A 131,404-nucleotide genomic window follows, 5' to 3' on the forward strand; every position below is an offset into this window, starting at 1 on the left:
CTTCCCCATGATTTCTAATTTCTAAAGCTTTGTTCACTTTAGCTGATATAACAAGTTTCAACAAAAAAATAAATTTCTTATGCAAAAATAAGTGTAGATAAGTTAAAAAAGAATAATAACTTCAGTCGTAAACAAAAATTTAACAAAAACAAATTCAGCTCACTGAATATTACTCAGTAGATCTTTATAATTAGCAACAATAAGTGGTCTATCCTAGCCTATTTACTCCCTCCCTCCCTCCCCTTAATCTAGATTTGACTTTTTTGGTTGGTTGATTCCAAATTTTTAAAGTGTATTTTATCCTGAAAAGAAAAAAAAAAAAGAATTCTTAAAAGTTGAACTAAACACACCCTTATATAGCAATAAAAATATACGAGTAATTTTTATAAAAGCGCGATATTATAAAATTGTACGGATCGGATTAAATAATGTTACTAGAAACAAAAGAAGGTGGGTTGACCCGACCCGCTAAATTAGTGCTCCAACTTTTTTCAGCTGAGCTAAGACCCAAAATATGCAGCAACATATATTTTTTTTCCAATAATAACTCCCCCAAATTACTTGTATGATATTCATTTGACCTACAAAAAACGCACTTCTCCTTCTTTCTTTCTGATCATCAATTCTCAGGTACTATTCTTGTTCATAAATTATTAATTAGTTACATTTTATAATTGCATTTTCTTGAAGTATATTTCATTTATCTTCTTTGTTGCATCTTTTTTAATATAGGTTTTTTCCTGAGATCTATAGCAGCAAGATAGTTAGCTCTGCTAATTCCCCTTGTAATAAAATCGAGGAAATAACAAAATGGGAAGAGGAAAGATCACGATCGAAAGAATCGATAACTTGACGAGCAGGCAAGTAACTTTCACAAAGAGAAGGAAAGGGTTGTTCAAGAAGGCTAAGGAGCTTTCGATCCTTTGCGACGCCGAAGTCGGAATCATTATCTTCTCTAGCACCGGCAAGGTCTATGAAATTGCTAGTCATTGGTATGTTTTTCATCTATTTACCTTGTATTAACTTCGTTTTTTTTTTTTTTTTTTTTTTAAAAATTTGGGTGTTAGTTTTTTCGAAGGCAATATTCAACGTTGCCAAAATTGTTATGTTTTTTAAATAAAAAATAATAAATAAATAAAATAAAATCATTTTTAGTAAGAGACCTTTTTTTTTAAAAAAAAAAACAATTAATTTTAAAATTTCAAAATTGGTTGGAAGTTATTTCGATAACGAACAATTAATTGGTCTCCATGTTAATTAAACATCAAAATTAAGAAGCTAATTCAAATAAATTAGTAAGGATTGAAATTGGGGGAGTATACAATACATACATGTACTTATTATGTAATAGATCAAGACCATTAGACAAAATTGGTACATATTTACAACTTTAAGAGTATTATTTTTTAGTGTTAGATGATGTAATGAACTTGTTTGTTTGGATCCGTTTCCTCAAAGCTTATTAATTTTGGCGGAACTTGACCTTACTCAATAAATTTTTCTTTTTTCGATGATTTAAAATAAAAAAAGGGATGATTGTAGGAATTTCTAAGAGAAGATAATAATGCATTATCACTTTTAATTTCAAAGTGGATAAGATCAAAACATGAACCATTTAATTATAATTGGGTCCATTTCATAATGAAGGGCCTATATCATTTTAGGGAGCTTGGTGATAAATGAGTCCTATTAGTTTTAGAGTTTATATATATTAATTTTTTGCATAAATAGTTTGTTCATTAGCAAGGTTTTGAGGTAATGTTACATAATTTTCAATTACCACTATTCAAACATTAACAATTATTCAAAGTATAAAATTCCGCATAGAAGATTTAAGGAATGATCGATGCGATTTTCAAATTGCAGTTTTATAACTTATAAACAATTTGTTTTAAAAAAAAAATTATATTGATGGCGAGACTGTATTAGGGACTGAGTTGGCCATGGTTTTCCTAAAATCCCAATTGGGCCCTAAAAAATTAGGCTAGTTCGTCACATAAAAGTTATCATATTTGTAAATTGTAATTCATACCTGTATAATCGTATTAGTGCGCATTCCATCATTCAAATCAAATCTGACATCGCCTTACTTTTCACCTAAAACACGAGTTTTGAAATTGAATTGAAGGAAAACTTTTTATTTACCTCAGTTAAGATCGTCGGTCTATTAATTACTTGCGCCATATTTATATACTATAGTATTTCACTTACAATCTTACATTTATTTGGGTTATATCATCTTGTTTTTATGGTTTAAGGATCCGACATTCGAGTTGAAGATCTTTAATTTGGGGGTAATTTGTTACCTATTTCGGTTATTAAATTTCTCTAACAGTTATGAGCTTACGTTTGTGCTTACGTATCAAATCACATGATATCGAATCAAATAAAGCTTAACATTTACACTTAGTTCAAAATCTCCTCTGTTTGATTTTTTATTCTTTTCATATACAATTAATACTTTAATTGATCATAATATTTTAAACTCATAGCCATACATTCAATTATTCACCATCATCTCATACTATGGATCGGATAACCAACATTATACTCGTAATTAGTGGGTTTATTTATAAAGATTAAGCTTCCATGATTAATTTATTGGCACTTGGTTGATAACTAGAAGAGGAAGGATTCTAGTCAGTTTTTTAGATGATCAAAACTTCCAAACTACTTTTAGTATGATTTTGTCTAACTATATAGTTTCTTGGATATTAGGCATATCCATTTACTTTTTAGGTATCATTTGACATACTATACCGTGATAAAAATGTATCATCACAAGCAACCATTTAGAATGTCATCACATAATTTCAAAATATAACCCGTTCTATTTGATGAACCATAAAAGGTCGGTACAGAATCAAACCAAAAATATTCTAACCTTCGATTTTTATAGAAGATACCGTGATAAAGAGTGTAAGCCCTAGCTGAAAGCCGTTTCTTATTTCTTTTATTATATATCGAAAACTATATATATATATATATATATATATATATATATATATATATATATATATATATATATATATATATATATATATATATATATATATATATATATATATATATATATATATATATATATATATATATATATATATATATTTTAAGTTCATAAATAATAATTTCCTGTTATTTGTAGTTTACTGTTTGTAATCTTTGTAACATTGGAGCTAGTAAAGTTCCTTTGAGTAGTTTGATGAATTTATTCCGTCATTTATAATTTAATTTTGTCTATTAAGATCGTGTTTAAAGGTAAAATCGAAAAAGTAAAGCTGATCAATATCATTTGGTGCTATGTTTTTAGCATGCAGTCATTGTTGGAGCGTTACTACAAAGCAAATGAGGAGAATCAAGTGCTCAATCCTACTTCTGAGGCCCAGGTTTAATTTCATTTTCGTTCTACTCTCATTTAATTTACCAAAAATTTAATTATTAGTTTAAAATCTTTGAAAGTAAGGCTAAATAGAGCGTTATTAATTAGAAGTAGATTATTACAAATTTAGTCAGTGCTACATTATTTAGCACGCTCCTCAATGAGTAATCACATGGAAGATTATTGAGTATTTTGTACTTAATGTAAGTAATTGTTTAAGTAAGAAGTAACTCATGAAAGTAGTGGGTATTTTATGCTAAAAATTATTAACATTTCCTATAGTCTTCCAGTTCATGTAAAATGCTAATAATTAAGTGCACTTCTTAGGAAATGAATCAAGCTATAAGAGAACTACATTTCTGGTAGAATTGAAAACCAATGCAAAAACTTACACAAAACTGTTTGGTCGATTATGAAAAGTTGCATCTATATGTACGAGACATTTCTTTTACTTAGGACTAAACAAAGTACGTACAACTAATATGCGGATCACTTTAAGGGTCTGTTCACATTTACTGAACTGAACTGAGCTGAGTTGAACTGAATATTTTATGAGAGAAGGAAATTAGGAGCTGAACTGAACTGAATTAAATAGAAATTAAACTGAAGTGAACAGACCCTAAGTACACTGCACCCAAGTGCATGCATAAAATTATAACATACTCCGTACATAATTGATAACTTAAAAAGTGCATGTATTTATTGAGAAGAATTATTAGGCCTAGTCTTTAGTTTCTATAATATGTGAAGCATAAGAAACTAATGTCGCAAATACATACTAATTTAAATTTGGAAATGTACAGTTATGGAAGGTTGAAGCGGAGGGTTTAAGGCAACAGCTCGAGGAGTTGAGGAAGAACAGCAGGTACCTCATTCCCACATACCATAAACTTTTTAATTATGAGACAACTTTATTATATACTCCGTAATACATATAATTAAGACCTCAATTTTCTTATATCATATTGTAAAATAGATTTAACTCGGACTATATATGCAGCTAACAACTCTCTCTATATATATGACCTTAGTAATGAGTTGCACATAAGATAATTAGGACACTACATATGTTTTTGAAGGGAAGAACTAGGGCACTACTTAAGTGAATTATAGGCAGTTATTTTAGTAGATGTTGATTATAACCTAGAAAATAGTGGCAGAATTTGTTATGTAATGAATTCATGTAGCATAAATGCAATTTTTAATAAATGATAGCTTCATGATGTTTTGCTTAGTTAGATCATCAATCTTGTTATTTTCTATAACTAGCTATATATATATATACTACCGTTATTTTGTATTGTACAACACTACAACAACTGGTGCGCGTGCATGGTAGTATAAACAAGCTAAGGGTGTCTGTTAGGTCATTTGATTTGTTTGGTATCCATAAATATGAGATTGTGGGATTACAATAGCTAGTCTATGATCGTTAGTTGATAGCAACTTTGACTAAGTATATCTTTACAAATACTTCGTATATGTTCATAGGATCGATTTATATTGGATTTAGGAAACAAAACTATATATCTTTATAAAACCTAGCTAGATTAACTAGGACTCTGAGATTAGGAAATAAACATCATATGATTCATAACGAATGAACCTTCCTAGATCCAACTTCTAGCTAAGCTAGATACCGAACATAACTATAATGATATTAATCAATTCAACCAATATATAAGATAGGATCGATGATACCAACCAACTAATCTCCACTTCTTATGAACTTCTACTTCCCATACTCCGTATTTGATATCATGAAATATTGAAATTTTCTTGAAAATGACTAAATTAAAAGTCGTTTGTTTAAATTATGGGAATTGTTACATATACCTAACAAAGATTTGAGATTTAATTTCATAGTGATTTTTCTGAAAATAGTATACTATTTCATTATGAAACATTATGTCTAATTTAGTACTCATGGATTGGACATGAAGAATAAGTAAATGCCACATAATTTGGAAATCAATCGTCTTTTAGGATTTACAAAATTGCTCGGTTATATAAGAAACGAGTTATTGTGAATTGCAGCTAGCCAAAAACAGTACATGTAGAACGTACTACAACTTCAAGCAACAAACTAAATGTTTAGTTAGCTGAAGATCAATCAACAAGCAGGGATTTGATGAAGAAGATCACGACGAATTATAAGAACGTACATGGAGAGATGTAATACATGCACTACTACGTACATAAAACAAATGTCCTCAGGAGATGTCAGCTAGCTTAGCTAGTGTGGTAAAAGCAGATGTCTGGATTTAGAATCCATTTTTGTCGATTTTATGAATTTTTGGTGAAACAAAAAATAGAGGGAGAAAGAGGGAAAGAATTTTTTAGTTAAATTCATCATCTTTGTTTTGCAGGCAATTATTGGGGGAAGATCTTTCAGAACTAAGCATTGAGCATCTGGAAACCCTAGAGGCCCAGTTGGAAATGGGCACAAAGGCCATACGTTCAAGGAAGGTGAATATTTATTTTGATGTTTTATTAAGTTAAAATTTATAGATTTTACTAAATAATTACGTGTTCAGTGTAAAAACTTTGTCACATTCCATGACATAATTGATTAATTGACTGACTAAATAATTACGTGTGACAAAATCGTAATGTGTATTGTGCAGGAGGAGATTTTCCAAAACAAGATACAAGAACTTAACAAAACTGTAAGTTATACAAGTATATGTAGTTTTATTTTCGCATTTTAGTTGATGTTTGGATTGACGTAGAAAACTAACACTCACTTCTCAAGAATTTTCATTTTTCGAAATTTCCTGGAAGTGCAGAAAACTATTTGGTTGACTGCAAAAAGTTACTTCCAGTTGGTATTACCCCTTATCAACTAGGGAATTAGGTAAGCAATTTACCCTCGTGCATTTGGTAAAAGGAATTGAATTTTCAAAATCATTTTGTCAACTTAAAGACCTTAAATTTCAACGTTTTGGAAAAAAACTTCAATTCTTATCATTTTTTTATGTCAACCAAAAAACGACCTAACTAATGCATTGTGTTATATATACTATAACATTTGGAGAGACAAAAGTCGCAAAACTAACTTTTAGATCAACGGCAGGAGATCCTCGTGCACCAGGAAAACATGGAGTTGCACAAGAAGATTAATCTCATGCGTCAAGAAATGATAGAATTGCAGAAGAAGGTTGAGCTCAATGACACCAATTTATCTATCCAGGTCACAATTTCAGTTTGCTAGTGCTGTAACATAGGTCGATATATATAGTAGCCTACTCCATCTACTCTGTCTGTCTCATTAAGATTACCCACAAAAAGATAATACTCCGTATATACAATAAAAAACCACGTGCTTTTTAGTGAATCAACTCTTGAAAAACAAACTAAAGGATATGAAACAATTTTAGTGGGACGGAGGGAAGATAGTTATCATGGTTAGACAATCACAAATGTTATTGGGGTAGTAACTAGTAACTAATGATGATAGGAAGTAGAGGGTAGTCAATGGGCCCGGGTATTGGATCGGGTTTGTTCAAGCTATTTTGACCCAATCTGGCTACTATGTCCAGACTAATGATGACTTGGACCCTCCCTTAGGCCCATTAGCTTAGTTAAAATCAGTCCAGCAGCTATGTAGTACAAGAGATTTTTTTTTTTTTTTTTTTTTTTTTCCCCACAAAAATTAACAAAAAGTGAGCATGATCATATAAGAGGCACTAATTAATTTGCATGAACATTCAGGTAACTGGAGGACAAGGAAGGGATGATCAGGAAGGAGGAACCTCTAGCGGCGGGGCGGCATCAGCATACGACACCTATGATCCCATTGAGCTCAAGCTAAGCTAAGTGAAGAGACCATATATATAATATGGTACAAGCTAAGCTAAGTTAAAAGCAGTGACATGTGATCAAGTGTGTTTAATTAATTTTCTATACATACTAGCATTTAAGATTGTATCCACTTTTAAGCCTAACATAAGCCCGAAGGGTTTTTTATTTGGGTTTAGGGCCGTGAAGGGATGTTAAGTTGCATGCCTGAGCCTATTGCTAGTGTGTGTTTTTTTTTAAGAGGACTATTGTTAAGTTGTTGTGTGACATTAGTTGTGTTGTACTAATGTTGTCTCATTTTGTTGTTTTTCCTTTAGACAATGGAAAAATTTGAGGGTGATACAGCCTCGAGTGAGATCGAGCTTTAATGTTGACTCAAATTTTAGCTGAATTTTGATATTTTCAGACTTGTTTTTAGCTCCTAAATTGACCTGGATTTTTTTAATATATTATAAGTTGTTTTTTTGAACGAACTAAGTGAAATGAATAGGGTTTTAAAAAGCCCTATTTAAGACTCATTGACAATAGAAGTAACCCTATCAGCTTGCTACTAGATTCATATTTGAGTTTAATTTATTGTGGTTTTAACTGCATTAAATCAACGACATTCCATCTAATTAATATATATACAAACCTATTATCTTTTAATTTAGTTCCCTTTAACCAAAAAAAAATAAAATAAAACAGAGCTACAAACCCACTGCCTACATGATGTCCACGTACGTATTAACGGAAAACTTCAAATACATACTAATATTCCTAATGACTGAAAGTATATCCATCACTAGTTCACTACAATTGATGAATATTTGAATTTGATCAAAAAAACAATTGAATATTTGAATTGAGCAACTAAACAAACACATAAACCTTTTTTTTTTTTGAAGGAACAAACACATAAACCTAAACTATAGGGACTACATACTTTGAATCAATAATCCAACAACCAACATTGCGTTCTTCAGTTCATTATATCAAGCTAGCTTGTTTGAATCGCGACAGGTTGGGGCCAAATTAAACCAATACCTCAATGAAGGACTTACATATATACGTTTTCTACAACCATTTAAAATATGGTAATGAATTAAACCATAGGAGCTCATCTATTTTAGGCAATAAGCATGAGTTATAATTTATAAATTCAGTCTTCCTCACTAATTATAGCACTTTTTTAGAAGTTAGATGACATTTTGCAGGAGTTACATAGTTACATCGGGTACGTACGGTGGACATGAGCGTGTAAATTAAATTAAACTAGAAATCTTAAAGGGACAAACCATTAAGGAAATCGGCAAACACAAGTTTATATGCCAGATAAACGAATTTTTGTTAATCTGGTGACATTTCTATAAATATATTGAAAAAGCGTGGTCATTTGTCCAATTACGGTTTGCAACTTGCATTTGCTATTTGATAAAAAAATTACACATGTACCCCTCAACTAATACATAAAAAGACGTATATACCCTTCTACTAATACTTAAAAAGACGATTATACTCTCATTTGTTTATCTGGAGAATTAACTTGACACAGCTACACAACTGGGGCAAACAAAAATTTCGGATATATAACAAAGCATTATATATAATAATGTCAGAAACTATTCCACTATTACGCTCCATACTTTTTGGCAAATTTCATTATTTTTATAATCGTAAAAAGATCCTCGTACAGTTCACTCCGATCCTCGTATCAATCAAATATGCATCCTTCAACAAAAAGACATAATCTGAGCTCTAAGCAAGCTGAGCAGAAATCTTTAATTACAAACTACTGTAATATGGTTACTGAATCGGTTAAGCTTTTTATTAATTTGTCTGAATTAATAAGTAATTCATAAAGATATGATAGTACACCAAAATCTTCATTGATAGTGATGAATTAGAAGGAATCTCTTGTATCAATGATACTCTAAATGGAGTTATGTACTGTATCCTAGTAAAACCCATTATCTTTTGTCTCTACAAACTTTTGTTAAGCCAATTTTTTTCATGGATCATGTACACGAGTAACTCTGAAATAATTAACACATTGCACCCAAAATTTTTCTAACTAAATTAGCTGACATTTATGTGATCATAGATTTATGCATAATTAATTTTCAAGTATTTTTTATGTATATATTATAGTCGGGGGTGGATTAATTATAACATTTGGTTATAGATCATCTAATTATATATATCGATATATTTGAGGATACATATTCTTAAAATCATACATGATATGAGTTTATACTTCATCTCTACCTATAAAGGGTTGCATTAAATGATTTAACTCTTTAACATGTTACCCCATTTTATAAGAGAATCCAGTGTAAAGTTCTCCAAGTTTCTTCTATTTAATATCGGTCAAAATATATAAATTAAACAAGTACACAGTCAAAATAGGAAACCTTTTCTTCATACCCTTTTTATTAGTACTAACTTTGATGCAATTGATCTATGAACCTAATTGTACTTTCTCACTTGATTAGGACTAATTTAATGAGTTATTTCCCAAGCTAATACGATCTAGTAATTCGGAAGCAATTTTCCTTGTTAATGAAGGATGATAAATAAACTCAACTAGGCGTATGTACGTTAGGCCATAGCTTAATACTACCAATGAGCTTTTAAGTACTTCATATGATCCGACTTTTAAAGTTTAACCATTTTGTACTTTTATACTATTTACATCTCTTCGAAAACCATATTTTGCATTTTATAAATAAGTAAAAACATAGTCAAGCAAAATCTTGTTATATACTCTGTATATTTGTATTAATAAATATAAATATCCTTCATGCAGAATTAGTGGCTGGTTGTATCACCAAATAAATTTAATAAGAAAATGTATATATCAATATTTTTAATTTTGATCTTATGACATATAAAAACGACACAAGCTAATGAACAAAATTTTTTTCCATTTCCTTTAAATTGCAATAGTTTGGCCTTAGATCATGTATGTATTGATAAGGACATGTTCACATTTACTTAATTTCAGTTCAGTTCAGCTCCAATCAATTCGTTCAGTTCAGCTCCAATCAGTTCAGTTTAGTTTAGCTCCTAATTTCCCTCTCTCATAAAATATTCATTTCAGCTCAGTTCAGTTCAGTTAAGCTCCAATCAGTTGATCAGTTCAGCTCCAATCAGTTTAGTTCAATTTAGCTCAGTTAAGTAGATGTGAATAGGCTCTATGTGTTCAAGCTACTATAAGATGAAAGAATTGAAGTTAATTCCTCATTATTGGGAGAATAAAGATACATAGAAAAAGAGAGAGAATCCCCTAAAAACTTTCCCAAAGTTTCCTATATACATAATTTATTTGAAGGCTTCTTTCTGAGTTGTTCTTACTTCATCTTCACTATTGCAATCATGTAACACTATTAAATAGAAATTGACCAATGGAAGCCTTTAAAGATCGAGTCAATTTCTTTAGTCTTATGCTATTTGAGTATGTGGAGTAGATTTCAATATAGATGCTACACACAGATTAAGGAAACCTAGGAAATTTCAATTCAGGGTTACTTATATATTGGAGCAACGTACAAATCTTTAGTTCAGGTATCGAGCGATGTTTTGATTATTAACAACCTTCCTCCGATCTTATTATCATCGCTTAATTAATAATTAGCTAGCTTGATAACATTAAGTATGGTGCTTCAAACATAAAATTAAATCATGTCTATATTATCTTTTATTGTAACTTTAGTTTATATACAAATGTAGCATGAGGTTGGAGATAAGAGAATATTCTATATTAGGCCGTTAAATGCAAATTATTAGCACTATTGTCAATAGCTAATTAACAATACATACTTCATATATCTTTAATAAGGATTTTAAGAGCATGTTAAATTATAATACAATCTATATTCTTTTGTAAATTCAACATTTTCATTTTATCACGCACTTCCTATAAAAAACTCTTGAGTATGATTAAAGATTTAAAGAGTCGGCTATTAATCAAGAACTGGAATCTTCCAAGTGTGAAATACGATCCTAATTGAAATCATAATACTTCGTACAAAATTTAAGGAATTAACTATAAAATAGAGACGTTAATTTCCAATTTAAGTAGCTAGGGCCGAGGTACTTTAATAAGTAAACAAAGGTTTCTTTCTAAATATAAATAAACTAAAAAAGAAACCCAGCCAGACCCAATAGTATTTCGAAACGTGGCATTTCAATCTTCAACTTCACAAACTTGGCAATTAAATAACAAGACACTTTTGTATCGAAGGAATTCCTAGATCCCATATTCCTCATTCTAAACCCTTAATTTGGTGATAATTAATTGTTTTCATTATTTATTATTATTATTATTATTATTATTATTATTATTATTATTATTATTATTATTTTTTATGTTTAGAGAGCCACAAGGGTAGGAGTGAGAATCGATCCCAGGAGAAGGAGGCTCTAACCACTTGAGCTATCCCTCTTGTTTTCATTATTGTTTGTTCTTTAACTATTTTACCAATTTTTATTGGGTTTTATAATGGGGATTAAAATTTTGAATTATGAGTTTGTAGAGAACCCATTAATTTTAGGGTTACAAAATTTTAAAGAATAATTAAAATTTAATTATTCATGGGATAATAGAAAAACTCTTGAGTATGATTAAAGAGTCGTTCATTAATCGAGAACCGGAATCTTCCAGGTGTAAAATACGTGTCTTGATTAATCAAATGATATATAGGTACTTTAAATTCAGAAGTAGCCGAATAGTAGTAATTTAAAACCCCGTGACAATTGCTAACCAATCATTGAACAAAACAAACAATTCAATACACCCTTTGTATCCATATTTTTGCCAAACTCATACACTACATATAACTTAGAAAAACAGTCATCAAGTTTATTTCCAACAGAAGAAAAGCTGAATATTTTGCGCAGTAGTACAACAAAGCCAGCAACCAGCACTTGTACAAACTAAGTCAAATCATCTAAATTTCTCTAATTTTAAACAACTTCTGAATCAAAACATCAACTTAATTTCCAGATTTAGTAAGTTTTCATCTTTCTTTCTTTAATTTTTATACATTTAACCCTCTTTTTCTTCGGGTTTTACATATCTTTTTAATGATTTCGATCTACAATATATAAATCATTATAATGTACTGGATTTTATTTATTTAATTTTATTTTGGTAATGATTGCTAGATATTCCTTCCTAGGTTCTTTATACTCTTATTGACTTTATTTTTGCTCAAAAATAATTTTTCTTAAAAATTTTGCAGGAAAAATTAGAGAAAAGGAAAAAATGGGGAGAGGAAAGCTTGTGATACAAAGAATTGATAATACAACAAGCAGACAAGTAACGTTTTCGAAACGAAGGAGTGGATTAATTAAGAAAGCGAGGGAGCTTTCAATACTTTGTGATGCTCAAGTTGGATTGATTATATTTTCAAGTACTGGAAAACTCTATGAATTTGCCAACACCAAGTATGTAATTTTAAATAATTTTACTACATGAGTACATCTTTATTGAGAAATTTCACAGATTTTTTTGTACTAGTGATATTTTTTTTTTAAATTTAATTGCTAGGGTTAAATTATGGCTTTATTGATCAATTTCATTTCTTTCTAGTTAAAACCCTAATGTTAGTTGTTCCTGATGATGTCTTTAATTACTTTCATTCTCCAATATGATTTCGATAGTTAAATGATAATTAATTATAAAAATAGAAATGTACTCCGTATAAAATGTTTGAGGTTATATATTGATTTGTAATTATTCGATGTGGATGTCAAATGCGCTATAACTAGAGTTTAATTTAGTTGATGAAATCGCGGGGTAGTACTCAAAGATCTAAAATTGATTTTTGTCAACATCATTTTTAAGGTTTTTTTTTAGATTTTAACACCTGCTAAAAACACGAAAATGGTTTTTAACACCTCCAAAAAAAAAAAAAAATGGGTATTAACACCATACAAATTTTCAAAAAATTGGTATTACCACCACTTAACGGTTTCCGTTAAAAAATTCCGTTAAATGTGGTCCACAGTGACACGTGTCACTATTTTATTTGTTTAAAAAAAATTAAAAAAAAAATAAAAACCTAAAACTACCCCAGCCCCACCCACCGCGCCACCACCGGCGTCCCCAACCCACCCCCTTCCGGCGTCCGGCGTCCCAGTGAATCGCCCGGCGCCGGTGACCCCACCCCCACCACCCTTTCCTCCACCTACGCACCCCACCCCTTCCCTTTCCCCATTTTCGTTCCCGACCCACAACCCCGAAACCACCCTAAACGGGTTTTAGGGTTTCGTTTGGGGTGGTAGGGAATCGATTAAGGGAGGGGGAAAGGAGAGGGAGGGCGTTTCCAGGGGAGGAGGAAGGGGAGGAGGGGCGTTTTCCGGGGGAGGGGGCGTTTAGGGTGGTTTCGGGGTGGTGGGTCGAGAAATGAATAGGGGAAAGGGAAGGGGTGGGGTGCGTAGGTGGAGGAAAGGGTGGTGGGGGTGGGGTCGCCGGCGCCGGGCGATTCTCTGGGACTCCGGACGCCGGCAGGGGGTGGGTTTGGGGACGCCGGTGGTGGCGCGGTGGGTGGGGCTGGGGTGGCTGGGGTAGTTTTAGGTTTTTTTATTTTTTTTAATTTATTTTTTTAAATTTTTATTTTTTGTTTTTTAATTTTTAATTTTTTTTTATTTTTTTGGCCAATAATAAAGCGACACGTGTCTATATGGCCCTACTTAACGGATTTGTAAACGGAATCAGTTACGTGGTGGTAATACCCAATTTTTTGAAATTTGGGTGGTGTTAAAATCAATTTTTTTTTTTTTTTTTGGAGGTGTTAAAAACCATTTTCGGGTTTTTAGCAGGTGTTAAAATCTAAAATAACCTTTTCCTAATTCCCTTTGCTTATGTAATTCCCTATATAAACCCAAAAGACGAAAAAAGACTGCTTTCACACTGTTATCTATGATTGTAGACAGCAACAGCCAACAGATGAATATAATGATCCTTTTTACTTAGTTTTTTTTGGGTACAATTTCAATCAATTAAAAAAAGCAACATAATAATTAATTGTTTATATGTGTATCTAATTTCAGCATGAGATCAGTGATAGAGAGATACCATAATACACATGATTGTGTTCTACAACCAACTTCGGCTGATGATCTTAAGGTACTTACCTTTCCCTTTTTCGACCTTGCTTGCATCACTAACTCATTTTCGCGGCTAGATTATTAGCATTACATATGGTATGAACGAAGTACTACCTCTGTTAACTATTATTTGCCACAAAGGAATATTTTATATCTCACAAATAATACCCCTTTGTTGCAAATAATAGTTAACCGAGGTAGTATATAACTTTTGTTTAGACTTGAAAAATGTGGTATTTTTGTAGCATGATGAGTCACATTCTAGTGAATTTTTGTGACATACACTAACATCATATATTGTTGTTTGTGATTTATCAACTAATACGATCATGTTATAATTTTTATTAATTACCTTATTATAGATAAAATTCAGCTTAAGTTTATTATTATCATTAAATAAACTTTTTTTTCCCTTAATTTTTAATCTTGGTCTCTAGTTTTGGCAAAGGGAGGCAGCACAGCTTAGGCACCAACTGCAGCTTTTAGAAGAGAGCCACAGGTAGAAAAACTCTTATAATTTCTACCACTAAATTTGTTTTCTTATGATTTCGGACATTTGAAAAAGAAAAATATATTGATATAATTTACAAATTATAGTTAAGTCTAGTAGTCTACTATATTTACTAATCAAATTAAAAATACATTAGCCTACTAATTGAAATTTAATTACAAGAATCGATTAATTAAGCACGGTGTTGCACCCTATATACAGAAAACTAATGGGTGAAGATCTTTCAAATTTGAGCATCAAAGACCTCCAGAGTTTAGAAAATCAATTGGAAGCTAGTTTAAAGGGTGTCCGAATGCAAAAGGTAGTACTCGTAATTGATTGCCTTCTTTGTTCTTAGATAATCTTTTTGTTTATATATTATCACACGTACTAATAGCACTTAAATTGAAACGACACTAATAGTAATAATAATAATGTTGCAATTGCATGATTTTGTTGGCAGGATCAACTTCTATCAGATGAAATTACAGATCTGAAGCGAAATGTATGTCTGATCTAGACCTTATACAGAGTAGTAATTAGAATTATAACCTTAATTAGTCGCGGTTTTATTGAGCTTAATTATTGTTTGCAGGGAGGTCTTACACGTCAAGAAAATATTCAACTTCATCAGAAGCTTCACATTGTAAAACAAGAAAATTCGGATCTTAGAAACAAGGTAGTCTTAGTACTTGTGTTAATTAATAATTACAAAAAAAAAAAATTCAGTTACAAAACTTTAATTGATTAGAAATTACGTATCTGATCAGTTGAACGGGACATACAAGGAGCATCAAGCATATCAACGACCACACACGTCAATAAGTGTTCAAAGTGAGCGTTATGTACCAGTTCGTCTTCAGCTAAGCAAACCACAACCACTCAACATTGATGCATCAGCAAGAACTACGACGAAGCTAGGGTAAATTTTTTTCGAATTTTTTTTTACTGTAATCAGGGTCTGTTCACATTTATTGAGCTGAACTGAACTGAACTGATTGAAACTGAACTGAACTGAATAGAACTGAAATGAATAATTTATGACAGAAGGAAATTAGGAATTGAACTGAACTGGAATGAAATGAAGCTGAAGTGAACAGACCCTCAATCTGCCAGAATTCTATAATTTCTAGGATATGTACGCATTAACAAGATCTTTGATACTAATATATATTAACTTGACTGATATATTATATTTTTGTTATATCATCTGCAGGTTACAATTGCAATAGCAAATACAAATCGACCTCTTTCAAGTCTTGACTCGAGAACAAATTACATAGAGAGTTACCACATCAACTACACATCATTTATTTGATGCTCGATCTTGTTGTATGATATCCATTTAGCATTTTTCGATTGTCATTGTAGGAGATTTAGGAGTAATTTACACGAAACTACGTACAAAAATACAAAGTACTAATATAATTAAGTATAACTTATGTAACACCAACTAGTACATGTTGAGTTTACTGAATAGCTGAACTTATGAAATTCCAAACAATTGCGCTTTTCTAGCTAGCTAGATTATTTCGAGTTCGATCATTGGAGAAGAGATTGGTTTTATATATATGTTCATGAACATGCTACAGTAATGGAGTTAGAATGTTTATACAATTGAAGTAGTGAGCTTTGCTTAATGAACTTTTGTTATGTTGCAATTAAGGGGATTTCAATTCATTTTATTAACAACTTTAATTTGTCGGATTATATCCACTGCACGCCCTTGATAAATTACTTCCTTTGTTTCCTTAAAATTGCAACATTATGACTTTTGCATTGTATACGTACACACCAACTTGATCACGTGTCTATTCTGTTTTACTGGAAACAAATGTTGTTGTTTGAATCGATAGATTGCTAAATCAATACATTAGAGATAGATTCGTATTTCAATTCACCGTCATATGCCCGGTGAAGAAAGATAGATGGAGGCCGGAAACAAGAAGAGCTGCTACGGAAGCCTTCTAAATGTACATTGTACATAAATAAATGTAACGGTACGGGTATATACTTTAGATGCCCGTAGAGTTATTTTTATATGATAATTCTCCTAATATTTTGTCAAACAAAAATCTTTAATTTCAATAAGCTTCTATTTATATTATCTAGAGACTAGCCAATATAAATTACTACCTCCGGTCCAAATTACTCGCAACTTTGGGGTATTATTTGTGAGATATAAAATATTCCAAAGTTGCGAATAATTTAGATTGGAGGTAGTAAGTAAAGGTTCAAATTTAGTAATATTGTGATTGTGTGATGGTAAGTGGTGATCCATGATAAGCTTAGAAAAATGTAGTGATGATACCATAGTTGATTGTCCTCGTACTAGTACATCGCAATTAAATCATAAAATAGTTAAATAAATAGTACGGCCTAGTTGGTAAATGAATATTTAAATGCCATTATTTGTTAGTAAGAGTATTCAAACCTTGAACAAATAAAAAAAATAAGCTCAGATTTGTCGCTTTTGCTTGTGTAGTTGTATGTTACTCGTCATTAATTTAGCTTCATAGTACTGGTTTATATGTACTCTTTTCTTCCATCAATTAAAAAAAAAAAAAAAAAAAAAATTGTACTCTTTTCGTCGTGAAATACTATATTCGTATTGGCCATATGTCAATCAAAGAGATAAACTGGAAATTGACGTATTTTATATCAGTAATGCGCGAATAAAAATTACTTCGTATAATTTTGTTAGATATATCTCAAATCTTAATGTGTATGTTTTATAATCTGATACGAAATATTATGAATAAAATTATATTGATGCTCAAATATGAGCAATGTGTAAGATAAAATAGGAACAAAAACTCTATGACGAATAATTGATGTTTATCAATTATCATTTACAACCTCAAATTTGACGCCTTCGAAAAAGTATTCTCTTGAAAAGGTATGATACCCTTAGTATACACTATGATTGTGCGACATATAACAACTATATATGTATAAATTCTATGTTCCACTCTTCCTTAATTTGGATATAAACTAACATAAGGTATTAATTCTTATTTCTTAAGAATATACTTATATGTCTTTCTTTTCTTCATTAGGTTGCAATTATATATATATATATATATATATTTATTGTAATGCTTGGTCACGTTTGTTAATATACAACTTTGGGCTTCCTAATATCTTTACTTTATTTATCAACAACAATTAAAAAAAAAAATAAAAATTGAAGATCTAAAACATTGAGTATTTTTTGCCACTTCAAGTTCCGTACATTTGCCTTATGAAACTAAAAATTATTGTTATTTAAAATCATTCACAATAAATCTGACTATCTAAAAAGCTCAAAGATTGATTGTAGATGAAGATGTTTTTTTTTTTTTTTTTTTTTTTTTGAAAGGACAAGATGTGTTTTTAAATAAAAAGGGCATAATATATTGTATGAGCACATCATACTGGTGTTATAGTGATGACACAATGCCCAATCATGTAGTTTTTTTTTTTTTTTTTAAAAAAAAATATAAAATAAATATTAACAGTCAAACCTCGGTGTTTGAAACAGTCAGATCTATGATGAGTAATGTGATAGAAACGACCTATGAAATTTAGACATGTACACAGCGCGATTACACGTAGTGTAGACAGAATTAAAAGACACTATTTAAGAGCGCGTGTATGACACAGACATAAAAAACATCATTTAAGAGCGCGTGTATGACACGCACTGCGCCTCAAAGGAAGTCAAGATATGCATTATGCATGTGAAGGACTGCGCTAAAAGATGCTTAACAACAACATCCAAATAATTTTGTTAGCTATATCTTGACATACTTATTTATGAACGTTGTACCACATCATATCTACACAACACAACTCACAATTAAGGAATTCAAAGTTAACTTCTTAAGGTACTAATTAGTACAATACTAATTAAAATTAATAGAACTAGTGGGGTCAAGTATGACTAAATTAATCAATTGTCATATACTAGTAGATTATGGAATAATTAGTTGGCAGTTTCAACAACCTCGGCAGCAAAACATGATGGAGCAAGAAATAAAAGTAGCTTTGGCAAGTATAACTTACTTTTAATTTTTATTAATTAATCAACAGGGAATTTTCCATCTTTAGAAAAGATACTAATTAAAGTTGAAGTATTTATGGCATTATTCTTTTGTTAATTTAGGAAAGTACGAGGTTTACATAGAAGCTTGTTATTATTGAAATTAGTCCCAAAGTTTTAAATGTACATTAGTACTAAAATTAGTTTATATTGTACTAGGTTATGTACTAGTTGCGCAGCCAATGAAATGATAAACAAGTTGATAATTACTTGAATTTCCATCCAAAGTAGTCAAAATTCCACTTCTTTTGTAAGAAGCAATAGACATCACGCACAATTTTATTGGACTTTGGATCACTCGCAAGTTGCTTAGCCAAGGGTTAAACCTCTAGTGAGTAGATTAGATCTTAGGTTTATTTTTGTCTAAAAGAATCACAAATTTGTATTGAGAATTGAGTTTTCAAATGTCTTTCACATGATAAGGGAGGTTAGGGGTGCATATAGTTGCCCAAAATGGAGGAATTTGAAGGAGAAAAGGTTTTGCCCGAGTTGATACATCTGCTGTTGTTATATTAAATCCAAATGAGATAAAATTTCATTCGATGAAATTTTTTAGGTTAAAACAATATTGTACTTTATGAAAAGCTAGATGTTGCTAGCTGGAAGGTTTGCATGTGATGGAGTTACTTTTTCAAGTTTTTAAATGATTGTTTATAACTTGGCTTAATACTAATAATGGCTTACTTATATGTCCTTCACTGTCCGAGTCATGTATGTGTAAGATGATAATATTTTGAAAAGATTAAAAAGAATCTAAATAATGATCAACAGTGGGTAGATATGCCTTGTGCGACGTGTTAGTAGTGAATTCGCATAGTTTTCTCCTTTAATATATACTAGTAATATAATTACAAAAACTTATCAAACCAAAGTAATGCCTAAATTGATAAAACAAAAGCTAATTAGTCATGTCTAAAGTATCTCCTTTGTAATTTGAAGGTTTGAGTAACATTATTGTATTTAATTTGTATATAGTCCATGCTTTTTTTTTTTCCTTTTTATTTTTTTTTATATTTTTTTTTAGCTTGGAGATTTAACATGTTTAAGGGTTAAACACTCCACTTTTCATATAATGAAGGAAGTAGAGACTATAGAGTGACTTTAATTTAATTCTTTGCTTCCATTGATCATTAGAATTCAATCATTTTACAATAATTTCGGAGTTTTTTTTTTTTTTTTTTTTTTTTTTTTTTTTTTTTTTTTCTAATATTTTTGGATCCATATTATTCTCTAAAAATAAAGGTTTCAACTCAATTCTATTATTGTTGTATTATTCTTTACCTTTATAATTAATTCATTACGCGTTTTTTGAAAATCGTGATTATACCATGGGCCAACAACATGCATTTTTATTAACACTTACCAGAATTGTTATAGGCTAGTCGATCTCAACTAATGCTCATCAAACACATGATGAAGTCAACTGATAAGGACGTTTGCAATGTGAAACTAAGGCTAAACTCCCTCATTTAGAAATGGCCAACTAGCCCTAATTTAATAATTAGAAAGGTTTAAGCCTATAACACGTGTCAATCATTTATTCGCCCGACAAAAACATGGATATAAAACATTATAGTATCATTACTTAATCTCATCCTCTAACCTTAATTTAAGGATTTTTAATCTGACCATCCTAGGTAACACTACAACTTTTTTAATTTGACCTTTTTCACATACACTCGTTCTCCAATCTCCAATGATATTACTCATATTATTCTTTACCTCATTTTAACCAAAATACTTTCTAATTTTAGATTTATGTTTAATAAGTTTTGTTACTGTTAATCAATTTAATTATGTAGTTCTAAGATATCATGTAATGATCATACTTGTACCTTATTATTTTAATGCTTAGAAATCTTGATGGATCTCTATGCAATCAAATATATATGATCAGAGTAGCAATTAAGCGCAAGATGATATAAATGGAACAAGCATATATACTCTTGCCTTCTCATATAGTATTGGTACACCGTATAATAAGCTTGATGGATAGTGGGATCGAGAAATGATAGTTTGATTTGATTAGATTATAAACACTTCGATAAAAAAAACCTAAATTTGACCCATACTTTTTATTCTGTAATCGTGTGCACAATTTAAATCTTGATATCACGATACACTAACCTTTAATAATTTCTTTTTTGGATAAAAAATACAAATCCACTCAAAAAAAAATATGGCGATGCAAAGTTACAACACGGAGTAACTTATTGCAAATAAAAATTTTAAACCTTTAAAATACCCCTTATAAATTAATAGTAATAAGGCCCTAACTATTCGTTTGGTTGTCTAATTTAATTAAATTTATTTTATATGAATTTTTTTATCTTATTTTTATTTACACTTATTATATTTGAAATTAATTTTCTAAAATTTTAACTTATTTTTTCTTAAATGAACTAAGTGAAATATAACCCTAAACAAACATACATACATACCTTGGCTCGCAATAATAAATTGTTATATTTCCATGAATCCATCTCACATAACACTATAACATCCATCTCCATCTCCTTAAAGCATCATACTACATCCATATAATTACATACCCTTATTGTTAAAGAGACTAAATTAACTTTTTTAAAAAAAATAATAATAAAGAGACTGAGTTCAAGCAACCAATTATATATGTGTATATATTTTTTTTTCTTTAAGTTTGTGGGGATAATCTATTTAATTACAAACCAAAAATAAACAAACATAGTAATGTCCAATTACAATTAGGCCGTTGTAATTGGTGTGGCATATCTCATGTAAAGATTTGTCGCTGATTCTCTCGACACTTGTCAAACAAATACGAGCGCGAGTGACTTAATTTAATCTCACTCGCGCGAGTGGGGGTCTCCTAATCCGGTAAGCAGTTTTTAAGGGCAGTATTAACATACTTAGCGCTCCTTGTTTTAGGTTTTTTTATTAATTAATTAATGTTAATACTATAATTAAATTTTAATTAATTACTCCATAGTTGGCTTTATTATTGAGATCATAGGGATTTATAATATCATTATATTGTTAGTTATAGTATATTGGCATTAATAAAGTGTCTATAGTGTAATTGAAGCTTTCTATTTTAAAAACATTTCTATTTTAAATACTAATCCGTACAAGACTACAAGACGTCTTATAATATAACTATATGAATTAAAAATTAAAACGACTATCGAAACAAAATTTCCAATATATTTTGAAAGAGATAGGAAAAGAAAAAAAGAAAAAAAAAAGTCTATCAAATATAGCTTCTTCTCTAATTAGTTTGTCCTTGCTCATTATCAAAAGCTGCTCATCAACTCTTATAGTAAGTCAATCTCTCTTTCTCTCTCTTTCAATCTTTTCTTCTAAAAGAAACTTTTTTGTTTTTTGTATTTTCCATCAAATAAATATAAATCTTTCTCTCCCCTTTCCATACTAGGTAAATGATATATGTTTCATCTAAACAAAAAAGCTTTAATTTTTTTTTTTAATTAGAAAAACCTTAATCAAACTTTATCATTTAATTTTTGTTAGTATTCATGTGAATAATTCATGTTTTTAACCGCGAGATCTAATGTTTTACATATTATTATTACGAAATAATATTATGAAGTAATTCATATCATTAATATAGCTCCAATAATATTGGGGTTCATGTTTTTGTGGGTGGATTGATTATAATTTATTTCCACGCATAATTTTGCTTTAATTTAGTTTATCTTCTTAATTATTTTGTCTTTAATTTTTTTTATTATGACCTAAAATATCGAAAATTTTGTTTAGACAAAATGGGGAGAGGAAAAATTGTGATAAAAAGGATTGACAATGCAACAAGTAGACAAGTAACCTTCTCAAAACGAAGAAGTGGATTGCTTAAGAAAGCTCGAGAATTATCAGTCTTGTGCGATGCAGAAGTTGGAGCAATTATCTTTTCTAGCACCGGAAAACTCTATGACTTTGCAAGCACCAAGTATGTTTACAATTTCTTGATTTAATGTTTTCTTCTCATCTAATTAATTCTTTTGATTAGTATATCCTTAATTATCATGTTCTTGATCGATGGGTTAGTGAAATAAGAAATTTATAAGCATCAACATATATACATAGTATTATTTTTAGGGAATTTATTCCTATATTTTGATCTTAATCTTTTTCTTAATTTTTGTAAAGAGATTATATATTACCTCTGTTATATATTATTTGCAACGATTACACATTTTTCTTCTCTACTTTATGTTAAATCGTTGCAACTAATATGAAACAGAGGTTGTAATTTATATGTGGATATAAGTCAATACGATGTTTATAAATCAAATTAAACATTCATAAGCTAGTATACTAGATACATGATTTGTTATTTTTGGTTAAAATTGAAGAATATAAATTGGAATATTCCTTAATTTGTACTTTTAATTTTTCTTTTTTTTTGGTGCAAAAGATAAAAATTAAAAGTATATAACATCATCCTCATATAAATCTCATTACAAGAAGAGTTTTTTTGGTTTAACTAATGAAAATTAAATTTCACGTGTGCAATTGGAGAACTAAAATTACATTTGTGTAGTCCTAAAACCCAACACACATGTTTTATGAATTTATTGAATTATAATACTGCTATTTTATTGGAGTAAAATACAATTTATTAGCTGATTAATGAATGTGTACAAAGTTCTAATTGATAATAAAATATATATTTCCTCAAGGGGGTTAAAATTACTGGTGTTGAATCGAAGTAATGTCTAGTTTCTTCAAGGGACTACTATGCCCTTTATTCGATAATTAATTTTGACATCATACTATTGAGTACATTAAATTCACCTCAATAGTTGTAGTTTGACTATATTCTGTTCACTTTAATTTCACTAATATTAAGAATAGATGAGTGTTGTTAAGGGTTAATTAGGCTACCCAAGTTCAATTTGCAAACAAAATAAGTTTTAGTAATGTCTAATAAGTTCAGATAAGTATAAAGATTAGTATACATCAGGTGAATAGAGTGCACCTTTCATTTCAACAAATGTAATTTCGCCCAATTTTGTAACTTACATAGTGACCATTTGCCAGCTCACCATCTAAATTGATTAATGTCATTAATCTATATACATCTATTGTTAGATCTATCTCAGTTTTCTTTCTATCTCTCCTAAAGAATTTTTAGCCTTTTTCTGATCTCAAGTTTCATAGTTGAGTTGTTCCCAAACATCTTCTATTACATATTAATTTTCTTTAGATTAGTTTGTAGGATAAATCAGTTGATTATCTTTCCTCAAACTTACATCTTCATTTTATTATGTATCACTCAGATTAATACATGTCTATTGTCTAGTGTTTAAACAAACATGAGTAAAGCTGTCTCACTTTGGAAATTGAAGCTAAAAAGAACTTCTAATCTTTAGTCCCTATGTTATCAAACAATTGTAAGATAAAACCAAATTACTGACTTTGTATCTTATCTAGATAGACTAATTTGCCTTCAACTAATTATAACATTTTTTTGAAGTTTTTGTTACTAAGCTTTTTTTTTAAATAATAAAATAAAATCAATAAGCGTATATGTTCAAACTTAACTATCTGAACTTAACAATATTGAGCTTATCTTATTGCCTAACTAGCAAAAATAAGATGGTAAGAATGAAATCTCGAAGTTAATTATTAGTACTTTGTAATTCCTACACTTAAAATTATTAGCTAGAACATATATATCTTTACTTATTAAACTTATATAAGCTAAACTTATTATATCCTTGAAATAATCTAATCAAAATTTACTTATCTTTAAAGTTATCTTATCTAAACTTATCTAAGCTTTATTAACCTTGAATTTATTTTATCTAAAGTTAATATCATTGAACTTATATTATTTGAACTTATCAAAGTTTATAAGTCCTAAAATTAGCGAAAATTAGGTGTAGAGTACAGAGACGTACTTATTAGTTCAATTCGTACTATATGCTAATTTTATATATAACCCTAGTGGTTTGGTTGAATTGAACCTTGTTATGAGATTTGTATAATATAATCATTATAATTGGCTACTATATATATGCGCATGCCCTTCCTCCACAAATCGAAAAGGATAGATAAATCCATAGTATATATTGTACTGTCTAGCCTCGAGTAAGACCATTTCATCATCAGGACCACCATCAAAACAAAATGTTCAAGTATTGCCCTCAATTGATTACATTGCATGGCTCTTTAGCTATCTAATTTAATTTGTTCGAAATTGGTTATTATCACACTGTTCCGACCTCTCATAGTCAAAATTTTGGCATAAGCTATTATTGCATTAATCGTATAATCTGCACTCTTTTTAAATATACTTGGTTAACGGACATGTTAGCCTTTTGTTTTTCTTTTTTAATATTATAAACTGGTACTATTTACGTCAGGTATGTATTTATGTATGTTCTTTTTTTAGATATAGTCCAATGTTGCGAGCAAATAAATGGGAGTACAAACGTACAATTTGATGCCTTTATTTTTGTTGGTTTGAGTGAAAAAAGACATAGAAGCATGAATTGATCAGGATTTTCTTGTCAGTATTGAGCTTAAATTATTGCAGGAGAGGCTCTAGTTTTGGAAGTTCTACATTTATACATTTAGTACTGTTTCTCATGATTCCTTATTGTATTTTGTACAGTTTGTTCTATAATTATCTTGAATTTTTGAATCAATAAAATTTATTTTTTTCATCCCACTAGTGATTGTAAAAAATGTTGAGGTTTTATATTTTATTGGTCTTTTTTTGCACAGTAGACTATTATTATTATTATATCTTATTGTACCTAATATTATTTAAATCTACCAATAATTATTTTGAAAATTGTATTTAATATTATATTAAAACGTATATATTGAAAATTTTATGCATGAATGTGATGTTAGGAAGGGATGAATGCACATCAAATGTAAATGAATTTTATCATTTTAATGTGTGATTTATCAACATGCACAATGACAAGAAAAAACAAACAAACAAACAAACTAGTGTTTCAAGATATCACTTGGCAAATCTCCACCGAGTTTAATACCAAACGATGGGAGAGTTAGACCACACAATTTTCTTACATGTGAATCCACCTTATTGGGGCCGGACGGCAATCATTTGTATGAAGTATTAGTTTTAATGTTCCTAAGTAATCTTCAAATCTTATACAACTGCATTATTCAAAACAATGAGCCCTAATCTTATTTTGAGAATGGAGATGGGAAAAGAACATAAATTTGCTCTAATAATTAAATTAAATCTTTAGTGTGCAAACTCCGCTAAACATAAAAACTCTACTCTGAAAAGAGCCTAATCACATACAACATGATTCTATGACTTACATCTCATATTCAATTGATAGATTATATGCGCTAATATTCTTTTCTCTTTTAATTTAATGTGGGATTATCAAATTGAAACCTCACAACTCAGATGTGAATTGTTACTTAATCTCTAAACATATATTCCATCAACACTCATCCTAAAGAAAAATCACAAACTACAATTTACAAAATTCTTACCCTCTAGGGTTAAACAAATTAAAGGTTTAAAAAGATGTCTAAGCTTAAAGTGAATAGATTATTCCCTCTCAAAATAGAAGATTTATTATGGGTTCAACTCTCATAAATTGAAATAAGAACTAAATCTGTTGATTGAATGTCTACTCACTTACAATGATGACCAATTAATCAAATACAGTTCTAACAATGTCATAAAAAAAAAATTAAAATAATAAAAAAAAAATGTAGAGAAAATTCATTTGCAAAAAAACAAAGTTTGAACACTACAATATAATAAATCTATAGATTTGGGAGTAAATTAAAAAATTATCGTATTTACAGAAGAGAATACCATACATTCAATACATAAAATTCTATTTCAATAATGTGATATGCAAACAATGAAAATTAGGGTTTCCTGTAAGGGTGCCTTGAACTACCAATCATGGAGGTCAAAGTATTTGGGAGGAGGGGAGGGGGGGGGGGGGGGGGGGGGGAGAGAGAGAGAGAGCGCATGGGTTCGAAACCTTCAAGACTTCATTATTAAAATTTTCAAGTATGTATTCATTCGTGCTAGGGTTACCACATTTTCGGTATATAATTAAATCGATATTTTTAATGCCCTAATGTACAAATAGACATAGTTTGTACACATAATAATGGAAAGAGCATAGAGAAAATTTTATTAAATGGTCAAATAAGAACAATGAATCATGAAATATGTCAAAACTCTCTCAACATTACATAACCAGATTGCTAAAAACTGATAGCTGTTATTAGCAATTTTGTACAAGTAATATATTCTACTGGTCAAAACAATAAATAAGTTAATTATCAACTAATGAAATCATACACCAATCTGTTGTCCAAATAATACCTACTTTTATTCATAAACATTTCTAATACCCCCTACTTCCATGCCAAGAGAAAAGAGCCTCCTTCGCATTCCTTAAACATGTCGCTCTTCAGTGGCTCAGCATGTACTTATAGTCTTTCATTCACATTCATCGTAGTCTAATTTAACCACCATCCATTGCTGTAGCTATAAATTTTGCTGACAAAACCAGATTTAGTTCAAACTTTAGGAAGAATATAGAGAACATTAGACATTACCTATACCATAGTGTTTATCATCCTTGTATCCTTGAATTAATTTGTGCAGCAGCAGAAAGCTCTTCAGCTCTGCCTTTTTTAAAATCTTTTCCATGTTTCTGAATGAAGTTGCTATAGGGTAGCTACCTCTTCTTGTTAGACCTCAGTGATCATCCTGTTAGCTGGTCTCTGAACTTCGCTCACTCAGAAGAGAAGGGGGGGGGGGTGTCATGGCAGGAATTTATTGAAAGTATCATTAAACCCGCATTACCATGACTATTAAATTCATCCCTTTAGGAAAAGTGACATTGATTTTTTGAATGCTACTTTCAGCATGAAAATGGTGATTGAAAGATACAACAAAATGAAGGAAGAGAACAACCACCAGCTGTCATCTGCTGCTTCTGAACTTAAGGTAAGAAAATTTTATCACTTGATCAATCTTGCTTAAACAAAAAAGCTTGACCTGCATGCACACTGTTTTGTATTAATTTTATTTCTGTAAACATGCAGTAGGTTACGTAATATGCAATTAAACAAGGGAAGAAGAGTAACTAGGAAAGGTTGATAATTGTACACATTACTGATGCAATTACATAATCAATTAAAGACCATTTTCAGACATTTGAGTGGCTGGACCTTCCCAGCTCCCACTCAATGACTAACAAAGTAACAAGCTAAAGCAAAGCAAAATAGTTACAACTTTCTGATTAATTTTCTCCTCTCTTTCTGCCTTCCTAAATATACTAAGTTGACAGATAATTCTTTTTTTGTTAACCTTCTCTTTCCTATAACATTTCCCAAGATACTCATAATCATAAACGAATAATAGCAACTCTCTTCCCACAAAGCCAGTCTACTACAAATATTCCAAGTGGGAGTCACATATACTCTACTATCAAGCCATCAGCACATCAGACACCAAATTAAGCTAAACCAAACATACCCAATGAACCGACTGCACCAAAAAGTGCATTTGCTGTGTCGCCCCTGGCCCCTTTTCTTCTTTACTGAATTTATCATTCAATATGGAAGAAGTTCCAGAGTGTGGAAAGGAGAAATGAGGCAATGCAGTAGTGAAACCTAAGGTGCAGAAGGAATATGTTGTTGTGGCTGATAAAATTCCTCTCGTCCCAAATTATTTTGCACACTCACCTATTCCACAGAGAAAAGTAAGAGAAAGAGCTAAGTTGGAGAGAGAGAGAGAGAAGGATTTTTTGTCAAAGATAAGTGTGCCAAATAGTATGGGACAAGTAAAAACTACTTCGTATAATGGTAACTATGGTTCTGGTTGTAGGAAATACATACACTGGTGTTTACTTATAGTCAATTAGACAACCGATTTGTCTGTTGGCCATCAAATAATAATCAGAATTGCAGTAGACAGTGGTAACAGAACTCAAAAATTGACACCAACTTCAAACTTTCAAAGTTTATCAGAGAGGGAGAGGGCAGTGAAAACTAATAATTCAGGAGATCGAAATAGCTTGAAAAATAGAATGAACATCAAGACGGAGAGATAAATATAGAAATACAAAGCAGATGACAGAATAACATAAATGACACCTATAAAAGGAAGGGTTACTTTTGGTGGAGAGATGCATGATTATAAAAACGGGCTAGACTTGTCTTTTTTTTTTTTTTATAGATACCCAAACTCAAAATCTGGGCTCCGTCATTGGTTTGGTAAGGAGGAGCAGCTCAAATGATGTGACCATTGACTAGTGGTTGATATAGAAGTAATATTTCTGAGACAAACCTGTGATGAAGCCAAGAGCTTAAAATTTCTTAGCCAAGGCTTGTCTTACTACCATTCTGGAGCAAAATTCTTTCTAGAATGCAGAGAAGGGACTAAGAAAACCTGGAATTTTGGATCACCTAATCCAAAATAGCTCGAAAAAAAAAAAAAGCAACTCATCAAATTACTGATAAAATTCTTTTCCTTCGTCAAGTTCTGAGCTTGCGATGTTTGAGAATGACCCTGTTAGGGGGAAAAAAAGGCAAGTTGATTAAAGGCACTATTTACTTTGTTACCAAGGGTGTCTCTCTTCCCTTTATCTCCTGTGCTAGTATTTAGCTCCTTTTGTTGGGTCAGGGATGAAGAGGGAAAATCTGTGGTGGAAAGGAACTGAGGAAAATTCTTCCCTGCTATTCACCTCTAGTAACAACTTCTAAAGAATCAAAAGCACACCCCCAATACGTAGAAACAAAATCCAAGGAATCCTACAAATAACAGACAAAAATAACCCAAAAAAAGGGAAGAAAAATCCCAAATGTTAATTTATGTCTTAGAGTAATTCAAACATTTCTAAACCAATCTCCAGCATCAGATGATCTATAACTCTCACCAAAATAGAGTTGAAATGAACAACTACCTCAAGGAAACCACAAGATTGCATTACAAGAATAACCTACCAAAACGCTGGTTTTCTCTTTCCAAGTCTCATAGGCATCAGTGGCCGGAGATTAAAGAAAGTTATAGGGTGCTGAACAAACTAGAGTGCAGATGATACAGCACGATTAAGGTGAGGTGAAAATGAAGGGAAGTAAAGGCATTGTCCAGTATATCACTTGATGAAGGCATGAAGCAACAAGTGAAACCAAGAAGTATTCTATTATATCCAGAAACCAGCTAATTTCATTTTGCTATCAAAGCCTCCTCTACAACTATCCAGCCACCAAAAAATCTTTTTGCCATCCTGATATTCTACACCCTAGGCAGAAATCGTATAGAACATATGCTGATGCATTAAACAGATTGAGCCATTGAGGGTACTAGGGGATTAAGATACGCAGTCATGAGAGGTTAGAGACGTGTACTTCCCTCTCAACCACTTCCTCTCTTTCTCACAACTACAAAATTAGTAGTTTTACAGATAACACTGTCACAAGATCACGGTGTTATCTTGTTTTACCCATAAATACATCTATTATTTTCCCTCTTTTCATTTGAGCAGCTTCATTCAACCATCATCCTCACTTACAAGAATACGACAAAGTCATAAAAAAAGGGGCTGTGGCAACTTACGAAGCATGAGCTGCAGTTCTCGCATGAAGTAGCATAGTAGAAACACAAAAGCTCCAGCCAGCAAGCCTATAATCTAATTGCCTTATGTTTCATTTGCAGAAGATACCTGCAACTCAGAAGAGCCTCAAAGCCCTGCAACAATCAGTATATATTTCATTAAAATATAGTTCGTTTCTTTTTTGGCAGCAGGGTGCCAGGTAGCCGGATTCAACAAGGCCACAGCTCAAAACAGGTATGCAAGTGATCAAACAGTGCCAGCCCATGAACAAGGAGGGTACTTCCTCAAAAGGCATGCTTGGAATGGGGGTAGAGCATTAAGGGGGTAACAAAAGTCAAACTAAGATGGATCTAAGTAGTTGTGAGAGAATGAGGTAGTGATGGTGTGACTTTCAATGCAAATGAGATAGTGATGCTGTGATGATAAAGGAAGTGAGGGAAACTATTACCCTCATCTTGGGGTAATTGTTATCCTAGTATAATGGTGGGCAACTATTACCCCTATTATGAGGGTGATAATCTCCCCATCTCTCTCTCTCTCTCTTCATCATACCACCACTATAATATTTCCTTTATCACCACCTCATACTCTATCGTCTTCATTTACAGTCATATTTCTTGGTTTGACACTTTGACTTATTACCCCTTAAATTACTAGCCTCTAAATTATTACCCTCAATCCAAGCATGTCCTAAAAGGAGAAGAAGAAAAAATCTCAATTGTAATTTTGACAACAAAGATGAGCATGAGATCAGGTATTATAAAACACAAAATAAAATAATTGTAATTCTGTCCTCTTCAAAGGGAGAGAGGAAACACAAACTTTTTGCCCCTTTCTAAAAAACAAGCCTACTGAAGCATAGCATTGCAACGAATAATTCTTCTTGATCAGTCTCCTTCCCACTGGTCTATGACTTCAATTACCCACTAAGACACTAAAAGACACACCAGCCCTTTAAAAGCATCTCACATTCTGTGCAAGTTTTACCAATATAGGCATATAGCTCATCCTAATCAGTCACCCCTATGGCTGGCCCTACTCTATTACTTAAGTATGTTAATGCCATTGAGTTTTAGGCAAGAGCTTCTAAGTATGAGAAAACAAATAACCCCCAGCCTGTTTCACATTCTAAGGTCTTTGAGACCAGATTTTGATCAATATCTGCAATCAATACACGTTTTAATCCGTCCCATGATTAACTCTATTGATTCGCAAAGACTAAGGAGAGTTTAAAAGGTTGATGGGTGGATGTGGCACTCAGATTTAGAGAGAGGAAAAAAAGTTCTTATGAAAACATGTTATAAGGGAACTTGAAACCTTGACTAGGGGTAGCAAAAGCTCAAAACATTTTGGGTTTTCTCTTTGCAAGTGCTCCAACAAATGTCCCAAAATACCATCTTCCACGTTTATGAAATTAAAGCTAAAGTATCATCATTCTTCTTTTCCAAGCTACAAGAACAGCAGTAACTTTATGTGTTATAGTATATTTACAAGATAAGAAGTATTATGTTGCACAGTGTTTAGTAGGTAACACTATTTAGAATGTGTTTTTGAGTGTCAATCGAAGGAATTTGACTATTCAAGGCCAATTAGCCGGGTAAGAGGTAGTAAGGCCTTTAATAAAAGCCCTGTCATTGATATTATCAATGTAAATATCAGATGAATAATTCCAGTAAGAATCTTTTCTTAGAAAAAAGATGAGTCATATCATAGTATATAAATCACCACTATAAGTCATATCACAGGCATATAAATCACCACTATAAGTCTTATCATGGGCATATAAATCACGACTATACTTACAATTCCTCTAATATGTACCAACAACCAAAGCCACTCAAACAATTACGTAGGTATATTACCCTACTTTTGAGTTCAATCACTCTTACACTTAATAGTTTATGTGAGACAGACATATGATAAGACAGAATGACTTTAGATAGGATATAGGGTGATCTTTATGAGTAACTAGAGGATTATGTGATGAAATCTCCATCCTTGGCTACCCTTTATTTTCTTCTCAAACAATTTTCTCTGTCTGACCCAATCTTGAAGAAGTCTTTCTTTCTTTCAGCTAGCAACCTAGCACGCAAACAAGGATTCTAAACTTGACAAAAAATTTGCAACCCACAGGGCATGTCAGGCAAACCATCTACCTCAAAAATTGATAGCTCAACATTAAACTCAAAAATAGTTTTTCCTATACACTCAATTCATGAACTCTAACAAACTTCAAGGTTCCAGCACCAACTGTTCCTAAAAGCACAGTGCATATGGACTTCCTGCCTTTTGCTTCATAAAAGAGCTCTTACAAACATGACTAGTTTATGTTAGACTAAATTTGTGCTCTTGAGTCTTGACTTCTTTCATTGTGCCAAGAAGTTAAATGACCTTACAAATCATAACTACAGAGCCATTATCCAGATCCAATTTAGCAATTGTCTCATAACTCACTAGGGTGCACCTCTTCCAAATTCCAGCCAGTCTACCTCATCTAAAGTAAGGCATCATCTTAGCAACTGTTGTCTAATTTACCCCAAGTAAGCCAACTCTCACCTATATCACTCAATCTTGGAACACAATCCTACTAGGTCTCTTCTAGTAGTCCATGCAGCCTTGTCATGACATCTTCGCTGCAATGTCCACTTGCTTTATGTCAGGCCTTCAACATATATGAGGTGTTCAGAATCTCGAGGCGGATCTCACTGTAACAATTTCCTAACATTTATATGACCTCACATTGGCAGATCTTGCACTCTTGTGTAGGATATTAACACTACGCCTCAACGTACTACAACCATTAAAGGTAGCAACTTGCATCAAACATCTAATGTACATTGTCCCAAAGCACCGTTCTTCAAATTTTCTGACTTCAAAGAGACTCAATTCTACCATCTTGGCTTGCAATAAAATCCACCCTTATAATAATTATTAGGAAACATCCTGCCTAGAGGAAGTATGCATTACCAATGGTACCTAATTGCTTTGTAGCCATTACACCTTAGCTTAAAATTTTGTCTAACATCATTGTACATAATAACATATCCTATATCAGGAATTTTATTGCTTGTCAAGTGCATATGAAAATGTCAAATTTCCGATAGTCACCCATCGAGGAAAATGCATAATTAAAAATGAAAACAAAGAACATAGACTAATAAACTAACCATAAAATTCACCGCTAACCACAATCTGAAAATCCATGCCAATGAACTACAAAACAAGATACCTAGGCAACTACGTACCTAAGCTGACTTTTCAGATGGTGATACTGATAAGGTTGATAATCAATCTAGGCTATAAATGTGGAGCTGAGGTCACAAATGGAAGGGGGAGGAGAAACATGGGAATATCAGTGTAGGTTAAAAGGGATGAGGTGATCAGATGTTAAAGGCCTAATATTACCTTTGTTACATGAAGGTAAAACTTCTAAAGGAATCGATTTTAAAAAATCACCAAAATAATATTAAGAAAAGGAAAAGAATATAACAATGGCAATGACAGAGGACTGATTTCTTTCTTTTTTATATTTCATGACGCATTGTATAAATTTACTGCACTACCAAATGTGATGTCTGAACTAAAAGAGCCCCCAGTACTACCATTTCAGCATTACATGTAAAGCCGAACCCCTATATCAGCATGATGTAAAAATAGAAAATGACAATAACCATTTCTCCTATTTCTGTTACAGTTTTGGCAAAGGGAGGCAGCAAACTTGAGGCAACAGCTGCAATATTTACAAGAAAGTCACAGGTAAACCAAACTTTGACCTTAAACTCGATATTATCAAATAATATACTGTAATATTTTCCAATTGACCACCAATAGCCTGAAAATTGCTTTACACTTTGGTAAGCAAGTAGCCACGTTATGATACCAGACATACCTGTGATTTCTATGTGGTGGTTTGCACAAAATCTGTCACATTCCAGCATCATACCCCTGCAGCTTTTACTACGTGATTACGATGACTTTAATTCATCTCATACAAATATAATAATATATAAAGAAAGAACTACACAAAAGAGCGGGGGGGGGGGGGGGGGGGGTGAGAAGTATGCACTACAGAAAGAGTAATATTTCAAACACTATTTATCAACATTTACCAATGATATTCAGATATTTCAAGAGAAATTATATTTTGGATTGAGCATCAAATTACACATAGGAGATTCCCAACTGTTTCCTAGGATTCAAATATAAATTTGAGCACACCAAACTCATCATTCATGATTTATACAAAATATCCCTAAATGACTGCAAGAGTTTTCATGATATAGTCCCATATGGAACTGAATCACTGATCATGATTTTGAATTTAGATACACTACCCATACACCTCAAAAAAACGATTCAAGATTTTAATACAATACACATATCCCTCAAACAACGATTCAAGATTTTAGCTTTTGATCTTCAAGTGAAAGGTAATGGCTAGAAAGACACATCAAGTAAAATATAGCTTGCACAAGCTAGATTATGGTTCCACCGTTCCAGTGACTAGCAGCATTCGTCATTCAAGCACACAACACTGAAAACAGGTAGCTAAAATCAAAACTCATTTACCTAAGTAGCATGATTGCTTTTCTTCAAATCCAAGATGGATGAGTAGCACAACTGCACAAGAGAATAAATCTGTTCCAGGAAACAATAGTTCACATCAGAGAATAACAAGAGGTTGGAGATAAACTAGTGGGTATGTGCTAATCAATGCATCAATAGTCAGCTTAGGTAGAAATATAGAAAAGAGAATAGTCAAAAACAAAATAACAAGGTAAACAGCTAAAAAATCCTAGAGGAATCTGATATTTATTTGGTTTTTTTTCCATTATTGTTATTATTAAAAATGAAAGACAGTTGCTTTCTGGGAAAACCGGTTAGTTTAATTCAAAGAATCAATGAACTTCCAATCAATCAATCAATCAATCAATCAAAGCCTTAATCCCAAAAGTGGGGTCGGCTAACATGAACCAAATTTGATTATTCCGTGTAGTCATCAACATAAATCTTTCTCCTCCATCCCTTACGATCCAAAACTTCATCCTCACGTAAATCCATGCACTTCATATCCTTCCTCACTCCTTCCAACCAAGTCATCTTTGGTCTCCCTCTTCCTCGTTTAATCCCTCCATGGTCCCACTCTTCCACTCTTCGCACCGGTGCACCCTCGGGTCTCCGTCTTACATGTCCAAACCAACGCAGACGATTTTCCCTTAATTTATCTACAATGCCCGCCACACCTACTTTCTTGCGAATAACCTCATTTCTGATTCTATCTCTTAAAGTGTTTCCACACATCCACCTTAACATGCGCATTTCCGTAACCTCCATCTTTTTAATATGCTCTTTCTTAGAAGCCCAACATTCTGTACCATAGAGCAACACTGGTCTTATGGCAGTCCTGTAGAATTTTCCCTTCAACTTTAAGGGAATGCTGCGGTCGCATAACACTCCCGTGGCCGCTCTCCATTTAAGCCACCCTGACTTAATCCTGTGGGTCACGTCTTGATCAATGTCACCATTCTTCTGGATGATCGACCCTAGGTACTTAAAACATTCACTCATGGTCAAATCCTTTCCATCCAAACTCACCACTTCATTGCTTGTCCCCCTCTGAGTGCCAAGACGACATACCAAATATTCAGTCTTACTCCGACTTAGCTTAAACCCTCTAGATTCCAACCTTTGCCTCCATTGCTCCAACTTGACATTAACCCCATCCTTAGTCTCATCCACCAAAACGATATCATCTGCGAACAGCATACACCATGGAACCTCATCTTGAATTGGTCTAGTTAATTCATCTAGAACCGTTGCAAAAAGAAAAGGGCTTAATGCAGACCCTTGATGCAATCCGATTGTAATAGGGAAATCTTTTGTCAACCCTCCGCATGTCCTCACATTTGTTGACACATCCCGATACATATCCTTAACTAGGTCTACATACCTTCGTGGGATACCTTTCTTCAACATTGCCCACCAAAGTATCTCTCTTGGCACCTTGTCATATGCCTTCTCTAAATCAATAAAGACCATATGAAGATCTTTCTTCTTTACCCTATAAAACTCCATCATTTGTCTTATCAAATGGATTGCCTCCATAGTAGATCTCCCAGGCATAAAACCAAATTGGTTATCTGAAATGCTTGTGCATGCCCTCAACCTTTGTTCAATCACCCTTTCCCACAACTTCATAGTATGGCTCATAAGCTTAATTCCTCGATAGTTAGAACAATCTTGAGCGTCTCCTTTGTTTTTATAAACCGGGACCAAGGTGCTCTTCCTCCAATCTTGTGGGATCCTTGTAGCCGTCCATATCTTGTTGAAAAGGTTTGTTAACCAATCAATACCAATCTTACTCAAACACCTCCACACCTCTATCGGTACCCCATCAGGGCCAACCGCCTTCTTAGGTTTCATCTTCCTCAGTGCAATCTCCACCTCTACTCTCCTAATCCTTCGCACATACTCCATGTTGATTTCTTCATCACTCATAGAGGTATCTCCTATCACAACTCCATTACTTCCATTAAATAATTCATCGAAGTACCCCTTCCACCTGTCCTTGATGCCCTCCTCTTGCACTAGGACCATTTGGTTCTTATCTTTGACACACTTCACCATGCCAATATCCTTCCTTGCCTCTTGTCTTCTCTTTGCCATCTTATAAATGATCCTTTCTCCCTCCTTGGAATCAAGCTTTTCATAAACCTCCTGATATGCCTTTTCTTTTGCTTGGCGAACAGCTGCCTTTGCCTTACTCTTAGCCTCCTTATACGCTGCAAAGGTTTCATCACTCCTACATTTTCCTAAGGCTTGATAGCATTCCCTTTTTTGCTTAATTACTGCTTTCACCTCTTCATTCCACCACGAAGTATCTCTCTGTACCGAAGTTCTTCCCCTTACTTCCCCTAAGACCTCTTTGGCCACTCTTAGGAAACAGTTCTTCATTCGTAACCAAGTCATGTCCGGATCCACCTCTCCATCCCAATCCGCTTCTTCAATTACCTTTTCTGTAAAAACCTTAGCTTTTGCATCCCTTAGGGTCCACCATCTTATCCTTGGTTCTTCTTGTCTAACTTTTTTCTTCGCCTTCTCTTTCAGACGAATAGTCATTACCAATAGCCGGTGTTGGGTGACCACACTCTCCCCTGGGATAACCTTACAGTTTATGCAACTTTGTCTATCTATGCTCCTTGTGAGCAGGAAGTCTATTTGAGTTGCATTTGCTCCATTCCGAAAAGTTATCAAGTGTGAATCCCTCTTCTTAAACCAAGTATTAGCCAAAATTAAATCATATGATTGGGCAAAATCCATAATAGCTTCACCACCGGCGTCCCTCTGCCCATACCCAAAGCCTCCATGGACACTCTCATAGCCATCTCGGCTCGCCCCAACGTGCCCATTTAGATCCCCTCCAATATATAACTTCTCTGAGTGGTGGACACCCTGCACCACCTCGTCTAGGTCCTCCCAAAATTGTCGTTTCTCTTCTGCATCTAAACCCACTTGGGGAGCATAAGCACTGATAACATTCACAATCTCCTTGCCACATAGCAACTTCAGCCTTATCAACCTATCGTTCTTCCGATAGACCTCGATCACCTCTTTTGCCAACCTCTCATCGAGAACCACACCAACTCCGTTCCTAGCTCCACCATTCCTTGTTCTGTGGCTCGTTTCTTGCCCAACATACCATACCTTATACCCCAAAACCAAGCCTCGAGCTCCTTCTCCTGTCCATCTTGTCTCTTGGAGGCACATGATGTTCACGCGTCGTCTTTTCATTACTTCTACCAATTCTGCTGATTTTCCCGTAAGAGACCCCACATTCCAAGAACCAATCCGCAAACTAAATTCTTTTCTCCCACGCTCCCTCCTGATCCCAACTCCAAGCCCTTGATTATTTGACACCACAATTGGGCAATATGGCGCGTCGCTTCTGGGCGACGACCTAGCAACCCTTACATACTTATCACTGCACCCGGGTCTGGGAAGTGCAGCGCGTCGCTCAGTAGGGAACGCCCCAATGGCACGCCCTTGCTCATTTGACACCACACTCGGGCAATGTGGCGCGTCGCTTCTGGGCGACGACCTAGCAACCCTTGCATACTTATCACTACACCCGGGTCTAGGAAGTGCAGCGCGTCGCTGAGTAGGGAACGCCCCCACGAAAATATCTGTTTGGCTCATGTCATGGGATGTGACGAAGTTTTATACTGGCTGTCACTGGCCTACCGTAACCCTCCTCCTTTATCCAGGCTTGGGACTGGCAGCGGGAAACCCACTGGCGGAGTTAGAATCAATGAACTTCCAATAGATAAAAAACCACAAAGTCAGGCAGGAATGACACATATTGAAACTGTAAAAGTTATCTACTCCAAGAGGACAACAAAGACACTTGGCTACAAATTACAGTAACATTTTAAATTTTGAAACGCAAATATTTCAATTTTCAACAGACTTGCAAAAAGTTCCGCCTCTATATCTTAGCATCCAGTTTGATGGTTGCAGGAAACTTATGGGGCAAGAACTTTCAGGTTTAAGCATCAAAGACATGCAGAACTTGGAAACTCAATTGGAAACAAGCTTGAAAAGTGTGAGAATGAAAAAGGTGTGAAATATTTCTGCTGCACAAATTCAAATCCTAAATGCAAACACAACAATTAACAACTTTGCTATTGTTTGCAGGACCAACTCCTATCTGAAGAGATCAGAGAACTTAACCAAAGGGTCACTTCATCAACAATATCTACTAATTTTATTCTATTTATGCACGTGACAAAGTGTGCTGAAAGTTGTTAAACTTGTTGCAGGGAGCTATAATTCATCAAGACAATATTGAGCTTTATAAGCAATTAAATCTCGTGAAACAGCAAAATTCAGAGCTACAAAAGCAGGTATCAAACAGAGAGGCTGTTTTATGAATAGAGGCCATTAATATAATAAATGAAATCAACTGTAAGAAACAATTCAATTTCTGATGGCCTTCTGTTTGCTAGTGTGTCTAAGAAAGATTCTGAATTTCAGGTGTGCACAACAGAGGAAACGAATCAGATACAGCAACACCCACACATGTCATATAATGTCAATAATGATTCTCACATGAACACGGCAATCAATCTCCAGCTAAGCCAACCAGAGCAGCACAACGATGAAACATCAACAAAAAAAATGAAATTATGGTACTTTGACTCTCCAATCAACTATTTTTTTCAGAATTTCATAAAAAGAATCAAGGAGAAAATATAATTTACACTAATAAGGCACATTTTGTTTGTAGCTTGCAACTACATTAACAAAGCTGGTACTGTGTCCAGTGCCACACCAAATGCTTAGCCAAGCATTAAAACAAACCATTCTACTTGAATGGGAAGATGCATGTGCTCATAGAGAAAGAAGCATTCAGCAACAACTGCAGATTTGGTATGATTTGGTACATAGCGGTAATTTAGTATAGCAGACCAATGACCAACAATAGCTTTCCATAATAAAAAACGATAGATGTGCTTGTTAAATATATATATATATTTTTTTTTGTAAGGTATGTAATTGTTCTTATGATGGTGTGTTTCACGAATTCAAATGCTAGCAGCTGTAGACCCTTTTCTTGTGAAATAAAGATCATGAATCATTGGCCTGATCAATTGAAAAATTACACTTCAGCCTGTAAAATACAATTTGATAGAAGATTTGCAATTTGTAAAGCCATAACTCCCTGTTGCTGGATTACAAGTAGAGACCTTAGTGTCAAAAGGATTCCATGACGTCGAAGAAGGAAAGATGCAAGCTACAATTAAAAACTACTTCTAATTGCAGCAAAGGCAGTGTACTTTTTTGCAAAAAATCTAAATTAGATAACGTAAAACAAAAAATGTATATACTTTTGCAATGAAATCATTGGCAAATGATATAAAATGACTTGGCATGGTTCTCTATTGTTTAATAAAGAAGTTTCATACTAGGAAAGTGCAACAAGAATCATAGCAGCTGGAGTTGTTAAAAAGGAAACTAATGAGCCAAAGAGCAGAGAAGATTAAACTGTATCAATGATACTGCACCTACAGATAACATGTAATGGTTGTCATGAAAAAAGCTACAGAAATAAAGGAAAAATATGGGAAATAAACTGCCATTCCAGCAGCAGCTAAGTTTATTTAAAACCCAACCAAGCTTCTTTTCATTTAAGAAAGAGCACTAAGCCATCATTCACTTGTATCAATTAAGACTCCTAGATGTTGTTCCTCAGTTCAATTTTTTTGTTATTAAATGTAATGCATTGGACTCATGGATTAGAAACTATGGACCATATGAGAGCCAGTAAAACTGTAAAAGCACTAAGGGAAGACATGAATTTTACTTGATTCCAGTATTGTCAGGTAACCTTGGCTTGCTAATTATTTTATAATGGACCAATTCAGGAAGGTTTGACAAGCAGGAGAAAATACTGCTATGGAATTGTGTTGTGAGTAATAATTTAATGTGTATGAGCTGCACTATCCTGGGATCTCTTAAGGGTGAGCCTAAAAATTCCTTGCACCAAGAAGAGCCATTTTGCTTTACCTATGGCTTAACCACATGGTTGTCTCTGGAACATCACACTGAATCTGCTGAAAATCCCATAGTTCCATAACAGGAAAGATGTCAAACATCTAATTCAGGATATGTCAATGCCTACAAAGCACATTCTTGGGAAATATGATGTATGCAAACTGGACCACTATCCAACAAAGATCATATTGCTAGTGGAAACGTGGGATATTGGAAATATGATGTATGCAACAGGACTTCCAAGGTATAAAGCTACCTAATGGCCAAAACAGGCAGATGGCCATGCTCCCTCGATGATTTTAAGATATTGTTGTCGTCATTGACATAATGAACAAATGCAACACAGACATATATACAATAGCTCTAAGAACAAAATTGTTTGTATACTACAGCTCCTTACAGAAAGTATAATTTGATATATGAGCACTTTGAATAACCCAACTTTCTTTATCACCCCACACCAATACATCTCATTATGCTAACCCAAATTTTCCTCTTAGGAAGAAAGTAAACTAAGGCCAAATCGGGTTTTAAAGATGAATCACCGGTCCATCATATCAAATACTATGCTAAAACAAAACCCCTAAACTTATATTTACCCTAAAACTGATGACCTTGAATACTTGCAAGCTTCCGAAAAAGGAATTTCCAAATATTTTGTAGCTTTATCATCGTACCCTTGGTAAAACCATATTTGACCTGGATGACATTCTTCCACAACAACCTCTTTCATTTACAAATGTTTAAAGCTGCTACACCTATCACTATGCTTGGGTAAAAAGGTTACATAAGAAAAAAATGTGGGTGACAAAATGAGTTACTTATTTTACCTTTATTTGGATACAACATAGAATAAGAGAGGGGAATGGAATTGGAGAGATTCATTTCCTTTTCCCTTTAAGAAGCACAATCCCTTCACTATTGGAAAAAGTTTGAAGGAAAACGATAGCCCACTTCACCAAACCCCCCCCCCCCAACACACACACCTCCCTCCCTTTCTCTCCACCTCCACAACTGCTAACCAAACACAATGTAAGCTTCAATCGTAATGCAAACCAAATAGAATTTGGACACTTCTTCCTCGATTTTTTTAACAATACTAAAATATCCAATTCACGACTCACCACTTGCAATAGATCAATCGAATAACTTCGTTGAGATTACAAAACAAACAAATACAAAGCATATAGAGTTATAGACAGCCATGGTATACCAAAGCTCAAAGGAAATATTATAATCATGTTAAATAAGGGTAATTAGCTGCATAATGCCCAACTCGAGGGAAAATAGAAGCAACTTGCATAACCCACTTGCAAGACAAAGATAATGATCACTGTTTCCAAGATCAAAATATTAAGAAAAACTGATAGCATTATACAAAACCGCAGCAGCAGACCAAGACAACAAGAGGAAATCAATAAATATATTTTTTAAGAAAACAAACCCATCAATAACATAATATAATAAAAATCAAATAACAAAATCAAGGGAACAAAACAGCATTATTCATGCATCTAACCCAGAAAAAAATACTCCTCAATAGCTAAAATCAATAAGATATTAGTAGTTGTGTTACTAGTGTACAAAATTAATAGTCGCGTTGATAGTGTAATTAACCATCACGATGATGGTATAATTTAAATCGAAACCAGGTATTCTACTTGTGTTCGAAATTAAAAGTCGCGTTGATAGTGTAATTAACTAATTAATAGTCACAATGATGGTATAATTTAAATCCAAAAATTAAAAATATAATAAGAACATTAAAGAAGATAGCAATAAAACCATTCAAAAGAACATCAAAACCACAACAAAATAATCATCATCATCTTCAACATCATGCAATGTTTATATAAATATTAAGATGAAGTATAACGTACCATAATTTGCAGCAACCTGGAACAAAAACATCTGATAATCAATTCAACCTAAAAAATAAATTAAAAAAAAAAATCAATAATCGGTGCAATAACATATAATGCAAAGAAATTGATCATTAATGAATTAAAAAATTACCCATGAAATTTTTTGATGAATAAACTCAAAAAAATGGTAAAATGAGGATACATTATTGCAGAAAAACAAAGGGAATGAAGAAGAACCCAAGAACAGTAAAACACCATGGAAGTTAGGAAGAATAAAATTTAAAAAATATGAGAAGCGTAGATTGGAAGAAGAGAGAGAAAAATATCTCAAGACACTATGGTATACCCTAGATTATGTTAATATTAAAGTCCTTGTCAACCAAGGTCCCACAAAAGGGTGGTATAGTGTATTAGGAATCATAGAATTTTCTTCTTGTGATTCCATTGATGGTATAAATCTCCATTGATTACCATCCTCGAGTCCTCAAGGTATTAACCTTTTTCTACCTTATGACACTAGTATAACAACATTTGAGTTTGCAAGTAATTTTACAAAGTTTATGATTTCGGTATGACGGAACTAGAAGGGTGAGTGATATAAAGAATTTGATCTCATGTCTTGAGTGTCGTACTTAAGAATTTAGGTTTTCAGTTTTTTGGTTTTTTGTATTTTAAAAGTGTATGATATATGTCATATAATGAATAAAAAATTAGTCAAACTTATTAAAATCATGCTAATTTTGAAAACTGACAACTAAAAAGTGAAAATACTTTTTTCTTGTTTCCTTTTTTAGTTTTTTGTTTTCAAAAAAACTGAAAACTCAAAACAAAAAACAATGCCAAACAATTAATCATTTAGATCTTTATAATTAGATGGATAATCTTTACTATCTTCACTCTCTTTTCTTCGATAATGGTGAGTTGTGACCGTCAATGTGCACAAATTTAACTTAATGTACTTAATGTACCCTATATTAAGTAAAGTAAGTGTTTTGGGGCAATTAGGAAATGAAACCATTATCTAACTAAATTGGTGAAACAAACAAGTTAGGTACTTTATACATTTTGAAATCACGATACATTTCTATAAAGAAAAACTTTACTGAGTTATAAACAATTTTATATGGAGATGAGCATTGCTAAGTTCATACGTACGTGACATGTCACATAATTAATTAAGTCTAGTCTTGCAAGCTAGGTGTACTTGAAAATTATAATGTTATTATAATATGTTCATTTCTTCTAATTGAAGTTGTTTTAGTTTGAAACTTTTAAGATGTGGAGTGAGTTTACAAATTTGGCCTAAAACTTTAAACCTTTTAATTTTATTTATTCTAGTCCAAATTATTACAAAGTACTACTACGTATAACTTTGCATCTTTTAAATTTAGGTCATGTTTATTACTATTCACCAATAGGCAATAACTCAGGACCTGTTATGATTGACTGAATTGAGCTGAATATTTTATAAGAGAAGGAAATTAGGAGCTGAACTGAACTGAACTTATTAGAGCTGAACTGAAAATAATCGTATAAGAACAGACCCTCAATAAACAATTACCTTACCCAAAAGGTTTTGTGTGAGACCGGACTCACGTGAGACCGGGCTCAATAACAAAAGTCCAACAAAAAGGCGCGGGCTAACTAAACCCGGTCGCGAGGCCCGCAACACCAAATACATGACACTATGACAGTAATATTCTAATACCTGACAATAATATTCTTATACATGACACTAATATTTTAATATCTGACAATAATATTCTAATACATGACAGTAATATTCTAATAATACATAACACTAATATTCTTATACCTCACAATAATATTCTAATTCCTTACTAAAATTATCTTATTCCTGATAAAAATAATCTTATTCCTTGCTAAAATTTATGATAAAAATAATCTTATTCTTGACTAAAATTTTTTAATCCTGACAATCTAATACCTGACAATACTAATATAATGCTTGACAATATTAATCTAATACCTGACACTAAACATTTAATAAAACTGACAATATATTGAAATTGATAATCTACTATTAAAAAAAAATCATCACCTCAAAGTCGCTTTAATAATGGAGGAAACCAATTTGACATATTTTTCATTCTCCATTAATCTAAAGTCAAAAATTTATATTTCCCAAACAGAATGAAATTCATGAGAAGTGAGTGGAAGGGAGGAAATCAGATTCCTTCATCCATTAAGGTTTCGAAAGAGGCTTGTTCTTTGTCCCAACTTTGAAAGAATACTATTCGTTTCACTGCTATCGGATGAACTCATCTATTCCAGGATTTTGGATTGAGGTTCAGGAGGAGAGAGAGTAGATCTACGGGGGAGTTGGAGGAGCTTCATCGCCGTCAAGTTGAGAGGAGGCGGAGAGTGGTGGAGGATCTGGCCGCCATTGATGAGGGAGAACAAAGAAAGGGGAAGAAGGAGAATGAAGATGGTGGACTCATGTGAGTCCGTCTCACCCAAAACTTTACCTTACCCGCAATTAGCTCATGTTGTGGCTACCTTATTTTATGAAAAAAAATATATTCAAATAATATAGACAAGAGTTGGTAGTTTCAATTTTTTATTTTTTTAAATAATAAATGATATTTAATCCAAGATCAATTTACAGCTACTACATAACTAATAAGGTTAGATAGGTCACCTTTATTAAATAAAACTCATGTATGTGATACTCTGCGTATATTGATATGAATCTAACATTTCATTTGAACATTTCTTTTTCAAGAATTACTATTGAATTAGTCTACAAGAAGTCAAATTATAGCTGATTAAAAAGCCCATATCATAACAAATTAATTGAACAAGTCTTTTCAATGTAAATCATTTATTATAGCAATTTTGTAAATAAGTCAATAAAAAAAAAAAAAAAAAAAAAAAAAAAAACAAGTGTCAATAAGACATTTTCATAAGAACCAACAAGTGGACAACATAACACACATTTAATGCAAAGGGACGAAGGTAGTATAATTTTCTTTTTTTAGTTGCATCACTTTTGTTTTTATGGATTCTTAGGCAACTTTTGAAGTAGAGAAAACAACCTTTTTTTTTTAAAAAAAAATTACGAGATTGAGAGTGAGGAATAAGGGCCTGTTCTCTTACGTTGAAATTCAGTTCAGCTCAGCTCAGCTCAGCTCCTAATTTCCTTCTCTTATAAAATATTCATTTCAGTTCAGTTCAGTGAGCTTCCGTTTTGATTTTAGGATTCCGGGATCCCTAAAAGATCCATTAATTTTGGATGATAAACTCGTTTAGTTACTCGTACTCTTTACTTTTTAATAATCAACACTCTCGCCATTAGTTCAGTTGTTCTAAAACGTATCCTGTACACAATATACAAATAAATTCTGTACAATGCCAATCTCTCTCCTCCGTTACTGCCGGCGAACCACACCGTCGCCGGCGTATTCCTGGCATCTCCGGCAACTACGATCAGACGCGACGCTTGAAGCAATCGCAAAAGCCGCCGAAGAGAAAACGCCGGTAATAGCGCTATACAACTATCCTTCATTTTCCGGCGCATATTCAGCGCTTTTTGCTCACCTCTTCCACTCTCACCTTCGTCGTCCTTGCCTCATCCTCCCGTTTTCCTCCGTTGCTCCTTTCAGGTTTTTCTCTCACTCAATTTTTGCTGCTATTTTGTTGTTAATTGTAACAATTATGCAATTTCTTTGATTAAATTAATTAAAGTAGGTCTTGTGTAATCAGCAATTATCGCTTAGAATTTGTTCGCTGATTTATGATTCTGACCTAGATTAATTAGGTGCATTGAATTTGTTCATTGTTGTGCTAATTAATGTGTATCACTGGATAAATTGTGTTCTGCTCTGTATTTATTTGTTTTTGGTGTAATTTTAATTTTGTGCTAATCTTTTTTAGCTGTTGAGAAAATAAGAAATTTAATAATGAGATATGTAATTTGCATTTAATTCTACACAATCTTCATTTTTAGGCCAATTTTTGCTGTGATGATTTTTCTGTGTTACTCGGACTCTGGTGTTTCATGGATCATGGCTCATGTGATCATGTCCAAGGATCCGACTCGGCTATTTTGTGAAAAAAAATTATTGTTTTTCTGGCCCGAAATGAGTGTCCCAGTGTTTTAGTCTTATTACTGTTGGAATCTCTAGGACACTTGGACACTCCATATGCCAAAAAACATTGAGGAACCGACATAGTTACTTTGAGCTAAAATGAAGAGTCCAAGAAACATCTATTGTAGATTTGTAGATGCCAAAAGTGACCCAATTGTGATTGAAATTTGGAACATATGGATATGACATCTGCAATGCCTATTTGGTTGGTTGCTTATCAGTATAATAACCGTGTTATTTTTTTGTATTCAAAGTGACCAAAAATACTTCCTCAATTTTCAATATTATGCATAACTGAAGTACCTCCTTTTCTTCATGAATTTTGATTACCGTCCATTATCATTTGGAGATGGTATTGGGTAGTAATGGAAATTTATGAAGAAAAATACAAGTTGGATGATGAGGTTGTATTATTAAATAAAGATGTCAAAAGTTGACTCGACCCGAAATACCGACTCAAACCCAATTATTAACCGACCCATTTGAACCCGAAAAAATTGTGACTTAAACCCGACCTGAAACCAACCTTAGACCCGACTTGAAACCAACCCTAGACCCGAGTTGCCCAAATATGTGAGACCCGAACCCGAATCGAATGTAACCCGTAAATTATTAACATGAACCGAAATTGACCCAAATCCGTTTTAACCCGTTAAAACACGAATTTAACCCGACTTGTTACTAACCTCACCTGAATTAAACCCGACCCGTTCCTAACGCGACTCGAAATCAACCTGACTTGTTATTGACCTGACCCAAATTCAACCCAACTTGTTACTGACCCGACCCGAATTTTACCAGACCTATTACTAACCTGACCCAAAAATTTAACTCGATCTGTTACTAACCCAACTCGAAATCAACACGACTTGTTATTTACCCGACCTAAATTCAACCCAAATTATTCCTGATTTCAAGTCACCTTAAATGCAATTTAGACCACCTTATTATTGTTGATCAAAGCATTTTGTCTAGGGAGACCAAGTCAGTACAACCAAGCAAAAGAAAGGAGCATCATCCTCAAATTTAAGAGTTAAATATATATATATATATATATGTTGTATGGTCAAAAGAGATAATTATATTCCTAAATTATAGACTATAGTTCCCTAGTATATTGCCCATATATATTATAGTCAAAGGAAATAATTAGTTTGATAAAAATGATAATTGTCTATTTATAGTTAGTTAAACCCGAATATGACCCCACTTGGAAATGACTCGACCTGATTGTAACCTGCAATTTATTGACTTGAACATAACCCGACTCGAATCCAAAAATGACCTGAATTGAAAATGACCCAACCTGATTATAACCCGCAAATTATTGACTTGAACCGAACCCGACTTGAACTCGAGAATGACTCAACTTGAAAATGACCCGACATGATTATAACCCGCAAATTATCGACTTGAACCGAACTCGACTCAAACCCGAGAATGACCCGACCTGATTATAACTCGCAAATTATTGACTTGAATCGAACCTGACTCGAACCTGGGAATTACCCTAACTCGTTTGAACTCGTGAAAACCCGAATTAAACCCGACCTATTGCTCACCCAACCCGAATGTAACACAACCTGTTATTAACCCGACCCAAACACGATAAGAAGTATGACTCGATGTGACCCGACTAAAGCATGACCCAACCGAAACACGACCCACATAGGTTATGGAATTAATCCGAATTGACCCGACCCAAGTTGACCCGACCATCTCTTACCGGCCCAAACCCGACCCGTTTACCCGAATTGACAGTGCTACCCAAAACCTCCAAAATTTCTCAAAAAACGTGGATATTAGTCATCAATTTTGGAATTTATTGACTTTTAATTACCCGCAAATAAAAATTGCCGAAATGTTTACCATGATCCCTAATACTTTCCGGGAGTCCAATTGGGTAGGTGGAACCATCCAATTTGCCTTTAAACGACCAATTTTCTGGTTTACAACTTGCAGCAATTTCATTAACTCAAGCCTAACATTTATGACAACATATAGTGATCATAGATGGTTCCAAACGACATTATACGACCCTGAAATATATTCCATAAAATCTCAATTCTTTTCGACACCGGGCCCCGAAACAATCGAAATTTCTCAAAAAGCATGGATATTAGCCTTCAATTTTGGAATTTTTAGACTTTTTTTCGTCCGGATATAAAATTGCTAGAATGTTTACCATGGTCCCTAATACCCTTCGGAAATCCAATTGGGTGGGTAAAACCATCCAATTTGCCTTTAAACGACCAATTTACCGATTTACAACTTGTACCGATTTCATTAATACAAGCCTACCACGAACATTTATTACAATAAATTATGATCATATATGGTTTCAAACGACATAGTAAGACCCCGAGATGTATTCCCTAGAATTTCAAGACTTTTCGATACCGGGCCTCGAAAACTCCAAAAATTCTCAAAAAATGTGGATATAGCCTTCAATTTATGATTTTTTTTTCTTTTTTGGCCCGGAAATAAAAATTGCCGAAATATTTACTATGGTCTTTAATACCCTTTGGGAGTCCAATTGGGTGGGTGGAACCATCTAATTTGCGTTTAAACGACCAATTTACCGGTTTACAACTTGCGCCGTTTTCATTAACTCAAGTCTACCACAAACATTTATGACAACATATAATGATCATATATGCTTCCAAACGGCATTGTAAGACCCCGAGATGTATCCCCTATAATCTAAAGGCTTTTCGACACCGGGCTCCAAACCTCCAAAATTTCTCAAAAATCGTGGATATTAGCTTTCAATTTTGGAATTTTTTTAAGTTTTTTTCGCCCGAAAATTAAAATTTCCAAAATGTTTACCATGATCTCTAATACCCTCCAGGAGTCTAATTGGCTGGGTGGAACCATCCAATTTGCCTTTAAACGAACAAATTACCGGTTTACAACTTGCACCGATTCAATTAACTCAAGCCTACCACGAATATTTATGACAACTAATAATGATCATATATGGTTCCAAACGGCATTATATGACCCCGAGGTATATCCCCCAGAATTTCAAGACTTTTCGACACCGAGCCCTAAAACCTCCAAAATTTCTCAAAGTGTAGATATTAGCCTTCAATTTTGGAAATTTCAACTTTTTTTCGCCCGGTAATAAAAATTGCCGAAATGCCTATCATGTTCCCTTATACCCTCTGTGAGTCCAATTGAGTGGGTGGTACCATCCAATTTGCCTTTAGACGGCCAATTTACCGAATTACAACTTGCACCGATTTAATTAATTTAAACTTACCACGAACATTTATGACAACATATAATGATAATATATGATTCCAAACGACATTATATGACCTCGAGATGTATCCCCTAAAATCTCAAGCCTTTTGAACATCGTGTCCCGAAACTTAAAAAATTTGTAAAAAGGCGTGGATATTAGCCTTCAATTTTGGAATTTTTTTTCACTTTAATTTTGGAATTTTTTGACTTTTATTCGCCCGGAAATAAAATTTGCCGAAATGTTTACCATGGTTTCTAATACCCTCCGGGAGTCCAATTGGGTGGGTGGAATCATCCAATTTGCCTTTAAACGGCCAATTTACCGGTTTACAAATTGCACCGATTTCATTCACTCAAGCCTACCACGAACATTTATGACAACATATAATGATCATTTATGGTTCCAAACGGCATTATATGACACCGAGATGTATCTCTAATATCACATATCTTTTCGACACCGGGACCCGAAACCTTCGAAATTTCTAAAAAAGCATGGGTATTAGCTGTCAATTTTGGAATTTAAAATTGCCGAAATGTTTATAGTGGTCCCTAATACCCCCCGGGAAATTGGGTGGGTGGAACTATCTAATTTTTCTTTAAACGACCAATTTACCGGTTTATAACTTGCACCGATTTCATTAACTCAAGCCTACCACGAACATTTATCACAACAAATAATTATCATATATGGGTCCAAATGACATTATATGACCAAGAGATGTATTCCCTAGAATTTCTAAACTTTTATACACCGGGCTTCGAATACTCCAAAATTTCTAAAAAAGCGTGGATATTAGCCTTCAATTTTTGAATTTTTTGACTTTTTTCGCCCTAAAATAAAAATTGCCGAAATGTTTACCATGCTCTCTAATACCCTCCGGGTTTCCAATTGGGTAGGTTGAACCAACCAATTTGCCTTTAAACGACCATTTAACCGATTTACAACTTGCACTGATTTTATTAATTCAAGCCTACCAGTAACACTTATGACAACATATAATGATTATATATGGTTCTAAACGGCATTATATGACCCCGAGATGTATCCCCTAAAATCTCGAGTCTTTTCGTCAACGAACTACGAAACCTCCAAAATTTCTCAAAAAGCGTGGATATTAGACTTCAATTTTGGAAATTTTCGACTTTTTTTGGCCTGAAAATAAAAATTGACGAAATTTTTTAACATGGACCCTAATACCCTTCGAAAATCCTATTAGGTGGGTGGAACCATCTTATTTGCCTTTAAACGACCAATTTATCTGTTTACAACTTACCTGATTTCATTTTCTCAAGCCTACCACGAACATTTATGACAACAAATAATGGTCATATATTATTCCAAACGGCATTATATGACCCCCGAAATATATACCCTAGAATTTCAAGACTTTTCGACACCGGGCCCCGAAACCTCCAAAATTTCTCAAAAAGTGTGGATATTAAGCCTTTAATTTTGGAATTTTTCAACTTTTTTCGCCCGGAAATAAAAATTGCCGAATTGTTTATCATACTCCCTAATACCCTCCAGGAGTTCAATTCGGTGGATGGAACCATTCAATTTGCCTTTAAACGGCCAATTTACCGGTATACAACTTGCACCGATTTCATAAACTCAAGTCTACCACGAACATTTATGACAACATATAATGATTATATGTGGTTCCAAACGTCATTATATGACCCCGAGATATATTCCCTAAAATCACAAGGCCTTTCGACACCTTGATGCGAAACCTCTAAAATTTCTCAAAAAGCGTTGAGCCTTCAATTTTTGAATTTATTTACTTTTTTCGCCCGCAAATAAAAACTATCGAAATTTTTACCATGGTTCCTAATACCCCTCGGGAGTTCAATTGGGTTGGTTGAACTATCCAATTTGCCTTTAAACAGCTAATTTACCGGTTTACAACTTGCACCGATTTCATTAAATCAAGCCTACCGCGAACATTTATGACAACATATAATGAACATAAATGGTTCCAAACGGCATAATATGTCCCTGAAATGTATCCCCATAAAATTTAAAGGCTTTTCGACACCGAACCTCAAAACTTGCAAAATTTCTCAAAAACGTGGATCTTAGCCTTCAATTTTGGATTTTTTTTTTACTTTTTTCGTCAGAAAACAAAAATTGCCGAAATGTTTACCATGGTCCCTATTATCCTCCGGAAGTCCAATTGGGTGGGTGGAACCTTCCAATTTGCTTTTAAACGGCTAATTTACCGGTTTACAACTTGCAACGATTTCATTAACTAAAGCATACCACGAACATTTATGACAACATATAATGATTATATATGGTTCCAAATGGCATTATATGACCCCATATGTATTCCCAAAAATATCAAGACTTTTCGACACCGGGCTCCGAAACTTCCAAAATTTCTCAAAAAGCGTGGATATAAGCTTTCAATTTTGGAATTTTTTGACTTTTTTTTTTCTCGGAAATAAAAATTGCCGAAGTTTTTAATATGGTCCCTAATATCCTCCGGGAGTTCAATTAGTTGGGTTGAACTATCCAATTTGCCTTTAAACGACCAATTTACCGGTTTACAACTTGCACCGATTTTATTAAATCAAGCCTAGCACGAACATTTATTACAACATATAATGATCATAAATGGCTCCAAACGACATTATATGACCCCGAGATGTATCCCCTAGAATTTTAAGACTTTTCGACACCGGTCCCCGAATCCTCCAAAATTTCTCGAAAAGCGTGGATATTAGCCGTTAATTTTATAATTTTTAACTTTTTTTCTCCCGTAAATAAAAATTGTCGAAATGTTTACCATGATCCCTAATACTGTCTGGGAGTCCCATTGGGTGGGTGGAACTATCCAATTTGCCTTTAAACGACCAATTTCCTGGTATACAACTTGCACCGATTTCATTAACTCAAGCTTACCACAAACATTTGTGATAACAGATAATGATCATATATGTTCTAAACGACATTATATGACCCCGAGATGTATCCCCTAGAATTTCAAGACTTTTTGACACTGGACCCTAAAACTTCTAAAATTTCTCAAAAAGCGTAGATATTAGTCTTTAATTTTGTAATTTTTTGACTTATTTTCGTCCGGAAATAAAAATTGCCGAAATGTTTACCATGGTTCCTAATATCTTCCGGGAGTCCAATTGGGTTGGTGGAACCATCCAATTTGCCTTTAAACGACCAGTTTACTGGTTTACAACTTGCACGAATTTCATAAACTCAAGCATAGTACGTACATTTATGACAACTTATAATGATCATATATGGTTCCAAACGACATTATATGACCCTGAGATGTATCCGTTAAAATATCAAGAGTTTTCCACACTGGTCCCCGAAACCTCCAAAATTTTTCAAAAAACGTGGATTAGCCTTCAATTTTGAAATATTTTGATCTTTTTCGCCTGGAAATAAAAATTGTCGAAATGTTTATCATTGTCCCTAATACATTTCGAGAGTCCAATTGGGTGTGTGGAACCATCCATTTTGCCGTCAAACAACCAATTTATCGGTTTACAACTTGCACCAATTTCATTAATTCAAGTCTACCATGAACATTTATGACAACAAATAATGATCATATATAGTTCCAAACGACATTATATGACCCCGAGATGTATCCCATAGAATTTCAAGACTTTTCGACACCGGGCTTCGAAACCTCCAAAATTTCTCAAAAAACGTGGTTATTAGCCTTCAATTTTGGAATTTTTTGACTTTTTTTTGTCCGAAAATAAAAATTGCCAAAATGTTTACCATTGTCCTTAATATCCGACGGGAGTCCAATTGAGTGTGTGGAACCCTCCAATTTGCTGTTAAACGACCAATTTACCGTCTTACAACTTGCACCGATTTACCGATTTACAACGGCCAATTTTATTAAATTGCACCGAACCCGAGTTGAACCGAAATTGACCCTAACCCGTTTTAACCCGTCAAAACCCGAATTTAACCCGACTTGTTACTAACCTGAAATCAGCCCGACCCATTCCTAACCCGACCCGAATTTAACCTAACCTTTTACACACCCGACCCGAAATCAACCTGACTTGTTATTGACCTGACCTATATTCAACTCGACTTGTTATTGACCTTACCCGAATTTTAATATACCTATTACTTACCCGACACAAAAATTCAACCTGATTTGTTACTAACCTGACTCGAAATTAACACGACTTGTTATTGACCTGACCTAAATTCAACCCAAATTGTTCCTGACCCGATTTCAAATCACCTTAAATGCAATTTAGACCACCTTATTATTGTTGATCAAAGCATTTTGTCTAAGGAGACCAAGTCGGTCCAGCAAAAGAAAGGAGCATCATCCTCAAATTTAAGAGTTAAATATAGTATATATTTGTTCTATTGGTCAAAGAAGATAATTATCTTCCTAAATTATAGACTATAGTTCCCTAGTATATTGTCATACATATTATAGTCAAAGGAAATAATTAGCTTTATAGCTAAAATCATAATTATCTATTTATAGTTAGTTGAACCCGAATATGACCTGACTTGGAAATGACCCGACCTGATTGTAACCTGCAAATTATTGACTTGAACAACCCGACTTGAATCCAAGAATGACCTGACTTGGAAACGGCCCAACCTGGTTATAACTCGCAAATTATTGACTTGAACCGAACCCGACTTGAACCCGAGAATGACCCGACTTGAAAATGACCCGACCTGATTATAATTCACAAATTATTGACTTTAACTGAACCCGACTCAAACCCGAGAATGACCCGATCTGATTCTAACCCGCAAAATTATTGACTTGAACCGAACCCGACTCGAACCCGAGAATTACCCTAACCCGTGTAAACCCAAATTAAACCCAACCTATTGTTCACCCGACCCGAATGTAACCCGACCTGTTATTAACCCGACCTAAACCCGACCCAAACCTGATAAGAAGTATGACCCGACATGACCCGACTCAAGCATGACCCAACCCAAACCCGACCCGCATAAGTTATGGAATTAATCCGAATTGACCCGACTCGAGTTGACCCGACCCACTCTTACCTGACCCAAATCCGACCCGTTTACCCGAATTGACAACTCTATTACTAAATACTAATTTCCATTTACATTAGGATGATACCTGCTAAATTACATTTAAATTTATTTCCATTACCACCATTCACTTTCCACCTACAAAACAGTGTAGTAACCGAAGAAAAACTGATAATGTTTCCTTCCCCCACCCCCCCCCCCCCATTTTTTTTGGGATTAGGCTTTTATGAGATCCGAGATCTTTATAAATATTAACAAATGATTTGCTAAAGTACTGTCTTACTACTCTTACACCAACTTTGTGTATGATGAATCCTGATGTCAGGGTGGAAGATTTGTGTTATGAAGGACTCAAGACATGCTATTTCCTTGACTTCATTGGTCCAAGAGGATTTGCTGTTGAGCTTTGGCGGAGGACAGCATGCAAGTAAGCCATAAATAATCCTTCGTCGTTGGACTGCTCTATTATGTATAGATAGGCTTCTTAAATTGGGAGGTTGACCTTTTGTTTTTTCTGACTTTTGATACCAGAGTGATATGCTTTGATCATAGAAACTCAACACTTCCAAAGATCCCTTCTGTTGAGGATTGTTCTGGAAAACTCACATTTCATGTTGATGTTGGGAGGAGTAGTGCAAGGGCTGTTTTTGAATATTTTTCTGGCCAGCTTGAATACACAAAATCACCTGATGGAAATGTTAGTCCATAGACATGTTTCCCTGTAATATTCTTTATGCGTATATGCATTATTGATTCTATTAGAAAGCATCATTTACTTTGCCTTTTGCAGGGTCTGGTTAATGGTCTGCTAAACTCAAATGATCAATGTCGTATGGAGTTACTCTTGAACTATCTTGAAGATGGAGATTTACGCCAATGGAGATTGCCTGACGTTCGGGCTTTCAATATTGGGATTTCAGAATGGAGGTCAAAGCTGAACTGCATCACCAATCCTCACATGTATGACCAGGTGAGTAGGGAAAAATCTGGATTTGAAAGTTGAAGTATAATCTTTGATCATGGGGTTTCTTGTTTTCTTTTTTATGAAATTTTCTTTGAGAAAAAAGCTGAATTAGTTGCGCCTGTCTAGCAATGTAGTCTTTATGGTGTAGTTGCTTCTGTCAAAACTGGTTGGAGCAACGCATTATAGTCATATTTATTAGCACTATATGGACCTAGCATATTGCTCCTCCTTCAATAGTTATTCAAATTGCTACTTGGAAGGACACCCTATGTAAAATTATTGATTTCTTGACAAGAAATGCATGTGCATTTTCATGTTATGGAAGTAAGAGAGTTTGTTTGGTGGCATAAGCTCTAGTGAGATGGTCTGGATTTTGTCTTTGCATAAAGTACCTGCCTATACTTCAGTGACCTCCTATGCTTATGGGGAGATTTGTTTTGATAGCTTGGGTTCGTTGGAATAAACCAGCCTAGTATGTTCTGCTATGTGCCAGTTGCAGATTAGCTATGTGCAACTTGGAAAGAATAAGGGGAAAAAGTCTCTTTGTAATTGGGTGTGCTTGGCCATTCTCTGGGTTTTGCTTGTTTGGATAATAATGATAGATTTCATTTGAATATACTTCTTATATGCTATTAGCAGGGCCTTTTGGAATAGCCTGATAAAATCATATCTGTGGCATTTTTATCGGGGTCAATCTTTGGTGATCTTCCTAATAAACACTTAAATGCACTTCTTTTCCTTGTAAATATTAATAAAGTCATTCTTTGCCTGAAGGTATCTTTTGTGTCAGTTCTTGCATTTACATCAAGCTTGTTATTTGTTAGGCTTCCAAAACAGCATCGAATACCTTAATCAGTGAATGTAGTAATGAGTGGCATTATTGGGCTTGATGACATTATATGAATTTGATCATGTGTGTGTGTGTGTGTGTGTGTTTCCCTTCTTTGAATAATTCGTTAATTACCACCTGAATGCAGCTATTGGAGATGAATGTAAAGGCGCTGCTAACCAAGGGAAACTCTGAAATTTCAGCTCAAAAGGATGCTGCAAAAGTGTTTCTAGAAAAATCTTTTAAACTTCGGCTAGGTCGAGGATTCTATGGGGAGTGCCTGGTAAGTTTTTGACAGATTGCATGCTTTTAAATCTGTATTATCTGACAGTTTTTTTTTTTTTCCCCCTCTTGCTACCTGATTCCCTCTGCTGATTCCAAAAAAATAAAAATTGTAAAATTTCTTCAATGATTTCATCAATAAGATATAATCATTGTTTTAAGTCCAAACCATACCCCCCCCCCCCCCTCTTTTTTTTTTTCTTTTTTTTTTTTGGGGGGGGGGGGGGACTTATGTCTCCTTATAAATTACATTATTTATTATGTTTATTTATCAGGGAGTAAGAGCTGATAGCAATCCAGACCTCAGTGATGAAATTGGGAAAGAACTTAGTTTAAGGAGTGCTGCAGCTGGCTTAAGGTAACTTATCCAAAACTTGTAAAACTGGCGACCTATGGTAGATGTTTACATTATAGCAAGGGCATGAGCCAATGAGAGGCAAAGTTGTATGCTATAATGCTATGCACAGGCCAAGTTTTGAAAGGGGTACGACACAGCTTGACCAGTAGGCCTTCATCAAAATTGTTTTTCTCGTTACTATATAGTTTGTATTATACTTAAAATTTAAAAAAAAAATAAAAAAATTACATTAATCAAAATTTACAATAGAATTTTGGGGATAAGAATTGACTGTTCTGATTAGAATACTCCTCTGCTTTTAATTATATTAAGACATGTTTTTTTTGCTCTTGATTCTTATACAGAAAAACGATATTGCTTTTAATTGTTAGCTGCACTGGAAATTTCTTGATCATATTGTTATTATTCTGCACCCAGGAATTACTCTTATTCATTGTAATCTTCTGATATTTCTTTTTGCCCAGGCCTGTAGGAGCTGTTGTCTTTATGCAACGTAAGAACTTGAAAATGTGTCTGAGAAGTATGGATGGAAATACAGACACCTCAGAGATTGCGAAGGTGTCACTTTAATCATTGTGTTCTAGTCACTTTCCCTTTCCTAATTTGAGTTTCTCATTCTCTTTGGATGCTTGAGAAGAAGCACTGTCATTTCTCATTAGCATTTTTGCTCCTTTATCCTGTAGGCCTATGGCGGTGGAGGTTCGCCTAGTTCTAGCTCCTTCATCATAAGGATGGATGAATATAACCAGTGGCTCTCGGTCAATTTATCAAGTTGATTGTAAGTACATCGTATTACTTACATCATTTACGTATAAATGTTGTCATTATTCTGTCTGGAATTAATAGTTACATTTGTCGCAAATACTGTTTCATGGTGTCTAAGGAAGCTGCCACCTTTTTAAAAATAGTAATATCTTGCTATTATAGTCCCAAAATTCTCCCTCGTTAATTTGAGTTCTCGGGAGTTAAGAAAATGGCTAAAGTCAAGTCATGTCACTTCTTATTTATGAGTCGTGAATCTTTATACAATGAACATTCTTTTTTGCTATTATAGGCTTTGAAATGGTTGCCCCCCTTTATTCTTTTACTTGTTGGCAACTTGCATTTACTCAAAATAATAAATTTATTAATGGCCTTTGGCAGTTTGACTGCCATTGGAGTTATTTTTATACCTCTTTTACGTTCTACCTAATTTCTAATCTTCTATTTTGGATTTTACAATCTGTGCTTCCTAAACAAATGGAAATTTCCATATAACTTTCTCAAATATCTTTCACCAGAATTTAGAAATCTGTTTAAGATGCTCAGGGAGACATTCAAATTAGATTACACATGGTATCAAATTTCTCCATGGCTCTATGCTTTACTGAAGTAATATTGCTCTGTTGCTAACATCTAAAATTGAGGTGTGAATGTTAATAATGCACTTGGGTTCTTTCCCCTTTTTTGGTCATAAGTATTCACAATCTCAAGCTATTACACTAAATCCTGTCAAACAAATCTATCATAGATGTAAAAGAACTAGTAAATAGGGCATCCATCAACCACTATGCCTTTAGCTGTTGGACATGTTGCCAAACTGCAGTGCTCACTATTTGTACCCCACCAGTTCAAGCTTTTATTTTCCACTCCTAGTGAGAAATATAACAGAACTCCCATGAAGGCAACCCCAGCATCCAAAGCTGCTGAAAGAATGTAATTGTATCTCTGCCACCAATGCTTTCTGTAACGGAAGACAAAGAAGTTGAAAATTGTTCCAACTATGATCCAGGCATTATAGTTTACAGTTGTTGCTGGTGGCATATAGGCTGTAGCCCCAAGAAGGACAGGCAGGTTAATTAGTGGTATCCATGACTTTTCAGGGAATGCCTTGTGAAAGAGCCAAACTATTATTGGTCCTATTGCCCCTCCTACAAAGAACCAGTTCATAGCTTTGTAAGTTCCAAGATCTCCAAAAATTCTCCTAGGACCAACCAAGCCCCATATGACAGAAGCATCAAAAAATACACGGTCACCAGGACAAGTCCAAGGGCTATCAGCTGGAAGCAGACTGTCCTCGCATATATTATGAATTGAGTTGAGCAACCACCACGCTACTGAAATGTTGATGGTACCAGCAAAAATGGTTCCTATGAACTGGCAGGTCATATAAAGAGGTTTACTGTAGTAAGATATGATGTTATCGATAAATAAAGCAGGAATTAATTGTAAATGATTCTGAAAATGCTTGAGTAGCTGCAGTCTGACTTAAGTGTGGGATATGGCTGGTAGAGTCCATGTTACTAACTTGGTGAGAAGTATACCTGAACCAAAAACATTGATCTTGGTGGGATCTTCATGTAGTGGCCTAGCTTGAAATCACTGAGGAAAGAAACAGCTTGCGACATGCTCATATAACCATAAACCTTGAAGCATACGTTGGCAATTGGTTTTCCTGGTAATATGAGGCCCATAACATACTCTGTTATTATGTTCAGTCCTGGTGTCTGCAGATAGCATGAAAAAAGACGGGTTATATAGGTGGTTGTGTGGATAAATTTGATATTCTCATAGGAAGAGGTTGCTTCTATTTCACTGCACACTCTTGAATTTCTAAGGTCTGAGCTTAGACTTTGACTTGGGTTTTTTATGCAATATATGCTATAATGATATGGAAGTAATCTAGTTAGGTATATTATGATATGTTATAATAAAGTTTACTAATAGTAGTATAGAATTACCAACAATAATGGTCAAAGTTTGGCCTTGGAGATCATGAAAAGTTAGCGTGATATTAATTTAGAGGCAAAAGGAATATGAAACTATGAAAGAAGCCTACCTTTCCAACTTCCCAAGCTAACTGGCTACTGGATTGTGTTTTGTTATTTTTACATTTCCATGTAGTTTGTTACTAAATTGTTTTCTTATGCAATTTTCTCTGTTTTTAAGTCCAACGAAGGTGGTTCCTCATGAAAGAAGTGTTTCAGAACTTATACATCAGTGAATCACTTTGACCTTATGTTTTCTTATAAGATTATATGTCCAAAAAAAGCTGGGTCATTGTAAAATCCTCAAACGCACGGTTACTGTTTAGGACAAAAATATATCTTTCTTTTGGGTTTGGTAACTTACAAGCTTGGTTTAGTGAATTGCAAAGTCTTGTGAAGTTACGATGAATGACATGAAATTGAGACACAACTCAGTATTGATGTTGGCATTCAGGAAATAATCAGTGAATTATTATGCTTAAAATTAAAGAGAGATATGGAGTAAATACTTTTTAATTGCAGAGAATTATTGAGATGCTGGAGTATGCTACCACTTACCACGTTTGTTGTGGCAGTTATGATGCTGATGGGGAGAGTGAATATGAATGCAATGCCACAAGCAAAGAGGAGAGCCCACCAAGGAATCTGAACTTGTTCTTTCAAGAAGATAGAGAGCAGAAAAGAAATTGTTATTGTCAACCCAAGAAGAGCGTAGAACCACCATGCTGGTATGTCTTTATAGTTTTTCATTAGTTTCGTATGAATATCCTCCTTGCTTTTGTATGATGCTTGGTACCTTTCATAGATCTCCCTGTTTGTTGAACAATTTACCACAAGTCAGATTAGACATACCATGACTGTTGTCATTCTTATACTGGGGGAAATACATTTCAAAAATTATTCTTATTTGTTTGAGTATAAGGGCCAAATTCAAACTTTCTCCTTTTATATGCTAAATGTTCTTGTAAGATTCTTTTCTCCCAAAGTCCCAATGTTTAATCTTATTACTCTGCAAAATTCCAGCTAGAAGTGACAATAATTATAAGCCTGGAGTTAATAAACCCAATGAGCAAGACTCAAAGCCAGTTCCATAAGCCCAATGAGCAGGACTTTAATAACTGGCTTTTTATTGACAAAAATTATGATTGCTTAATTCCACTATCACAAAGTTGACCCACACTAAACTTTCAGTCTTGATGCAGCATATCTTGTTTGTGTTATTTGGAGAGATTTAATTATCAGAAATTCAGAACAAATCTGTTTAAAAATTTACGATGTCTTAATGCAGCATGTCTTTTTTTGTCTTAGAAGGAGAGCTTACATTATTTGAACAAATCTGTTTAATTAAATTATTATTGCCTGATTTCACTAATAATCACAAAGTTGAACCCACACTGAATTACCAGTCTTAATGCAGCATGCTTGGTTTAAGGAGAGATTTAATTATAAGAACAAATCTAGTAAAAAAAAAAAAGAATCCACAAGAGTTGAGTAATAATATTACCTTCCGTGAAAGAAACCCACATGAGTAAGAGTGGCAGCTATGGTTGCGAAGCCAAAGCCATAAGTTAGAGCAAAAAATGTGCTCATGTGGATCTGTCCTTGCTTTGCATATTGTGTCTGATCTAACTCAAATTGGTCATTGACTATTGCTGATATATTATATATTTGACCATCAGCTGAGAATAAATGTGAGGAGAAAATGGGAAACTTGCGAGCACTATACAAGTCCAGTCCCCAGTATGCAATGGGCATGAAGATATATATTATCAGAACATAACCTACGCACACATTTGCAATGGCGAAGAATGGGGTTATGAGGGGGCTAAGTAAAAAGGAGGCTACAGCAGACCAGTCTAGTGTTATGGCTCCAAGACCAAGGCCTTTCATGCCTGAGCCTAGCTGTTGGGCAGTAACAGATCTGGAGAATACCCAGCAGACCCATGATATGCTTGTGAGAGTTGAGAACAAGTAACCTGGGACTGCGTACCACACAAAGCTGCATGTTAGTGCAATCAGGAAGAACTTTGCCCTTGATGTGCGTCTTTCATCTTTGTCATCCTTTTCATGCAAGGCCCTGCATAAAATTGAAAAACCAGTAGTTATGTTAGGATAGACATCCTTATATTTTGTTCAAACTTACTTTGCTGATTGATCAGCTGCAGTTGAAATATTTTGTTGTTTCAGAAGTAGAGTTGGTTGTTTGGATTAATATGGTACTTAGATTGCTAACAATTTTATTTTCATAATAAAAGAAAGATAAACTAAACGCGTTGTTCACTTATTTGGATGCAGATTTGCTGCTTATGATTATGTGATTATCTGTTCAAGCGCTTATGGTACTGCAATATGGTGTAGATTGCTTCGTTTCTTTCGCAGCGGGTGCATCACAAAGCAACCTTCCATTACATATATTTGGAACCGGGATCACGACACTGATACATACTTTATATCAGAGTTGATTGGGTATAATACAGAAGCTTTCTTGATTAAATGGTCTCGGAATCATGGATATTCATTCATACTTCCTCCTGACCCATACATGCATAATCTTCGCAAGCTTAGTGTTTATGCTTACATATTAGCAGTAATTCAGTAAACAGTTGCTCACATGTCCATGTGAAAACATTTTAAAGTTTTTTCTTCAGTTTTGAATATTTGGACGATTTGGTAAGTGGCTTTGGGTCATAGCCGTCAAACTAGACCTTGACATGAATCTAGTGCATTGTCCACTTCTATCAATAACAATTTTTGGAAGAACTATGCACTATACCATAAACGTCTATACAATATAAACATGTTGCTTTTACTACAACTTTGTGTGTAAATTGTCATTAGTTTGGCATGCGGCCATGTTAGACTGATGTCAATTCATTAATTTGCATTTTCACAACTTGATATATTATTTCTTATCATGTTATGCTGATAGGGATAATCCGAGGACTATCTTTCCAAGTATCTAATCAAATAAAGAGATAACTTCCGTTTGTCGGTTAAACCGACCTCAATTACCAGAATATGAGTTTCAGTCCAACCTAACGGTTGCAAGTTATTTTGTGGAATGGGTCACTTTGTTTTAAGTCGGGTTAGTTTTTAACATTTAATTGTGTACATAATTTTTAAGTAGATTGTAGATCATTTGAATTACGTTTTGGATTTGATAAGCTTCTCATGAAGCCATGAAAGTGGACCAAATATGAGAGTGATATCTCATGGACCATGGCCTAGAATTGCTAGAAGCGATCAAGCAGTAACAGCCAATTTTAGTAACCAGTGTACAAGATGCTAATTTGTTACTATTATCATCTTTTCCCACCGTCTTCTGCTGCTGCAGTCCTTCGCATGCTAGTATATTTTGTCTTTGTTTTACCCCCTAAAATTGATTGAATGTCCTCTTCTCTATTTTATACCTCATTTCAATGTGATTTTCTCCACACTTTTCAAGGGGGATTATTGCAATCTTGATATGATATTTCTCTGTTTTAACGCGTAACTTTGAGGAAAAATGTGTCAATATGTAATTACTTCGTATTTTGTAGTAAGTTTAAATCACTTTACAATTTACTTTATTTTAGATATCAATTGAAGCGAACATGGCATAATACAGTATAGTATAAAACTAGTCTCTATTTTGTTGCCTATCGCAAGAGGTCGTAATCGATGATGCCTGGCCATAATCATATAGATGGAAAGCGATGAGGCAACCAATATTTTAATTTTTATATGGTGTAAAATTTGTACTTTATATAAAATTGTAACCATTGCAACTCTCATACGTCTTTATTTCTATTTTAAATAGAATGGATGGTACTAATTTTAGGAACATCAATTATTGGGGTAATGGTCTTTTTAGTGCATTTTCCCTCTAAAATCACCATAAATGCCCTTTTTAGTGCATTTTTTTAGTGCATTTTTAGTGCATTTTCCCTCTAAAATCACCTTTTTAGTGCAACTCTCATACCATCTCATGAATGCCCTTTTTAGTGCATTTTCCCTCTAAAATCACCATAAATGAAGTCTTGAGTATTGATGTTACTTTGATGCAATATTTTGAATTTTCTGATGTTGTGGTTTCTTCGGAATAGTACTACTTTTAAGAAGAGTTTAATGAATCTATATACATTTATGTCAAGGTCGCCATCACCTAGGTTAGAAATTTTACTCAATATGAGATTGTCCATTAAACTAAACAAATACATTTTTGTATATGGACTTATCTTTTTACTCTTCTTTTCCAACATTAATTTATGGGGTAATTAAAAAATTAATTCTATATAGTAGTAATTACTTTATTTTAATAAATGCTTTGTGAGCCATTTCTCACCAAGATAATGATGAGACTAGTATAAAATAAGAGGAAAGAAATTAATCAACCACCTTCTTATCAAGTTGGCTTACTATTTCTCACCTCCTTTTTATACAAGTTTCCTATTCCTTCTAATTCACACAATACAATTGTATTTAACGTCTTCAATTAGCCATTAATAATAGTACTAAGGAAACGAACACTTTTTAATATTGATAATTAAACCACTTGCCTGAAAAGAGAGACTTGGACAAGAGTGTTTGGCCACCACATATGAGCAGGCTCCACTACGTACTTCCTCATTAAACCTGCCCAACCGTAACCCAATACCTGAAGAGGAATATAATTGATTAATTAGGCATAATAATTTTAAGTTACTAATAATTTTATCCTATTATTTTCCAATATACATTTGAGCGTACAGTACAATAATGTATTTTTTAAAAAAAAATTATATACTTGTATATATATATAAATAGTTAATTAATTCCTTAAGTCATCCTAAGAAAACAATCACCAAGATGGACCACGTCACTTTCTTTTAATTATAACCAATAATTCACTAATTGATAAGTTCATAAAATCATAAGTATGATTATATGAGTGTATAATTCATAATTGTACTACTGATCGAAAATTAACTTGTATTATATGGGTGTATAATTCATAATTTCTGGAATTCGGACTTAATTTAGGAGAATTTTATACTTCTACGTTGTATACCACCATTATAGATTATTCAATAGTCAGTCTAAACTCTAAACTAAATCAAGTATATTAGTGAGAAAAGTCATGTCACTCTGCTTTACTTAAAACTCCTCTTTGGTATTCGCTTATTTTTTATTTTTTATTTTTTTTCTTATGTAATACTCCGTATTTATATATATAATTCGTATTCAATTATTACAATAACATGCATGATGTATACGTACGTAGTGCAATATCTTAGACAAAAAAAATTACGATAACAGGCATGAATGCATGATATATACAACATTTAACATTAAGACAAAACAAAGTGGCATGTATTAAAATAAAGTACAATATTAATCATATAACCTAATTAATGAAAAAAAAGATGTATTTAACCTTTTATTTCTTCTTAATTTGATTCCTTCCAATCCATAATCATCACCCCTTCCCTTCCCTAAACCCTTGAAGAAGGTATTTTCTTTTGTATTGTTTTCTTGAAGACACGTCACTTACTTTCCACTTTTAGCAGGCTTTTCCTTTTCACACCTTTATCAAATGGGACAACTTAATCTTTCTAGATTTATATATAAGAATTTTTTACTCTTAGCTTTTTTTCACTTTCACTAGTTTCACATACTTCTTGCATAAAGTTTATTAAAAAGGTAAATTAAAAACATCAACTAATTTTGTTCTTAGGTTGTTAATTGTACTTGTACCACCTCCGTTTCATATTGGCCATGTTTGGTAAATAGTTTTTTGGTGGCTTTTTGGTTAGCTTTTGGCTTTTTTATGAGGTCAAACAGCCAAAAAATGTGTTTGGTAATTGACTTTTTAGCCAGTGAAAAAGCTGGCTTTTAAGCCAAAATGAAGAAGCTGCTTTGAGTAGCTTTTTTGTTGGCTTTTGGCTTGTTGGCCCACAAATTATCTAATAAACAGCCAACTACCAACAATTAATTTACCAAACATTTTTATAAACAGCCAGCTTTAACAGCCAATTTCAAAAGCCATTATAAACAGCCAAATTAAACATACCAGCTGGTCAAACAAACCAAGTGAACCAGACAACAGCCAACCGCCAACAGCCATTTGCCAAAATTATTTGAAACTATTAGACATTTTTTCTTTCTACTATATGTCAAACCGTTGCAAATAATACGGAGGTAGCATATCAGTATATTTAATAATTAAAAAAAGCGAGCCTCACATATGACAATAATGAGCTCACTGAGTCACCGACTAGCCACCTCTATTTATAATTGTTCACTACTGCTCATGCACATGTGAAGGTTCATTTCTCAAATCTTATCATATGAATTTGAAAGAATTATAATTATAATGACAACTTTGATTTACTATAACTTATGCATAATAAGTATTAATAACATAATAACAAGTGACAGTAATTTTGTCACGGTTAGTTTCGTGAATTATTAATGATAATCTTTATTTATTTATACACGTACGTATGTATGACACGACACGACAACTGTATGAGCATAAAATATAATAATGGATGATTAATACATACCTGAGTAGTAATAATGAGGATCCAAGCAGCCAAAAATGAGATATTTCGTTTATAAAACGCCTTAATAATATTGACAATACCAACAGCGTAAGCTGATCCATTACCAAAAGCACTACCAGCATTAGCAAATATGGTTATTAACACATGTTCTTTCACGTTAAACGGACCCGGGTTAAGTGAAAATGACCGGGGTCCGAACCCGGGGATACGAAACTGGGTCTGGGGTAGGATTCGAGCCATTAGATGACCAATGGGTAGGGTGGCTACTTGGACCGTGATTTGTGTTATAATAAGGGGTTCAGTCCTATAAGAAAAAAATTGGTTAAGAAATGAAAGTAGCCCACAAGAAAGTAGGCCCAAGAACCACATACGGAAGGTCCATACGGGTAGGTTTGGGTCATCGGTGTTCGTGACGGTTAGACGTACCTCCTCGATTGGGGAGATATCGTCGTCGCTCAGGTCGGGTTTGGGTTTCTCTAGGTCGGGTTGGTGGGTTTGGAGTTCAAAGGAACCCATGGGAGGAAATGGAGTAGCTAGCACAAAATTTAGAGAGGAGAAAAAAAGACTTTTGAAATTGGTAAGCCTCACTAGAATATGTAATAGTTTTTATATAAGGTGGCAAGGTGAAGTTGGATTTTTTTGAAGAAATGGATGATAAATGACAGCTATTATTTTAAATGCTACTATATAAATTAAGATAAAATGCCAACAGTTAGGGAAGATTATATAGGTGGGTTATGTTGACTTTTTATTAATTGGTAAAAAAATGTTGAGGAGAGAACTATATATATCTATTTGTGGATGAACATATCTTGTTTTCTAGGAGTATTAACAAAAGGATATTTTAGGGAAAACAAAAAAAGAAAACACTCTAGTGAATGTATGTGATTTCTCGCCTCAATTTACTACTCTGATTTTTTTTATTTGGCCTGTCTCAATTTATTTGTTTCGCTTTTATGTTTTTTCTTTAAGAAAATTTTCTCTTAATCAAACTAGGTTTTATAATAACACCCTGTGTAAAATAATTATGGAGCAAGTAAATTGAGGCCGAAGAAACAACAAATTAGAAAATGATGTAAGTGGGAAAAAGGGTTGCTTATAATAATGATGAATGAGTGTGTATGAATTAAAAAACATGGATGCATTAAAGAAATTAAAGTTTTGGTTTTGGGGGGCCACTAAAAAGAGGAGAAATTTTGAAAATTCAGCTAAAACTTAATTGATTTCCGGCCTACAACTTGCACATACATGAAGGGACAAAAATAGCCTCTCTACTATTTGTATATGGGACACTCCCACTGTCCCACAGGTCACAGTATTACAAATTTACAATAAGTTGGGTTGGTCTTTCAAAAAAGAAGCCAAGATATTTTCATATTCATAATAAGAATAAGGGTAATATACTTAATGAACTCATGACATCGTACTAGCACACAGCTAGTATAAAGAGATTTTTTTAAGTTTTAAAAGTGATTTTATGTTCTCGTGTATGGATCACTAACAAAAAAAAAAAAAACCTTATTTGTTACGGGTAAAAATGGACGCGATAATATGGCCACGCAACTTTGATGATAGAATTATAAGATGTACTTAATTACTTATTCTTCAAAAATTTAAATAATACGAAGTAATATATAATACTGTAATATATATGCTGAGAAAGTGAGAAACTTAAGAATCGTATAGAGTATAATGCAAGGTTAAAAGAGTGTGTAATATTAGTACCTTATGATAATATCCTTTTCATTTAAATAATAACTATCAATCTCAATAAATCCAAACACGTTACACCTCAACTTTCTTTGATTCACATCATATTGACCTGTACTAGTCAACGATTTTCCAATTAATTTTTGTGGCTGATTTATCTTCCAAGTCATTCACTGTACTTCTATTGCAAAATAAATTGTACGTAGTGTAAGTTTAGATATGTTATGGGCTACGTCCTTTTACTATCAAACTAATTATTGGAGGCATGCAGTTAAGTTTTGAAAAATATAAAAATAATTACTAAGGACAACAATCTAATTCGGCAATTTAATTAGAGTGACATCATATCAACAATCTATTGTATGTTAATACTTAATACTATTATTATAAGATTTGTAATGTATATATAAAATGATAAAATTGTGTCGTTGTAGTGGCATCTTTAATATGGGATACGTAACAAAGTAAATTTTTCGTCAACTACGTATAAGATATGATTAGATTAGTATACATGGAATTGTGGTATGTATTAATTATCAAATAAAATCAGTGTATATTGACCATTGAAAATATTGGCTCAACAGCTATCTTCCCTTGACCTGTATACGCAAAGCATGTTATTAGATTCACGTGGTATATTAGGCTACTTGCTAATAATACTTACTTCATTCGTATATTATATTATATTATACAGTATTGCATTCCACTACTCCGTAATATCTGATTTTAGAAGGTTCAGAAACTGATAGCAAGTTGATATGAGATCAAACTTCGTTTATATTATTATTGTCCGTTTAAAAAATAATTTGGAAACTATTATTGGTCAACTTTGCATAGCTAGTTTACATTACATTATTATATATTAGAAGGTTCGGAAATTAGTAAGTTGACGTGAGATTAAGTTTTGCTTACATTGTCATTCTTCTTATCTTATTGTCCATAGTCTATCTAAACTCGTGGTTCTAAAAAAAAATGATTCAGAAATTATTCTTGGTCAACTTTGAATAACTAGGTTTAGGATATATTTTGTATAAGATTATCGTTGATATCTGTACCTATCTATCAATAGTCGTTCGAATAAAACTTGGGTCGAAACTTATACTCAATCATTTGTCATATTGGTATAAAAAGACGTAATCAAGTTCTATGGAAAGTTCTGTACTTGTACAAGAACTAGTGGATAGGGCATCCATCAACCGCGATGCCCTTAGCTGTAGGACATGCTGCTAGATTGCAGTGCTCGCCGTTAGTACCCCACCAGGTCAAGTTGTTATCCTCCATAACAAGTGCTAAGTACAACAAAACTCCCATGAATGCAACCCCAGCATCCAAGGCTGCTGAAAGAATATAATTGTACCTTTGCCACCAAAGTTTCCTGTAACGAAAAATGAACAAATTGAAAATGGTTCCAACTACAATCCAGGCATTGTAGTTGAGAGTTGTTGCTGGTGGCATAGAAGATGTCGCGCTAAAAAGTATAGGCAGATTGATCAATAGAATCCATGATTGCTTAGGGAACGCCTTGTGTAGGAGCCAAACTATGATTGGTCCTAGTGCACCTCCAAGAAAGAACCAATTTAAGGCTTTGTAAGGTCCAAGATCTCCAAATATCCTTTTAGGACCTGCTAAACCCCATATAACAGAAGCATCAAAAAATACGCGGTCACCAGGGCATGTCCAAGGACTGTTAGGTGGAAGCAGATTGTCCTGGCATATATTGTGTATCGAGTTGAGTAACCACCATGCCACTGCAATGTTGATTGTACCAGCAAGAATGGTTCCTATGAGCTGCAAGATCATGTAAAAAGGGCTAAAATTATGAGATATGGCATATTCTGTATATAAAACAGGCCTAAAATCACTTGTTTTGACTCTCAGTAATCTGACTTTGTTAAATACATGTAAACTGCTGCAATGCCCTGATTCAACAATTACTGAGTAAGAGTTATACCTGAACCAAAAACATCGATCTAGGCGGGATCTTCAGGTAGTGTCCTAGCTTAAAATCACCGAGGAAAGATATAGCTTGTGACATGCTCATATAACCATAAACTTTGAAACACACATTGGCAATTGGTTTTCCTGGTAATATAATTCCCATAATGTACTCTGTAACAATATTCAGTCCTGGTTCCTGCACATAGAACGAACATGAAGCCGAGTTATAGTTAAGTTTTTGTAAGCATTGATTTCATATTACTTCTTGAAACTTCTTTCAATAATAGCAGGTATTAGTTCTTTTTGTAATTTCAAGTACTCCATAGTTCTTTATGATCATTTCTTTTAAATTTCGGTCACTAATTTAACTTACCATGTTTGTTGTCGCGGTTATGATGCTGATAGGAAGGGTGAAAATGAATGCCAAGCCACAGGCAAAGAGGAGAGCCCACCAAGGAATTTGAACTTGATCTTTTAAAAAGATTGAGAGAATAAAAGAGATTGCTACTGTTAACCCAAGAAGAAGATAAAACCAACTTGATGGTACATCTTTATACTTCTTCATTAGTCTGGTATGGATATCTTCCTTGCTTGTATACGATGCACGATATCTTTCGAGTATTTCCCTGTTAGTTGAACATGTTACTACATTTAGCCTAATGAGCAATTAAACAGGAATAGAAGTTCAAGTAAATAAGTGACATTACCTTCCATAGAAGACGGCGACATGAGTAATAGTGGCAGCTATAGCAGCGAATCCAAAGGCATAAGTACTAAATGCAAAGAACACACTCATATGAATTTGTCCTTGTTTCTGATACTCTGTTAGATCTAGTTCAAATTTATCATTGACAATACTTGAAATGTTGTAGGGTTGGCCTTGAGCTGTGAATAAATGTGAAGAGAAAATGGGAAATTTTCGAGCACCATACAAATCAAATCCCCAATATGCTATAGGAATGAAGATATATACTATCATAACATAGCCTGCGCACACATTTGCAATGGCAAAGAATGGGGTGATAAGAGGGCTGCCTAAGTAGGATGCCACGGCAGACCAGTCTAGTGTAACGGCCCCTAGACCGAGGCCTTTCATCCCTGAGCCTAGTTGTTGTGCTGTGACTGATTTTGAAAATACCCAGCAGACCCATGATACACTTGTAAGTGTTGAGAACAGGTAACCAGGAACTGCATACCACAAAAAGCTGCATAATAGCGCGATCATAAAAAACTTTGACCTTGATATGCGCCTCTCATCCTTGTCATCCTTCTCATGCAAGGCCCTGCATCAAATAAATTAGATGTTATGGCCTATGTTGGTTCTATGCGCGTTCTCTGCTAGTGTCCATACGTACATCTGCACGACTTAAGCCCATTCGATAGTAATTAATCATGTAACATACAAAAACTCTCCATATGCAAGTAAATTTGTTGCCTCAAATTATTTGCAACAATTTGATAAGTGTGAGTAGAAAATGTCTAATCGTTTTAAATAATATGAAACAGAGTTAGTATTTACCTAAATAGAGAGACTTGCACAAGAGTGCTAGGCCACCACATATGGGCGGGCTCGACTACGTATTTCCTTATTAAACCTGCCCAACCATATCCTAATACCTGATGAAACACATGAACCTTAGATTATTTAATCAAGTACTAGAAATAAAATATAGAATAACTTAGGAAAAATGATTTAATAAATACCTGAGTAGTGATAATAAGAATCCAACCAGCTAAAAATGATATATTCCGAATGTAAAAGGCCTTAATAATATCAACTATTAAGACAGCATAAGCTGAAGCACTTCTAGCATTAGCAAATATGGTTATAAGTACATGTTCCTTGACATTAAATGGGCCGGGGTTAAGTGAAAATGTTCGGGCCCCAAACCCGGGGATACGAAACTCGGTCCGAGGGAGGACATGGGCCATGAACTGACCAATGGGTAGAGCAGCTACTTGGACTGTGATTTGGGTTATAACCAGGGGTTCAGTCCTGTATGAAAAGAACTGGTTTAAAAATGAGAGGACTGCACAAGAAATGAGGCCCAAGAACCACATTCGGAAGGTCCATACCGGTAGGGTCGGGTCATCGGTGTTGGTGACCGTTAACCGGACCTCTTCGATTGGGGAAATGTAGTCATCATTGATATCCGGGTTGGGTTTTTCTGGGTCGGGTTGGCGGGTTTGGGTTGTGGGTTGGAGTTCTAAGGAACCCATGGAAGGAAATTAAAGTGACTTTGATAAGAATAATGGAAAGGGGTGTTGATGTTTGCTTGGCACAATGGAAGGACAGTTTTTATAAAGCTAAGGGATATGATTTGATTTTGGACTCTTGTAAGGACACCCATGGTGTATGATGTATTACAACAACTAAATCCGAATTCAACCCTACTAAACTTGCCATATCAGTATCTTGTATTATCACAGTATGAATGTAATCTACTACTATGAGAACAGCCTTAACAATGTGTCCCTCTTTGCAAGCTCTTCTTCACCTTCCATTAATTAAGAATCAAAACTATCACTATATGCACCAATACTTCACCACCTTTCAATCTCGGATCGAGCTGTTTCCAGCTTTCCATCACTTCATTAGACAGTTAAGACATAAGACTCATCCCTACCAATCTATCATCATCAATGTGAAATCCAAGAACAATTAGGTGATAAGTCTAACTTTAAGTCCAGAATTGATATGTTAAAATCATGGCTTGACTATAATTTTGTCAATTTGTCATATGTCCAAGCCCCACGTTGTACTATCTGTTATGTAGCTAAACAATCTTGACTGAATTGGTCATTTTATTTGCAGCGAAGGAAGTGGTTTACCCGATCTTCAGCCCGAAATCTACAGGTATCTAAGCAAGCAATAGCTCATCTGGTACAGTGCAGTCAGACCTCTATAGGCATGTATACAATGCACCTAATAGGCAATATGTGTCATTTAATTCGAGTTGTGATCACAATTACAAATTTGAAGTTTCACATCTATGATCTATCTAAATGACTTTAGAGTATTAACGAGTAAAAATTTACAAAAAAGGTTCAGGTCAAAATCAGAATCACCAATGCTTAGAAAATTGAAAATTTAGCTTACATTGATGTCTTTGCAAGACTGTAATATTCCTAAAATAAAGGCAAAAATATTACAGTCTAGCAGCATCTGTTACAGTCACACACTGAAGACATAACTGAATAAGATTGATCATCAGCTTGCCATTTTGACCCAAACAAAATCGATACTCATATATATTGCATCGGAAGAATAATCTGCTCCCTATTACTATATGCTAAAGCACGTATTGATCCTTAAGCATGCTGTCTATCCCACTGTGATTCTTCAGCTTTTCACAAGCAGCGTCTATGATTGTAGGAAATTATATACACGGCTCATTAGATAATTAATCGATATGCTGCTCAGTCACATCACTGGCCAGAAAGCAGCATTATATCAGCAGAGAGCAACCTGCACTCTCAAATAGTCAACCTTAACTATACTCATCTTCCGTACCATAGAGTGAAATGCAGATTATTGCCTCCATTCTTGCAAATCTTTCAAAACTATATAAATACTGTAGAATTTTAATCAAGTGAAGAAATATTAGAATATTATTATTTAATCAGTACCATTGTCCATAAACTTGTTTGACTTGGTTTTTAGCCTGGCCTAATTTACAAGTGAAACGAAAATACCCACATAATGGACTCAACTTCAAATTAATAAGCCTGTTATCTTAAGATGTTCTGTAATAAGGAATACCCCGCCCCCTGAATTACCTCTCTAGGAAGAACAGTTCCCTGACTTAAGAATCAAAGGCCAAAGGATTAAACCGAGCAGTACAACTCTTTAAAGGTTAACTAGTTCAGGCAGACTCCCTATGACGCATTCTAGAAGGACTCTGACCTCAGTGAATTTCTAAATCACCCTTACCATTTTCCATGGATATCATACATTCATACCTTGTGTATACAAACGATGATAATTACTAAATGAAAAATACGTTGTGTATAAACATGTTCAAAGGAGAAGACTAACCCTGTATTCTTGTAATCACATAGTATGGCAACATCATTTCAGGCTTTTGGCACTAGAATTTTCAGCTTCTTATAGCCTTGTTGAACCTATCCAACTCTTCCGAATCTGCACCATAAATTGATTTGATTGTGTCCTTACAAAAACTGCCACAAGTTGACCAGAAAAGGCGAATTCAAGTTAATTTACTTAAACTAATGCAATAATAACAAGATAAGAAAAGAACCAGTAGAAGACCTGCAAGCTTCCTTGTTGAATTTCCTCTCGGTAATTCCATACAGATTCTGGAAGACTTCTGGCTCCACACGGCAGAAATACGGCCGGTCTGAAAATTTCTTCAATAAGCTTGAGGGTTTGAATTATAGCCAAACTTCATAACCAAATAATCTTAATACAAGTATGACTGAAAGGTGCCTCACCTTCATAAATAGAGCATGACCTCGTGCTCTTATCAAAGTGGATGCACCATCCATCTGTACCTACCAAGCTTTTATAAAGCTGTACACAAACATTTGGCAAATATATAATCAAGCAAGCTAAAGATAAGGAAAAATCACAGTAACAAATTGCATAAAATTGTACTGCATCATTATAAAGTACTCTATCTCATTAGCCATTAAATTCCTTCTCTTTCTAAGTAACTCGGATTCTTCATTTCATCTCTCTATCAGCTCCTTAACAGTTCTAGTATGGATTCGTTTGGCCAAAAATCATGAACTATTTTTCAATGAACAAGTTGGTGCTAATTGTGTTGTTTACAGTGACAAGTTAATGTCAATAGCACTAGCTTTTCTATAATTCTAGTACTAGCTTGCCTATAATTCTAGTTACCAAGTGTAATTTTGCCTTTCTTTTCTCGGTAGCTTTTCTTGTTATAAACCAAACAATGGAAAACCAATTTGCAATTACGTTTCCACTTGAATATTTCCACAAAGAATCATTTCTAGTCGAAAATGTTTTCCATCAAATCAAACGAAACCTTAGCTTAGTCAAGGTGAGACTTCCATGAACCCAAAAAACTAACATAATCCCACTAATATGAATTCTTTTGCTCATTATAAATGACCACTTGTTAAATGTATGATTTCAAGTTTCTCTCTTGATATAATTTCATCCAACATTTAAGAATAACTTTCTCCTGGTTTCCTCAACTCAATTTTACTACTAAATTGAACTCATAAATAGCAAAATTTGCACCAAAATTTGAAGAAAAAACAACTCAATTCCACCCAAATTTACCACCAAAATAATCATTCTTCTGCAATCTTGAAAATTCCCACAAAATATAATTCATACTAAAATTTGCAATCTAGGAAATAAATGCACAACATAAACATGAACAAGATTAATCAAATAAAGTAGTAATTGAGAAATTAGTGATAATAACCTCAATATCAGAAGGGTTCTCAAAAATTTCTTCAGGGGTGACAAAACTGGGACCCTTAGAAAGCTTACAGCAGGCCCCACATTGTTTAACACACTGCCACAAAGGCTCCTTCTTCTTCTTATCTCCAAACCCACCATTTTTTTGTTTCTTATTTTCTCTCTCCAACACTTTTACTGTTTTGCCCTTGTTATTGCCATTGCCATTGGAGCTTGTTCTTCCCTTTGCGTTGCATGACACTGCACTCAGGAATGTTATACTGCTTGCCCCAATTATGGATTGTGACATTACTTTAGAATTTCTTTTTGAAATTCAGAAAAGGGTTGGGATTTTGGTGTTGCAAAATTTGGATTAGAAATTTTTGAGAGGATGAAGTTGTTGATTTTGATGAGATGATAGAATGTTGTGAGAAACCCTGTAATTTGTGAATATGGACTGAGAGCCTAGGTTTTTATGTGTTAGAAGAAGGTTTTTATTTTGGGCCAAGCGTTCAAAAAAAAAAAAAAAAACTCGGGTGACAATCGAATTGTTTGGTTTGTTTGTGTCAGATTAGAGGTTATAATTGAATCACTCGTTAACTATTGTGATTATATATCTAATACATCAATATTAGATTTATTGAATTTTGTGTTATATTCTATTGATTTAGTTTTACCCTGTCGTGCAATTTTTAGAGTAGAGTTTGGGTTGAGAATAAAGGATACTGGTACACGTACAATTTAGTCTTACCAAGTTTAGATGAAACACATATTTACAATTTTTGTTTTACATTAATAATATTTTTAAAAGTAGGTCAACTCAATACTAATCTAACTCATTTGTAAACTCGTATACAAATATCAAGCTAACTTATTCTTTCGAATGATGAACATATTACGAGTAGGAGTAGTACTCAATGTAAAGGAATCGCAACTTTACAATCAAATTGGTAAAGATAACATAATGAGGCTTGACACACGAAAGATGTTTAACATTTGCAATCAAATCCGCTACTTGATTAGCGTAAAGCATAAGGTAATGTAAACACTACCCACTATATCTTTTGGGCCTATGGGTTTGGAGAAAATCCAAGCTCATCTCACTCGGGTTTACTTAGTGGGTAGTCCAAAATTAAACCAGAAATAGTCATGCGCACGTCACGTGCTTTCATGAAGCCGCCATTTTCAGAGAAAGAACAGAGGAATTGCTTCTCCCCTCTTCTCTCTCTCCTCATTTCTCCCTAAAATGGATTTCGAAGCAAATTATGAAATCGATCGAACTGCAGATTATATCCATTCTCATAATTTCACTAGAGTTGCACTTCAGGTTCATCTTTTCATCTTTTTTCCAATTTAATTTTGTTCTTCTTAATTTTTGCTTGTTCAAATTTCAGCTCAATTAAGTAAGAAAATCACTGCCCCCCACCCCCATTTGCTGTTCTTATCATGCTTTAATCCCAATTTATAATCTTTAATTATATAAAGTTTCAAGTTTGGATTTTTTTGTATTTTTAGTAGAATTGCCCTAGTGTTTCTTGAACTTAATTGGGTTTCATGAATTGAATTAAGATACCCATTTTTAGTTTTATGTAAATTTTCACTAATGTTTATGTATAATGGTTTTTAATTTGAGGAGGGGTGATTTGAAGACTAGGGTTTATTTGGGTTTTGTTTGAATTGAATTTATACTTATTATAAAAGCAAAATTATTTGTGAACTTATTTGTGGATGGATATGAACTACCAGTTTCCTGATGAATTGTTGAAAGATTCGATCAGAGTTGTGAGAGAGCTTCGAGAAAAGCTTCGAGCACTTCGAAAATGTGATGAGGATGATAGAGGTGGAACCCTTGTTGAGGGAAAGCAGGATGTGGGCTTATATGTTATGGCTGATACAGCTTATGGTAGCTGTTGTGTTGATGAGGTTGGGGCGGCTCACATCAATGCCGAATGTATTGTACATTATGGACATACTTGTTTGAGCCCGTAAGTTATTATTTATAGCTTTGGTATTGTTGTGCTTGTGTTTTTGTGAACTTATGGAAAATTTAATTGAATTCTTAGTCTATGGTTGAGAACGGAAGGGTATAGCTGAATTGCATAGAATTGTTGTGTGCGTGCTCATGTGTGCTTCAATGGTATGGCATAGGTATTTGGCCGTTGCATAGTTATTAATAGTTAGTTTGAAACAATAATTTTTCGGTTATTGATATTAACCTTCTATAGTCTGAACTATAACTTATCCTCTAATATACTCTTTCGGTGTCTAATTTGACATTACTATTAGACTCCATTGTCTTAAATCTTAATACAGGAATTTGCACTTGTATTTGAATATAGCCTGGGCATGCATGGTTTGGTACTTCGGTGTTAAGTGTTAAGACTGTTAACTATTGTAGTGAATGGGAAAGTAAGGAGGGATTGTGTAGGAAAGTGATAGGTTTGTTATTAATATCTTAGGGAACTCTTTTCAAATTGGCCTATAATTGTACTAGTATAGTACTTCGAATGTGAGTGTGTTACTGTGTACATCGTGTCCCATCTATTCATAGCATGTTTGAGATGCAACTGTAGAGTAATCAAGTAATTGATGCTGTTTCTTTTTTAAGTATGTTGTCATGTTTCCACATATTGCCATTTCCTGTGCTTATCTGGCAAAGTTTTCATGCATATAGATTGCCCCTTGTTGCTATTTAGCTTTTAGTGCTGGCTTACTGCAGGACATCAACTCTTCCAGCATTTTTTGTATTTGGAAAGGCGTCTATAAATATTTCTGACTGTGCACAGAAGATCTGCTCTTTTGCTTCAAGTTGCAACAAGCCTGTTCTGGTACGAGAACAAACTCATTAGATAATGTTCTTGATATCAATTGTGCTTTTTGTTTTCTTCGCTATATTTCTTTATTCATTCATTCTGTACTAAACATGCAAAATATTGTTTCATATGTATCACCTTTACATACCTCTCAAATTTGATTATTAGTCTATTGTCTCCGCTTATGTTTGCTTAGGTTCTCTTAGGACTGGAATATACATATGCAATACATGATCTGAAGGGGGCATTGGAAGATGAAGCATTAAAATTGTCAACATCTTCATCCAAGTTAGATATTAATTGTGCTAGTGTTCTGTCTTCGACTGTTGCTCCACCCACAGGACAGATGACATCTAATGGACAAGCTGGAACTGTTGATAACCTTTCTAGTTTCCCTGAAGCTGGTGATGCTGAAGTTCATACATCTTACAGCATCAGTGGTCTCACTTGGAATATTCTACATGGTCAACGAATTGAGGATTACTTGGTTTTTTGGATTGGACCTGATAATTCAGCATTTGCAAATGTAGTGCTGACTCTCAATGCATGTGAAATTGGTATGGCTCTTTTATGAAACTCGTGTTGCTGTTATTGCCTCCAATTACGTTTTTCTGAGACTTGCTTTTGTGTAATATAAAAGTATTTGTTTTTGTTCCAGTGAGATATGATCCTGCAGAGAAGTCCCTAATAACAGATGTATCCCAAATAACAAGGATTCTACAACGTAGGTAATATATAAGTAAACCTTCATCTTGTTATATATGTTGAACATGATCTTCTCTGTCCTGTAAGTCATTCCTTTCCCTAAGTTTGGTGATGCAAGGGTTTCTGTGCAGTTTGACGATATGAACTTATAATGTGCTTTCAGATACTACTTGGTGGAGAAGGCAAAGGATGCTGGTATTGTTGGAATTTTGGTTGGAACCCTTGGTGTAGGTACACTTCGTTCGTTGACTGGCGATATGACACTAGAATTTTCTTAGCTATCAATTGGCAATGTTTATTTTACCTTAGTTCTCTGGATTCTATAGAACTTTCTCTGAATGCTGTTGAAGTGTTGATGCTCTTATTCTGGGTGCAGCCGGTTATCTTCACATGATTCATCAAATGAAAGATTTGGTCACAAAAGCTGGGAAGAAGGCCTATACGATTGTTGTAGGGAGGCCAAACCCAGCAAAGCTTGCCAACTTCCCCGAGGTTGATGATTTCACACATATTTAAGTTTTTTTTTATTTTGTGTTATCTGACTTCTGATTATTAGACCTGTAATAGATCCCTTTTTGGTCGGCAGTGTGATGTTTTTGTTTATGTTTCTTGCGCACAAACTGCACTTTTGGATAGCAAAGAGTTCCTAGCTCCAATCATCACTCCGTTTGAGGCGATGCTTGCTTTTAAAAGGTGCTGCTTTTTGAAGATTATTTATTTTAAGATAGTTCATGACTATGCTCAGCTTTTCTACAGATTTGTGCATTCTTACGCATATGTACATCTTTTACATGTAAAATCTTGCAGTTTTTATTTATTCAGGGGAGAGAGAGAGAGGGGGGGGGGGGATTGTACATTTGATACATGTTCGCAGTTTTTACCTCTTCAGGAGGTCTGCGCGGAGAAAGGGGGGGGGGGGGGGGCAGATATCATGTAATCACTATGTTTGCCTTTACAATTTGATCTGCAGACTTGTGCATATGCATATGAAGTATTATTCCTTTCATTTTTTTTTAACAAGCAGTTGGCCTTAATACTATCTAGGGGATTGGTAATTTTGGTATCCCTTTAGGTTCACATTCAGTATAACATGATCTTGATGTATTGGGCTATTTGGATTGATTTTTGACAGTTACCCAGACATTGCTAATTTCTAACAGTACCTTGTTGACCTATCCTCACATGGATACTTTTAAAGCATTAAGGGATGTGTGTCAGATCTACCATCTTGCGTTTGGTTGACTTTCTTGTTCCACCCTTGTACATGTAACATGCAGAATCAGTAGTTTTTAATCATGTCAATGATCTGAATTTTAGTCTTTCTTTATCAATTCTCGTCTTCTCGAAATGAGTATAGATGGACAATAAGTGGCTTAGTGAGTACTTCTAGATTCAACCAAACAAATTTTCCTGTCTCAAGTTAACTTGGACAGAGTATATATTATCTTAATATGTGTAGTGTGTGCTATTCTTCAGAGGTAGCCAGTGGACCGGGGCATACACGATGGAGTTCAGGGATTTGATGAATATGCCATCATGCGGAGTTGAAGTTGGCACGGATGAACCACGGTTTTCATTCATTTTAGGTAGATATGTTGAGGATGTTAATCATGAAGGTAAGTTACATAAATGTTATCAGGCTATCAGCTAGTATTTCGTACTCTGTAATTTGCTTTTGTAGACAAATAAAAGCTCAGATAGTTGATGCCCTTAAAATTCTTGATACACTTTTTTTTGGTAATTGGATATTTTTGTGTTTTTTTTTTTTCAGAGATTCCTGATGACAGTGAAGGCCTTGCCTTGGCAGTATCAACAGAAAAGGCCCTCCAGCTTCGGGACAAAGATGTCAATGCCCTTGCCAACATTGATCCAAAATCTGGGGCAGAATTTTTGGCAATGCGATCATACCAAGGCCTGGATATACACCATGATGGCTCAATGCCGAAGCCTATTGTTATTGGTAGAACAGGGAGAGCAGCAGGTTACGAAACTGAGAAGAGCCAGTGAACAAATCACTCATGAGATGTATAAGTATTAATTAGGCTTGATTTTTGATATTCTGACTGGAAGGAATGTTCACTTTTGATTTTACATTGAGTAACCCAGCGATTTTGTAGCCATTATACCGAGTAAAGTATAAAACGAGCCCCTAACGTGTGGACATAGTAGCAAAAAGACTCCTCTTAATTTCAAAAGTGGCAAAAAAAAAAAAAAAAAAAAAAAAAAAACCTCTGCTGCCTCAATTTCACTTTTCTTGTAGCATCATTAGGGATTAGGGAAATAAATAAATGTTTACTTAAAACCGTCCATAATCACACTACCATCACTCACTCTCTAACACCACCCCTCTTACCACCACTGTCACACCACTGCTATTAGTACCACCACCGCTTCTGCCTCCATTGTCCCACCTCCACCTTCTGTTACAACCAGAGATTGCTTTGTAAATAATCTAACAACAATATACTCATATAATTATAAGCAATATTAAAATAACATGAATATCAAACAATTGTCATGAATTCCCGCACTTTTTTAAAAAAACTGGATAAAAAAAAATTGGTTAATTATGGATGGAAAAAAGATGGAAAATCTTCTATTATGGAAAGAATAATGATATCCGATTTAACAATATTTAATTATATGTGTAACTACAAACTCATAAAGAGCAATATTTACACATTATTTGTATATTTAAGGCAACTCTTGAATCTCAATTTTAGACATTTACCTACAATTTTTCAAAACTAGGTTACCTGAATTTTATTTTATTTTTTATTTTTTTTGCTTTTGCTAAGGCTATATCCAAAAATAAATAAAAATATTAAGGTTTTTTAAAAAACAAAAACAAAAACTCAATAAAGTGTGGGAAATTTTTTAAATTGCAGTTATCTCGTTCGGCTGAGGTAGGGCCCCAGAAGTTCCTAGGAGCTTAGGAATTCTGAAACTTCCCGGAAACCCAATTTCGGTAAGTTTGTTAGATGCCAATTTCTCATATTTATCACAATAATAATCTATTTTATTTTTTTGGTTGAACTTTTCTACAAATCCTCTAGAAAATAAAACCTCTTTAGGTTGACAAAATTATCCTGCTTTATTTTTTCTGTCAAAGGTTTTACATTATAAATACATCTATCAGGATTTCTTAATTTGGAATCTTATTTCTTACTCAGATAATACTAAATTTGTGAGTTTTATTACAAATCTTAGAAGTTTAGTTCTGGGATTTGGTTGAATTTTTGTGGGTTTTTCAAATTTGAGATTAATATTTGGTGGGTAACTTCAAGATTTGATTTTTTTAGGGTGTAACTTATTAATTTTAGGATTCCAGATTAGAGTTCTTCAATCTTCAATTCTAGGGTTTATTGAATTAGATTAGGAAGAAATAAGTAATTTATAGCAAAAAAAATTGGAAAAAGATGGAGCTAGCTCAGGAAGAAGGCAGTATTTTGGAAGATATTGATGTAGTAGAACCATCTGAAAGTGCTCCTTTAAGAGAAAGAAATTTCCAGAAAACACATTTTCCAGGTTTTGTAAGAAGATGGGCTTACAAATTTGATGGCAATGGTAATTATCATAGTAAAGATTGGGATCTTAAACCAGGAGAAGGAAAAGAATTTTGTTGGTATCATATTGAACTTCCTAAGGCAAATCATAATATTTCAATTTCTGCAAAATACTTAATTGATGTTCTTTGTCCTCCTTTGAAGCTTCAAGACATTCTATCACTTGTTAGCAATGGATCATTTTGTGGTTATGTTGATGGGGCACTCGTTTTTCGAGTCAACTCCCCTGGACCTGCTTCTAGTGATTATATTTGTAGGCTTGCTGCTAGGATTACTGAGAATCTTGTGATTACTGTTTCATTGGGGAGAGTTCCGAGGCTTGGGTTTTCGAAGATGGGTCAGTCTTTGTTGTCAGAGATCCCGGCTGTTGATACTCCTAGAGGTCGAAATGGGGAGCAAAGGGGAGGGGGGATTGTGATCAAGGAGCATGTGCTTGAGTTTCTGTTGACAATGAATCATTCTGAGGAGGCTGATAATCTAGTCCCTCATTCTGTCTCGAATCTTGTTATTCATGTTATTGATACATTTGTGGATCATCTGCAAGATATTGTGACCAAACTTGAGAGCGATTTGGATTCAGTTGAACTAGACTTGGATCGAGGTTGGTATTTCAGGTCAAAATCGTTTCTTGTTCTATCATTTCTTTCGTGCTGGAAAACTAAAACATAAATATAGATCTGTATTGAAATTCATCATGCCTAATTATGCTGCTTCAAGTGATTCTTTTGCATCTGTGTTGAACATTATGATGAATAAGCATATTGCATGTATGTACTACTAGTATATCACTGTCCTGCTGTTAGGCTAATAGGCTGCATTGTGCTACTTTGTGCTTTCTTGGTGAAATTGATATTCGCTCACTAGGTCTGCAAAGTGGTTTAACAAGTTGAGTAATCTTTTGTATTGCTGTATAGATTCTACACCTGCATTTTAGATCATCTTTAGTTTCGAGTCATGCTTGTTAGAAATATGTGTTGGGGATGGTTAATTCGTGACAGGAACATATTATCAGCTCTTAGTTATAATTTGCAGTGTCGCGATCAAGGGTAATCCCATTTTGTAGATTTGAATTTTTGTAATTTTAGCTAATTATTTCCAAATAAAGCCTTTGTTCATGAATTTCTAGTGATTATTTTCATTACTTTTGATGATATTGAGCCTGATCAAGTTAATGAATTGTAGGTGGTTTTGCTTTGAAAAAGCAAATGTTAGATGACAGAAGATTTCCAAAAATGCAACTTAATCTACAGAGGCTACTTCAGGTAATTATATTAGCAATTTCCTTCTCCGAATACACAAGTCTTTTCCAGGATTAATCTTTATGATGTGCATTGTTGAGTGCAGGTAATTGCACATGGAGAACAAATATTTCCACGTGTCAAGGAAAAATGCTCTTCAAAAGATTGGTTTGCCCAAGAAGACATCATCTCTCTTGAAGAGTTGATTGGGAGACTGAGAAGGCTAAAAGAGAATGTCGGTTTTATAGCAAACCGAGTAACTGCAATCCAGGCTAGTCTAGATAGTTGGCAGGCTGAACAAATAAACAGGAAATTATATTACCTCTCATTCCTATCGATTGTATTCCTTCCTTTATCAGTCATCACTGGAGGTAAACACTTGTTGAAACCCATTGTAGCCCACTTGTGAGTGTCCCACATTGGAGAAAGAGGAGAGGTAGTTCCACTTTATAAGGTAGAGGAGTACCTCCTACTACTGCCAATTGGTTTTAGTATGGAAGCTCCAAAGCCTTGTTTGTGGACCAAACTCTCCTCCTCCTTATTTGGGTTGCCCAGGCCCATTTGATATTGTTTCAAAAATTTAACAACACTTTTATCTATATAATTCAATCATGCTTGATTATTGGAATGCATTTGATCAGGGAAAAAAACAAAAGTAGGCATACACGAGTTTTTGGTTCTGAAAGTTTAATGTTTGCTTGCAGTTTTTGGGATGAATGTGGGAGGAGTTCCATGGACTATGCAGAGGAATCCTGACATCAAGGATGGTTTCCGAAATGTAATGTTGATTTGCGCAGTTACACTCGTGTTAGTGCTTCTTTGCTTCTCTTTTGCATCCCTTTATACCTGTATCAATGCTTGGTGGAACCGGAAGAATTTCAAAAGAAGCTGGTCTTTGAACCGAAAGCCATTTCTTAAAGAGAAAGGAGGTTACCAACGAGTATGAAATGATTAATACGGAGTAATCTCCAAATTGAGAATGAAAAACAAATGGTCCTCACTTCAGTCATGTATTCTTCGCCTATCTGCATTGCCATTGTCCAGAGGGCGGAGGACATCTTATGTGATCTTGTAGGGATAAGGCCAATTTTAACGCCCAAACTTACAATGATTCTCTATGTTACTTGGTCTCGGTTATTGGCTGTTACATGTCCAAGTGTTGGACTCGGAAGTTTGATGAATATTCCCGCGTTGGTCCAAATTGAAGTGTTGATGTATTTATGACTATACCCGTGTTGGAAATACTGGTAGTGAGTTCGTATAACATAGCTGACAGTCTGTTTATGTTAGCTTACGATGCTGAAGTTCTTGGTTACGTTTTACTAGTCATTAACATTATGTACAGATTCTTTTATTTCATTCTTCTGTCAAGATGATTGGAAATTTTTCAATGAGTGGTTTTGTATTACCCTGTAACTTCTTCAATGTTGAACAATATTGATTTTAGCATTCTGATATGAGCTGTTTCAGCCTATTTATGTCTCCAATTGTGACATTTGACGCTTGAATTCAGCTTATGTAAACTTTTTTAAAATTATCATATAATTGTTTCTATCATTTTCTAAGAGTGTAAAATGCTACATACTTAGGCTTGTTCTCTTCACCTTATTTTCAGTTCAGTTCATAATTTCCTTCTCTCGTAAAATATTCAATTCAGTAAATGAGAATAGGCCCTTATCATAATTTCCTTCTCTCATAAAATATTCAATTCAGTAAATGAGAATAGGCTCTTAGTCAAATGACATTCATTGTACAATATGTTGTACCTTAATGTTCACAAGGTACAAGCACATAGAAAGCATAATCGTTTTTTTTTTTTTTTTTTTACAAGAGAGAAAGCATAATCGATAACATATACTCCGTATATTACATTGGTTCCAAAATAAGTTAAATAACTAATACCTATATGTTCAAGCTCATTACACTTGCTAATGCACTAATTTATTGATACGCCTCTATAATTAATTAATACTAAAATAGCAACCGCTGACATCATACTATTTTAAAATAAGACACATGTCATGTTGTACTTGTTATTAAATATTTTCCCTTCAAAACTATAAATGATGTCATCGTTCTGTATTTTTATTTTATTTTATTAAAAATTCTGGTCAATTACATTATTATTAGTATTAAATTTTGAAAATTAGTCAATTCTATATAACAATAGTAATTTAATTTGTCTTCCTCGGATACTATTTCATCATTCAATTATGAGTTTTATTATTGCTTTTTTCTTTAATATGTTATGTTTCATGTTTTAATTTTGGTATGAAAAAATTATTAAATGTAGAAAATTTTATTTGATCAAATCGTGCATCGCAGACTAATCTAGAAGAAGAAAAAAAAAAAAAAAAAGACGTACTAACACGTTACCAAAAGGAAGAAAAAAAAAAAAAAAAAAAAAGCGGTGTAGAGGTGGCCATGTCATGTAGCTTGGAAAAGAAGATAATACAAATCTAGAAAGTCCGATTCGACCCTCTTTCATTTCCTCCACCCCTTAAACCCTAAACCCCTAACCTCATTTTATAAGAACTTTAAGAGGAGAGAGAAAAACCCTTGAATTCACCCTAAACCCACCATTTCCACCGTCTTCTTCGTCTTCTTCCTTCAGATCTACTCCTTCCTTTCTCTCTCCTGTTTTTTCTACCATGGCTACCGTTCTCCGCCGCTGTCTCCGCCCTCAACAGTTCCGCTCTCTTCCCGCCTTCAAATCGGTACTTTTTTTTTTTTTTGCTCTTTTTCTCATTTTAATTTGCATTTTTTTGTTGAGCTAGGGTTTGTGTTTTGTTTGATTTGCTTTGAGTTTTTTGATGTTATTGGTCGATTGATTGTTTGATTTACTGATCTGGAGTTGTTTGATTGACTATAGGATGTTTCGATTTTAGGTTTTTTGTTAAATGGGAGATTTAATTGTAATCGTGGATGAATTAATGAACTTAGTGTTGTAGTTGGATAGTATTCAATATGATGATAGATGATGAATTTATGGTTTGTGTTCTAGCATGTTTTTCGAACAATAATGCTGATTTCATGCTTTTGAATACATGTTGAGGTTCCCCTGCTATAATTATATCGAAATTTCTTCTTAAGATTACCATGTTTATACCTTTATGTTTCATTTTGTTTGTTGCTTGGCTGAAAATTTGTTCATTTGTGTACTGATCAGTGATTTGTCTTTTGAAATTACATTTGCACTATTTTTTCATCATCTTTGAGGTTTAATGTTTGTGTAACGTTATAATTTACTGGGATGATTTTAGTTTCTAGTGTTGTGATTATATATATTGTGATTAAAATTGGTTTGGTAATTGGTTGGGTTCTTACTCCGTGCTCGTTTCCAGTTTAGTTCTCCCGCTGCTGTATTACTTGAATAATTTTGAAATGTACTGATGATTGATCGTAATCTTTCGGTTGTGTTTTGTCTGTACAGTTGGCTGGAAATGCCAGTCCATCATTGTCTAGTCCATTTATGGCGCAAAGATTGTCGAATTTGGTGAGACCTTTCAGGTATATACTTGTTAACTTCTATTTCTCTCCATTGTGAATTGTGGCAATGTATCTTGTTCCTTACCTATGTCTTTTCTTATACAGTGCAAGACCTGCTGGCAATGATGTTATTGGTATTGACTTGGGTACCACAAACTCTTGTGTTGCCGTCATGGAGGGAAAGGTAGTTAAAATTCACCTACCAAGTGTTTATCTTGTGGCTTAATTAAAAACATTTAATGATTTTGGGATGACATTTCATTTGTTGATTGTTTTGTGTAGAATGCCAAAGTGATTGAAAACGCTGAGGGTGCTCGCACGACACCTTCAGTTGTAGCATTCAATCCTAAAGGTGAGCTGCTTGTGGGAACTCCAGCCAAGCGTCAAGCAGTAACCAACCCTACCAACACAATCTTTGGGACTAAGCGTTTGATTGGAAGGCATTTTGATGATCCCCAGACCCAAAAGGAGATGAAAATGGTTCCCTACAAGATTGTGAGGGCTCCAAATGGAGATGCTTGGGTTGAAGCCAACGGCCAACAATATTCTCCAAGTCAGATTGGAGCCTTTGTCTTGACAAAGATGAAGGAAACTGCAGAGGCTTATCTTGGAAAATCAGTATCAAAGGCTGTGGTTACTGTCCCTGCTTATTTTAACGATGCTCAGAGACAAGCAACTAAAGATGCTGGGAGAATTGCAGGACTAGATGTTCAAAGAATTATTAATGAACCTACTGCTGCTGCTCTTTCGTATGGAATGACAAATAAGGAGGGTCTTATTGCAGTTTTTGATCTTGGTGGTGGAACCTTTGATGTCTCTATTCTTGAGATATCCAATGGTGTTTTTGAGGTAATTTCTCTTTCTTCTGTTGTGAGTTTGTCATTGCTGTGCTTTTCATCAATACTAATATGTGGCTCTCAATCAGGTTAAAGCTACAAATGGTGACACATTTTTGGGAGGAGAGGACTTTGACAACACTTTGTTGGAGTTCTTGGTGGCTGAATTCAAGAAAACCGAAGGCATTGATTTGAGTAATGACCGTCTTGCCCTACAAAGGCTTCGGGAAGCCGCTGAGAAGGCTAAAATTGAGCTTTCATCAACATCTCAAACAGACATTAGCCTCCCCTTTATTAGTGCAGATTCTTCAGGTGCAAAGCACTTGAACATCACTCTCACAAGGTCAAAATTTGAGTCTCTTGTAGGGAATTTGATTGAAAGGACCCGCTCCCCCTGTAAAAATTGTTTGAAGGATGCTGGTGTCTCCCTTAATGAAGTCGATGAGGTTCTTCTTGTGGGTGGTATGACTCGTGTGCCCAAGGTGCAAGAGATTGTCCAGGAGATCTTTGGCAAGTCTCCAAGTAAGGGAGTTAACCCTGATGAAGCTGTTGCTATGGGTGCTGCCATTCAGGGTGGCATATTGAGGGGTGATGTCAAGGAATTGCTTCTTTTGGATGTTACTCCCCTTTCTCTCGGTATTGAAACATTGGGTGGTGTTTTCACTCGATTGATAAACAGAAATACAACCATTCCCACTAAGAAGAGCCAGGTAATGCATTGTTATTATTTTTATCTTTTTGGTTTGTTATCCTACAAAGATAGGATTAGCGTTATTTGGGTTTTGACTTCTGTTCTCTCTTTGAAATTCACCGCAAGATTATTTTATTTGGATAGAATACTTGAGATTTTTTGTTTGATACATTGCATTTTTTTTCCTTCTGTGTATTAAATGTGACTAATGTAGACACTTGTGCCAGTTGAAGTTAACCAGACTATTGAGTTGATCCCTGTTTATGTTCAATGTTTATGGGCACCACTTTTCATAACATGCTTGTAATCTGATATTTTGAGATATAACATCTTGTGTTGTCTTGGTTGCACTTAGAATAAATTACGGCAGTGTAGACCCTTGTTCCTGGCTACCTTACCTTTGTCTTGTGTTTTTTTGTTATCTGCTTGTCTCTAATGCATCTTTATTGTCCTTTTTTTGCAATTTCAGGTATTCTCAACTGCAGCTGATAACCAAACTCAGGTGGGAATTAAGGTTCTACAAGGTGAGCGTGAGATGGCCACTGACAACAAGATGCTCGGCGAATTTGAACTCCAGGGCATTCCACCTGCTCCACGAGGCCTTCCTCAAATTGAGGTGACCTTTGATATTGATGCCAATGGCATTGTCACTGTGTCTGCTAAAGACAAGGCTACCAACAAAGAGCAACAAATTACCATCAAGTCCTCTGGTGGGCTTTCAGAGGATGAGATCGAGAAGATGGTTAAGGAGGCTGAAGTACATGCCCAAAAAGATCAAGAGAGGAAGTCTCTTATCGATGCCAGAAATACAGCAGACACAACCATCTACAGCATAGAGAAGAGTTTAGGTGAATACAGGGAGAAGATCCCAAGTGAAGTTGCAAAGGAAATTGAAGATGCTGTATCCGACTTGAGAAGTGTCATGGAGAAGGACAACATTGAAGAGATCAAAGCCAAGACTGATGCTGCTAACAAGGCTGTTTCAAAGATTGGAGAACACATGTCAGGCGGTTCTGGTGGTGCTTCAGGTGGTGCTTCAGGTGGTGCTTCAGGTGGTAGTTCAACATCAGAGCAGACCCCTGAAGCCGAGTATGAAGAAGCAAAGAAGTAGATGGGTCTGACGATTTTGAAATTTTATTGCACATTGTCCATCTTAAACATTAGTTCATAGCTATAACTAGATAAATTTCTCAAATTTTGTTTTGGCTGTTGGGATACTCGTGGTTTACCATTTAACATCCCAAAGATGCTGTTCAGTGTATCAAGGCTGTGGAATTGACACAAAAACTAGGTATATTTGGTGAGAAAATAATTTTTTGTTTCCTTCTCCCTCGGTTGTTTTGTTTGAATTTCAGCTGTGACTTTCAGATTTGCACTTGTATCTGATTCAAAGAGTAATAAATATCCTGAATGCTGAAATGAAGGGAATTCAGAAACAATGCTTATTTTTTGTGATATAATATAAGGCTATACGGCTATATACATCCATAGCAGTTAAGCTGAAATCTACTGAGTCATTGATAAGATAAGTCCCTGGTAAGTTGTATTATTTGCTAGTCTATCGGTGAAAATACTGTAAATTTGGTGATAAGACCTCTGATTGATTTTCCGATAAATTTTGCTGTCTACTTGGTTTCATATTCGTTACTCTGGTAATTAGTGTCCAATTGTTTTTGGGTGTTCATCCTATTTGATGGCTTTGCTTGTGCAGTTTTTTCACTCTTATAACGTACCATTAAGATTATTATGTTTAAATTTATTCTGACATCAACATCATTAGTACAATATGAAAGAAGTCAAAAGTGTATTAGTTGAGGATTGGCAGAATTGGCTGATTTACAGATAGGCAAGTCTTGTTATGATGGGAACTTCCTCAAAAATTCAGTGGTGTTGGATTTGTCGCTTGGATCGGGAGTTGTAGAGCAGAGGGTTTGTGGATTACTGGTGGTACAGTCTGTAGGGTCTTGCCGTCTTGGTAAAATTGGTACATCGTATGTAGAGTAAGTTCATAACTTTGAATGGAGATTAGTTGGATTTCAGACCACTGATCTTTTAGCAAAATGCAACCCATGATAACCTAACCTGTTGGAGGCTTAGGCTGCAGCAAGAGAGTGCAAGACTGAACTCAAGTTGTCATTCGCTCTTCTTGGTTAAGGTAGTAACATCTTATTTTAGGATACATTTGGAGACAAGATCACAACTCACAAGAGTCTCTCTGTTCCATCTAGAAACTTTCAAACCCTTAGTAAGCCAAGGGACCTGCGATCATGTTCGTAGCTTTTACAGCTGGTTATCGTTGAGCTTCTTCGTTACGCATTTCATTTGTGATGTTAAGCCTAATTTTTAACTATTTTCAGTGATTTTTAACAATTTGCTAGCTATTATGCTTTGTTTCCTAAAATAGTCTCTACATTTGTGAAATGTTTTTGTTCTTTTTTTTTCCGGTTCTCCTCTCATGGATCTTTCATGAAAGCTTAACTTCAAACTAAGAACGCGTTTTGGAGCCAGTGAATCCGAAACCACTAAAACAGTTGCTTTTTGGGCTTGGCCAAAAACTATGATCAAAGAAAGCAACAAATTGAACAATTTCTCATTGCCACAACCAGAATTCATAAAATCAGATTTTGTATGCTGTTCACCTTAAGAATTTTTTCGCCATAATAATATAGCATACTGCAGCCGGAGTTTTGGCTAAATTTTACCCGGCTTAAACCAACCAATCCCCCCAACCGGAAAACATTTAGTTTTGAACACCATTTTTCAACAGAACCCAAAATACCACCTTGTTTCATCCAAAAGTTCCCCCAAAACCGACCTGTAACGAAGTTGAATTGGCCCCAGCTTAAATTTGAACTTATGGTCTTATTTGTTGATTGTGACAAAGTCGTCAACAACCAAAGGAATTGCAGAATAAAACATTGGGGCTAGCCACAAGTAGAAAATGGCATACCAATCAACAGAAACACATAATATAGGTTCAGAAATTTACTACTCGTAACCCTGCAATAAGTTCCCAACAATAATTCACTACCACTGCCCTGTGCCAAAACACACACAGCATCCAAAAATATAAGTTAATGCTTTGTTTCTAGTGCACCACCAACGCAAAATAAAAGGAAACTGAGGCACAAGAGGAGCAACTGGGACACCTTGATCTAGGGGGAGGGGGGAGACTTCTAAATGAATGATCAACAATGACCGACCTAATGACCAAATTGGGAAGGAGAACACTAAGCAAGAGTAGCAAAGTTTATCAGACAGGCTTCGCTGGAGCACCTACATATGTTACAATTATTGATCAACTAAGACGCAGATGGGCCAGGATTGGAGCTTACTTTCTTCAAAAGTCCCTGAATCTCAGTCTCTAAATGTGCTTTCAACTCAGAGGAGAGAGAATCCCCAGATTTTTCCAGCATGGACGTCATCATCTCAAGATTCTTCCTTATCTGTTCAATGGAGGGCGCCTCCCCAGCAGGGGTACCAGGAGTCGTAGCAACAGCAGGGGTATTGTTCCCATTAACAGGTTGCATTGGTTTTGGTGGAGTCATACTGTTGTTTGCACTGTTCAAACAAGATGCTGCTGCTGGTGGAACAGATGACTGCAGACCCACATTTGGCAAACATACCTCCAATGAAATAGGTTTTGCGTTGGTTCCATTAGCGCTCAAAAGGGTATTAGTCACTAAATCATCAGCATAAGTCCCATCCTTCCGCCTCCTCCGCCTCTTCTTTTTCTCTGGATTCCCGTCAGAATTAGCATTAGCAAGATTTACCTCCTTCTTTTTCCTCCCCCTCTTTTTGGGACCAGGCACACCCTCAGGAGCAGAACGATTATTCAAATCTGGAATGCCAACTGCTTCCTTGCCCTCAATGGTAAAAGGCTTTGTCTGTGTAGGCTCTTGAGAGAGCTCAAGAGACGATGGAATTGTCTGTATAGTCTCCTGAGAGAAGTCCAGAGTAAATGCAGTGGTCTGTTTAGGCACCTCAGGGACCTGGGCAGTCACATCTTCCTTTCTCTTCTGCTGAGGCTTCATAATCACTGTTGAAGCAACCCCTGCTGGATAATTTTCTACAGTAAATAAAGACGTTTCAGCAGCATTTACATTAACATCATAGAGGCCAGTAGGAAGCACGCTACTAGATCCGATAGCTACATCCTCTCTCTTTCGCTTTTTTGGTCCAGGTTTACTTTTATTTGAATTTCCTACCTGAGGATTCTGAGTCTTATTGGCCAAACCAGGAGTAGATTCTGCTGCTTTTTCCTCTTTCTTTCTCCTTTTTTGTCGAGGTTTACTTTGGTTTGAGCTTCCCACCTGAGTCTTATCAGCCAAACCAGCAGCAGCCTGGCCACTTGTGCTCTTCCCATTCACTTCACAATCAGAGTCACCTTGATATACCGACGCCCGAAATCCAGAAAAGAATATCTCAGTAGGATCAAAATCTTTATTATCATACGCATACAGACAGTCTAAAGCCGCCAAATGCAGTTCTGTGAGTAAACTAGCTGATGGTGCACTTATATCCTGTATATTACCAACAAGAGATTTTCTTGAGCTTTTTCTCCCTCTCTTTTTGCTTCCACTCTTTGCAACTGAAGGGGACGTCATCTGCTTGTCAGATATACTGGCATTTCCCTCCCCATCTTCAAGAGCACCAGATCTTTCTGTTTCAGACTCTTTCAAACCAGACAAACCTTTAGATCCCTTGTTCAGGTTCACATAAGGGGGGGACAAATACTTGCTCTTCTTTCTCTCTCTCAACTCAGCACTCTTTTTAGGTTCACAGTGTTCCCTACCATTTTCCACAATCAGAGGCATATCTTCACCAGTAGCTGGGCACTTTGAAAGGCAAGCACCATTGTCATATATAGGAGAAATAATTTTAGAACTGTCAAAGCCCTCTTGTCCACTGCTAACAGCATTGTCACCTATTTCAGACGCAACATTGTCACCATCCATGGGGTACCCTTTGGAAGCATCAACACCTTCAGCTCCACTGGTAACAACATTGTTTTGAATTTCAGACGCATCACTCACATCTTCCGTAAGGGGAAACACTTTAGAAGCATCACTCTTATCTTCCATGGGGGGATTAACAACATTGTTTTGAATTTCAGATGCATCATTCACATCTTCCGTGATGGGGATCACTTTAGAAACATCACTCTTATCTTCTACGGCGGGAATTTCTTTAGAAGCGTCAAAACCCTCAGCTTCACTGACAATGACATTATTTCTGGTTTCAGATGCAATATTCTCCTCTTCAATGGCTGAAGTCACTTTAGAAGCATCAAATCCCTCGACACCACTGCTTACAACATTGTTCTTAAAATCCAACACATCATTCTCATGTTCCATGGGGGAAATCAATTTAGATACATCAAAAACACTAGCTTCATCCTTGACAACATAATTATTAATTTCAGAATCATCTCCTATTGAAGCACCTATTTCAATGGCTGAGGACTTGGGCAACCCAGCATGGCCATCATTTGTGGGGGAAAGCAATTTAGAAGTATCAAGACACTCAGCTTTCATTGAAGAAACTATTTCAGTGGATGAGCACTTGGACAAGCCGAACCCAGCATCCTCAGTTTTTGTAGGAGAAATCAGTTTAGACGAATCAAGACCCTCAGTTTCATCTCTCACAACACTGTTTCTAGTTTCAGAAACATCAATCTCACCCCTCAATGGAGATATCGTTTTAGAACTATCAACAGCTCTAGCTTCATCCTCAACAGCATCATTTTTAATCTCAGAATCATCATTCGTCTTGTCTCCAGCTACTACAACCCCATTCAGCTCCGAGACATCACTCTGTTGGCTTCCTTCAACAGCCATGCTCATTGCCAGGTTAGAAGTTACTCCACTCTATCCTGCAAAACCGAAATGTAAGCAAGATATTCAGCATTTAAGACAAAAATATATATATATTATCATGCTTAAAATTACATGGATCTTGTCAGCTATACAAACATATATGTTAAAAATAATTGAAGTACTCCTGACCTCAATCAAACCAAATGCCACTTTAGCTAGTTAGATGTAATTATGAAATATATAGAGTTCCAAACAACACACAATTGCCCTGTGACAGATAAGTGAGAATACAGATTTGCCGAGTGCTGTAATGTTGTTAGAAAAAAGAGGTAAGGAAAGGAAGCAATAGTGTTCTCGTGACTAAAATGGAATTCTTTTCATGAACAAATTTCCTGTATTGTGTTTCTCAGAATTACACATACTTTCATCATCACAAAGAATTAAATGAAAAAAGAAAAGAGACTATATGCACATTTTTACAAGAGATGATACTGTTTCCCCTTCCTCTCCTCTTCCCCTCCCCCCCCCCCCCCCACCCCCAACTCTGAGAGGGCCCCTCGAACTTTCCATTATACAAGCTTGCTTAAAGTATGAAGTGTAAAGACTAAGACTGAGTTTTTTATAACGATACAAGCTTGCTAATAAGAGTAAAGACTCGAGATTGAATTTTCGAAAAGGGTACAAGCTCTAATCTTTATTACATTGATGAGTTTCGTTAGCTCTTGAATGGTCATACTCTCGTAGACTGATCATACACTTACAAGTTATCACCTCACAGGCTCACACTCCGAAATTCTAACAGACTAAACAAGACATGAAATGGGGAGGCGGGGCTCTTCACCGAGATAATCTTGCCAAAAACCGTTTGACATAACATTCGGGTGGACACAGACTGATCATACACTTGCAAGTTATCACCTCACAGGCTCACACTCCGAAATTCTAAAAGACTAAACAAGACATGAAATGGGGGGGCGGGGCTCTTCGCCTAGATAATCTTGCCAAAAACCGTTTGACATAACATTCGGGTGGACATAGACTGACCCAAATTGCTCAATTGACCAAGAGGTGAGATTGGAGTTATGCCTTTTTTTGGGTAATTACATGAAAGTCAAAAACTTTATAATTAAACCTTTAACATGTGAAATCAACTCCCTTTCTAAACTATTTCAACAACTAAACGCTACTAATAATACAAATGTTGAAGAAGAAAGCAATGTCGAAAAAATAAATGCAAATTAAAAGATGAATCCAGAAAACAATGCTGTCAAATTAATACTCCGTATGAGTTTCTCAAACAAAACCCAGCTCCCAAAAAATAATAGTACTGTGATTAAAAACCCTAAACACCAAACAGAGCACCAAAAAATGGGGGAAAAAAACAAATTAATAAACCATGAATGTAAATTAAAGGGCACGACTTTACTCAAAAGGAAACCTCCATAAATCAAACGCAACACTACCCAGAAAAATAGATTAATGGATCTATAAATTAAAATAAAAATAAAATAAAAAAGACCATTAACAAGAAATAATTCAAGCAACAAAAGCCAGCATTTTTTGAGCACATTTTTAATGTAAATTAATAAACTAAAAAAAAAGGGAAAATGAAACTTACCCAGGTGAGAAATTGATGGGTTTTAAGCTGTTGTGCAGGAGAAATGACAGAAACTCATAACGTTTAAGGAAGAAAAGAGGTTGAATTTCAATTTGATAAATTTTAAAAAAAGAAAATAAAGGGAGAGAAAATAATAAATATTTAGTGTACTATTTTGCTAAAAAAATAAAGGGTTTATGAAATTTGGGTGGGATAGCTTCTGGTATTGTATTCAAGTTCATAAAAAACTGGGTTTAGGTTTGATTAAAGGCTAAATTTATATAGAAAGATGAATATTAGATAGTGACACAAGAATAGTGATGACACATGGTTGAGTTTCTTTGGTTGTGGACAAATGTCTTTACTCTCTTGTGGGGGATCAAACTATTTCAAGGTACTATTTCTCTCCCTGTCACCTAACTCCTTCATACCATTTCCATCTATTCATTTTTATGCTCCCTTTTTTTTTAGGGGGCGTCACTCTAACACTCGATGAAATAATCGATAAGTGATTTAGGCGGTTTTTATACTTCTCTTTCGTGTTGTACAAATCTTTATTACGCTTGTTTTACACGATTTGAATTTGAATCGGTGTCAAAGATTTAGTTTTAATAGACATATCAGGAGAGTAATCTATGTATCTATTCGAAACAAATATGTGTCGATTTGACATTTATTACTTTTTTCGCTCTCTTTTGATCATATAGTTGGGCATTTCCCCCCTATTTGCACACACTCCTTTTATGCTTGATACATTATGAAGTACAACCAATATGTACATTGCAAACATAAAATGTTTGACTCTAAGTCTGAGTTTAAAATTAAATAAAAAAAAACTTTTTAAAAAATTAAGGATGTTGTAATACTCTTTTTGTTCTTAATTGGTTATCCTGATTTCAATGTTTATGGAATCTAACACTTGAAGGATAAAAAATAATCAAAATCGTGTGATATTTAGATTTGTCTCAATATTTTGTTTAGTATTTTGTATTACTCTGTCTTTTTTTTTTTGGAGTGCTAAACGCAACCTGACTTTACTTAGCGCAGCCTCTATTCCACTCATTTATTAGATGTAGGGAGAAAATAACCATTTTATTTTTTTTCCTCTCAAGTAATCTCTAATAACAAGAGTGCATTAATCTATATCTATATCTATATCTATATCTATACTTTATTAGTATTTAAAAACACAAACCATAATTTTTCATATGACACATGTCATTACAAGTCACTCACTACCACATATGACACATGTCACCCCTTTTGATCTTTTTGTTTAAGTTTTTATACATTCTATAACTTGCAAATTCAATTAAGAAAATGAAGTGTTTCATTTCCATCATAATAAAATAAAGTTGAACCAATTAATATACATCACATAAACATATGAATTGAATTATATAAAAATTGTCTTTTCAACTAATAGACTTAAAATATAACTTAAACCAATATGTCATTTCATATCCTACAATCTTCATGTATATATACGTATCTAAATTCCTTTATCTTTTTCCACAGTTCTATCCTCATTCTTTTTTTCCTTTTAAGTTTTAGCAATGAAACAATTACTTCGTATTTCATATCAAAAATTTCAACTATTGAAAAACATACCTACATATGAAATAACCTAGATACTAATAGGAGTGTAAAAGAGCTCTTCCTTCTACCTGAGAACCCGTGCATCGAACGGGCCAAAAGGCTAGTTTAACTTAAAATATATTGAATTTGCAATGGGTAATGATTTTTACATTAGCCTCTTCGAATTTGATAAGAATCATACGAATCTATTATGTGTAGAATCAATAAAACCACTTTTCATCCTTCAAAAAAAAAATTAAATAAATAAAACCACTTTTTAATATTTCGTTCAAATTGTATGAAATGATTGAGCCTATTTCGTGTGTCACTCAACTTCATCCGATTCGTGTTCATATTCATTAGATCTCGGAATATTGTTCGCTAATTGATTATGTGAGTAATTCAAATAAACAAAGGTATAAATTTCTGGAAATTAGGTGTGGAAGAAGGTGGAATGGAAAGTAGGCAAAATTGTCGTGATGATGATTTTAGCTTAGAAGGGTATTTATGGTATTTAGGAGGGGTGTATAGTAGTAACTAGAGGTTGCGTTTAGCAATCATGTTTTTTTTAGGAAAATTTTTTTATACTCTTTTTGTTATGCGTAAGTTGAAAATTTAATTACAATATTACACTATTATGTCAAAAAAAAAAAAATTGCATAATCAAATGAAAAACGAGGTATAAGTTTCTAATTAACATGTAAACAAGAAAAATAAAGAGCTTATGTAAACATGTATGGTTTTAAATTATTACTTTTATATAATTTTTTTTTATTAAAATACAATTAAATATATTGTTAATACGGAGTGTAAGATGTACATTAACAACCCTGAAATGTTTAGTTTTAATTTAAAGAGGTCGAATGGAGTTTAAAGCTTGAATAGTGACGAATATGATATTAGCTTGAAGTTTACGTTCAAATTATAAGATAAATACACCTTAAACAAATTAAGAAAATTGGGGGCGGGCAATCTCTTTGTTCCTACTTCAATGGTATTTGTCATGCACCTAATTGTTTGTTATTACTTTGTGGCCAGACAAGGATGAATCTCGGTTTAACGGGTAAGGATAAGGATGAAAACCATACTCACCACATTTGATTGGCAAGGGTGTATGATCGGCCCATGATTATTCTTCGTTATCTAGTAGGTGAACCTATCAGGTTAATTCAATGTAAAAAAAAGATGGTCATAAGCTTACAAAAAATAACTAGGTTTTATACATGGTACCATAGCAACTCCTCCCTTGTCAAACGCTCTTTTTATCTTCTCACTTGCTAGATAACCGCATCAAGAGTTACCCCGCCTAAAGGAAAAAAAAAAAAACAAAAAAACAAAAAAAAAAAAACAAAAAAAACAAACAAACTTGGGTTCAAGTGTCAAAATGGGCCCAAAAGCAGGTTAATGGCCCATGCCATCGGGGCGACCCTAAATACTTAGATTATAAATAATGAGTACATAATTTTGTTTGCTGGAAAGTAAATGGCAACCGAATTTTAACCTCACTCCCTATTTTTTATCCTCATACATGTGTCTTATTAAGGATTGAACCAAAAATTGTAAATGAACTGGGGTATTATGGCTTTTATAGTTTTATGAGTGTGTGTATTGTGCCAGGGGAGGTTAATAGCGAAGACATGTTACCAAATAAGGAAATGAAACAATTTTTAAGAGACATCTAAATATAGAATATGGAGCAAACAAATAGGGATTGAGCGAGTGTTTAATTAGGCGCGCCCCACAGATCAACATATTATGTCAATCTAATGCATACTCAACGAGCAACTCATCCTTTTGCTTTGTCAGCTGCTTAATCATCACAAACACATGGCCTACATCCTAACTCCGTTGATCCACGCTAATAACAGTGTCCAAGCTAGCTACTTCCTCCATTGAAGCTTAACACCGACACCACCATCTTCATCATGTCCATCGACACCACCACCGAATCAAACAAAAGCCCTAGAAATAAAGGGTGAGATTAAGGGCTTGTTAACCCCAAAGGGTAGGGGTGACTAATTTCAATGTCGTCGTCGCTGGACAGTGAACACCCTCCATCGCAGAAGCTACTACACTTTTGCCATTGTTGAGACTTGAGAGAGAGGAGAGAGGAGTGATTTTGGGATTGAGGCTTTGCTCTTAACGGATATTTTACGCTTGTTGTTAACGCCATCAAACACAATAGTGTAAAGCTGACACTATGAACACATCATTACATGTATAATGACATTATTATCCTTGACTTAATGAATAAAAAGACACCATCACCACTATAATTGACAAATTATGTTGATTATGAAGATCAACCAAGAATTTCCCGATTTAGTTACAACATGTAAAAAAAAAATGAGTACAAGCTAAACACTTCAAAGAAACACAAAACCCTAGTTTTAAAAAGAAAAAAGGAAAAAGAAAAATCGTTCCAAAACAATAAAAAATAAAAAATAAAATAAAAAATCGTTCTCTTTCTTCCTTCCTCCAAAGTCCAACCTAAAAAAAACGCCGGTATTCGTCGACCCTTAAACCCTTCTTCACCTTCAAGTCTTAAACCCTTTCATATCTTCTCTATTAGCCTTTTTGTTTATCTCTTCGATTTTCTCTAAGGTAAGTTCAATTCAAGTTTCTGTTTAGTTTACAATTTCATCATTCCATTAATCTGTGTTAATTGCTCGATTTTATTTTATTTTTTTATTTTTATTTAAAAAGTGAGATGTTTTGGCTTAATCTGGTATCATAGACTAATTGTTGTTTGAACATTAATTGTTGTTTGAACATTAATTGTTGTTTGAACATTGTGAAATTAGTTTTTCAGTTCAATTTTAGTTACCCAATTGCATAAAATGCATCCCCATTTCAGTATTCATCGTAATTTGTTTAATAATTATTGGTATATTAATGCTGGAATTTGATGTGAGTTCATTTGGGTATTGCTATAAACAGGTTTTAGTATTTAGTGTAAGTAATTGGTTGTAATGGGGAGCAAGAAGAGAGGTCCTAGTTCTGTAGAGGGGGAAGAAGTTGTTGTAGAAGGTGAAATTTCTAATGAAAAGGCGGGTTTGAGTAAGAAGAATAAGAAGGGGAAGGATAAGAAGTTGCGAGCTGAAGGTGGAGGGAGTGATGGACCTTCAACTCCCGTTCCGAATTCTACTAAACCTATGGAGAGGAGAAAGAAGAGGAAATTGTTAGATAAGGTGAGACATAGTAGTGCTGTTGAGAGCAAGGAGATAAAGCCTGTTCAACAAACTTCTTTGTCGAAAATTGAGGACCCGGGAACCACAAATGGTCAGCCCGTGTTACATATCGAGGTTTTTACTGAGTTGGCATCAGCTGATGCTTCTAAAAGAGAAGCCGCTGCTGAGAAATTGGCGGTTGAGTTGCAGGAAATCCAGAGGTTTTATGGACAGAGTGGAAGTAATGATGCTGCTCAAGGTAGGCTTCAATTGGAAGCTGCCAAGGATGATGGCCTAGATAACTGCGCACAACCTGTACGATATGCTGTGAGAAGACTTATTCGTGGTGTTTCTTCATCAAGAGAGGTACAACTGATTAATTTTTTATTGTCTCTCTGGCTTTTGAACTTCAGAGGCTGGGAAATTTGCAAATTTTGCTTTACATTGATTAGCTGCTTTGTAGTGCCAGTTATCATGGAAATTGTTCCCTTCCTCGTAGCTGTAGACCTGTAGTTAATGAAAGAAGTGAATCACATAGGAATTGTTTTCGTGTTCTTGATGAATGCTCTTAGGTGGAACCAACTTGCATCTCTTACATATAGTCATCATCTAAAGTGATTTACTATTTTTTTGGTGCAGTGTGCAAGACAAGGATTTGCTTTAGGTTTGACAATTTTAGTCAATACAAATTCTAAGATTAGAGTTGATTCAATACTAAAGCTGATAGTTGATTCATTGGAGGTCACTTCTTCAATGAAAGGCCAGGTAGAAAATGCACTCCTTGATTTTAGTTGCTGCTGAGCTTGGTTCTGATTATTATTCTAACAGATTTACATATATTGTGTTTGTCGCACTCCAGGAGGTAAGGGATTGTCTATTGGGTCGTCTTTTTGCTTATGGTGCCATTGCAAGGTCAGGTAGACTGAAGGAAGAATGGATTTCTGATAGAAATACTCCCTACATCAAAGATTTTACAAGTCACCTTATCGCTCTGGCATCCAAGAAACGGTACCTGCAAGAGCCAGCTGTTTTGGTGCTTCTGAATTTAATGGAGATGGTAATGCGTGGTTAACACATTTGTGACTGTCTTGTTTTGTGCTATATGCTTTATTGCGTTTCTTGCAAGATGCATAACATAGATATCAATTATGTGGTTATGGATTCAGCTATATGCTTGCATAGATGTGTCAACTAGTTTTGAAAATGGGTACATGTTCTGTTGTGAGACTTGGACATTTTAATTTTCTGTATGTTTTTGGTCCAAAATAAATTGTAGAGCGTCCAGAATATGTTGGATTGTAATTTTGTCTACCCAAATTATTTGAGATAAATGAAGAGTTCTAGTATCACAGGCCATCTGACATCAGCAAAATCCCTGTCCTTAGTCAATTCCTACTGCACTGGTACAACCTTGGTGCGTTTTGTGCATTGGTGGGTATGTCATTACTTGGTAGAGTATAAATCATTTGCAAGTTTCAAGATGGATCTGTTGCTTCATTAATTTGTACGAGCGTGATGGTTACCATTTAAGAGATACGTTTGATGTGATGAACTGGAATTTACTATTTAATGAGGTTGGTCATAAGATAATGTATTTAGGGTTTGTATGGTGACTTCTGCAGTTGTGCATTAGGTAAATGGATTTTAGATAGATGTACTTTGATTTTGATTTGTGACTGAGACCTTCTATAGAAGTCAGTAGTTAGTAATTGGTTTCGATATTGATGCTTTTTTTTTAATTGCATGGCTTCCCTTTTACCCATATAGTGTATGAACAGCAATGGAACTGGAAAATCTTTCTACTCCTGAAGTATTTGTTTGTAAAGTCATGGATGTGAGATTAGGATATCTATTTATAATAGTGCTCTTGTCTCTTGCAATTTTAGGGTTTTCATTGACTTCATTCATAGGCATGTGATGTTTTGTTGCTTTTATGGTGCAATGGGGAAAAGAAACTCAATTCTCTAAATTTGTTTTGTAGTTGCCTAAAGAAGCTGTGGTAAATCATATCCTTGTTGCTCCTGAACTTCGTGAGTGGTTTGAAGGAGCCACAAGTGTTGGAAATCCTGACGCCCTGCTTCTAGCAATTAAAATTCAGCAAAAGATTGCCTCTGATAGTACTGTCTTTGGTAACCTTTTACCTCATCCATTCAGCCCAAGCAGGTTTTTCACTGTTGACCATTTGACTTCGGTTGCTAATTGCTTAAAGGTGAATCTTATTGATCTCTTCTCCTTTCTGTGCTATGTTTATTAGAAAGATTTGACATATATCTAATTTTGATTTTCCTCTTACCTAATGTGTCTATTTCCTTAAAAAAAATTACAGGAGTCAACATTTTGCCAGCCACGAGTTCATGGTATTTGGCCACTCCTGCTCAACCTTCTCTTACCAGATACAGTTTTGCAAGATGCTAATTCCTCATCAAGTTTAAGTTCAACTAAAAAGAACAAGAAGAGTCGCAGATCGAGCTCTTCTGATGAAGATATTGTAGAGAGTCTTAGATGCTTCTGTGAGGTGATCCTTGAAGGAGCCCTTCTGACCTCATCACATGATCGAAAACACTTAGCATTTGATGTTTTACTTCTAATGCTTCCAAGGCTACCTGCTTCTCATATCCCTATTGTTCTTTCCCATAAGTTTGTTCAGGGCCTCATGGATATATTGTCTACCAAGGATTCTTGGCTGTACAAAGTTGCAGAACATTTTCTCAAAGAAATGTTAGACTGGGTTGGCTCTGATGACATGAAAAGAGTTTTTGTGGTTGTGGCTCTACAAAAGCATAGTGGTGGGAGGTTTGACTGTATTACGCGAACAAAAACTATTAAAGATTTAATAGCTGGTTTCACAACCGAATCTGGCTGCATGCTTTTCATGCAAAAATTGACCAGCATGTTTGTCAATGAAGATTATACCTCAGATGAATCTTCGGATCAAAGCCAAACTATTGATGACAATTCTGAGATAGGTTTAGTCGAGGATAAGGATTCTAATGACAGGTCTACTAATTCTGATCTTATGAAAAGTTGGATTGTGGAGTCACTCCCAACTTTTCTTAAACATCTGACACTGGACCCTGAAGCTAAATTCCGGGTACAGAAGGAAGTGATGAAGTTTCTAGCTGTGCAAGGTCTGTTTTCTGCATCACTTGGTACAGAAGTGACATCATTTGAATTACAAGAGAAGTTTGAATGGCCAAAAACACCCATCTCAAGTGCTCTTTGCAAGATGTGTATTGATCAGCTTCAGTTGCTGCTTTCTATTGCTCAAAAGGCTGAGGGGCCTCATATTTTGACTAATAGCCTTGAGACAAATGACCTTGGCTATTATTTCATGCGTTTTCTGGGTACATTGTGCACCATTCCTTCTGTTTCCCTTGTTCGGCCCTTGAGCAATGAAGATGAGAAGGCATTTAAAAAGCTGCAGTCTTTGGAATCGTCTCTTTCAAGAGAGGTTTGCCTCGTTGCATTTTTATTAATTTAATTTCTATAAACCTAGCCTTTCAGTTGTGTTGTGTGAGAAAAGGAGGGAAGGAGAGCTTGAAATGGGGTAGGGTTAAGTTTAGTTGCTTGTGAGCGATTTTTGTGAATAAAAAGTGAGAGTTTCGAGTCTTTCTCTCAGACACATCAGCTAAACATCTTATTCTTCATTTTCTGTATGTATGCATTGCTAGATTTTTTTTTCCTATGGTTGTCAATGCGTATGTGATGAGCAACGATGGTTGAATATTTATCTATTGATTGCTTCTGATTTCAGGAGAGAAACTTTGGACTTAGTGCAGATGCAAACAAGCTACATGCATTGAGGTACTTGCTCATTCAATTGCTGCTTCAACTTCTCTTGCGGCCTGGTGAATTCACAGAAGCTGCATCTGAACTTATAATATGTTGTCGGAAAGCCTTTTCTGTTCTTGATGCTCCCGAGTCTTCTGGGGAGGATGAGGCCGAAGATGGTGAATCCCCTGAATTGATAGATGTTTTAGTGGACACATTGTTGTCACTATTGCCACAGTCATCTGCTCCTCTGAGATCCGCTGTTGAGCAGGTAACAGCCATGATTAGAAACTTTTTTAGTAGACATGATTTACAAGTACTTTTATATTGGGGCAAGGTTATATGCATCAGGTAAAAGCGGGGCCTATGTTGGGCTGTAATTTATAGACAACACCAAGGTTAAGTCGATGTTTGATCTGCATAGATTTGATTGCAGAGTAAGATTAAATATTTTTCCACCCGACTATTCTCAAAACGTGTTTATTACTGATGGCTAAGCCATCTAGGTTACCAGAACGACAGTATTTAATCTATCTGTTCCATTGTTTTAGGTTAGGGTGTTTGGGGTTGGGTCGTCATTGTCCTGATGAGTAAGCCTCTCTGGTCTGTACCTGGCAATTAGTTTTGTGAAAGAATGAACGTTAAATGACTTAAATGCTTGCCTTAGGCTTTATGTATTTTGATCATTTAATCTGCTAATTTGTTGGATGTCATGGTTAAGAAATTATCGGTTGTTTCAACTTTCAATATATATATATATATTATTCCTTAAGATTTTGGTGGCTGGCCTTTTTGGCAATGTTTAGAAAATATGTGCTTGAATGCATGCTTCTTATGTTGTTTCTTTATGCTCAAGGAAAAATGTGAGCATTTTTACAAGATCCCATCCCCTCCCCTCCCCCTATGTTTTTTCCTGGGATCTAAATGGTTTGACACAATCTTCCTGTGTCTGTTACCTCTTACCATGCATGCCTGTATAGTTTAATTGGATTTATAAGCTGTACTCTCCATTTGTCATGATGGTACCTATATTTGCTTTGCAGGTTTTTAGATACTTTTGTAATGATGTTACTGATGATGGGCTGCTCCGTATGCTGCGGGTGATAAAGAAAGATCTAAAGCCCGCTAGGCGTAAGGATGCAGATGGTGTAGAGGGAAGTGATGACGACGACGATGATCTTCTTGATATAGAAGAAGCAGAAGAATCTGATGAAGCTGATACTGTAGAAACTGGCTTAGTGACTGATAATACTGAGGCTTCAGTTAGAGCTGATGCATCAGATGATGAACTTTCTGGGGCTTCTGATGAAGATGATTATTCAGATGACAACATGGATGATGAGGCTATGTTTCGGATGGATTCCTATCTTGCAAAGATTTTTCAGGAACGGAAAAACCAAGCTGGGGGTGACACTGCTCATGCCCAGCTTGTACTATTTAAACTCCGTGTTCTTTCCCTGCTAGAAATCTATCTTCATGAGAATCCAGGTAACTATTGGGATAATAACCTAGTCCTAGCTTGAAGTCATGACAAATCCTGCCCCCTGTCTCAACTCTCTTTCTCAAACTCAGATTGTTGTTTATAAAACTGATTTGAAGGCTTGTTATGCTTGATTTCTTTCTGGAAACCATGTTTTGTGCAGCACCAACATGCAACATGAAAGTAAAACCCTTTAAAATTTACACCATGCATTTTTGTTTTCTTGTAAAGTTACTTTTCAAATGAACTGAAATTAGTGGTCATTTTTAAAAGAACAAATGGCCATCTATAACATGTCAGTGATATCACCATATAACTAGATTTTAATCATGGTTCGGTTTTTGTTTGGTGTCATATGCTCATTTTGGAGCTGTTTAAACTTTCATCTGCTGTTTTAACTCGTGTTTGTGTTTCTGCTTATTTCAAATAACAGGTTCATCAAGGGTCTTGACTGTATATTCAAATTTGGTGCAAGCATTTGTCAATCCCAGTACAACTGAAGGCAGTGAACAGCTTGCTCAACGTATATGGGGAATTGTGCAGAAAAAAATCTTTAAAGCGAAGGATTATCCCAAGTCAGAAGATGTGCAACTCACTACCTTGGAAGGTCTCCTAGAAAAGAGCCTTCGGTTGGCTTCCAGACCTTTCCGGAAAAAGAAAACTGCTGGTAATGTACCACAGAAGAAGTCATTTTCCTGGAACCGATACAAGATGATCAATTCCCTTGCTCAACAATCGACATATTGGCTCCTAAAGGTTATTGAGGGAAGAAAAATATCCGAGTCCGATCTCAATGCTGTCTTTGAAAGTTTCAAGGAAGCCCTAACCAAATATTTCGAAACCAAGAAGTCCCAACTAAAGCCCGAGTTCTTGAAAGAAGTATTCAAGAGAAGGCCCTGGGTTGCACGGCAACTTTTTGGATTTCTTGTGGAAAAATGTGCGGATGCGAAGTCTGATTACCGACGAGTAGAAGCACTAGAACTAGTGTTGGAAACCTTGAAGTCAGAAAGTGAAGGGGAGGCGTCAAAGACGTTTTTGAAAGCTCATACATCTAAACTGAGTCACTTGATAAAACAGTTGGCAAGGCATATGCCGGAGAAGCAGTCAAGACGGGCTGATGTAAGGAAGTTTTGCAGTAAGGTCTTCCAGATTATATCGACCCACAACATGACTAAATCATTTCTCAAGACATTAGAGCCCGATGATCATGCTGCTTGCGAGACTCACTTTGGTGAGTCATTTCTTGCTTTGAAGAAATGAGATGCAATATTAAGTCAGTATTTGTAAAATTCTGGGTTTCTGATAATCGTGATACAGAATGAACATGGTACGATTTTCACCGTGATCGGGGTTACACTCCGGGAAGTTGGTATGCTGTCCCCGTGATCAGAAGTTTTGGTTGTGTTTACTTCTCGCTTTCTACCAACAGTCTGTAGCATACCAGACTTCCAGTTTTGTTACTTGTTAGCATAGAGAATTTTATGGTTACATTCAGAGATCTTTTTCTTTCATAAAAACAAAGATTACTTGATGTTTGTTTCCAATTATAGATAGTTCGTCTTATGGGAAAGTCTAATTAATTAGTACACCCGGAAATACCCAATATTATTCATCTGATCCTAGAATTTTTACCAACATGTTTTCTTTTTTCAAATTATGTTTTTTCTTTTGTTTTTATTTGTTATTCAAGATAAATAAAAATACGGGGTAATGCTAAGTTATGCTTCTTCTACAAAGTAAATTTTTTTTGACGTTATATCATCAAAATCATAACTAAATACACCAACATTTGGCTCATTGATAAGTAAAAAAATTAAGTGACGAATTCTAATCAACGAAATAACTAGTAAAAAAAAGATCACGATAAATTCATGGATAAGTATAATTATTCAGATATTTAATCATTAAAACAACAATATTCCAAATTTTAAACATGTCATCTCCACCTAACCTCAAAAAAAAAAAAAAAAATCTTACATTAAAATAGCAACCAAAATTAATATGGATAATTTTCTTAAAAAATAAAAGAAAAGGATAAAGTTTCCTTACTCCGTAGTTTTCTTCTCCAACAAAAAAAAAAAAAAAAAAAAAAAAAAAAAAAAAAACCCATTTTTTAAATTCCACAAAAAAAAGAAGTATATTCCACGCGTCCTTGACTAATACGATACGCGCGTGGGCCAGCAGCAAGACTTCCCTGATGACCTGCTACAACAGTTGGACTTTATCCACGTCATCACTGGGTCCCACTTTTTTAATTGTGGTCCCCACTTTACTTTCTCTCTCCTCTCTCCAAACTCTAAATGCAGGGCACATTCAATTCAAATTCACCCGAAAACCCAAAAACCCAAACCACATCATCCAACGACCCACATCCCTCCACGTGTCCTCTCCCTCAGATCTAAGCCGTTTGTGACAGGTGTTACGGTCACAATTACGGGCAGGAGAGAGAAACACGGATAAACCGTTGGATCACGTGTTGAGTAAGATCAACGGTTGATATTCTGCCCAAGTTTTAAACGGGCAGATCTTGGTTGCCTTTAAGAAGCGATGCCTCCTCTCACTGATTCCTCGCTCTCATCAAGGGTAAACCCTAAATCATCATCTTCATCATCAAATTGATCGATCTTTCTCTCTCTACAAAATTTTCTTTTTTGATTTGATTTGATTGATTTTCTCTCTCTAGAAAATTTACGAAAATCCCACCAAAAATTTACAGAAATCGTCGGGAATTTCCGGTTTGCCGGGAAATTTTGACGGTGATATTCTCTCTCCTGTTTGCCGGTGACCGGTGATCGGAATTGGGCAAATGGTATGGTGGGTGGTAGGGTAGAGAGAGAAGAAGACGCATTGGTGACCGGAAACCGGGAAACGTCGAGATTTTCGCCGGAGATTTGTCGGTTTTCATGGCGTCGACGATGCTAGTTAGCCGAAATGAGACAAGTAATTTTCTCTCACCAAATCATCATCATCAACCACCAAGAACAACGACTAATTTCATGGGAAAAATCCCTTTTCTTAACCCTAACCCTAACCCTAATTCTAATTTTACCCCCAACAACAACCACCATAACCAAAATCACAACAACCACTTTTCCAGGAAGCAATTAAACCATCAAAATGGGGATGAATTCCTGAATCCTCCTGTAAATGACAATACGGCGTCGTTTAATCATCATCGGAAGTCATCTAATGAACCCTCAATCGCCCCTTACGTCAGCTACGACATTACAGGGCTTTCGAAGTCGGAGATTAGATCTTTGAAGAATCGATTGATGTTGGAGCTCGACAAAGTTCGGTCTCTTTCGAATCGTATCGAAACCGGCGATTTTCGCAACGGTTCGAATAACATCAGCAATCCCTCCAAGAAGCGCCCATTTCCTGCCCAGCAGGCGGTGAAGGAGCCGAAGCGAGGGAAACAGCAGCCGCAATCGGCGTATGTGGCAAGCTCCCAAGTGATGAAGATGTGTGCGCAGGTTCTTTCGAAGCTGATGAAGCAGAAAGCTGGGTATATTTTCAATGAACCAGTTGATGTTGTTGGTTTGGGATTACATGATTATCATACCATTGTTAAGCGGCCGATGGATCTTGGAACAATCAAGAAGAATTTGGGGGTAAAGGGGTTTTATCGAACGCCTGATGATTTTGCTGCTGATGTTCGGTTGACATTCAACAATGCACTTACATATAACCCTAAAGGGCATGAAGTTAATACATTGGCGGAGCGATTTCTTGAGAAATTCGAGCAGTATTATCGCCCTGTTTATCACAAGTTTCAGTCTGAGAAGCAGCAGTTTATGAGGCAGCAGAAGGTGGAAGCTCGGCCGAGGGAGGATGCTGTGGTGGTTGTTGATGAAGTACAGGGGAATTCTTGGAGTAAAAACCCGTCTCCGGAACCGCCAAGAATCGAGAGTAGTCCTCCAAAGAAGCCTGAGCCGAGGCCGGAACCACGGGTTGTGGAACTCCCACCACGGGTAGAACCACCTCCTCCTCCACCAAGGCCTGAACCGAGGGCGGAACCTCCACCACGGGTTGAACCTCCTCAACCAAGGCCTGAGCCTGTTTCGGCTCCTGTTAATCATGCCCCTGCTCAAGAACCAGCTCATATGTCATTGCAAGAGGTGGTGCGAGCAGGTTCAACGGGAACAGGGAGAGGATCAGGTGGGAAGTTGCCGAAGCCGAAAGCGAAGGATCCCAACAAGAGGGAGATGAATATGGAAGAGAAGCAAAAATTGGGAGCTGGGTTGCAGAGTTTACCAGAGGAGAAGATGTCTCATGTGATTCAGATAATTAGGAAGAGAAATGGGCTTTTGACACAAGATGGGGATGAAATTGAGCTTGATATTGAGGCTGTTGATACTGAAACTCTTTGGGAACTCGATCGTTTTGTCACCAATTACAAGAAGATGGTCAGCAAGATGAGGAGGCAAGCTTTGATGGATATGCAGAACAACAATGTGGGTCATCATCATCATCATAATGATCATGAGCAGGTAATTTTCGATTTCAAAGCTCGAATTTTCGGTATTGTGTTGAATTGTATCAATTCTGCTTGATTGGATTAGTTGTGTTGCTGAGTTGGGTTCTGAAATTGATGTAATATCAGGTTGGTGTGAGTGAGAGGATGATAGAAACGGTGAAGAGAGGTGGAGGTGATAATGGGGGCGATGAAGATGTTGATATTGGGGGGAATGAAGATGAAGAAATGCCGGTTCAACAACTGGAAATTGACAAAGATGACGGCAAAAATCGCGATGTTGGTGGAGGTGGTGGTGGTGGTGGTGATACTAGTAGTAGTAGTAGTTCAAGCAGCTCAGGCAGTGATTCCTCTTCTTCAAGTGGTATATATACTGATTTATAAACAATGCTTTATGTTTTGGTGTATGTTGTTGTTACTACATTGTAGTGGAAATTGGATTGTGTCTTATTATGTGATGTGAATTTGCAGATTCTGATTCAGGGAGTTCCTCGGGCAGTGATTCGGATGTTGATGATGCCCAATCACGTGACAATGAATCCAAGAACATTCCCCATTGATTGATGATTGATCAGTTAAGGGGCAGCTCAAGTTTGCTGGGATGAATGGCATTTTTGAGGGGTTCTTCCTGTGCTCTCTTGTGTAGTGTGTTCGAGTTTCGAGTTCCCTCTTTGGTGAACCGATCAGCATTCGATTTCGAGGAAATATCCTTAAGTTGTTGGTTGTTGCCGGCTAAGAACATGAATGGGATTGCAATGTAGCCAGTTTGCTTAGTGTAGACTCAGGTTTAAAGGACTCAATGTACAGAGGAAGAGAACTTTTGAGTAGGTTTTTTGTTGGTGGGTCTCTAATGGGTTGGTTGCAATTGCCAAAGGAGGAAAGAAGAAGATCAAGAAAAGATTTTGATGGGTTTTGCTTTTTGCACAAGAGAAGAATCTATTGAGAAGAAGAGGAAGAAAGAAAAGCTTGACAATTGTGTTGTAAAGATGGGTTAGTAGTGAGTTTCACAAACAAGGAAAGGAAAAAAGGGAAGAAATTTGTAGGGTAGGGCAGGTTTTTTAGGCTAGTGAAGCAAGGTAGAGAGGTCCCCAAAAACATGAAAAAAAAAATTGATGGAGATGTAGTTAAAATGAAGTTAGGAAGGAAGTTGTTCTTTAATTTTTGTTTGATTTTGAGAGGAGGAAGTTTTTTTTAGGAAGAGAAAGTTGGGATACTTTTGTACACATGACACCACCTTTTGCTTAAATACAAGAGAAGATTTTATAAAAACTTTATAGTGCCTATCTTCAATTCTATTACTTACTGTACTCGATTTTGCGCAAATAGTAACCGTAAAGAACTTTTTGAAACGGAGGAGTAATCCGACTAAGCGGAAAAAAAAAAAAAGTTGTGACAATGACTATGTTTTTGAATTTAGAGATTGTTTATATGGACTGACCAAGTGCACATGAAGATATTTGAGTCATTTTGGTGCCTAGCCAAAGTTGTGTGTGTGTTTGTATAGCAATTTTGTATTGCTAGTTTGCTTAGCTGCTGATATGCTGGTCCAGGTTGTGTGTACTTTTTTCCAGGTAGATGCTTTTGCCAAAGTTTTACTGGATGAGTTGTGATACAACATGTAAAGTTAGCCATCACCCTCTACTCCGAGATGCTTTCATACTACGGAGGACTCCATCCGACTAGATATAATTGCGGTAGATATAATTGCGGTATTAGTTCAAATTACATTATTAACTACGCGAGCCTTTCTACATTTGAGTTTTGACTAGTCAGGAAAATCTGAAAGATTTATACGTAGTAGTTGAATTTCTATGTGCTCAAGGGTATATTTCCTTTTGCTGTAGAATAGATGTGACTTATCCATGTGCCTTGGCTGCTTAAAATATGAAATCTCAATAATTAGTTTCTAACTTAGGACAACATAACATTATACAGTACCAAAAGACATCATAGGACCTAGTTGGTCGCTTTTAATCCTTTATTTTTTCTTTAATAAATCACTTAAGGTCAGCAATTTTCTATTGCTATCTGATTGTGACATTTACATATATTCTAATGGAAAGTAAATTTGTTTACTTCTCCTTTGATTCGATTATTATCCTAACACTTTTAACTATTGTTACATGTGCTATTGTGATTTATTAGTTTTTAAAGTGTTTTTCTTACTGCTAAAGCTTAAAGAATACTCCATATATATAAGAAACTTAAATACTTGTAAAAATGTACCTAAAGCAAATAAGGTTAATTTTTTTTTGGTGTTTAGAGAGCCACACACACAGGGGCGAGAAGCGATCTAACCACTTGAGCTATCCCTCAATTAGCAAATACGGTTAATAAGGTAAGATAAAATTTCTATACATATATTATGGTAGATTAATTGGTATGTGTTGACACTTGGCAGTATACATGTAGGTTATAGTTGGCAATAAAATATCATTTTCACTTTCATAAGTTCATGTGATTACTGAGTAGTGATAATCATCCATTTAACAGTACACTATTGCAAAACGAAGTCTTTCATTTTACGCAATCTTGGTATTCATCTAGAAAATTAAATACATCCTCGTATTAAAGCCAGTTGCTATCTGTATTTTAGGTCTGTGTAACTGTATAATAATATTGCTTTCCACTAAACAAAAATAGTACTCGTACGGAGAAAAAAAAATAGATCCAAGTGTTTTATCCAAAAATAAATAATCAAATAAAAATAAGTACTAGTTCAATTTACCAAGTCATACAAGTATGAAATAATACTTATAAGTTATAACATACTACCCAAAAAGATATAAAGTACTCTACAATAAATTATTCGTAACAATTTACTCATAAACTTAAAGTAGAAATCAAAATTGATAAGTACAATATATTATAAAGGCAAATGCTAACGAACGCTAAAAGTAAAAAATTAAATTAAAACTAACATTAATCACACCGATCTACTCGTGATTTTGTCATGCTTTCCCAAATTAATACCACTTTAGGTAAGATTTTAAATGTTTATCCAACACCCCAGGGGCGTTCGTTAGCAAGATCCTATTATAACATCAAAAATTTATACTCTCGTTTTTATTTTTTTTATTCTGTATTATATTTTTAACAAAAATCAGGTTTTATAACAAATAACAGAAGTGCTCTGTAATATTTGATATATTAGATTGAATTAGCGCCAAAAAAAAAAAAAATACATTGATGGGTGATGAATGAGCTTTGACGTTTGAGTGTATTGCATGTCACGATGTGAAGCAATTTTCACACAAGGATTAATAAATTAATGTTGGTTGTCACGTCGCAAATTAGTTTTGTGTGGTCAACTCGTCAATAATACGTGCATGCTTAAATGCTTAATGCCTAGTGATACAATCACCTTGACTACCCCGTTGAGTATTAATTGTGACTATCAAAGATTATAGAAGATCAATACAACTAATCAAGTCATACTCTTTTACACCAATGGTAAATGGTTAGTCTTTATGAGATTTTAATTTGTTGACATTTTCGTTAAATATTAGGAACATGAATTGAGCAACTTATGGGGCATGGACGCATGGTACGAGAGTTGTTCATGGTAGGTTCAAATCAGATTAGTTAATTTGGGAGTATATTGATATGGGTCATTAATTTTGGTTCAGTTCGATTCGATTCAATACAGGTTGATTTAGAATTGTTCTTGTAGGTCAAATGATTTGGAACGAAGCCATAGAACAATAGGGAAATAGTACAATGTTGTTATGTTTGCGTCATGGAAAGGCCCATGGGCCTGTGTAGGATTAGTAATTCATAGATATTAAGGCCCAATAATAAAGCCTTGAATTTGTGGGCCTTCTGGCCCAAAAGGAAAAAGCTCTTGTCAGGGCTGAAAATTCTATTGAGTCCAATTCTATAGAGAATATTAAACCTTTAATTGGGCTAATAGAAAACGAAGCTACGCTTCAATACTGGAACTTACAACAACATGAAGAGTCTCCATGTTTGGGAATCAATTAAATTTGACAAAGATCCAATGAATAAAACAACTATGAAGCATAACACATACTCTGTTTAATAAAGCTAAGCACCAATAATGTACAATAAATATTACTAAACAAGTTTGTGCAAACATTAAATCATTCCAAATTATCCATAAAATCATAGATGAGTAACATAAATCAAGCTTAGAGTAAGTTCTAAGGAATCATCTACTAATCATCGATTAATTTTAATCAACACAAATAATTGTTGGATCACAGCAACATTCATCCACCAGGCAACAACAACATAGAGCTGCAAGGCTGCAAAATCAAAGATTAAACCATCAATTAATATTACCATTAACTAAAAATAATTACTACCTCTGTTAAATGTTATGTGCAACTTTGCGGTATTTGTGAGATATAAAATATTCCAAAGTTGCACATAACATTTAATAGAGGTTAACATAAGATTTATGACTGTTATACATGATTGAAATTAATTAAACTTACCATCCTTCAAGAAAACCTCGTTCTTTTCGAGGCGGCGGTGGTGGTGGAGCTGCGTATTGATATTGAGGAGGTGCCATCACCGGAGGACCTTGGTAGTAACCTATTTTAATTTTGTAAACAAAAAAACAAAAAAAAAAAAAAAAAAACCATCAATTAATGTTACCTTATTTTAATTATGCATGATGAACCTATGTCATACGTACTTCGTGATTTTTTAAATTATTATTCCTAATTTTTACATTTCCAAACAAATTTCTTTATTTTGCGTATGTAGTACAAACCAACTAGTAAGGATCTAAGGACTCATCACTAATATAGGAATTTGTTTTCCTATACTCTCTCAGTCCAAAACTAATTGTCATATATCGATAGTTTGATATACACGTGGATAATATGAAAACTAAAATTTGGACCGAGGCCTAATTGTAACAAAAGTGATTATAATTAAATTTAATTGAAAAAATGGAATAAAATCAAGCTATTACCTTGAGAAGGATAAGGATAAGCATACTTGGGATCATTCATATTTGTTGTTGAAGGTTAAAAACCAAAATAGTAGAGTATATGATTTGTGATTTATGAAGTTATAAAAATTAAGGTATAAAATTTTGGAAAAAAAAAGTAGGAAATTGTTTGAAGAGTTAAGGCTTTATATAGAAGTTTGGAAAAGTTGGAAGATGATAACGCGGTGTACACGGCAACATACGTTGGAAGGCTGCTCCTTCGTTGCCAAGAACATTAGAGTGGCTACCTAGAAGGCCCTTTATTTGCGGTGATGATCAAATATTCCCTTAGCCTTTAAGAAAAGTATAATTGCCTATGTCAAAAAAAAAAAAAAAAAAAAAAGCTATACTCCATAATATTTATGTTCCGAGCATTCTCTAATACTTTACATAACTAAGTTAGCTGACATCTAAAAAGTCAGGAGAAAGATTTCAACGAGGACAAGAAGGCAATGGTTGAACGTACTCAGAGGATAACAGCCGAGTTTCAGGAGAGCTTACGAGCTTGGGGTGGGTTTGACCCACCTGTTCCGGAACTCCGAGTGCGTTCGTGAACGTGTTCAAGACGGAGGCGTAGTGTTTTCTATTATCCTATACGAGAATATATTTATATAGATAATAGGCTAGTTCTCTCATGTGATTTAACACTTTGTTAATTATTTTTCGTTTTTTTTTTGTTACTCGTTGCTTAAAGTATGACTCGTTAGCCTTTTCTAAATTACGAATGTAATTATTTAGAGATAAGGACTGCTGAGAAAAGAACGGAGTAAGAAAATCAAGAAGAAATTTGCAACCACAAGGCACGTGAAGGTGCTAGAAATTGAGCGTTACATTAAATTGAATTTATGAAATTAAAAGCATACATTTTCAAACTTAATAATTGTTCATACATGAAGTTTGTTGAAAATCATAGCATCCTTTCACTATTAATTTGAGAAAAGGACTAGATTCTTCTGGAATATATTCTTTGCACATACTTGCTGTCATCTAATGACTAAAGCTCAAGGGAATAAATACTTTTTTTGTTTAATTTTTATTTTATTTATATATATTTATTTATGAGAGCATATGATTCTGCCTTGTTAATCCTCTACCTTTTAAGATAGTTTGATGCTATTTTATAATGTTTTGTATGTGAATTAGCTACATAATTAAAGTAAGTTTGGGTCAAGTACATGTAGCATCACAAGATTGGAGATATTAAAAAGTTAGCAAATCACGTTTAAAATTAAAAGGGATTATTTTGACGCACACAAAATTAAATTCTTTTACTTATTAAGCCAAACGTTATGTAAAAATGACATGTATATATATAACATCTTTAATGTCAAACAAGAAATAACAAAAGTTACTATACAACCATAACAATAAAAACAGACTTCGTTTTTTTAGAAACTATTATAATTTGTTAGATAAATAGCTATTAGACAATTCAAATTCAATTCTTTTATCCTCATGATGTGAAAGGTCATAACTTGTTTATCGGTAGGGTTTTATAACTTTCTTAAAATAATAACTAAAAATTGATAGCAAAATCATAAAATTATAACTTGTATTCGTATAAAGCAAAAATTTTAACCAGAAAATGTCACTTATATACTAAATATAAAGCAAAATCATTCATAGCCAAAAATATAACTTTACATTGAGGTGTCAAACTTGTAATCGAATGGCACATAAAAAATTTAGTCAAGCCACACTACAACGGTACAACCCTTATTATAAAAAAATGTTGTTCCATGAAATGAGTTAGGGTTAATATATTAGACTCAATCACTCAATTTTCTTGAAATGAGCTTCTTCTACATATGCTGAAACTCTGAGAGGAGAGAGAAACAGAACAAATGTCTCAACTCTCAAATGAGCTTCTTCAATTGCGCCATTTCTGTACTAAACTCAAAATCAAAGCTCTAATTGTAAGTTTCCCTTCATTTCTAACTACTGATTTTTGTAACAAATTACATTTAGAATTATGAATTTAACTTTGTGTATTTGAATTCAGCGATTATTAGCTATACTTTCTTGCTTCTAAATTTCATGCTAAAACTGGAAGTTCAATTCTTTATTCCAAATTCTAATTTATTCATCTATGATCTGAATTGTTATTTTTAATCAGATACAAGTTTTATAATCATTGGTGGAAAAATTATGTTAAAACTCGCTTCTACCCGGAATTAATAGTCGCATTGATAGTGTAATTTGAACTAGTGACGTAATTATGTGAGCATGAGTATGACCGTGACCGGATGGAGGTTGTTTACATTTGTGTCCTAGTTGTGAATATTGGTAATTTGCAAAATCCAATTGGTATTCTTTTGCTCACTTGATCAATTTTTGCTTATTTGAAGTTCTCAAATGTGCACAAAATCACTTGTGGGTTTGCCTAGCTCTAGAAGTCCTTGGGTACACAATGGAGGTTCTCGTGGTAATTCTAGTATTCCAATCATTTATAAACAAGTTAATACTCCAATTGTGAAAGTATACTGCCAATTAGAGGGCGGGGTGGGGCGTGGGAGTGGGAGGTTATAATTGTGTACTAGTGCCGTTGAATTGCAGAATTATCTGTGGGAAGATTTTTATGGGAGGGGAGAAGTGGGGTGAGTTGATTCATGATGATTGAAGATCACTTACGTAACAATTGTGTTGGTAGTGAATGACCATCTAGTGTTATCTTTATTAATGGATGGCAATGGGTGTTATTTGCAATGTGGCTCTCTTCAATTTAAGGTTGTCTGTTTTCATGAACAATGTATCTCATATATAGTGCATGAGTTGAATTCTTCCATGGTGATCAGTGTTTCTAAATAAAGATCACAAAACCCTTTTCAATTCAACAATGACCACTTCCTTTTCAACAAATCAAAGTTGTTTAGATTTGAATGGCCTTTCTGTCAGAATTTTGTTCATATATGTATGTATTAGGGGTTCCTCACATTGTATTTATCATGCTTTATAGGTTTTGCAACTAGAGTGATCGATGATGGGAGACAATCAAGTTAGCTCACACGAAGCCAACAGCTTGGGTGGTTAGAAATGTGATCTGCCTAAGGACTCTGATGACAATGATGCTGATGTGGTTAGTCTAGTTATTGATTATTTCCAACTTTTGCATGAAGTGAGGCACATTGTGATGCTTTATGACGCAGCTCAACACCTGCAAGGGTGCAATAACTAGATATTAATACTTGTGGTATAGTTAATGCGATGCAGTGATTGATTCAGCCGCAGTTTATGTGTTTTCCCTTCACCTTATAGCTCTACTCTACATGAATTTCTTGCCTTTTTTTTTTGCTCCCTAGATTTAGTTGAAATGGATGTTGACTGTTGTCTTCCATAGTAGATGATAAAATATGATGCACCTAATTTGATTGATTTTTTTATGCATCAACCAAAATTTTAATAATTAATAGTCAGCTGGAGATATTTGGCTAAATAGTGAAGTTGTGTGATAAATTGAAGTGGAAATATGGATTTGGGAGATGGGATTTGGGGGTTTGATATGATAAGAAGCTCCCCCGGGATCTCTGCCACTAGTTGTGGATCAGGTTAGATCCTCTTTAACTGACTACTCATAAATCCTAGCGGGAAGGATTTCAACATTATGCAGTGCAGGTAGAGGTGTCAGTTCGGGTAAACGGGTCTGGTTTGGGTCGGGTAAGAGTGGGTCGGGTCAACACGGGTCGGGTCAATTCATATTAATTCCATAACCTATGTGGGTCGGGTTTGGGTTAGGTTATGCTTGTGTCGAGTCACATCATACTTCTTATCGGGTTTGGGTCGGGTTAATAACACGTCGGGTTACATTTGGGTCAGGTGAACAATAGGTCGGGTTTAATTCGGGTTTTCACGGGTTAAGGTAATTTCGGGTTCGAGTCGGGTTCGGTTCAAGTCAATAATTTGCGGGTTAGAATTAGGTCGGGTCATTCTTGGGTTTGAGTCGGGTTCGGTTCAAGTCAATAATTTGCGGATTATAATCAGGTTGGGTCATTTTTAATTCGGGTCATTCTCGGGTTCAAGTCGGGTTCGGTTCAAGTCAATAATTTGCGGGTTATAATCAGGTTGGGTTATTTCCAAGTCGGGTCATTCTCGGATTCAAGTCGGGTTATGTTCAAGTCAATTATTTGCAGGTTACAATCAAGTCGGGTCATTTCCAAGTCAGGTTATATTGGGGTTCAACTAACTATATATACCAAGCTAATTATTTTCTTTGACTATAATATGTAACACCCCCGATTTACTAACCAATAATAAACAATAAATAAAGGAAAAATAGACAACCTTTAAAAAAAATTTGCGGAAGCATACACTTAAATCGTAGGTATTACCGCCACACTCAACAACCTGTCAAGTGTTAAGGCTTACAAAATCCCAATAATTACCACCCAGGAAACTAGGTGAGCTATTTATATAACTTTATAAACTCATGACATCATACCTTGAGCTCCTTTAGCTACGACCACTTGATCAACCTGCTTAGAAAATCTTGACTGCTCACCATTAAAGACAAATTTCATAATAGATCGTCGCAGGGCCATCATAAGAAAAAGACATAGCCGCAAACACAAGTAGCACAACAATACAATACACACGTCAGCAAAAGCTAAGTAATCACCACATATCAGAATACAAAGAATAATATAATAATTAACATTACTAGATCAATTAAACAATGTAGTTCGAAACTACATTACACATTGTACTCTGAAAAAAAAACCTTTATCAACTCAACATCGAATAATAATACAATCCTTCACTCAATTAACTCATAATCAATAATAAGTGTGCCATGCTCTTTGTTCTATACCTAGCCTTGGACATGATGAGTAATACGAATAAATAAACCAACAAGTATAAAAACTTGTATACTCTCAATAACCAGAAAAAAACCTTGAACCAGACCACATACGGGTCAATTCCCACTGTAGGGGACCATAGAAAAATAAATAATAAAGATTGTACCTCATTCTTAACTCATGATTATCATCCTCTTACCAACATGCCAAGGACTAAGGTATATCACGTCGAGCCTGAAACCAAGAACAAAATAATCGTTCCCAACCTTTTGATCTCATTTATTGATAAAATAATCATTTACAAACTATAGAAAATATCTCAATAATGGCACAGGTTCCCAATTAACATAACAATTCGATTAAAAAACATCTCAACTCTTAGGGAAATAAAACTAGTTCCCAAAATTAATTAATTCTCAACCCAAAAATAATACTCTGCATTGGTAATAAGTATGGTAAAATTCGGGTCGGGTAAATAATAAGTCGGGTTGATTTCGGGTCGGGTTTGTAATAGTTAGGGTTAAATTCGTGTCGGGTTAGGAACAGGTCGGGTTGAATTCAGGTCAGGTTAGTAACAAGTCGGGTTAAATTCGGGTTTTGACGGGTTAAAACGGGTTTGGGTCAATTTCGGTTCTAGTCGGGTTCGATGCAAGGTAATTAAATTGGCCGTTGTAAACCGGTAAATCGGTGCAAGTTATAAACCGGTAAATTGGTCGTTTAAAAGCAAATTGAATGGTTCCGCACACCCAATTGGACTCTCGGAGGGTATTAGGGACCATGGTAAATATTTCGGCAATTTTTATTTCCGGGCGAAAAAAAGTAAAAAAATTTCAAAATTTAAGGCTAATATCCACGTTTTTTGAGAAATTTTGGAGGTTTTGGGGCCCGATATCGAACAGTCTTGAAATTCTATGGGATACATCTCGAGGTCATATAATGCCGTTTGGAACCATATATGATAATTATTTGTTGTCATAAATGTTCGTGGTAGGCTTGAATTAATGAAATCGGTGCAAGTTGTAAATCGGTAAATTGGTCGTTTAAAAGCAAATTGGATGGATCCACCCACCCAATTAGACTCCCTGAGGGTATTCGGGACCATGGTAAATATTTTGGCAATTTTTATTTCCGGCCGAAAAAAAAAAAGAAATTTTCAAATTTGAAAGCTAATATTCAAGCCTTTTGAGAAATTTTGGAGGTTTCTGGCAGGTGTAGAAAAATATTAATATTTTAGGGGATACATCTTGGGGTCATATAATGCCATTTGGAACCATATATGATCATTATATGTTGTCATAAATGTTCGCAGCAGGCTTGAGTTAATGAAATCCATGCAAGTTATAAACCGATAATTAAATTGGCCGTTTACAGGCAAATAAGATGGTTCCATCAATCCAATTGGACTCCCGGAGAGTATTAGGGACCATGGTAAACATTTCGGCAATTTTTTTTTAGGCGAAAAAAAGTTTAAAAAATTCCAAATTGAAGACTAATATCCATGTTTTTTGAGAAATTTTGAAGGTTTCGGAGCCCAGTGTCGAAAAGTCTTGAAATTTTAGGGGATACATCTCGGGGTCATATAATGTTGTTTGGAACCATATATGATCAATATTTGTTGTCATAAGTGTTCGTAGTAGGCTTGAGTTAATGAAGTCGGTGCAAATTGTAAAACGATAAATTGACCGTTTGAAGGCAAATTGGATGGTTCCACCCACCTAATTGGACTACTGCAGGGTATTAGGGACCATAGGAAAAATTTCGGCAATTTTTATTTACTAGCAAAAAAAAGTCAAAAAATTCCAAAATTGAAGGCTAATGTCCACGTTTTTTTGAGAAATTTTGGAGGTTTCGGGGCCCAATGTCGCAAAGTCTTGAGAATTTAGGGAATACATCTGGGGATCATATAATGTCGTTTGGAACTATATATGATCATTATATGTTGTCATAGATGTTAGTGATAGGCTTGAGTTAATGAAACCGGTAAATTGGCCTTTTAAAGGCAAATTGGATGGTTCCATCCGCTCAATTGGACTCCCGGAAGATATTAGGGACCATGGTAAACATTTCGGCAATTTTTATTTTCGAGCGAAAAAAATCCAAAATTGAAGGCAATGATCCATGCTTTTTGAGAAATTTAGGAGGTGTCGAGGCCCGGAGTCGAAAAGTCTTGAAATTTTAGGGGATACATCTCGGGGTCATATAATGCCGTTTGGAACCATTCATGATCATTATATGTTGTCATAAATGTTCATCGTAGGCTTGATTTAATGAAATCGGTGCTAGTAGTAAACCGGTAAATAGACTGTTTAAAGGCAAATTGGATGGATACACCAACCTAATTGGACTCCCGGAGGGTATTAGGCACCATGGTAAAAATTTCGGCAATTTTATTTTATGGGCGAAAATAAGTTAAAAAATTCAAAAATTAAGGCATTCCACGCATTTTGAGTAATTTTTGAGGTTGGGTACGGTGTTTAAAAATCTTGAAATTTTAGAGAATACATCTCGGGGTCGTATAATGCCGTTTGGAACGATATATGATCATTATATGTTGTAATAAATGTTCGTGGTAGACTTGAGTTAATGAAATTGGTGCAAGTTGTACATCGGTAACTTCAACGTTTAAAGGCAAAATAGATAGTTCCACCCACCCAATTGGACTCCCGGAGCGTATTAGTGATCGTGGTAAACATTTCGGCAATTTTTATTATCGGGTGAAAAAAGTTAAAAAGTTCCAAAATTAAAGTCCAATATCCACGTTTTTAGAGAAATTTTGGAGGTTTCGGGGCCCGGTTTCAAAAAGTCTTGATATTTTAGGGAACATATTTCAGGGTCATATAAAATATAATGTCGTTTGGAACCATATATGATCATTATTTGTTGTCATAAATGTACGTGGTAGGCTTGAGTTAATGAAATCATTGCAAGTTATAAACCAGTAAATCCGCTGTGTAATGGCAAATTGGATTGTTCCACCCAGCTAATTTTCGGGACCATTTTAACATTACGTCAACTTTTATTTTCGGGCGATATCCACGCATTTTGCTTAATTTTGGAGGTTTTAGTGGCCCGATGTCGAAAATTATTAAAATTGTAAAGAATACACCTCGGGGTCATATAATGCCGTTTGAAACCATATATGATCATTATATGTTGTCATAAATTTTCGTGGTAGTTAATGAAATAAGCGCAAGTTGTAAACCGGTAAATTTGTTTTTTAAAGGCAAATTGGATAGTTCCATACTTCCACCCATTCAATTGGACGCCCGGAGGGTTTTAGTGACCATGGGAAACATTTCGGCAATATTTTATTTCCGGGCGAAAATAAGTCCATAAATTCCAAAATTGAAAGCTAATATCCACGCTTTTTGAGTAATTGGCCTGGTGTCGAAAACCCTTAAGAATTAGAGGATAAATCTCGGGGTCATATAATTCTGTTTGGAAACGTATATGATCATTATATGTTGTTATTAATGTTCGTGGTAGGCTTGATTTAATGAAATCGGTTTAAGTTGTTAACCGGTAAATTTACCGTTTAAAGACAAATTGAATAGTTCCACCCAATGTTACAAGGGACAGGATTCAATTCGAAACGTGATACGAAAACGATTACGCGAAACGCTACCGTGGTGAATCCGGTATGATTGGGTACGAAATAGTAAATTAATATGTTGTTAAAAAAATTATAGGTGATTTTTATTAATAGATTTTATATTAGAAATTAGAATAAATACAATTATATAATAACTCCTCAATAAAATATATATTTAGGTGAGTAGATTGCTAAAAAATTAGAGTATATAAAATAAAAAGCTAAGTTGCTCATTAAAAATAGGCCCAGTGATAGAGGTTTAAGCCCATTCACCAATTGAAACAAAACCCTAGCCGCCACCCTAGTAAACTGTTATTGTTATGTAAAACATGAGAGAGGAGAGAGAAAAAAGTCAAAAAATTTCAGAAATTAAATAAACAAATGCACGTGAAAGAAGGAAGAGAGAGAATATTGCAGTGCAAATGTCGGGAAACAACCCATTAGAAGTTGCAGAGGAAGAACAACTGTCTTTGATCAGCCACAACTAGGAGTCGCCACCTTCAGCGTTCTGGTTCGCGACCACCATCGACTCAGGTTGCGTTTGTTCCGCGTTCCGGTTCACACGAATTAGTTCGCGATTCGTGGCACCGTACCGCGTTCCTTGTAACGTTGGTTCCACCCACCTTATTGAACTCTCGTAGGGAATTAGGGACCATGGTAAACATTTCGGCAATATTTATTTCCGGGCGAAAAAAGTCAAAAAATTCCAAAATTGAAGTCTAATATCCACGCTTTTAAAGAAATTTTGTAGGTTTCTACTAGGTGTCGAAAAGGCTTTAGATTTTAGGAGATACATCTCGGGGTCATATAATGACGTTTGGAACCATATATGATCATAATATGTTGTCATAAATGTTTATAGTAGGCTTCAATTAATAAAATCGACGGAAGTTGTAAATCGGTAAATTGGCCGTTTAAAGGCAAATTGGATGTTTCCACCCACCCAATTAGACTCCTAGAGGGTTTAGGAACCATGGTAAACATTTTGGCAATTTTTATTTTCGGGTGAAAAAAAGTCAAAAATTTCCAAAATTGAAGGCTAATATCCATAATTTTTGAGAAATTTTATAGGTTTTGGGGCCCGGTGTCGAAAAGGCTTGAGATCTTAAGGGATACATCTCGGAGTCATATAATGTCGTTTGGAACCATTTATGATCATTATATGTTGTCATAATTGTTCGTGGTAGGCTTGAATTAATGAAATCGATGCAAGTTGTAAATTGGTCGTTTAAAGGCAAATTGGATGGTTCCACCCACCCAATTGAACTCTCGTAGGGTATTAGGGACAATGGTAAACATTTCGTCAATATTTATATCCGGGCAAAAAAAATCAAAACATTCCAAAATTGAAGGCTAATATCCACAATTTTTGAGAAATTTTGGAGATTTTGGGGCTTGGTGCTAAAAAGTCTTGAAATTCTAGGGGAAGTATCTCGGATACATATAATGCCGTTTGGAAACATATATGATCATTATTTGTTGTTATAAATGTTCGTGGTAGGCTTGAGTTAATGAAATTGGTGCAAGTTGTGAACCGGTAAATTGGTCGTTTAAAGGCAAATTGGATGGTTTCACCCACCTAATTTGACTCCCGGAGGATATTAGGGACCATGGTAAACATTTTGACAATTTTTATTTCCGAGCGAAAAATGTAAAAAATTCCAAAATTGGAATCTACGTTTTTTGAGAAATTTGGGATGTTTCGAGGCCCGGTGTCGAAAAGTTTTAAGATATTTGGAGATACATCTCGGGGTCATATAATGCCGTTTGGAATCATATATGATCATTATATGTTGTCATCAATGTTCGTAATAGGATTGAGTTAATGAAATTCGTGCAAATTTTAAACCAGTTTTTAACTTGGTCGTTTTAAGACAAATTGGATGGTTCCATCCACCCAATTGAACTCTCGTAGGGTATTAGGGACAATGGTAAACATTTCGTCAATATTTATATCCGGGCAAAAAAAATCAAAAAATTCCAAAATTGAAGGCTAATATCCACAATTTTTGAGAAATTTTGAAGATTTTGGGGCTCGGTGTTAAAAAGTCTTGAAATTCTAGGGGAAGTATCTCGAATACATATAATGCCGTTTGGAAACATATATAATCATTATTTGTTGTTATAAATGTTCGTGGTAAGCTTGAGTTAATGAAATTGGTGCAAGTTGTGAACCGGTAAATTGGTCGTTTAAAGGCAAATTGGATGGTTTCCCCCACCTAATTTGACTCTCTCCGGGTATTTGGGACTATGGTAAACATTTTGACAATTTTTATTTCCGAGCGAAAAATGTAAAAAATTCCAAAATTGGAATCCACGCTTTTTGAGAAATTTGGGATGTTTCGAGGCCCGGTGTCGAAAAGTTTTAAGATATTTGGAGATACATCTCGGGGTCATATAATGCCGTTTGGAATCATATATGATCATTATATGTTGTCATCAATGTTCGCAATAGGATTGAGTTAATGAAATTCGTGCAAATTTTAAACCAATTTTTAACTTGGTCGTTTTAAGACAAATTGGATGGTTCCACCAACCCAATTGGACCCCCAAAAAGTATTAGGGACTATGGGAAACATTTCGGCAATTTTTATTTCCGGGCGAAAATTAGTCGATAAATTCCAAAATTGAAAGCTAATATCCACGCTTTTTGAGTAATTTTGGAGGTTTCGGGCCCAGTGTCGAAAAGCCTTAAGAATTAGGGGATACATCTTGAGGTCATTTAATGCCGTTTGGAACCGTATATGATCATTATATGTTGTCATAAATGTTCGTGGTAGACTTGATTTAATGAAATTAGTGTAAGTTGTAAACCGGTAAATTGGCCGTTTAAAAGCAAATTTGATGGTTCCACCCACCCAATTGGACTCTCGTAGGGTATTAGGGACCATGGATAACATTTCGGCAATATTTATTTCCTATCGAAAAAAAGTCAAAAATTCCAAAATTAAAGGCTAATATCCACTCTTTTTAAGAAATTTTGGAGGTTTCAGAGCTAGGTGTCGAAAAGGCTTAAGATTTTAGGAGATAAATCTCGGGGTCATATAATGTCGTTTGGAACCACATATGATCATTATATATTGTCATAAATGTTCGTGGTAGGCTTAAATTAATGAAATCGGCGGAAGTTGTAAATCGGTATATTGGTCGTTTATAGGCAAATTGGATGGTTCCACCCACCCAATTAGACTCCCAAATGGTATCAGGGACCATGGTAAACATTTCAGCAATTTTTATTTCCGGCAAAATTGGTAAAATTTTTTAACATTGAAGGCTAATATCCACTCTTTTTGAGAAATTTTTGGGTTTTGGAGACTGGTCTCAAAAAGTCTTGAAATTCTAGTGGATCTTAGGGTCATATAATGTCCTTTGGAAACATATATGATCATTATTTGTTGTTATAAATGTTCGTGGTAGGCTTGAGTTAATGAAATTGGTGCATGTTGTAAATCGGTAAATTGGTCGTTTAAAGGCAAATTGGATAGTTCCACCCACCCAATTTAACTCCCTGCGTGTATTAGGGACCATGGTAAACATTTAGACAATTTTTATTTCCGGGCGAAAAAAGTAAAAAAATTCCAAAATTTAAATCCACGCTTTTTAGAAATTTGGGATTTTTCGAGGCCCGGTGTCGAAAAGTTTTGAGATTTTAAGAGATATATCTCAGGGTCATCTAATGTTGTTTGGAACTATATATGATCATTATATGTTGTCATAAATGTTCGTAGTAGGTTTGAATTAATTTATTCGGTGCAAGTTTTGAACCGGTAAATTGGCCGTTTAAAGACAAATAGGATGGTTCCACCCACCCAATTGGACTCCCGGTGTGTATTAGGGATCATGGTAAACATTTCGGCTATTTTTATTTTCGTGCGAAAAAAAGTTAAATTATTCCAAAATTGAAGGTTAACATTCACGCTTTTTGAAAGTTTTTGGAGTTTTTGGGGCCCGGTGTCGAAAAGTCTTGAAATTCTAGGGAATACATCTCGGGGTCATATAATGTCGTTTGGAACCATATCTGATCATTATTTGTTGTCATAAATGTTTGTGGCATGCTTGAATTAATGAAATCGATGTAAGTTGTAAACCAGTAAATTGGTTAATTAACGACAAATTGGATGGTTCCACCCACCCAATTAGACTCCCGGAGGGTATTTGGGATCATGGTAAACATTTCGGCTATTTTTATTTTGGGGCGAAAAAAAGTTAAATTATTCCAAAATTGAAGGCCAATATCCACGTTTTTTGAAAGTTTTTGGAGTTTTAGGGGTCTGGTGTCGAAAAGTCTTGAAATTCTGGTGAATACATCTCTGGGTCATATAATGTCATTTGGAACCATATATGATCATTATTCGTTGTCATAAATGTTCGTGGTATGCTTAAATTAATGAAATCAGTGTAAGTTGTAAACCCGTAAATTGGTCATTTAACGGCAAATTGGATGGTTCCATTCGCCCAATTGGACTCCCGGAGGGTATTTGGGACCAAGGTAAACATTTCGGCAATTATTATATCCGGGCGAAAAAAAAGTCTAAAAATTCCATAATTAAAGGCTAATGTCCATGGTTTTTTTAGAAATTTTGTATGTTTTGAGGCTTGGTGTCGAAAAACATTGAGATTTTAGGGGATACATCTCGGGGTCATATAATGCCGTTTGGATCCATATATGATCATTATATGTTGTCATAAATGTTCGTGGTAAGCTTGAGTTAATGTAATTGGTGCAAGTTGTAAACCGGTAAATTGGTCGTTTAAAGACAAATTGGATGGTTCCACTCCTCGAGGGTATTAGGGACCATGGTAAACATTTCGGCAATTTTTATTTTCGGGTGAAAAATAGTCTAAAAATTCCAAAATTGAAGGCTAATATCCATGTTTTTTTGAGAAATTTTGGAGGTTTCGGGTAGAGCTCTCAATTCGGATAAATTTGTTGGGTTTTGGGTCGGTAAGAGTTGGTCGGGTCAACTCGGGTTGGGTCAATTCGGATTAATTTTATAACCTACACGGGTCGGGTTTAGATTGGGTCATGCTTGAGTCGAGTCACGTCGGGTCTTACTTCTTATCGTGTTTGGGTCGGGTTAATAACTTGTCGGGTTACAGTTGAACAATAGGTCGGGTTTAATTTGGGTTTTCACGGGTTAGGGTAATTCTTGGGTTTGAATCGGGCTTGGTTCAAGTCAATAATATGCGGGTTAGAATCAGGTCGGGTCATTCTCGGGTTTGAGTCTGGTTCGGTTCAAGTTAATAATTTGCGGGTTTTAATCAAGTCGAGTCATTTTCAAGTCGGGTCATTCTCGGGTTCAAGTCGGGATCGGTTCAAGTCAATAATTTGCGGGTTATAATCAGGTTGGGTCATTCTCTGAGTCAAGTCGGGTTATGTTCAAGTCAATAATTTGCAAGTTACAATTAGGGTCATTTCCAAGTCAGGTCATATTCGGGTTCAACTAACTGTAAATAGATATTTATCATTTTTATCAAGCTAATTATTTCCTTTGACTATAATATGTATGGCAATATACTAGGAAACTATAGTTTATAATTTAGGTAGATAATTATCTCCTTTGACCATACAACAAATATATACTATATTTAACTCTTAAATTTGAGGATGATGCTCCTTTCTTTTGATGGCTTGGACCTACTTTGTCTCCTTAGACAAAATGCTTTGATCAACAATAATAAGGTAGTCTAAATTGCATTTTAGGTGATTTGAAATCGGGTCAGGAACAATTTGGGTTGAATTTAGGTTAGGTCAATAACAAGTCGTGTTGATTTTGAGTCGGGTTAGTAACAGATCGGGTTGAATTTTTGGGTCGGGTTAGTTATAGGTCTGGTAAAATTCGGGTCGGGTCAATAACAAGTCGGGTTGAATTTGGGTCAGGTTAATAACAAGTCGGGTTGATTTCGGGTCGGGTTTGTACTGTTAAATTCAGGTTTTGACAGGTTAAAACGGGTTTGGGTCAATTTCAGTTCAAGTTGGGTTCAGTTCAGGTCAATAATTTATGGGTTACATTCGGGTCAGGTCATCTCTCCGGGTCAGTTCATATTCAGGAACTTGTCTCACATACTCTGGTCAACTCGGGTCTAGGGTTGGGTCAGGTCGGGTTTGGGTCACCATTTTTCGGATTCAGACGGTTCGGTTAATAATTGGGTTTGAGTCGGTATTTCGGGTCGGGTCAACTTTTGACAGCTTTGTAGGTATGGACACATTTTAGAGAAATTGTTGTTGAGAGGATGTACCTAAGAAAATCCATTCTTCTGCTGTTAAAATTAAAGATTTTAAGTCTGAATATGGGACTCCTTAGCAGATAGGAGGTTAAAGCATGCTATTTCTTGATCTAACTTAGGTGAGGATGATGGAAAGGAGTTCAAGACTCAGATCTTTAACACTGTTAGATATTATACCGTGTCCAGCAACATGTGGTGGCCAGCTAGCAAAAGATTTGTTACCAGCCTCAGGCCTCACAAAACAAACTACCCATGCACCATAATTCACCCTCACACTTTGGGGACTCCTGTGTGCAGGGTGCTCATTCTCTGAGTTCGGGGATTCTTATGAAACAAGTATGGGAATGTGATGGCTGAATAATTATGGTGCTTGGATTGTTGCACTTGTTTGTTTTGGTAGGTAGGAGAATTGTTTGCAAGCTTATGTTTATAATTTTTAATATGATGTATGAACGGTAGGGAAAAACTAAATGTATAAAAGATTCTTAATACCTTAATGGAATGCTCCGGCATCAATTGGAATTATTTCTTGTAGCTCTTTAGCATCACTACCACAAAATTCCAAAATAGTCACAACATTAAACCAAACTCATTTTCATTTTAGAGAC

At 34.8% G+C, this 131,404-nt stretch overlaps 12 protein-coding genes and 2 long non-coding RNA genes across 18 annotated transcripts; 10 read left to right on the plus strand and 4 right to left on the minus strand.

Moving 5' to 3' along the window:
- The first annotated feature begins 434 nt into the window (after positions 1 to 434).
- LOC145560482 (MADS-box transcription factor 23-like) lies at positions 435 to 7,535 on the plus strand. 3 transcript variants are annotated; one of them, XR_014093154.1, is made up of 9 exons: positions 435 to 630; positions 733 to 992; positions 3,311 to 3,386; positions 4,183 to 4,244; positions 5,749 to 5,848; positions 6,007 to 6,048; positions 6,169 to 6,236; positions 6,456 to 6,539; positions 7,094 to 7,144. XR_014093154.1 is itself a non-coding variant. In XM_081621736.1 (8 exons), the coding sequence occupies exons 2-8, from the start codon at positions 811 to 813 to the stop codon at positions 7,196 to 7,198; spliced, it is 684 nt and encodes a 227-aa protein (XP_081477862.1). In that variant the 5' UTR covers positions 436 to 630; positions 733 to 810; the 3' UTR covers positions 7,199 to 7,535. The 3 variants fall into 3 exon arrangements, 2 of the variants coding, with proteins under 2 accessions (XP_081477862.1, XP_081477863.1); XM_081621736.1 differs by lacking the exon at positions 6,169 to 6,236 and having other exon boundaries at positions 436 to 630; positions 6,456 to 6,572; positions 7,094 to 7,535; XM_081621737.1 differs by lacking the exon at positions 6,169 to 6,236 and having other exon boundaries at positions 437 to 630; positions 7,094 to 7,535.
- Positions 7,536 to 12,428: 4,893 nt separating this feature from the next.
- Positions 12,429 to 15,718, plus strand: LOC145560483 (MADS-box transcription factor 23-like). The gene is made up of 7 exons (XM_081621738.1): positions 12,429 to 12,610; positions 14,219 to 14,294; positions 14,713 to 14,774; positions 14,988 to 15,087; positions 15,229 to 15,270; positions 15,361 to 15,444; positions 15,536 to 15,718. The coding sequence occupies exons 1-7, from the start codon at positions 12,429 to 12,431 to the stop codon at positions 15,689 to 15,691; spliced, it is 702 nt and encodes a 233-aa protein (XP_081477864.1). The 3' UTR covers positions 15,692 to 15,718.
- A 6,892-nt stretch (positions 15,719 to 22,610) lies between these two features.
- On the plus strand, positions 22,611 to 45,316 carry LOC145558133 (MADS-box transcription factor 27-like). The gene is made up of 10 exons (XM_081619266.1): positions 22,611 to 22,792; positions 27,739 to 27,820; positions 34,126 to 34,187; positions 38,949 to 39,048; positions 39,126 to 39,167; positions 39,251 to 39,334; positions 39,465 to 39,619; positions 41,071 to 41,229; positions 45,004 to 45,061; positions 45,146 to 45,316. The coding sequence occupies exons 1-10, from the start codon at positions 22,611 to 22,613 to the stop codon at positions 45,314 to 45,316; spliced, it is 1,095 nt and encodes a 364-aa protein (XP_081475392.1).
- An 820-nt stretch (positions 45,317 to 46,136) lies between these two features.
- On the plus strand, positions 46,137 to 61,134 carry LOC145559182 (uncharacterized). Of its 2 annotated transcripts, none has more exons than XM_081620613.1 (9): positions 46,137 to 46,476; positions 55,566 to 55,667; positions 55,772 to 55,937; positions 56,079 to 56,210; positions 57,182 to 57,316; positions 57,591 to 57,673; positions 58,138 to 58,231; positions 58,357 to 58,451; positions 60,996 to 61,134. In XM_081620613.1, the coding sequence occupies exons 1-8, from the start codon at positions 46,223 to 46,225 to the stop codon at positions 58,447 to 58,449; spliced, it is 1,059 nt and encodes a 352-aa protein (XP_081476739.1). In that variant the 5' UTR covers positions 46,137 to 46,222; the 3' UTR covers positions 58,450 to 58,451; positions 60,996 to 61,134. The 2 variants fall into 2 exon arrangements, with proteins under 2 accessions (XP_081476739.1, XP_081476738.1); XM_081620612.1 differs by having other exon boundaries at positions 46,138 to 46,476; positions 56,031 to 56,210.
- On the minus strand, positions 58,928 to 67,537 carry LOC145559181 (oligopeptide transporter 4-like). Its single transcript, XM_081620611.1, has 6 exons — positions 66,948 to 67,537; positions 64,959 to 65,056; positions 61,925 to 62,497; positions 60,979 to 61,231; positions 59,977 to 60,159; positions 58,928 to 59,809 (listed from the first exon to the last, which is right to left on the minus strand). The coding sequence occupies exons 1-6, from the start codon at positions 67,461 to 67,463 to the stop codon at positions 59,195 to 59,197; spliced, it is 2,238 nt and encodes a 745-aa protein (XP_081476737.1). The 5' UTR covers positions 67,464 to 67,537; the 3' UTR covers positions 58,928 to 59,194.
- A 2,005-nt stretch (positions 67,538 to 69,542) lies between these two features.
- On the minus strand, positions 69,543 to 74,767 carry LOC145559184 (oligopeptide transporter 4-like). Of its 2 annotated transcripts, none has more exons than XM_081620614.1 (6): positions 72,300 to 74,170; positions 72,115 to 72,212; positions 71,303 to 71,878; positions 70,969 to 71,221; positions 70,609 to 70,791; positions 69,543 to 70,445 (listed from the first exon to the last, which is right to left on the minus strand). In XM_081620614.1, exons 1-6 carry the CDS (start codon positions 72,813 to 72,815, stop codon positions 69,831 to 69,833), a joined length of 2,241 nt encoding a protein of 746 aa, XP_081476740.1. In that variant the 5' UTR covers positions 72,816 to 74,170; the 3' UTR covers positions 69,543 to 69,830. The 2 variants fall into 2 exon arrangements, with proteins under 2 accessions (XP_081476740.1, XP_081476741.1); XM_081620615.1 differs by lacking the exon at positions 72,300 to 74,170 and adding an exon at positions 74,635 to 74,767 and having other exon boundaries at positions 69,548 to 70,445.
- A 2,409-nt stretch (positions 74,768 to 77,176) lies between these two features.
- Positions 77,177 to 81,631, plus strand: LOC145560484 (uncharacterized). Its single transcript, XM_081621740.1, has 10 exons — positions 77,177 to 77,320; positions 77,740 to 77,978; positions 78,713 to 78,821; positions 79,003 to 79,363; positions 79,465 to 79,534; positions 79,675 to 79,742; positions 79,888 to 80,003; positions 80,098 to 80,204; positions 80,988 to 81,127; positions 81,283 to 81,631. Exons 1-10 carry the CDS (start codon positions 77,240 to 77,242, stop codon positions 81,516 to 81,518), a joined length of 1,527 nt encoding a protein of 508 aa, XP_081477866.1. The 5' UTR covers positions 77,177 to 77,239; the 3' UTR covers positions 81,519 to 81,631.
- Positions 81,632 to 82,500: 869 nt separating this feature from the next.
- On the plus strand, positions 82,501 to 85,723 carry LOC145560485 (uncharacterized). Its single transcript, XM_081621741.1, has 4 exons — positions 82,501 to 83,678; positions 84,260 to 84,339; positions 84,422 to 84,686; positions 85,020 to 85,723. The coding sequence occupies exons 1-4, from the start codon at positions 82,931 to 82,933 to the stop codon at positions 85,259 to 85,261; spliced, it is 1,335 nt and encodes a 444-aa protein (XP_081477867.1). The 5' UTR covers positions 82,501 to 82,930; the 3' UTR covers positions 85,262 to 85,723.
- Positions 85,724 to 86,873: 1,150 nt separating this feature from the next.
- Positions 86,874 to 90,660, plus strand: LOC145559185 (heat shock 70 kDa protein, mitochondrial-like). The gene is made up of 6 exons (XM_081620616.1): positions 86,874 to 87,032; positions 87,749 to 87,825; positions 87,910 to 87,988; positions 88,087 to 88,653; positions 88,730 to 89,350; positions 89,801 to 90,660. The coding sequence occupies exons 1-6, from the start codon at positions 86,967 to 86,969 to the stop codon at positions 90,440 to 90,442; spliced, it is 2,052 nt and encodes a 683-aa protein (XP_081476742.1). The 5' UTR covers positions 86,874 to 86,966; the 3' UTR covers positions 90,443 to 90,660.
- A 1,627-nt stretch (positions 90,661 to 92,287) lies between these two features.
- On the minus strand, positions 92,288 to 97,141 carry LOC145559186 (uncharacterized). Its single transcript, XM_081620619.1, has 2 exons — positions 96,769 to 97,141; positions 92,288 to 95,206 (listed from the first exon to the last, which is right to left on the minus strand). The coding sequence occupies exon 2, from the start codon at positions 95,175 to 95,177 to the stop codon at positions 92,634 to 92,636; it is 2,544 nt and encodes an 847-aa protein (XP_081476745.1). The 5' UTR covers positions 95,178 to 95,206; positions 96,769 to 97,141; the 3' UTR covers positions 92,288 to 92,633.
- A 3,652-nt stretch (positions 97,142 to 100,793) lies between these two features.
- Positions 100,794 to 108,332, plus strand: LOC145559187 (uncharacterized). Its single transcript, XM_081620620.1, has 9 exons — positions 100,794 to 100,929; positions 101,266 to 101,861; positions 102,135 to 102,260; positions 102,355 to 102,552; positions 103,477 to 103,704; positions 103,822 to 104,946; positions 105,250 to 105,537; positions 106,310 to 106,754; positions 107,180 to 108,332. Exons 2-9 carry the CDS (start codon positions 101,298 to 101,300, stop codon positions 108,004 to 108,006), a joined length of 3,801 nt encoding a protein of 1,266 aa, XP_081476746.1. The 5' UTR covers positions 100,794 to 100,929; positions 101,266 to 101,297; the 3' UTR covers positions 108,007 to 108,332.
- A 991-nt stretch (positions 108,333 to 109,323) lies between these two features.
- Positions 109,324 to 112,489, plus strand: LOC145559188 (transcription factor GTE2-like). The gene is made up of 3 exons (XM_081620621.1): positions 109,324 to 111,236; positions 111,350 to 111,584; positions 111,692 to 112,489. The coding sequence occupies exons 1-3, from the start codon at positions 109,650 to 109,652 to the stop codon at positions 111,778 to 111,780; spliced, it is 1,911 nt and encodes a 636-aa protein (XP_081476747.1). The 5' UTR covers positions 109,324 to 109,649; the 3' UTR covers positions 111,781 to 112,489.
- Positions 112,490 to 115,221: 2,732 nt separating this feature from the next.
- On the minus strand, positions 115,222 to 116,425 carry LOC145560486 (uncharacterized). The gene is made up of 3 exons (XR_014093155.1): positions 116,166 to 116,425; positions 115,681 to 115,780; positions 115,222 to 115,488 (listed from the first exon to the last, which is right to left on the minus strand). It is a non-coding gene; the product is annotated as an uncharacterized LOC145560486 (long non-coding RNA).
- A 1,539-nt stretch (positions 116,426 to 117,964) lies between these two features.
- Positions 117,965 to 119,443, plus strand: LOC145560487 (uncharacterized). The gene is made up of 2 exons (XR_014093156.1): positions 117,965 to 118,099; positions 119,140 to 119,443. It is a non-coding gene; the product is annotated as an uncharacterized LOC145560487 (long non-coding RNA).
- Positions 119,444 to 131,404: the final 11,961 nt, after the last annotated feature.

The sequence above is a fragment of the Chenopodium album genome, chromosome 9, assembly GCF_948465745.1.
Source record: "Chenopodium album chromosome 9, dcCheAlbu1.1, whole genome shotgun sequence".
NCBI lineage: Eukaryota > Viridiplantae > Streptophyta > Magnoliopsida > Caryophyllales > Amaranthaceae > Chenopodium > Chenopodium album.

Excerpts from the sequence above, each read along its gene's own strand:
- LOC145560482 (XM_081621736.1), top strand. The coding sequence starts at position 811 with ATGGGAAGAGGAAAGATCACGATCGAAAGAATCGATAACTTGACGAGC. Across the intron at positions 993-3,310 it reads TATGAAATTGCTAGTCATTG|CATGCAGTCATTGTTGGAGC; the intron begins GTATGTTTTTCA and ends CTATGTTTTTAG. Across the intron at positions 6,573-7,093 it reads ACACCAATTTATCTATCCAG|GTAACTGGAGGACAAGGAAG; the intron begins GTCACAATTTCA and ends ATGAACATTCAG.
- LOC145560483 (XM_081621738.1), top strand. The coding sequence starts at position 12,429 with ATGGGGAGAGGAAAGCTTGTGATACAAAGAATTGATAATACAACAAGC. Across the intron at positions 15,271-15,360 it reads TTACAGATCTGAAGCGAAAT|GGAGGTCTTACACGTCAAGA; the intron begins GTATGTCTGATC and ends TATTGTTTGCAG. Across the intron at positions 15,445-15,535 it reads ATTCGGATCTTAGAAACAAG|TTGAACGGGACATACAAGGA; the intron begins GTAGTCTTAGTA and ends GTATCTGATCAG.
- LOC145558133 (XM_081619266.1), top strand. The coding sequence starts at position 22,611 with ATGGGGAGAGGAAAAATTGTGATAAAAAGGATTGACAATGCAACAAGT. Across the intron at positions 34,188-38,948 it reads TATTTACAAGAAAGTCACAG|GAAACTTATGGGGCAAGAAC; the intron begins GTAAACCAAACT and ends TGATGGTTGCAG. Across the intron at positions 39,620-41,070 it reads ACAAAAAAAATGAAATTATG|GAAAGATGTCAAACATCTAA; the intron begins GTACTTTGACTC and ends GTTCCATAACAG.
- LOC145559182 (XM_081620612.1), top strand. The coding sequence starts at position 46,223 with ATGCCAATCTCTCTCCTCCGTTACTGCCGGCGAACCACACCGTCGCCG. Across the intron at positions 46,477-55,565 it reads TCCTCCGTTGCTCCTTTCAG|GGTGGAAGATTTGTGTTATG; the intron begins GTTTTTCTCTCA and ends TCCTGATGTCAG. Across the intron at positions 57,674-58,137 it reads AGTGCTGCAGCTGGCTTAAG|GCCTGTAGGAGCTGTTGTCT; the intron begins GTAACTTATCCA and ends CTTTTTGCCCAG.
- LOC145559181 (XM_081620611.1), bottom strand. The coding sequence starts at position 67,463 with ATGGGTTCCTTTGAACTCCAAACCCACCAACCCGACCTAGAGAAACCC. Across the intron at positions 65,057-66,947 it reads TCCTCATTATTACTACTCAG|GTATTGGGTTACGGTTGGGC; the intron begins GTATGTATTAAT and ends ATTCCTCTTCAG. Across the intron at positions 61,232-61,924 it reads GTGGGTTTCTTTCACGGAAG|GGAGATCTATGAAAGGTACC; the intron begins GTAATATTATTA and ends TTCAACAAACAG.
- LOC145559184 (XM_081620614.1), bottom strand. The coding sequence starts at position 72,815 with ATGGGTTCCTTAGAACTCCAACCCACAACCCAAACCCGCCAACCCGAC. Across the intron at positions 71,879-72,114 it reads GTGCAAGTCTCTCTATTTAG|GGCCTTGCATGAGAAGGATG; the intron begins GTAAATACTAAC and ends TATTTGATGCAG. Across the intron at positions 70,446-70,608 it reads GATCGATGTTTTTGGTTCAG|CTCATAGGAACCATTCTTGC; the intron begins GTATAACTCTTA and ends ATGATCTTGCAG.
- LOC145560484 (XM_081621740.1), top strand. The coding sequence starts at position 77,240 with ATGGATTTCGAAGCAAATTATGAAATCGATCGAACTGCAGATTATATC. Across the intron at positions 79,743-79,887 it reads GGTTGGAACCCTTGGTGTAG|CCGGTTATCTTCACATGATT; the intron begins GTACACTTCGTT and ends TTCTGGGTGCAG. Across the intron at positions 80,004-80,097 it reads AGCTTGCCAACTTCCCCGAG|TGTGATGTTTTTGTTTATGT; the intron begins GTTGATGATTTC and ends TTTGGTCGGCAG.
- LOC145560485 (XM_081621741.1), top strand. The coding sequence starts at position 82,931 with ATGGAGCTAGCTCAGGAAGAAGGCAGTATTTTGGAAGATATTGATGTA. Across the intron at positions 83,679-84,259 it reads TGAACTAGACTTGGATCGAG|GTGGTTTTGCTTTGAAAAAG; the intron begins GTTGGTATTTCA and ends AATGAATTGTAG. Across the intron at positions 84,340-84,421 it reads ATCTACAGAGGCTACTTCAG|GTAATTGCACATGGAGAACA; the intron begins GTAATTATATTA and ends TGTTGAGTGCAG.
- LOC145559185 (XM_081620616.1), top strand. The coding sequence starts at position 86,967 with ATGGCTACCGTTCTCCGCCGCTGTCTCCGCCCTCAACAGTTCCGCTCT. Across the intron at positions 87,033-87,748 it reads CTCTTCCCGCCTTCAAATCG|TTGGCTGGAAATGCCAGTCC; the intron begins GTACTTTTTTTT and ends TTGTCTGTACAG. Across the intron at positions 88,654-88,729 it reads TATCCAATGGTGTTTTTGAG|GTTAAAGCTACAAATGGTGA; the intron begins GTAATTTCTCTT and ends GCTCTCAATCAG.
- LOC145559186 (XM_081620619.1), bottom strand. The coding sequence starts at position 95,177 with ATGAGCATGGCTGTTGAAGGAAGCCAACAGAGTGATGTCTCGGAGCTG.
- LOC145559187 (XM_081620620.1), top strand. The coding sequence starts at position 101,298 with ATGGGGAGCAAGAAGAGAGGTCCTAGTTCTGTAGAGGGGGAAGAAGTT. Across the intron at positions 102,261-102,354 it reads CTTCTTCAATGAAAGGCCAG|GAGGTAAGGGATTGTCTATT; the intron begins GTAGAAAATGCA and ends GTCGCACTCCAG. Across the intron at positions 103,705-103,821 it reads CGGTTGCTAATTGCTTAAAG|GAGTCAACATTTTGCCAGCC; the intron begins GTGAATCTTATT and ends AAAAAATTACAG.
- LOC145559188 (XM_081620621.1), top strand. The coding sequence starts at position 109,650 with ATGGCGTCGACGATGCTAGTTAGCCGAAATGAGACAAGTAATTTTCTC. Across the intron at positions 111,237-111,349 it reads ATCATAATGATCATGAGCAG|GTTGGTGTGAGTGAGAGGAT; the intron begins GTAATTTTCGAT and ends ATGTAATATCAG. Across the intron at positions 111,585-111,691 it reads TGATTCCTCTTCTTCAAGTG|ATTCTGATTCAGGGAGTTCC; the intron begins GTATATATACTG and ends GTGAATTTGCAG.